At 33.1% G+C, this 144,179-nt stretch overlaps 8 protein-coding genes across 16 annotated transcripts in view; 6 read left to right on the top strand and 2 right to left on the bottom strand.

Moving 5' to 3' along the window:
• The window catches only part of LOC130615972 (degenerin mec-10-like), a 2,296-nt gene extending 1,254 nt beyond the window's left edge, over positions 1–1,042 (top strand). Inside the window, exon 2 of the mRNA XM_057436376.1 lies at positions 1–1,042. This exon is cut by the window's left edge and continues 615 nt beyond it. Within this exon, the coding sequence (XP_057292359.1) occupies positions 1–605 (605 nt within the window). The 3' untranslated portion in view covers positions 606–1,042.
• Positions 1,043–23,955: 22,913 nt separating this feature from the next.
• LOC130636043 (open rectifier potassium channel protein 1-like) lies at positions 23,956–26,530 on the top strand. Its single transcript, XM_057445633.1, has 2 exons — positions 23,956–24,573; positions 24,908–26,530. Exons 1-2 carry the CDS (start codon positions 24,213–24,215, stop codon positions 25,405–25,407), a joined length of 861 nt encoding a protein of 286 aa, XP_057301616.1. The 5' UTR covers positions 23,956–24,212; the 3' UTR covers positions 25,408–26,530.
• Positions 26,531–32,408: 5,878 nt separating this feature from the next.
• On the top strand, positions 32,409–47,630 carry LOC130636018 (AT-rich interactive domain-containing protein 3C-like). 4 transcript variants are annotated; one of them, XM_057445612.1, is made up of 6 exons: positions 32,409–32,457; positions 43,697–44,004; positions 44,827–44,994; positions 45,877–45,965; positions 46,473–47,076; positions 47,159–47,630. In XM_057445612.1, exons 1-6 carry the CDS (start codon positions 32,424–32,426, stop codon positions 47,615–47,617), a joined length of 1,662 nt encoding a protein of 553 aa, XP_057301595.1. In that variant the 5' UTR covers positions 32,409–32,423; the 3' UTR covers positions 47,618–47,630. The 4 variants fall into 4 exon arrangements, with proteins under 4 accessions (XP_057301595.1, XP_057301604.1, XP_057301588.1 ...); XM_057445621.1 differs by lacking the exon at positions 32,409–32,457 and adding an exon at positions 34,254–34,547; XM_057445605.1 differs by lacking the exon at positions 32,409–32,457 and adding an exon at positions 38,283–38,328.
• Positions 47,631–50,978: 3,348 nt separating this feature from the next.
• Positions 50,979–62,795, bottom strand: LOC130636001 (double-stranded RNA-specific adenosine deaminase-like). Its single transcript, XM_057445572.1, has 3 exons — positions 61,341–62,795; positions 59,909–60,777; positions 50,979–55,946 (listed from the first exon to the last, which is right to left on the bottom strand). The coding sequence occupies exons 1-3, from the start codon at positions 61,744–61,746 to the stop codon at positions 54,699–54,701; spliced, it is 2,523 nt and encodes an 840-aa protein (XP_057301555.1). The 5' UTR covers positions 61,747–62,795; the 3' UTR covers positions 50,979–54,698.
• Positions 62,796–64,815: 2,020 nt separating this feature from the next.
• Positions 64,816–73,775, top strand: LOC130636009 (U3 small nucleolar ribonucleoprotein protein MPP10-like). The gene is made up of 7 exons (XM_057445585.1): positions 64,816–65,507; positions 69,106–69,343; positions 69,430–69,571; positions 70,517–70,584; positions 71,391–71,528; positions 71,718–71,831; positions 73,018–73,775. Exons 1-7 carry the CDS (start codon positions 64,831–64,833, stop codon positions 73,492–73,494), a joined length of 1,854 nt encoding a protein of 617 aa, XP_057301568.1. The 5' UTR covers positions 64,816–64,830; the 3' UTR covers positions 73,495–73,775.
• Positions 73,776–86,069: 12,294 nt separating this feature from the next.
• Positions 86,070–92,171, bottom strand: LOC130635992 (neurogenic differentiation factor 6-B-like). Its single transcript, XM_057445561.1, has 2 exons — positions 92,024–92,171; positions 86,070–86,959 (listed from the first exon to the last, which is right to left on the bottom strand). The coding sequence occupies exon 2, from the start codon at positions 86,938–86,940 to the stop codon at positions 86,323–86,325; it is 618 nt and encodes a 205-aa protein (XP_057301544.1). The 5' UTR covers positions 86,941–86,959; positions 92,024–92,171; the 3' UTR covers positions 86,070–86,322.
• Positions 92,172–104,423: 12,252 nt separating this feature from the next.
• On the top strand, positions 104,424–111,846 carry LOC130635979 (cyclin-dependent kinase 7-like). Of its 2 annotated transcripts, none has more exons than XM_057445542.1 (13): positions 104,424–104,583; positions 106,158–106,222; positions 106,435–106,497; positions 107,050–107,083; positions 107,170–107,237; positions 107,875–107,943; positions 108,083–108,193; positions 108,752–108,870; positions 109,095–109,194; positions 109,272–109,358; positions 109,820–109,969; positions 110,774–110,918; positions 111,523–111,846. In XM_057445542.1, the coding sequence occupies exons 2-13, from the start codon at positions 106,160–106,162 to the stop codon at positions 111,549–111,551; spliced, it is 1,038 nt and encodes a 345-aa protein (XP_057301525.1). In that variant the 5' UTR covers positions 104,424–104,583; positions 106,158–106,159; the 3' UTR covers positions 111,552–111,846. The 2 variants fall into 2 exon arrangements, with proteins under 2 accessions (XP_057301525.1, XP_057301531.1); XM_057445548.1 differs by lacking the exon at positions 111,523–111,846 and adding an exon at positions 111,188–111,384.
• A 1,465-nt stretch (positions 111,847–113,311) lies between these two features.
• On the top strand, positions 113,312–139,101 carry LOC130635949 (multiple C2 and transmembrane domain-containing protein 1-like). Of its 5 annotated transcripts, none has more exons than XM_057445521.1 (18): positions 113,312–113,366; positions 120,102–120,442; positions 123,456–123,549; positions 123,694–123,916; positions 124,240–124,351; positions 129,290–129,416; positions 129,709–129,764; positions 130,828–130,961; positions 131,031–131,265; positions 131,749–131,897; positions 132,767–132,869; positions 133,203–133,379; positions 133,922–134,041; positions 134,922–135,041; positions 135,280–135,339; positions 136,430–136,536; positions 137,521–137,728; positions 138,306–139,101. In XM_057445521.1, exons 1-18 carry the CDS (start codon positions 113,345–113,347, stop codon positions 138,345–138,347), a joined length of 2,430 nt encoding a protein of 809 aa, XP_057301504.1. In that variant the 5' UTR covers positions 113,312–113,344; the 3' UTR covers positions 138,348–139,101. The 5 variants fall into 5 exon arrangements, with proteins under 5 accessions (XP_057301504.1, XP_057301487.1, XP_057301495.1 ...); XM_057445504.1 differs by lacking the exon at positions 113,312–113,366 and adding an exon at positions 114,754–114,894; XM_057445512.1 differs by lacking the exon at positions 113,312–113,366 and adding an exon at positions 116,747–117,193.
• Positions 139,102–144,179: the final 5,078 nt, after the last annotated feature.

The following is a 144,179-nucleotide window of genomic DNA, read 5'->3' as shown; positions in this document are numbered from 1 at the left end:
GCATGAAAGAAAGCTGGGTAAAAGAAAAATCATTCAGTTTTGAACTTCCGGAATCATTGTTTTTTCACGATAAATTTTTTTGTCAAGAACTTTGCACCATAGATGATGAAGTTAAACAGTGCGGTTGTTCGAAGACGGCGGAAATTTTATTGGTAAATGCAAGTCTTCTTTGCAAAATAAACAATACATGCATACATAATGTCAACTATGACGCAAAATGCCTTCATCAATGTACTCCGCCCTGTTATGAAACAAATTACAATCTCGACATATCAAGTTACATAGCTAATGATTATCAATCAAGCAATTCGATGGACATTGTAAATTTACAAATTTTCTACCGAGATATGAGGACAGAAATTTGGGAAGAAACTCAAAAATTTGGTCTCTTGCATTATATCTGTGAAATTGGTGGTCTTCTTGGTTTGTTATCTGGTTATTCCGCTATTACCTTGTGTGAAGTTGCAGGTCTACTGTTTACTCTTTGTGGTTATTGTGCGGTTAATTGTAATAGAAAAACTCGTAAAACTAGTAATAATATGCAAACTGAGAAGATACCTGATGAGAGTATGCCTGATGAGAAGATACCTGATGAGTGTGAATAAAAACAATGTGAATAATTGTGACCACAACAGCACAAGTGCGAAAGAAAAGGGCAATCCCTAGAAATATATCATTGTATAATAATGAATGTGTTTCCCAAACTGAGTAAGTCTGTAAATATAGGACACAACGATAGGTAAACGTTAGTGTGTTAAAACGTAAATTAGTAAGGCTTTTTGTACGTTATAATAAACATGTTTGTTTATATTATTTGTGTATTGTTTATTTTTAATCTTACTTTACTCGTGCTGGGGACAAAATGCAAAATTTAGTTGATTTCGTTGGTGTGTAAAAAGATTTTTTTCAAAAATTACTTATTCTTCTATTTTTCTAAGATTTTCCATTTTCTAAAATATCTTATTAGAAAATATTTTCACTGCTAATAAAAAATATAGGTTCATATATCTTAAAAAGAGATGCTTGGACATCTGTTCAGCAAATGAATTTCCCATTAAAATAGTCGCAATTGTAGCATCGGCAACAGCATATTATCATTTTTTTTTTCTCAGTAAAGTCTAGAGCAGGCATAAGGACAAAGTTGATCTTTGCATCGGTGAGTAAATAATCAAACCTTTCATGATGTATTAAGCGAAAAGCAGCAGGCAGTATAAAAATATTTTTTCTGTAGCTATACCGATGTTATAATCCAGGGAAAGAAACAAATAAAGCAAAAATTTTTGGCCAACATTCAAAACGAAAAACATAAAATGAAAAAAAAATATCGCTTGGAATCAAGAGGTACAACAGTATGATAAAAAATTATTTTCAGACATTTTACACAGAGCCGCAGTCACGATTTTGATTTGCAGTTTGTGATTATCAGCACACTCTTAATCTACTGCTTAAGCTATTGGCTGTTTTAAATGAATATGAATAACTGCTTAGAACACAAAACAAAAATAGTAACTCATTAATGTTCTTAGTAAGTTAAAGTTCAATAACTAGTGTGAACCACGTTTCAAGTTTCATATTTCATTGCACTGAAAAATTGATCAATGCTTTTTCACTTTTTTTCTGTTCTACTAAATATTGAAAATTTTGAGTTAAGTTAAAAATTTGTGGGAAGAAAGACTAATTGTGATACGACATGCAGACATACAAAAATCTTTATCCATTCTACTATAAAAGATGTTTGGTAGAAGAAAGATACACCAAGAAAACCATGACACCCACACCTTTCGAACTGTATTACTTTTGTACTGTGAGAAGGAATTGTAGTTGGTGCTTTGCTTTGCATTAATAAAAAGCAAATGACAAACGAAATCATTACGTAGAATATAAATCTATTGAGATTACAATCTATATAGATTTACATAGGCTATAAAGCTATTTAAGAAAACGCTCCACAAAGTCAATTTCAAGAAAAAACACAAGAATTGTTTTACTCAAAGAAATCAATAATATTTTTATCATAAGTGATGCGATGAATGACAATGCAACACAGATAAAAAGGTTATGATAAAAAATTTATGTATTTCCCCAGCCTCTAAAAAAACTTTCCGTTACATATAAAACAATTAAACTTGTTAATAAGGTGATATCCTTATTAAGATATAGTGGTAGATAGACATGCTAAATATTATAACTAACTACTTTGTGTCTGGCATTGTTTTGTGCATGAATTCAAATAATTATTGTCGCAAAATTATTGGAGACATGCCTAAACGCAGTAGTTAACCTCCCAAAATGTTTTTATATTCCCTTGTTTTGTGAAAAATAACGTTCGCAAGGCAATTTTTGCCGTTTTAAGGCAAAAAAATTCTTTCCAAAAAAAATTTATTGCTATTTTTTCTCGGAAAAAAAATGTCTTGAGTTAAATTATCGTGATGCAAATTATTCTGTAGATAGGGTAATGGACAGTGGCTACCAACTATAGGAAGTAAATCTCCGTGGTAGTAACAGCTTGCTACTTCGCGAATATCTTTACTTTTTTGGTTGCAGCACACAAAACATAGTTTTTACAATTTTTTACTTTCTCAATTCATGAAAATAATTTGTCATATTTACCTTACTTTTTTGGAATTCGTTAAGTTTCAAATTGAATGGAGGTAGGAAGTGAAATTAAAAATAAAGAAAATAATGTATCACAGACTGGTCCAAAAAATGCTTTATCAGCATTTGCAACCACCACGACAGCTCACGGATTTTCTCAAAAAACAATTCACAACAGCATTATCACAAGGCTATGGTGGGCCGTTTTAATAATCGCTATGTGGTTTTATATGTAGAAATTCATCGTTTGACGGAAATGTATTTACAGAAAGAAACTTCAAGCAATGTGTTTTTGCAAAAAGAAACGTCACTAAAGTTTCCTGAGGTTCTTATTTGCAATCTGAACCCAATTAAAGACAAAATGATCGAAAAGTTTTTACGACAAGGAATTAAAGCTCATGTAGAACTCTTTAAGAAGTCTGGAGTACCTTCATTACGCGTTAGTACGAAAAATAGGACTTGATTCTTTTCAAAGTAACTACTCTAACAATATGAGAGTCACATGTGACTGGATGGACAAAAATTGTTCCTATCTTGCTGAGAATTACTTTGATATTTATCATGGGAACTGTATCAATCTTAACCTTGACAAATTGAACATTGAAGTGACAAATAAAGGACTGCATCAAAGTGCTAAACTCTCAATAGAAGCTCCTTACAGTTCTAAATTTCACGAGTATAACATCAGTCATTATCGTGGTATTCAAATCCTTATCCAAGAAACTGAGACGTTGTATTATCTTTTTGCAGATGGGTACACCTTATCTGTGAAATTGGTGGTCTTCTTAGATTTTTATCTGGTTATTCCGCTATTACCTTGTGTGAAGTTGCAGGTCTACTGTTTACACTTGGCTATTGGCTATTTTGTGATGAACTGTATTAAAAAAACTCGTAAAATTGATAATGATACACCAACTGAGAAGATATCTGACGAGGAGATATCTGGTGAGAAGATGGCTGATGAAAAGATAGCTGGCGATAGTATGCATAATGGAAATATGATGTACTGTTATGAAATAGCTGAAAAAATAGTTAATAATCGCCTTGATAAGGTCGAAATAGTTAATCATAATAAGGTCAACGATGGTAAACTTAATATTAATGACACAAAAAATATTGCGTGGCGAAACTGAGAGTCCAAGAACTGGACGACTCTGTAAGTAAAGGGCCACAATAATAGGTGAAGGTGTCTTGTAATGTTTGAGATTTTAAATTAATGCTCAAAATGTTTTATTGTTTCATTGCATGTTTAATTATATTTTCCGCTATGTTATTCGTAATATTTTTTTCAGGAACTTTTATAGGACGTCTGGAGAGAAAAAAGGCAAGTTTTAAAGTTTCGTGGGTTGTAAACAAAGCCACTGTTTATTTAATGATTTTCTCAAAGGTTTTGATTCAAACAGTTAACAAGACAAAAATTAAACGTGTCACGAAATCCAACTGGTGGTTAGAATTTAATTACATTTTTGGAACAAATTTTTTTTTGTTCACTTCTTAAAGTATGTCAAAGATTTTTTTTTTCTCAAAAGATTTTATTAGAAAGCAGTGGGGTGTTATGAAACGTGACAGTATCTTGTATACTTTATCAAATGCTACTATAACACTATGGAAGTACTATTATAAAAGCATCACGAAAACAGGAAACTTTTGTACAATGCCATAAGTACTTTTGTTAATATCATTTGATCACTTCCAAAACCAGCTTTATATTTTACAACGAAGCAAAACACACTCTTTTTAAGTGCAAGGGTGAAAACACAGCAGAATTATTTTGTATGTATTCTATATAGTATATTAATTTTCGTTAGGACTATCCCTAGAACTCTAAACTCACAACACAACTTTGTGTCATCAAAGGGAATCATTTTATTAAATTTCGACGTGATCAACCTGATTTTACTTTTAATTACGGATTTTATCCGAAAAATGGAGAAAATAGCATTTCATTGGCTCACCAATAAAAAATTTTTCCTCTTTAAGTCAAACAATTTGTTATATATTTGTGTTTTCTAATGAATATTGAATAAAATGAAAGCAAAAACAGGTGTTTCGTGACGAGAATCTTGCTAAAAAATAAGAAAAATGCTAAAAAAGGTTCAAAATCTGCCATTTTTTAAAAAAATCTTCAAATCACCATATTTTTAAAACTACACTAAATTAAAGCTTCATTTTTGGCCAAATGACTCATACATACATTATGCAGGTCCTGTACTAAAATGGTTATGTAAGTCAACCGGATTTTGAAATTTTTATTTTTTTCAGTCCAAAAGTTGAATTTTGGGGGGTAGTCTAAAAAAGTTGTAACTAAAATCAGAGTAGCACTGTAAATATAATCCTTTTTTGGTTGTATTTTAGTACAGGACCTAGATCATGGAGTATTGAAAAAGTCATGAAAATTTGAAGTAAAAAGCTCAAGGCATTCAAAAGTTAGCTTCGTTCAAATTTAGTAAAGTATGCAAAAATGTACAAATGCGATAATAAGCAAGATAAAAAAAAATTGTCCAAAATACATCAAAAGTTGCCAGATTTATAAGATTCCCCTCCTTCAAGTTCTTTCTCTTTGTCCGCCCAACCTTTTCTAATAGCTCTCAATTTTCTTCTTCTATTTTTAACCTTTAAAGTGTCCTTTCTAGCCATATTCGACAAGCGAGCTTTATCCTTACGAGATGACGACAAAATGGTTTTAGCGCCAATCTCAAGATTCAAAAAATTCAAGACTCTTTTAACACCAGCTGTTCCCTCATTAAAATGCAATACGGCAGAATTGACTTCCATTTCGAAAGAAGATTTATGTAAGAATATATTTTTGGGACACCTTGACCAAATTACATTATTAAGACTCTCATTAGCGTTCTGTGTCTTTCCATGGGTACACCTTTTTAAAATTTTATCATCGCTTAATTCCTCAAAGTCTTTCCTTACAATATCGTATATCCAAATTGGCAAGTTTACTTTTGGTCTGTAGGAATTGTCAACTGATGCTCCTTCTGACTTTTTCCACTTACACCAGCTATTAGGACCAGTTGGGCAAAGTATGTGACGACGAGTTGTGTCAGGGAAATCAGTACAATGGTACAAAACTGCTCGAATGTTTTTTTTCATTTGGTACACTTTTTCTTTATCATTTAACGACTTTAAAGCTGATGTTTGATGTATGGCCATACCAAAATAATTTTGCATGGCATTAACTGCAACTTCAGTTAGTTTGCCATGGCCTGTCAGCTTCATCCCATTATGTTTTTCCTTGCGTCGGTTGCGTAGTCTGGTTCCAATACGTTTTTGTATATGACCAACACACTCTAGTTTCTCGGGTTCTATGCCATATGCTTCATATGGTTTGGTAGCAACAACATTACCATACGACAAAGAGTCACCATCTCCCAAATAATATTTATAAATTAGATCGTTTTTTCAACAAAGCGGTTGAAAATCTTTACTGCCCCAGAACCTTCCATTGCACTTGATGATGTTGTATGGTTTAAGGAGCAAATGTGGTTGGCTTTCCATGCCTGATAACCAGGCTTACTTTCATTCTTATGCCACATTTGGCAGCCTCTGCATAATTGCTGAAAACTTCAAAATCTAAACACTTTCCGTCGATGATTGTAGCAACTACACCGTTAAGCGAGACATGGCCCCGTTTCTGCCAGGCACCATCAGTTGAAACGGTAATAAGTTTCTTGCCTGAAGCATTGTCTTCCTCTTTGGCTTCCTCTTTAACTTTCATGGCTGCTTCTTTTGTTAATTGTTCAGCAGAGAAAGCATAAGCTTCCTAAATAATAGTGTTGGCATTTTGAGACGCATTTATGCTCATACAAGACATATTAGCCATTCTAGAAAAATCGGTCATCGCTCGATGTCCTTTACCGATTTCTCGAAAAGCTATGACCATCTTTAAATTGACATCAAAGAAAATTCTTCCTTGCTTGTTCTTTTTCTTATCTACTACAACTTCTTTAGAAGTAAAAGTACTGCATACAAAGGTACATCTAGTACTAGAGCATTTAAAATATAGTTTATGTGAAAATCCTCGGCGCTTGTTCTCTTCGTCGGTGAATATCAAACCACTATCACATTCTGGACAACTTGATACATTTTCAATCAGTTTCTTTAAGATGGAAAAGTTTATCAAAATGTTGTAGTTATCACTATCAATTGAATCATCAGTTTCTTGAACAAATACTTTGCTACTGCTTACAGTTTGAGGTACAGAATTATTTTCCAGGACATTAACATTGTTGTTGTTAGGTGTACTACTACTGTCAGCCTCTTGCTTCTTATGATACCTGTTGCCACGAAAATCTCTTTTTCTCTTTATATAACCTTTATTTTTATTACTACCCATTATTTATTCTATTCTTGCAAGAAAATATGAACAAAATAAACAGTTTTAAATATAGAATGCAAGGTCTTTAAAATACAAATTTCCTCCTTATCACTTCACTCAAACTCCGTTTGTTTATGCCTGAAAATCATCCAAGATGGCCCCCGAATAAAGTTTAAACTAAGCTGGCCTATTAGTCGAAAGCGTGGTTAACCAAGCTGGTCAAAAATACTAAAATTGGAAGTACTAAAAGCCCTACAAAGGGACCAAATCACCGTTGCTAAGGACCGTTGCCAGGGGGACATTCACTGGTAATGGGCTAATTCCTGAAAAACTATACCAGATATCAAAAATTGGTTTTCAGAATCGTTTTCAGGGATATTTGTTTACTTTAAATCAATTGAAATCTCAAAATCGAATGTTTGACCAAAATCGGGCTTTTTTTATTGGTGAGCCACCAACTTTTTACGCGAAGTATGTAAAAAACCAAAAGATATGTTAAATTACTTTCATTTAAAACTTTACACGGAATATAAAAACTCGTTCTAGTAGAACTAAAAGTAATATATATATAAGAGATATGTAATGGAGTTGAAACAGCGCGACACATTTCCTCCCCAAAGGTTTATTACAATAACTTCTGCCACATAACAAAACAATAAATCTTTCAGTTTAAGGTCAAGTATTTGTGAGCATTAGTAAAGCCTAAGCAGCCATATTTATGATCCTTCACCTAGGAAAAGTGAAATCTACGAGCTATCAAACAAAAAATCTTCTTTTTGGAATAGTAACCAATGTAATCCTCAGTCGACACTCAGTTATAAAGGTTATCGTATTTTTTTACAAAAACAAGCAACCACTTGATGGGATGATGTGATCTTACTAGATCTTATCTCAAACAACTTTTTGACTAACGGATAATTGAGTAAAAAGTTCAACTACAATTTTACTGGATTTACATTCAGTGCAATTTATTTATTTTTCTTCCGCTTCGTGTGACATCTCAATCTCGTCTATCACTGCTTTAGTTCAAACATCACTTCGCTTTGTGATTATTTTAAGAAAGTACTGAGCTTATTCTTTTTTTGTAACTATTCTTTTTAATTTTTAGTTAAAAGTTTTTTCTCCAACTTGTTCTAAAGAATTTTTTTAACACAATTTAAAATTGAATATTAAATTTGATGATTAACAAAAAACAAACAGATCAAAACATCTGATCAAGAGAATGGTTAGAATTTTAGGTTGAAAACAAAAATGGAGTTTGCACAAGTACTGGTATTATTTCTGTTTTCGCTTGGAGTTATCTTTCATTCATTTGGAATCTATCTATTACATCAAACGAAAAAATCTTCACTCAATAAAAATCAATGGTTGTATTTGTTGAATTTAAGCGTCGCTGAACTTGTCTTATGCGCTACAGGCGTTGCTAGAAGATTTTTCAAATTCATGCATTATAAGGAAATAGCAATGGATATCACAGTGTATCAATGGACGGGCTGTTTTCTTGCTTATTGTTTAGCTATGATATCACTGACCGTTGATCGATTCTTTGCTGTGTATTTCAATATCCGTTACCCACTTTACTGTACTGAAAAGAAAACAAATATATTTATTTTTTGCATGTGGGTTTTATCAGTTTTATTTGCAGTTGTAACGACAAAGACATTATCAAATAAACAGATATTACATTTCACCACCGTGTATTTCTTTCCAGTATGTGAAGCAGCATTTCTTTTGACTGCTATTTTCACGTACGTCTATTTCTACAAGAAGATGCGTCAAAACAGGACACGACATTCTGTGGCTGTTTCATCTGTTACCGCTGGCATATCTGAAGGAGGAAATCGAATACAAAAACGAAGAAACAATGGATTATATATTCCAACTTTAATCATCATCTCATATGTTTTCTTTATGATACTGCCAGATCAAGTGTACTTTGTAGCAGCTGTTTTTGATTTGAGAATCTCAAGTGTGATTACAAATATCATGGGCGCTGGATATGCATTGGGAATTATATTAGACGCTATTATTTATGTTTTTTTATGTTCACAAGTCAGAAGCGTCTGCATTAGAAGTGTGAAAAGATGGTTCAACAAATCATAAGTATAAAGTAACATCTGTTACAGGTTTATTAAGGAACTCGATTTTTTTTTAACTATCAATGTTCTGTGATGCTGTTGAAAGTGTTGTCAAACCCTGACAGTGACCAGGACTCTATCTAAAATAAAGACACGTATATCTCAGTAGAACAAGCCTACTATGCATGAGCCCACATAAATACTGTATATAAACTCTGGTTTGCTTGTTTTCGAAAGGTTTGCTAGTTGAGAGAGAACTACATCCTCTTTATTTTGGATATTTTGGATATTCTTTAACGTACTGTACACTTTCTAAAATTCGACTTCTCATTATTCGAACATCTCCTTCATTTGAACAATTTCACCGTAAAAATTTCGAAAGAAACTATAATAAGTCACTTCCTGTTATACGAACCTCTATAATTCGAGCATCTCCATGTTTGGGACGATTTTCCTGTCCATCGGCGTTTATTTATCTATTTATCATCGTTAAAAGGTTAGTTGTGTATACCGAGTAGATTGTTTTTCAACATAGATTAAAGTGATGAATTACATCAGAGATTCTTTAAAACATCTAAATATTAGTATGGATAAAGAGGAATTGTCAGAAAAAAAGCAAAGTGTAATCACAAGTTATTTTAAAGGAATAAATGTTAAAGCTTAAGTACAGCAGAATGTATTATTGTTTGTTTAGAATCACTCCCGTTTAAGTAGAGTCCTAAATAATAGGTTTAAATGGAAAGTTGCTTGCCAGAAATTAAAAAAAAATCAAATTATATCAACCCTCCGTAATTAATCTAAATTTTGCAATAGAACGCATTTACCTCACTAAAGCAAGCCGCAGAATGACGTAAGCAATACAACTTAAAACTGATGAGATTTTGAGACTAGGCTAAACGTGACTCACAAAAAGAGACAGTTAAAGTTGCTAAAATTGAATATTTATATCTATCTGTTTTTACTGAATAACACTTGAAAAGAAATTCTAAACCACATGTATTTGTAAACACCTGTGATCGCGTAATATTTGATAAAAAAAATATAAAATCAATTTAAAATTTTGTTCTTGATGATTCCTCCAGATGAACACCTAGTTCTTTCTTACATGGCAAGATTATTAGCTATTTTTTCAGGGTTTTTCGAACATACTATGACCGGGGGAGGGCGAAATCCGCCCTCCCCCCTAATAACTTTTCATAGGGTGGTCCAAATTGAATCAAACTTATTTTAACATATTTTCCGGTTTTTAAGTGAATCGCATAAAAAAGAGCCAAAATTTGCCCAAAAGTTCGTTTTTTCACGATTTTCGGGTAAAATCCGACAAAATCGGGTTCTTACCTTCCAGAGTCCCGTGATTTTACCCTCTAGAGTCCCGGAACTCAAAGCATAGGACGCGCATGATAATTATCAGTAGTAGTAAGGGTTTTTAATATAGTTCTGTAGTAACTGAGATGTCATTTAAAACGTTACTGATGGACAGAGATGCTTTACCTTTTCAAAAAATGTACGGTCGAGTACATTCCCTATGTCTAGAAGGTGGCTTCCACTTTTTTACTGTAACTTTGAAATACAATTTTTTTAATAAAGAACAAACTATTAGAATATAAGGCATTCCATAAAGTTCTACGCATTGTAATGAAAAAACTTTGATAAGAAATCTTAAATTGTGTTTATGGCACATGACTTGTTATTTTCAAGAAGTTAATAACATGTTTTTAAGACTTAAGCGCAGTTTTGTAACTGAACTAGATAATTAAAAATGACGGAAACTTCACAAAATCAGTTACTATCGTTGGATTAGCAGGTGACGCTAATTTAAACAATACTCTATTTTGAATTATAGAAAGACAAGACAGTCTGTACTTTCAGCTTTGACCACTTGTAGAAATTTCCTATATTCCGTAAGGTCTTTTCTATCTATTGTAAATTCAAATTAGGTTACGTTAAAAACAGAAAAATATATAAAAGTCATGACGTATGTACCATGACAGACACAGGAGTGTATATTCTCCAGTTTGACGCTGCCTAATTTTTCGGTATAAATTTTCGCGCAGAATAAATTTCGCGGATTTCTCGGATTTTGGTCTCATCAATAGAATGCCAATGAAACCATATAAATCTGGACACTAATAGCATAAAACTTAGATTTCTAGTGAACATAATCATGGTGCTATGTTTGGTGGTCTTGCTTACACACAAGTAAACTGTAAAAGGATTGTTGATAGATTGGTAGTTTAAACTACTTTAGGAAATTGAATGAATTAATCCGGGCATGCCATGTTCTAATGTCTCACAATACGTTCTCAGGTTTTTTGAGAATATGAGAAGGACACCTCGCCAATTATCGCTTCGTTTACAACGCTATAACGCAAAATGCTTAAAAGTTTTCCTCTAGCGCGTGCTCACTGTGACAAAAGAGAATCATTACATGTTGCGATTACGCATCGATAAAAGCAATTTTGGGATGCATTAAGCTAACGTTATAGTTAGTGCTAAAAATGTGGTTAAGTGAAGGCAACTTTAACAGACAAGCTCTTGCCAAGATAAAATATTAAGGTTGACTGTTTATCGGAATGCCGTAGTTTTGTGATAACATCTTTCCTCCCCTCACCTCACTCCTCTCTTCATAAATAAAGAAAATTCATTCTTTCACTGTGTCATGAAACGGGAAACCGGAGCGGTCAGGTCATGCTCTCACTTGTTGTGTCATTTTTTAGTTTTATTAATTTGAGAAGAAGTGTTAATGCAACTTTAAATCACAATGAAACTACTTTATATCCAATGTCGGTTGCAGGTGAATATAAAAACTCCTGTGAAACTTTATAGAAATATGCTTTTTTGTTTACTTTTAATTGTGAGTGGAGATGTAGAGCCATGTCATGGCCCTTACTGTTGTCAAGAGTTGGAAGATATATGTAACATATATCTAATATGTAACAAGTTCCGGGTTTCATCGAATATACTATGACCCCCCTCAATAACTTTTCATAGGGTTGTTCAAATTGAATCAAACTTGGCACACTTATAGTACGTCATAAAAGGAACAAAAGGCAGCAATGAATTTTTGCTTGCGTCAGCACATTCTCTGTGACGTCATCAGAAGCTTGAAATTTGTTAAAAATGCCACTATTTGCTTGAAATTTAATTACTTTTGTTCCAGAGCGATTTTTTGTATTCTGTTTGAAGTTTCTGAAAGCTAAATAAAAGTTACATATTTTCCGGTTTCCGGGAAAACGGATTAATCACGTGTCCAAATATGCAAAATGATTCTTCTTAATAAAACAAAGTTGAGTTGCAAGTTTGAAGTTCTAAAGATAATCTTAACAGGAGTTATTGAATTTTCCCCATGATAAGGATTTCATAGAGATTTTTAGGGGTAGTTTCGAGTAATGGCCAATATCAAGGCCTCTGAAAAGTATAGGACCTAACAATTTGGCATGCAGGTGTCTAATAGATAAATATTGAAACTCAGTAAGTTTCATAGCCATATAACATAGCAATAACGGAGTTCTTAAAATAAAACCGTCAGGGGCGGTGGAATCCGCCCCCACCGACCGAATAGGGTTAAAGGAATGAAATTTTGTCACATAAACATTGAAGATATCTGTACCCATACCCATACGAGTGCGCCCTACACAACTTTTCTACTCCATTAAAGGAATCTGTGAAATACTTTCTAAATGTCCTCAAATTGACATTTTGGCACTTTCTGAAACACACATTATTACCATTTTGCTTGAATACAATAATAAAGACTTTATATTTGTTAATAGGAACAGAAACAAAGGTAAAAGCGAGGGAGTTGCAATGTATAGATCAAAATGTTTGTAGACAAATCAAAAAATCTAGTCATATCATGTATCGACCTCCTTATGGCTTAAAATATTTATAAAAAAACTTTTTAGAATTGTTGTAAACTAATTTATCCATTGGGACCGTTGAAATAAAAGAAGTAATCATAATAGGCGATTTAAATGCCAGTTACCTAACGACACATATTTTAACACAATTAGTAAATGCACCCACGAGAACAATGAAAGAAATACATCGTCACTAATAGACATAATAGCAACAAATATTATAAAGAACACAAAAGCTTTTAAAGAAATACCAGTTTCATTAGGCGACCACGGCATGGTAATTTCTGTAAGAGAACTCAATCAATTTTAAATACAAACCAAATTACAAAACTTTCCTGAACTAGCACGTTATAACTATAAAAAACCCAAAATCACCTACGTAAGGGATCAATACAAGGTCCCTTATTATTTATTGTGTACTTTGGTGATATTTCGGATTGCCTGAGTTGTGCAAACATTATCATGATAGATATCAGTATATTTTGATGACTTCAATATACACAATATTGAAACCATACTAAATGCAGAGTTTTCAAGTATTGCTACATATTTACATGTTTCGGAGCTCGTAACTAATTTGGAAAAAAAGGTAAAACCGAATTAATGCTCTTCGTTACAGCTCAAAAACTCTAGAAAAATCCAAAAGAGATTTGGAGTAAAACATAGCAGTCATCCAATTAATGTTGTAAAAGACTACAATTACTTGGGCAACATTATTACTCCCGCTCGGAATTTCAGCCAAACTTTTTAAGCTTTTACAAGAACGCGTCTGAAAAAATAATCTTCTAATAAAAGTATCCCAGTATCCAACAACTGAAGCAGCGGAAAAAGTTTGTACCATGATGATTGAACTACTTCTCCTTTTTTGTTGCCTGTTGAATCTGAAGATGACACGGCGACTCAGTTAAACTCTTTGAAGAATGTAGAAAGACAAGCATTTTCAAACATCTGCGATAACGATAAGAAAGTTCCATCTATTTATAATAAAATGCAGATAAGGAGAAGCTTTATGGTAAAGAAATGTTTGATAAAAAAAGTTTCAACACCACTAAGGAACTAATTTATAATCAATGAAACGAACATTAGTACAAAAAATAAAGGACTGCTCCTAAAACTTCTAATAATAAAATTAGAACTCGAAAAAAAGCTTTTTTTTACTGGACCAAAATTATTTGATAAAATACCGATTAAAATATGAGAGAAAAAGGTTTTAGTTCTTTTAAGGCAAAATTAAAGGCCCTTTGAGATTCTTAACACTTTTAGATTTTTATATTTGAATAAAAGATAATTTAGTTATTGCTATGCAGTATGTCTTTAGATATGCTACTCACTGTTTTTATCTCCCTTAGCGTGCCGTAATCTGAAAACATCATGCTGCATATCCTGTTTTTCAACTAACAATTTTAATTTTAATTTAAACAAACATTTTTAATTCCATTTTTTTCTCCAACTAGGGTAGCAGTTGTTACACCAGGATATGTCTCAATCAACGTGAAATGTCGCAATCAACGGTAAATGTCGCAACGTCGCCGGTAAATGTCGCAAATCAACAGTAAATGTCCCAAACCCAACGGTAAATGTCGCAAATAATTTTGTGTCTCGAACGTTAAAATCAACAGTAAATGTCGCACAGAAATCAAAATTAACAGTAAATATCGCAATTTTTTTTCATGGTTTCAAACTTTTTTTGATTAAATAACATTATTTTTAATATTACTTGACTATAAAGAAAGAACAAACCACCTGCACCTTTCATAATAATGCTCAATGTGATAGTTTTGCATCATAAATTTTGAATAGCGGCGCGTGTCCTATTGTTAAAGGTATTGAAACAATGAACTATCTTTTGAACTTTTAAACTGTTACGAGTTTTGATTGCCTTGAAATTAGATGTGCTGTAGAAGATTACAGAGAGTGTTCATATTACTGTCAGCATAGAAATATTTTTCAATCGTATCAAATTAACTTGGCGTTTTTAACCGGACTGAATTTAGGACTTTGATTTAAAGGACACCAACAATATTAGATACTTGTGAATCGTGCATTCTTGAAACGATGAAGACTGCAGTATGCTTGTAGTTTTTTCTCGCTTATTTTGGAGGCGCGTCTGCTGTTAAGGAGAGGACCATAAAAGCTCTCACCGAAGAAGAGTATGATATTTTAGTACGGATAAGAACTAACTGTTTTGAAACACCAGTAGTTGATCGAACGGCACAGCAGAAGTCCGTGATAAGAAAATTCCTTCCCTCAGTGATATTTATTTTGTAAAACATTTTGAGAGTAATATAGTAATTTCTATCTGTGCGACATATACCGTTGATTATCTATTTTGGTGCGACATTTACTGTTGCAACATTTACCGTTGGGTTTGCGACATTTACTTTTGACTTGCGACATTTACCGTTGGGTTTGTGACATTTACTGTTGACTTGCGACATTTACCGTTGGGTTTGCGACATTTACTGTTGACTTGCGACATTTACCGACAACGTTGCGACATTTACCGTTGATTGCGACATATCACGTTGATTGCGACATATCCTGGTGTAACAGTATGTTTATATATAACTAAAGTTGTAAATAAAGAAAACATTCATAAATAATAAAAGTAATACTAATAATATCCCACATGATTTTAATAACAAAACAAGCTTTTGAAGCAATTCAAACATATCATGTTGATTCTAATTACTCCTTTCAGCTTTTGATTGAAATACTTCGTTTTTAACATGTTACAAAAAATAAAACAACAAATAAATAAAATAATTTCAATCAAAAATTTGAAACAAATTTGCGTAAATAAAAGAATATGAAATCACCTGCACTGAGTGTGGATAGAATTTTAGGTTGAAAAACAAAAATGGAGTTTACACAAGTACTAGTATTATTTCTGTTTTCCCTTGGATTTATCTTTCATTCCTTTGGAATTTATCTATTACATCAAACGAAAAAATTTTCAGTCAACAAAAATCAATGGTTGTATTTGTTGAATTTAAGCGTCACCGAACTTGTCTTATGCGCTACAGGCGCTTCTAGAAGATTTTTTAAATTCATGCATTACAAAGAAGTAGCAATTATTATCACGGCGTATTCATGGACGGGCTGTATGCTAGTATACTTCATAGCTATGATTGCATTAACTGTTGACAGGTTCTTAGCTGTATATTTGAATATCCGTTACCAACTTCACTGTACTGAAAAGAAAACAAATATATTCATAATAAGCACTTGGGTTATCTCAATGTTATTTGCAGTAATAATAAATGAATCGTTTTCGGAAGAGGAAATCCTCAACCTAACAATTATGTACCTTTTTCCAGTATGTGAAGGAACATTTCTTTTGATTGCTATCTTCACATACGCCTATTTCTACAAGAAGATGCGTCAAAACAGGACACGGCATTCTGTGGCTGTTTCATGTGTCACCGCTGGCGTATCAGAAGGAGAAAATCGAAGACAAAAGCAAAGAAACAATGGATTATATGTTCCTACGTTAATCGTAATTACTTTTGTTTTCTTTGTGATACTACCAGATCAAGTGTTTTTTGTAACAACCATCTTGCACATCAAAATTTCACATTTGATTTTAAACATTATGGGAGTGGGATTCGCCCTGGGATACATACTGGACGCAATAATATATGTGTTTCTATGTTCACAAGTAAGAGGGGTTGCTCATCGAATTTTCAAAAGATGCCGTAACAAGTAGTAAAATTTGTAGAACACATGTATATTAAACTTTGTGGCATTTTAGTGAAAGCTATTTTTATTTACTTAGTTAATCGTTGAACCGTAAATTAGTATTTACTTCTCCAAACTGAATTACAAATGGAGTGATTTAACCATTTCCTTTACCGGTAAGCAAGTTGCGAATTCTTTTAATAAAAACGTTACAATATTTGGTAGAGATTATTTCTATACTAAACTATCTAACGGCTAAAGTTTTGTAGCAACTTTGGTTGCCTAATTTAATACATAGCTAAAAACATAATTATGGAAGTGTAAAAAGAAAGAGAAAGTGGATTCGGAGTTTGTTGGAAAAGGTTGCGCCAAAAAAATATTCACCTGCATCTTAAATTATAACTTTTTTTCACCTAAGAGAGTCAAAAAAAAAGAAAAGTAAAAACCTCAAAATGCTTATCCTGTTTTTGAATAAAACCTTCTTTAAAAATCAACCATAAACTTTCGAAACATTCTTTTTATTTTACCCTGCTAATGATTGTTGTTGTTGTTGATTTAATTCAAACGATATTTCGAATATACCCGCCACAAAAGACGAACTCAACAAAGTAGGCGAATAACTTGAAACTAACCGTATTCATCCATGTAAGTGATCCAAAGTTTTGCATAAATATACAACATAGTAACTTGAATTTTTAAAAGTCACAATCTGCAATATGCAATATTTATACCTACCGAAACAAAACGTCTAAAAATTTAAGTAGGTACAACAAAAAGAAATAAAAATACCACTTCTCCAACAAAATCGAATGTCTAACAACTGTTGCGGAAAATGCTAAATCTGCTAAAACTATAAACTTGTTTTGCCCATGCCGAAAGCACACCAGGAAGAAAGCATACCAGACATTTAAAAAACTGCAACATATTTTGTTGTGTTATAAAAAAGGGTATTACAAAATATCCACAATCAACAGTTGGGAACACAGCATACCAAAATCAGCTATCCTGTCTATTGCATACAACAACACTCCCAATTTTACACAAAATGTGAGAAATCAACAGTTAACGACACATAGAATATAAATATAAATCTTAAATCAATTTCTATCAAAAAGGTTTTTCTAGATACAAAAAGGAACAGCTTGCAGGTTGTAAAATCTGATTACACAAAAGTTGATTTTAACGGTAATTTTGCATATTGTCTTTTCTAACAAAATTTGATCACAACATATAAAATTACTTTCTACCTTAGTCTTAAAAATTTCAAATCTCGCAATTTGCAACACTTAATTTGGGAGGTAAATAGTTAAAAATTTTGACGAGTCTGTTCCTTCCACTTTGTTCAGCTTGTAGCGCTGGTCAGAATAACCCATAGGATCACGTAAGATCATGTGCTTTCCACGATTAAAAGAATTTGTGACGATGTCATCAGACTTTCTTATACAATTGTTTTTCAGATTTTTATTACTTTTTCGTATGACGCTAAAAAACATTTCGCGAGACTCTTTTCTTTTTTATGAAAGATATTTCTAACTAATACGAAGTTTTTATACTTGACAACAACAGTTTGTTTTTAGCATTTTGGATTCGAATTATATATGTTTGGACGCGATAGACTTGGTATAAAAGTAGCAACCCCGGCCAGAGAACACAAAAATAAAAGCTTTAAGCTAACCTCGTTATCAGTAAACATTGGCAAAGATGTTTAAGGATTATTTTTAAGAAAATAAGTACAAAAGATATAAAAAGAGACGTTTCGGTTTTCTCTTTTCTGTTGATGAACAACTTGTTTCCGCTAGATACGACACGCGCAAGCTAAACCGGGGGTTAAAGGGTATTTTAAAGGGTGTTATTTTTAACCATTGGGTACCAATGCGATTTTAACATTAATGGGAGAATTAACGCCCGGTTTGTATTCTTTTTAATTTAGTAAATCTTAGCGTAACGTCACCCGTTATAAGAACAAATGCATGAGCCGTAACAAAGTGACTGGTGGTTTTTATTCCGTGGACAACCATGCTCACTCACGCAAGAGAACTAATATAAAAAGCTGGCCGTATTCCTGTACTGAATTCACTGTATCTTTCATTGAATGCATGTAAGGGATATCAAAAAATATATATACAACACAGTATTCAACAATAAGCCAGTAGGCACTTTGAATCAACGTTGAAAGAATATTGCATGCGATGTTGAATGGACGTTCATTTTGCGTTAAAAATGAATTTTTCACGTCTTTTTCCGACGTCTTTTCAACGTCAGACAACTACGTCTTTTCAACGTTAAAAACAACGTCCTGCAAAGTTTAATTAACGTTGTTCTATGTTGTTTAAGAATTTTCTCGCAACCGTTACGCTTATGCAACAGCTTCGGAGACTTAGGTCAAGTCAATCAATAAAGTTCACTTATTCTTTCCCTAACATAATCCCGACGTTTTGCGCATGACTATCCCAGATAAAATAATATCGTTTGCACTAATTACAATTTTTTAGCATAATCATCCGCTCTATATGGTGTGACAAAGGATTCTTTTATACCTCCATGATGGAACTTAACAGAGTTTTATAATAACAAAACATAAGATTAAAACAATGCGTCCAGTATTCCCAACGGGTGCTATGTAAAAATCACTAACATTTAAGCCTAATGAAAAGTTATCAACCTGGTTAGAAGCTGCCGTAAAATCAAAATTTTTAAACATTACAATGAAAGTAGCATTGATGTAATTTAGGACCATACTTCCTTAGAAAAGCATCCACACACTTTTAGTGAAATCACTTTTTTGTTATTATAATTCTCTGTCACACAATCAAAATTATTACAGTTGACGCTCTCTAACTCGACGCTCCTTTTTTCGATACGCTCTCGTTTTAAAACAAATTAAAAGTCATCGTCAAATTCTTAAGAATCTCTCATAAACGAAGCTTTATTATTCGACATTCTCTTATTCAATCAGCTCTCGTTTTCGATATAAATGTGAAGTCCTAAGAAGGAATTTTGCTCTATTATTTGATTTCTATAGTGTAAAACCTTTACATAGTTTTGAATTTCAAACAACTTTCAGGCTTCAAATTTTCGTATGTTCGATTTCTAAAAGTTTTCAAAACAAACGGGTAAAGCAAACAGTTGACAAAAAAATGCGATTGCATCAGTGAAATTAACAAAACAAAAACGTAAAGATGTCAATTTAGAGACCAAATACAAATTTCTACATGCCACTGCAGAACGTTGAAAACAAAATAGTCTCGTTTGTTATTTGCATTCAGCTCTCTAATTCGACATTTACTCCCCAAATATCGAATTAGAGAGATTGCCACTATTTGATAAGCTCTCTAATTCGATGAATATCTCATTCCCCTTGAATATCGACTTATATAGCCTATAATGAGTTTACAAAACAGGTTATATCGTCATTTTTTTTTAAAAAAGTTTACTTTGCCGCATTTTTCTACCAGCTCCTCTATATCTGTCAGGCGCATACTTCATGACCGAAGTCATACACGCACAGAATTATTCTTCTGTTGCGTTTTTGTGTTTCTATGACGAACAAAGAAAATATAAATTCTTATCACGTATTGGTAAAAGTAGTTATACCATACTGAACAATCTTCGGTAACTAGCTACATGCACTTGTTTTTCTCATGTCAATAGCCAAAAACTTCATGCCGCTATCTTTTTTCTTAATGTACAACGCGAAACCATGAACTAGTCAGTGATATTTTTATAAATCTTACAAAGTAAAACCGAACTTTTTTTATAAATTTAACTAGCTTTATAACAAAGTTTTGTTGCTTGCAAATAAAATCGACCACGGCTCAATGCGCCATTTTACTAAGGAAGAAGTTGTAATAATTATGCGAAAATGTAAAAGCCAATAATATTTCAATAACAATGATACCAATTTATTTTTCGATCTTCCAATGGTGTCTCAACTCTGCATATTTTTCTTGGGGAAGCTCTTTATATTGTTTTTTTTTGTTTCTTAAAATCTTTTCCAAAATCATTCAATGCATGTAATATTGGCATTGACCAGAAGTCTTTTACGTGTTCTTTCTGGTGGTTTATAAATCAAATCACCAAGACCATACTGTCGTTTAATTAAATTGCACCACGATCTCTTTGCAAAATTATCACGAGAAAAATTAAGAAAATTATCATTATTTCGCTGTTTTGCTCCATTTACGATAGTTCGCGAATTGAGCAGCCATAAGCAGCCCATTCACGGCCTAGAGACTTGTTTGCTTTTTTTTAGGTTTACGTCAGCCATCTTATTTTTTAATTCAGCCTTAGCCTCAATTTCACGCTGAACAGTTATTACGCAATGGAATTTATAAGTAGAAGTATGGAAAGACACCCCGCAATAACTGCTTCTTTTATAGCGCTAAAACGCTATAAGTTTTCCTGACAGCGTTTGGTCACTTTAACAAAAGAGTACCATTACATATTGCCATTACGTATCGATGAAAGATCAATTTTGGGCTATATTAAGTAAACGATACTTTTAGACAGTGTTAAAAATATGTAAAGGTGAATGCTAACACATTGTCTGTTGTAAAAGTGAAGTTTTTCGTCACGTCAATACAAAAAATGTTGGGAAGAGATTAAGTTTGACTGATTATTGGAACCCCATAGCTTTGTGGTAACATCTCTCCTTTAAACTTCCCCTTTATAAATAAAAACAATTCATTCTTCTACTACTCCACATGATTTTAATAACAAAACAAGCTTTTGGCAATTCAAAAATATCATGTTGATTCTAATTACTCCTTTCAGCCTGTGAATAAAATACTTCTTTTTTAACATGTTACAAAAAATAAAACAACAAATAAATAAAATAATTTCAATTAAAAATTTGAAACAAGTTTGCGTAAATAAAAGAATATGAAATCACCTGCACTGAGTGTGGATAGAATTTTAGGTTAAAAAACAAAAATGGAGTTTACACAAGTACTAGTATTATTTCTGTTTTCGCTTGGAGTGATCTTTCATTCCTTTGGAATCTATTTATTACATCAAACGAAAAAGTCTTCACCCAATAAAACTCAATGGTTGTATTTGTTGAATTTAAGCGTCGCAGAACTTGTCTTATGCGTTACAGGCGCTTCTAGAAGATTTTTCAAATTCATACATCACAAAGAAATAGCTATGAGTATCACATTGTATCAATGGACGGGCTGTTTGCTAGTATACTTTATAGCTATGATTGCATTAACTGTTGATAGGTTCTTAGCTGTATATTTGAATATCCGTTACCAACTTCACTGTACTGAAATGAAAACAAATATATTCATAATAAGCACATGGGTTATCTCAACGTTATTTGCAGTAATAATAAATGAATCGTTTTCGGAAGAGGAAATCCTCAACCTAACAATTATGTACCTTTTTCCAGTATGTGAAGGAACATTTCTTTTGATTGCTATCTTCACGTACGCCTATTTTTACAAGAAGGTGCGTCGAAACAGGATACGACATTCTGTGGCTGTTTCATCTGTCACCGCTGGCGTATCAGAAGGAGAAAATCGAAGACAAAAGCAAAGAAACAATGGATTATATGTTCCCACTTTAATCGTAATTACTTTTGTTTTCTTTGTGATACTGCCAGATCAAGTGTTTTTTGTAACAACCATCTTGCATATCAGAATTTCACATTTGATTTTAAACATTATGGGAGTGGGATACGCTCTAGGATTTATACTCGACGCAATAATATATGTGTTTCTATGTTCACAAGTAAGACGGGTTGCTCATCGAATTTTCAAAAGATGTTGTAACGAATTGTAAAATTTGAAGGACATATGTATATTAAACTTTGTGGCATTTTAGTGAAAGCTAGTTTTATTTATTTAGGTAATCGTTAAATCTTATATTAGTAAAAGTAAACGAACATGTGTTTGTTTGTTTTTTGTTGTCTTCGAGTTTTATAAATTGAACCACAAAGTTGCAAACGTCACAACGTAATGGATAAATATTGTGCCGAGTTTTTTTGGGATTTTTTATTGTGTTTTTCGTTTCATTAAACGTTTTCTATCACGGATCAATTTCACTACCCGAGCAGAAAGCGGTATAAGAAACAAGGCCTGTGCGTCTGATGAAGCCCTTGTTTCTTAGGTCATCCCTTTACCCACACAACATCCTTTCTCTACATACGATACTTCGAATCCTCCACTGGAGATTAGGGACACCCAATCAAAAAACATCAAACCCTTGTCCCGTATTTTTGTACAATTTTATTTTTTATTTTATTATATTTTTTTTCTCACAAAATTAACGGTTAAGAAATTACTAGAGGCAGATAGAGGCACTAAATTTACGGGCGCCAAAAATGAACACGGCATAAAATTTCATGCTTCGTTAATTTCCTGTAATAAGGTAAACACCAAATTTTTATACTCAACAACAACAGTTTGTTTTTTATATTTTGGATTCGAATTATATATATTTGAATGCGGTAGACACTGTAAAAATGTAACAACCTCGTTCCCAGAGCACAAGAATAGAAGATAAAGAAGAAAAAACGAAATTAAGCTAACCTCAATATCAGTAAACATTGGCAAAGGTGTTTCAGGATTATTCTTAAGAAAATGAGTGCAAAATATAAAAAGAGAGATCCTTCTTCGCTTGGTTTTCACTTTTCAGTTTATGAACAACTTTTTTCCGTGAGATACGGCACGCTCAAGCTAAACCGAGGTAAGCTAAAAGGGTATTATTTTTAACCATTACAACGTCATGTGGCTTTAACATGAATGGATAATAACCCCCGTTTTTGCATTCTTTTTAATTTAGTAAATTTTACCGTAACGCCACGCCTTAGAAGGGCAAATGGATGAACCGTAAGAACAAACAATCATGCTCATCACGCAAGAGAAGTAGTATATAAAACTAGCCGTATTGCCGTGAAAGAATCCAATGTATCTCTCTTTAAATCCATGTAAGGGATACCACGAAAGAATTCACTATTAACATCTCCCTTACTTTTCCTGGAGTATCGTTAAAATATCGTTGTTTACATCTAGCACGGATACACTTATTATGGTAAGATTACTACTCATGCATAGGACCCTTCGAAATAAATATTTATTTAGCTGTGTCATAATGACGAAGCAGAAAATAGTGTGTGAGAATGGTAAATTAATTATGCATTAACTAAACCTAAAAAAAACACAGTTTTCCTTGTTGTGGTTTGTGGACAGAGCTTAACATACCCTACTCTTACAGAGAAAAAAATTATGCTAAAAGTAAAACTATTTGGGTGTAAAACAAAAAAAATTCTCAAGAATGTTTAAAAGTACTATAACGATGGTTACAAAATAAACAAAACAGAAATTGTGATAACAAAAAAAAGGGAAAAATTAATTTCAATTTCTTCACTTGCCAAGCGTGCTAGCAAAATATTGTTTTGCTTTAAGAATATTTCATGTACGTCATTCAATGCAAGTGTAAAAAATTAACTTTCAGTAGCTCAATAAAACGCGGCATATTATTTAAATATTCTAGTCTATAAAATTTAAACTCGTTTGTTAAAATTATTCATGAGCGATATTTAAATTATTTTTATGAAGAAAACGTGCCTTTTCCATGACAACTGGCTGAATAATAAGTTTTAAAAAAACTGAAAAACAATATCTAACTACTCGAATTCACAGAAACACCTGCTGCGTAAGTTTCAGAATGACTTCTAATTGCAATATCAGTGAAGTAAAGAAACATTACCGAGGGAAAGTTAAAAAATATCTTAAAAAAACGTTGTTACTCCATGTAGGTGTACAGATTTACACCCTTTTGGGTTCAATATTATTTCTCTATCTTGAGGAGTGTATCGGAAAGAATTATGAGAGAACGCAGAGCAAAGTACAAGATATTTGTATAGAATTTAACAACACGCGGCAGGCGTGGGTTAATTCGTCTTTACTTCAAAAAATAGAAGATATTTGCGACAAAGAAAAGCAACCATTAGGAAAGACTTGTGAATTCTCTCAAAAGTTAATATATAAATGGTGGCAATATACATTCACCGTTTGCTCTACCATAGGTAAGAATTTCCTTCTTCTTCTTTTTCTTCTTTTCTTCTTCTTCTTCTTTTTCTTTTTCTTTTTCTTCTTCTTTTTCTTTTTCTTCTTCTTCTTCTTCTTCTTCTTCTTCTTCTTCTTCTTCTTCTTCGTCTTCTTCTTCTTCTTCTTCTTCTTTTTCTTCTTCTTCTTCTTTTTCTTCTTCTTCATCTTTTTCTTCTTTTTTTTCTTCTTCTTCTTCTTCTTCTTCTTCTTCTTCTTCTTCTTCTTCTTCTCCTTCTCCTTCTTCTTCTTTTTCTTTTTCTTTCTTCTTCTTCTTTTTATGTTACTTATTTTTTATTTCTTATTATCATTCAGGATATGGAAATGTAGCACCATTAACTGATATTGGAAAGTTTTTTACCATCGCCTATGCAATACCAGGCATTGCCATCGCAGTTACAGCTTACGCTTACGTTGGACGGCTAATAAATGTTCTTACGCAATTTTCCATTGTGTATGTCCAACTAAAGATCTGTGGTAAAGCTAGAGTTACACGATTACATTTAAAGGTGCTTCTTTTTCAAGCAATTATAACCGTTGTTGTTATTTCACTTTTCGCTTCGATGGTTTCACTCAAGCAAACGGAAAATCTGCGTTACATTGATGCTGTGTATTTTGCGTTCATTTCTTTTACTACAATTGGATTTGGAGATTTTAATTATGATTTTGGAAAATACATCGACAAACTTCACTTGATAATCCCAATAAATCTCTTATTTATTGTTGGGCTTGGTTTGGTTGCGTCCTTAGTGACCACTGCAACTGCAGTATTTATGAATGACAAAGAAGAAGAAGAAGAACTATTTCGCTCTTAAAGTCATCAGTCTTTCAGTGAATGCTTTGCAAAATCTGTACATAGTAAACGAAAAGTGAGTCACTATAAACACGCTGCGAAGTTACCCACCAACCCATGACTAATTTAACGAAATGTTCGATCGTTATAACAGGTCCATAAATAAAACGAAAGGAACGATGAAGAAACGTTTTTGATGGCTGTCTTTTAGGTGATTTTTTTTGTGCGAAAATTGTAACTTTTCGGATTAATGCTTGGAAATTTTGTTTATTAAAAAAAAAAAAAAATGCCCACCACCAAAGTGCGCAATTGGACAATTTTTATCTAGCTACATATTCTGTCATATTTTAGTATTGTATTTCGTAATGTGGGGAAATTTGAATATTCGCTCGATGTAAAGAGTGAAAAAAGGACATTACAAAATAAAGAGTAAAAGGCTGGCTTTTGATTTGTGTTTTTGTAAGTTCCATTTGCTACATCGATATAAATAGCACCGAATAAGTTCGTAAAAATGTTTTGGGAATATCTTAAATTGACAGTTTGTTGGGATTTTTAAGGCGAATCTCCACCAGACAATTTTTACGACATCAAATATTTTGTAGAAAAGTATATGCGCAAAATTTCATCGCTGCAGCAAAAATATCGACTGACGAAAAGTAAAAATGGTTTCTATTTTTCGTCAAGTTTTAAAACCAATTAAAAAGCAGAAAAACATTAATTAGAAAGAAGAGTGCTTTTAGAAGGAATAGTTTAAAGATGGCATCCGAGCATGGTCGTGTTGCGTTGTCTAAAATAGTTCAACAACTAAATGCAAATCAAACAAATATTCATATCAATTGTAAAAAATATTATTAATAAAAGTCTAAAATCCACGCTTTCACGAAAACAAGTAACGCATTTTAACATTCGTCTAGAATTCACGTTCGCTAATTCAATTAAATTGATAGAATTGAAATCGTCCAGATTTTAATTTAATTGCGGTTTGCTTCTCCATTATACTTTTGTTTCGTCGCGAATTTTTTCGAAAGTCATTGAAAAAATAGTCTTGTGGAGATTTGCCTTTAATTGTAAATATATACATGGTTGTTGATGATTGTCATGACATTGTGTGTTAAAATTTCTTTCTCCTGTCATTCTTTTCAATTGTATATAAACAGGGTTATTGAATGTTACTGAACCAGTTAATGATATTCTAATTTGTTTTCCTTCATTTTTCATTGTTCTGGAACAAAATACGTTTTTGGGGCTTTTTAAAGTTACACGTGTACTTAATATTTCTTTAGCTTATTTTCTATTCTCAAAGTTCTATCTAAGTTCCATTATGGCATTAGCGTGGAAAAGAATTTGCTGTATTTTTGAGAAACATTTAAGTTTGTTCAATCTTAAGGCAAATGCAAGCTTTACCTGAAAAAAAAGCATTAGCTACAATGACCACTTCATTAGAACAATAAGGAACAATTTTTTTCTGATAGCCCACGCTTTTTCTTAGAATAATGACTTAAAAACGTGAAAAATGAATTTGCTTGTCGTACTGACCACAATTATTTATTTTGTTTTGAAACGCAGATGAGCCGTCCTCGACACTTAATGCGCTAAAATTCAGAAAGAATGCCAGATCATATGGCGCTAAATATTAATGTTTTTTTGGAAACAAAAAGAATTGATTTGCAGTCCAGGATGCTTAGAGGGTTCCTTGCAACCTCGTTCAAGGAATTTTTAGATTTTTTGGGCCTACGAAGTCGAGGTTGGGTTTCTTGTTATGGTTAATTCAAAGACATTATTTTGCAACCTACGTCACCAGCTTGAAAAAAAATGTCTGGATAATTTTCTTTGTTGCCACAAATACTTAATTGAATTCATTTTATGTAATATTTATACAGTTTATGGTAACCTCTGTCTCCAACATTTTTCTACGATACGAAAACAAAAATATTTGATGATACAAGCGTCATAAGGAATGAGGACTGGTTATGTTGATTAAAATAACAGAATAAAAAAAAGAACTTTATAAAATTTCACAGTATTCTGAGGAAATTGCCTAAATCAAAAATGTTATGTCCCTTCGCTTAGTACTTTTTTTTTAAAAGGAATTAAAATTGAAATGTTAATACTTAAAGAGAATGGAAAAGTTCGCTCAAAAGATTTTTAACTACGATCAACAAATCCTTAAGAAGATAAGAATGACGTAAAAAGTTAGAACAGGCTGAAGAATGTGTTATGTAGCAGATTCAAATCACCAATAAATAGACCAAAATCTTTCAATTGTTTTTTCGGAATATTATGCTAGACTAGAATGCGAGGAGGAAAGTGTGCCTACAGTTACACATCCTTAGTGTAGCTAGCAGCGAAAAAGGTGACTTTCAATAAACAATAACTTATTGGAATTGTTCATTATATTGAATGTAAAGTTAAAAACAAAATTATCCACACGTTGATACATTGTTGGACAAAATGATTGCCCGTCGGTAGCTAGGACGGTTTCTGGAATTAAAAAACATTGTCATAGTGGTGGAAGCTTATTCGAGGGTTAATTCTTTCAGGTTGCTTGGAAAAACGATTCCCTAAATCACTCTTAACTCATCCGAGTTTTTGAACAAGTATGTCACCAGACCGCTGCACTAACATATCGATTTATAAGAACTACCACAGAAATTTTCTTACGGATATTATCATTCTTAACAAAACTGGGGATATAAGGAACGGAAGTTGTTGTCTTTAGCGTAATTTTACCTGTTTGAAATTTAACTGCTTAGTGCGATGTCGAACTAGCGGGTCAAAAAATAATTCTCTTAAATATACTTGGCTTGAGAGAATCTAGTTTTGATCCTTGACGAGTTTTTGAAGAACGCTGCTACTCAAGTTAATAATTTCTTCATATATTATATATATTAAATGGTTATATTGTATATTGTAAAGATTATTCGCAAAAAAATATTATACACTTTCATACGCATTTTCTTATAAGAATGATAACTTTTCCTTCAGCCTTTTGAATTTGAAAATCGATATTTGTGCCTTATGTAATTGTTAACAGAGATTTGTAATAGTTATTTACAAAATCGACAACACGATTTCTTTATAAGAATACTAAAATTCTCATCAGGCTGGTCATTATTAGGTTGCCGTCTGTTAGCCTTGTGGTAGGCCCTTTGCTTCTAGTGCAGGAGGTGTTGGGTTCAAACCCCGGCCGAGTCAAATTGTGAATTCATGCTTTCTGCTTAGCATTCAGCATAAGAATAGGATTGATATGTAGGCGCTTGTCTAGATGAACAATTGCTGTGCTTGTACGACTTCTGTAGCTTAAATGGGATTTTTAAATGCATTAGGACCCCCTTGGTAGGACCCTCGTTGATAGCAGTACTAAAGTGACTAAAGAGGCTTGGGTAAACAATTTAATTATTAATAATAATTGTTCTAAAGAATATTTTCTCAACCTAAAATATATATTGTAAAATATTGAAATTAATCAACCATGAAGTAAATCAAGACTTTCGGGAATATCTAAAAGTTACCGTGATGTTATGAAACATTCAATGCTCAATGAAAACCAGCTTTGTATATGTGACATGATTTTATTATTCAGCTTATCAGCATATGTGCTTCTTAATCAACTATATAATTCGCGACAGCTGTGTAGTTATTAACTGCGTATGATTTTTCGAGTTCTTGAGATGACGTTTTGTTTCTTATTAATAAAGTGCGTACATGTTGAATGGCAAAATGACAGTTAATGAAAGCTACTGAGTGCATAAATTATGCGCAAGTTACAACACTCCTTCACGGAGTTATTTTATTATTATTATATTTTCTTTTGAGAAAAACTTTATTTTTTTCTTAAATTAAACTTGACTGTCAAAATACTAATAAAAAATGAGCAAAGACCATAAAAATTAACAAACGAAGAATTTACGAATTTTCAGAGCAGCAGAAAATATTAATAGGTTCTACACAGGAGAGTTTAAAAGCTTCATATCATAAACATTCGAACATTGAATTTGTTGCATTTAGTGAACAGATATTGTTGTTCTTCATGCTCAAGTATGCCTCATATGATGTATAATTAAAATCACAACACAGCTAGCCTGCCATATTGAATTTAGATTTTTAGAAAAATTAGCTTTTTTTAAGTCTTAATATTATTGTTGCTTTTTTTTAACAAACTTTGGTGAAAAGGATATGTTTAATTTAGTTACTGCTCAATATTTTTTTTTCATTTCTTTAAAATTTAAGGCTAACAAATATCTTATTCAGTATAGAAGAATTACACTTAAATTGAATATAAATGAAGTATATAAAATATAGAGTTGAAAAAGAAGATAAAAATTCTTCTTAATTATTAATACAAAGTATAACATAAAACAATAATTATTTATTTCGATTCGATTTATTTCGATTTTTCATATATTAACTCTATAAAAATTGAACGATTATTTCATTCTCAATTTGAAAACAAAAAATGTTACAAAATTAATTCAATAATGGCTTATGAATTATTAATGAGATTTGGGATGAGAAAATTGCTTCTGAATGGGACCACCCTAAATTGCAATGCCAGTAGAGCTCTACCTTAATTAGCTGTATCAAACAAGCTTATCTATAGGTGGTGTGTTTATCGGGGTTAGGGTCAAATCAAAAGAGCGATAAATATTTTTCAAACAAGTTTTACTCTTTCTAATTAAAAAATATTGATTAAAATCATACGGCATAGAATTATTGAAGTTATTAACGTTAACGATAATGAGAAGAAAATAATTGTTAAAAATTAAATGTTAGCTAGTTGTATTATGAAAACGTGTTGCTTGTTTGTTACGTTTGGAATGAATATAATTATGTGGAATTATTATATGCTAAAAATAGCTAAGTATAATTTATGTATTGTTATGTTTGTGTGTTCTGTATACTATCTTGGTTTACGCTTAGTTTTCACCCTTTTTACACATCTTTTTACTATTTTCGACAATTCCAAGTAACCAATAACAAAGAAACTATTTTAAAAAGTGAGAGAAAAAGATTATTTCGAATATCGACCATTATCATAATTAGCTAGCAGTAAAAGATTTAATTAGTGTTCTGATTTAACATCCCCTTCGGGCGTTGCCGCTTGAAAGGGGATGTTAAATTAGAAGAGGATGCTTTTTCGAAACAGACAGTTTGAGTGGAGCATTAACGGTGCCTTCCTCATCAATATAAAATTGCTTTCACCTACCATTGTTTCTTATTTATTTTACAGAATTTTTGTGGAGATAGTTCAGGGCGTAATTTCTGAAAAAGAACCTTAGATAAACGCCATACCTTTGTAAATATGTACGTCGACCTCTTATAAACGCCGCACCCTATTAGACACCGTCTTCTAATAAATGTCACTCTCTAATAAGCGCCGCCCTCTAATAGGAGCCGCCCTCTGATAAACACCGCCCTCTAATAAACACCGCCCTCTAATAAACACCGCCCTCTAGTAAAGCTTTTTTAAATATGTTTAATTAAAAAAGTCTTCATTTTTGCAATTTTTCAATTCTTTCTATTGAAAAAAGAAAGACCTACTTTTAAACATAAATTCACAGCATTGCATTTTCAAAAAATTGAAAAGAATAAAAAAAAGTAATTTCAGTAATTTTACATAATTTATTATGATTTATTGACAATAATGTCATTCAACTCAAAAGTTAAATTTTTGACTTGATTATTAAATTTGGTGTTCTGTTTACATAATTTTTACTAGTTCGTTTTAGTACGTTTAGTTTAATTGGATTGGTACTGATACTGGTAGCCGTAACAATAAATAGTTTGAATGTTTGAATGCTAGACATGATAAATAATAAAATGTAATCATAAATATTATGTTTAGATAAAAAATATATATTACTTATAAAAAGTAATTTCAAGAAAAGAAAAAAACAGAGGAAAGAGTGGATATTTTTGTACGATACATTGGTTGAATTAGTTGTTAGACATTGAATTGTCAAATACAAATACTAGCTTTTTGGTAAGTACGACTTTTTGTTGCTATATTCATTATTATTCAGCTTTAGTAGTTAAGTTGGTTGTTTGAGGGTGAAATCTCTTTTAGCTTCTAAAAAGTCAAGATTCTCCTCATTTTGACAAAATTAGCTCATAAAAAAACAGTAGACAGATTTTTTTAAGAAGAACATCTAAATTTCAACTGAGGCTGAATGTGCTTATTTTCTAACGCTTTTTTAGCCTCAAATGTTCTTTTAACAAAATAGACATTTACATACTGTTAACAATGAATGTTTTTACGAATGTATATGATGTTGAAATCATAATCATTGCAAAAACGTACATAGTGGTAAAAAGATAAGTGAAAAATAATTATTTCTTCAACCTCGTCCCCAGGACTTATTAGGCTTTTTATATTTGGGTATACTTGTTCAGGCCGTCCAAATATAAAAAGCCTAACAAGTCCTGAGGACGAGGTTGTTCTTTCTTTGGTATCACCAAACGTACATTATTTTGTCCTTATGAGTTGTAGCTAAGAAAACAGGCTAAACACCTTCCGAACATGTTCTCAGTATATCTCAGTCTCAACGATCAACGTGCTTTAAAAACTAGGTTCCGGGTGTATCGAAAATGTATATAAAAAAAAATATTAAGAAAATGTCCTTTAATTTCTGATGTTTACAACACGAACACAAAAAATGTTTAGTTAAATATCAACCTCATTCCCATGTCTCTTCCGTGTGATTTGTTGAAACAAATTAGAATTGATATTAATGATATTAAAGTACTAACTTTCCTTATTTATTCATTGCTTATCAATTCTTAATAGGAAATCAAATTCGAACTTAGGTCTATCGTTATTAATTAAAAGCAGGGACCTGGTAACTAAGTTGATATTAATCGGTAATTGACAATGTAATATTTCAATTGACACATTGAATTATTAATTATATTCGATACATTTGATACGAATAAAATTTATATAGTATATATATATATATGAAAAGAAAAGTTCATCAAGCTTCCATATAAAATGAAAATATCACTTGTGTTGATATAGTTAAACAAAAATTGAAAAAAATGAAAAAAATTATAACTAAGAAAAGAACGGAAGGTATTTTATTAATATGATATATTTTTTTATATTTATATATATATTTGTTATATTTGTTATATTTGTTATTTTTATCTTTGGCATATTCGTTTTTGTTAGTTATAATTCTTTTTAGCAGTAATTTCAATATAATATTAGTTTTACTTTTTATATACAGCAAAGAAAATTATTAATCAAACATTTGACAATTATTAGCAGTAAATTGAAAAAACTTATACATGCTACGATATAAGCAACAAAAGATTTTAGGCTGAGACTCGATGTTGTTTCTGTATAATACACAGACTCCACTGTTCAGCCTTGACTAACCACTTGGATGACAAGTATCTCTGCTTAGTTGGGCTAGCACTCATGAAAAGTAAACTTTACTTTAAATCAAGTCGTATAAAACTTAATTTTAGAACAAAATGACCTGGATATTGCAGGGCAATTTCTAAACGAATAACGTCACTAACTTGAGTGAATGTTACAAATTTTTATTTGCGATCAATATACACTTTTTCAGTAGACTAGCGAAAATAAATACTTTATACACTCGTAATATTAATAAGGTTATTGCTTACTTATTGCGTAGTTCGATGTATAGGCAAAACAATAATAATGTTCAAAATATCAAAATAGATCATTATTTTCCCCAGGGTTTCTTGTACCCTGAGCCCCTGGTTCACGAAACGAGAACGGCAAAATGTTTTGCCAATAAGGTTATCGCTAAGTTAATTTTTGGTGTGAAGAGACTAATAAATATACAGTCTTGCGATCTCAAAGCTTATGCTTAGATTTTAGATGGCAAAAAAAAATGAAATTGCGGGGAATATAATCAATTGGGACTTGTTTCCCCGGCTATTATATATAATGGTTAATTCATAACAAACGCCCACGCAATATTGACTATCAGAATTCTCAACAGGTGAAAAATTTAATAATGACGGATTTGACAATGACGGATTTGATAGTGACGGATTTGTAGTGCAGGATCAGTAGGTCTTTAGTAAAAAAGCCGCACCACTTAATTCTATTGCGTTCTAAACAGATTTTTTAGTTAGGACACTAAACACTTTATAAAGACTCAAAGAAACTTCGCCCTCGGGCTGCTTTTCTCTTTTTGACCATTTCTCTCGCCGTCCGAGATTGTCAGAAAGATAAAAAGAGACCTGGGGACGAAGTTGCTAAGGAATAAATGTTAACGACCTACGATCAAAACTCTCGTCCCCAGGGCTATTTCCTTCTCAATGGTGGTAAAAGGTGCTGCGGTCGAGCTTGGTGTTGTTATTTACATTATTATAAGTAAATCATGATCGTGCGAAGAAAGTAAGATTGGGAATGATTTTCATAACTCACTAAGTATAACCAACCTCGTCCCAGGCCTTTTTTTTTCGAAATCAAAAAACCAAACAGAGAATAACGAATCCTCTGCAATGTCTCTCCCATATATGTCTCTTTTATAAGAAACATACTTTTTGAGTTAAGCCTGGAAGTTTCTTAACTATAAAAAATTTTTGTTAAAAAAAATTGCAGCCAGACCTTGTTTAATACCCTTAAAATTCCTGTTAGCAAAATCCCTGTTAATCTACGCATATATATTTTTTCAATTTTCTGAAAGTTTGGCGAAATTGCAGTTGATACCTATAGCCTCAACCTCAAGTCAAGAAAGATTATGTTTCTTTTTATTGTTGTACCGACGCAGGTAATACAGTGGAGCAATTCCACGCGCCTAGGTTGCTATTGATTTTACTAACACACCATACACACCGCGTCAGAACAAGATATGGAGCGCCGTTCAAGATATGGAGTGCCGTTTTAACATTTATTTTTCCGTTTAATTAATGTGGGAATGCCAGTATTTTTCACGCAAGCCAATGTGCTACCTGTTGTCTTAACAATTAACACCAGCAAGCACATTACACAAATATTCACCAGGTGTATCCATCATACTATGTACTGTTATTTTGATGTATTTAATTGCACGTGTTAATGGCGACTCTAATTAACAACCCGACATAATGCGGACAATTTTAATTAATACTCAATTCTTGTGAAATTTGTGTTCACTTTTTGTGGATAATTTGTACAAAGGTGGTCTAGAAAAATTTGTAAGTTTGACTTTAATTTTTAATCGTTAATAAATATATACATTTTAGTAATTCGTTAACAAGGAATAAAGCTTTACCTGGCTTTGTAATAAAAAACAGGGAGCTATACAGTCTAGGTTAAAAATTAACACACCTTTTTAATGTTTTCTCCTAAAAAAATTGAACTGCACTTACACCCATCTCCATAAGAATCAAAAATTATATCTTTTATATTTTTTTGCTATGGTTTTATTTATTTATCAATAAAATTTACTTTACAATCAATAAAATTTCAACACGACCCATCTTTGACAGTGTCCAACGGATCTAATTTTAAGAAATGAATAAAAAAATAGATGTATTTGTGCTGATACATGTTTGTTCAGAATTAATATCTCAATGTTGCAACGTTAAATAGCGTCGCTCGTTACAAGTCCTTTTTGATGATTTTACCAAGTGAAAGACTCCGTATGAGGTTACTCCCTTTTTCTGAGGTTAATAAGGCTGGGGGTGACGAATTATGAGAACAAAATAGGAACAATAGTAAAGCTAATTTTTTCTCATTTTCTTTTCTTTATACTTCAAGGAAAAAAAATCCTCAGTATTTCTTTTTTAAAGTGCAGTGAATAGTTTGGCAAACTTTAGGAGATTGGTAATAAAATTTCAATACGTAAAGTTGAAATTACCACAAATGAAATTCCCCAACCGATCGATGTTATATTACGAGAGAAAACCTTCGCAATTAACAAGTAGTTTTAAAAATAAAAATTATAATAATAATAAACAAAACGACATAAAAGGAATGATAAAAATTAGCTTTCTTCAGAAATTTCACGTTTATTAATATATAATTACTATCTTTAAATTGATTTGCGCAATTTCAAGCACCGTGATGCATTTAAAATTTTTTGATATTAAAAACAACAAAAACGGGGGTTAGACAGAATCTTATAAAAAAAATGAATCAACTGTCAGAATTTTTTTGTTTGTAGGTTTATTATCATCCCAATTTTTTTTAAAAAAAAACATTTGACACCAAATAATGTCATGATGATCATGTCATAATAATAGATTGTAGAAATTAAAATCTTTGTTAGTTAAATATATTCCTACAATATTTTATTCTACGTTCCCTCACGAGCTTCTAACGTGATTTTGTTGGGAGAGCGGTAATATACGATAATTTGGTTTTCTGCTACATAAGATCTTAAAATACATACAGCTTTAGTTTTAAAAAACCATTAAAAAATATTTGGACTAAGAATTAGGTTCTTATTTATATTAGAAGCCCTTGGAAATGTTTTAAAATATGTTATGCTTTTTTTACATGTCCACCATAACTTTAACAAGTTTGGAAGAAAATAAACAAACAAAAAGGAATCAAACAAACAAAAACTTTGGCGGGAGAGATTGAAAATCGAATCAAAGGAACTATTCTTTATCAAAACTTTTGCACTTTTTCTAATTCACATCGGAAAATCATAGCAACGTTATAGAATGCAACCTATGTTATGGGAGGCAACCTATTTAAACGTGGACAGCTTTAAATACGCTAACGTCAGCGAGATGCACAGCTAAATTGTCGGCGGAAAATATTTCCATTTTTAACAGATATTTTTAAATCGACTACATTACATAATTATTCGGTTCTACATCAAAGCAATATCCAATCAAATCCACCATCCTTTTAGTAATGACAAAAATGAATGATCAATTTCCGTTTAAAGTTACTCGTGCAAGAAATGTCCTCCCAGTCCTAAACAGCTCTTTCGAATGCAAAAAATTTTTTTGATTGTTTTGTTTTTGGTGGTCTGATTATTAACACTTTTTGCTTTAAAATACAGGCATGCGCAATAACGTTATAATTATTGTTGTTTCACGGGCTATCTTCGTGTGTCGTCATGTGCATCAAACCTATTGTCTCGTGCACGCAACTTTTAGCTAGCTCCCAATCATTAGGTCAAAACTTTTCAAGGAACATTTTTCTACAAATTTTACTGCTTGTCACAATTTTTTTCTTTATTCATTGATTAGTTGATTCTATCATATTTTTTTTCTGATACTTGGATAGTGAGCTAGTTCTAAAGAAAATTTAATTTTCACACCTATTTTAGTCCTCAAAATATTTTTTTTTTTAATACTATGTTTAATAATGTTTAGGTTTAATGAAGTGATTTTGCCCAGAACGCGTTATCGAATAGTTTTTAATAAACAAATAAAAATTCAGAAATTGTCTTAAAATTTCTCAATTAGGCAATTCGTTTAGCATTTGTTTTAGCCACATTTTTATCCCAAAATAAATTGACCAAAGGCAAACAGAAGGTGAAATTACCAAAGCATCACAAAACAAACCATCTTTGCAACTACTGAACAGGTGACATGCAGAAGCCGGCTTTCAGTCATTTAAGGATCTCATGACATCTATCGTACAACAGACTCTCCGATTCTATTTCAAATTGATTCAACAGAGACGCAACGTATATGAATAGCTTTTTGTTTCTTACCTTAACGACTTCCATCTCCCCCACGAACGTATCGTCAAATTAAGTTGATATTCGCTTCATTTTCCTCAATTACTAATTCAAGTTACTTCTAATTAATCACGTTTCTGTTTCAGCTAATGAATCTTCAACGCCAACGTGTCCCATTAAATGTTTTTTTAATTTATTAAGCAACTTGCAATACCAAAAATTTTTTGCAAAATCATCACATTTAAGGCTCTTGATTAATATTAACCACAAATTTAATAACCGTGCATCGAGCGTTTCCAAATTCCAAAAGGATCTTAATTCCAAAGCAACGACGAGGAAACTTAAGCAATTAGTGGAATAAGCCAGTAAGTAGCAAAAAAATTTGAAAAATATTCAAAAAAGCAGAAAGCTTGTATTGAAAACCTACTTTAATAAGGATGAAAACGGAAGAAAAAAATCGTTTTAGCGAGTACTTAATTTCTAGTAATTTCGACAAATGTTCACGAGTGCAGGTAAAAGTTGCGAACATTAATCTTCGCGAAATTTAATCAAGAAGGTAGAAGTTGGACTGGGCCCAAAAAAAAAAACGTTGAAAAAACATTTTAATGCAACAAAAGCAAGAAAACAAGGGAGAAATCTCAAATATGCCAACCACAAAACCATGAAATTTTAATTTTATCGGTGCATTTTAGTATACAAAATCCTGCTCGAATTTAACACTACAAAGAAATACAAGGATTTTATTAGCAGTCTTGCAATGACGGTGCTACTTTAGAAGCACGAACAAAAAAATAATTCAAAGAGTGGCAGCTAAAGTGATATGACTGTCATGCATATGATTACAAATTTCGCCCCCGTATTTTTATTCACAATTAGTAATATGTCGTCCCGCAGGGTGTACTTAGATAGAAAATTAATAATATGAATGTCAAAATTAAAATAAATTCACACATAATGATAACCTTTCTGGGGGTGTAAACATGACAAAATTCACAATAAAAAGGGGGATTTTAGCCTCTTATTACTCATATACACAATCGTTTAAAAATGCATGCACATTTTTCATTTTGATATGAAATCATATAATTTGGATTGAATGCTAATAATTTGTGCAATTAGGTTAAAAGTTAAATTTTTCCTCAATTTACCCCCTGATTAAATTTACAATAAGGCATAATTAACTCTTGATTGGTTTTATATCAGAAAAGAACGCATTTTATCGAAATAAATATAAAAAAGTTACATTCCAATGACAATCTTTTGTTACTAAATACATATACGAAGGAAAAACATGACGATGTATCAAAGAAGGTTGAATTACGATTTATTGGGTAATATATTTATATTGTTTGTTTTTTTGTTTTCATGTTCCTTAATTTTAGTATTTCACCTGATTTTTACTTTTTCATGTTATATGAAGTGACATATTTTTTTTTATTTTTTCGCTGAAACCCTAACCCTAACGCAGACATAAAAATCATATTTAAAAAAAAATTATTATTAATTTGTCATTACTTTGTTTATGTTACATATTAACTGTACTAAAATTTCGTTCACCGTAGCATTGGTGTATACTTGAAAAGGATTATAAATATCATTCTCCTTTTTTTAAAAACAAGCTGATTATTATATAGTTAAAAAAAAATCGCATTGCACCAAGTGATAATAAAAATAATAATAAAATAAAAATATAATAAAAATAGTAATAAGTACGAAAAGTATTATGGGAATTATTAAGAGCAATAAAACATGTTTCATTTTGAGAATTAATATTTTATACTTGTTTGTAATACGTAATTTGATAAGCAAGACTTTGATATTGATGATAATTATTGTTATAATTGCTCGAGTTTTGTGTCATTTTTTTTATAGTCAAGAGAAATGTCTTATTAATTAAGAACGAATTTTTATCAAATTTTGTCCCAGGCTTTTTTATGCTCGTTGATAAAAAAATTATATTACTGCTTCGTTGAAACGCTTCAGTGAATTCTGCGTTGTGAAAAAGGTTTTATATAGAGTATATATTTTACATATTTCAAATATCTTTTCTTCACATCACGGTTGATCGAAAAATTTAATAACGCAGCACGAGTAACTGAAACACCAATTGGTGCCCGGACCCTTTTTACTTTGTGTAATGTGTTTAACTGGTATATTCCTGTGTTCTAGCTTTTCAAGCCTGTTTATGATATATCTATACACAGCTATCCATGCTGAATACATCAAAAACAAAAACTCAGCATTGCGCATGATGTTGTTCAATATAAAGCACGATTCGTCAAATGTTAGGTATACTAATTCGAATGCAACTTCCGCAATTCGAACGCGCACCATACAACTAATGAACGGAATAGATACAATGCGATTCGGTACAGAATCATTTGGCAGCTTCTTGTTTTCTGAAAAAGTCAGAAACACGTAAAGTTAAAAATTTGAAAGGGGGCCCCGTTTTTTATCACTTGTATTCACACCTGTTATAATTTTATAAACAATAGCATTGGTGTGTTAAAATGAGCACGAAGAATATGTTTTTTGACAATTTTGACCTGGTACAATGTGATCTTTTAACAGCAGGTAGTTGAGAGCCACATGCGGTTTATATAAATATTATTAAAATAATGCCGACTACGATTAATAAGTCGAACCTGATATGTTTTTTTTTAATGCGGAATGTGAACAAGATCATGAGGATTACTTCAGTATAATTTATAAGAGCTGTGCGAAAAGTTTTATGGTTTATCATTTGACTTAGACAACGAGAGTAGTTTGTCGTTTGTCTCCACAAGGTTTTAAAAGATGTGTGATGTTTTTAAAAATAGCCCTACTTTTCTACGCAGTCCCATGAGAGGTAGGGAAGTGTAAACAACTTTTTATTTTTCTGCATTAATTTTTTATTTATTTATATTTATTTACATTAAAAACTAAATTTTGTTTTTTAATATTCTTATTTTTAATTATTCTTCATCTTTTTAATTATTTTTATTCATTTATTTTTTTGTCGTTTTATATTATATTGATAGTGATTCTACTTGTTTTTCCTATGACAATCCAACTAATTATGTGTCAAATTGGCATGTATAAAATTAAAAACAGATATTCGATGAAGCAGATTCTGATGCAGTAAGAAATAAAAAATTAAATTTTATCTTCCTTCATAATGGCGTTTTATAAATTTCATATTTATATCGAATAACATAATGTGTTTGCCTTTAACTAGGTATTTCTCTTGTTGATATACAAGGTTTCGAACTTTTTTTTAAAATCACGTTGGGTAATAATTGATCCTGCAGATAAAATCTAATTTTGAAAAAGTTATTGTAATATTAATAAGGTTAAAAAAATTGTTACACAAATGCTGTGTCCGAAAAAAATCTGTGTCCGAAAAAACAAAACTAACCGCAGTTTCTACGTACTCACTTGAGCATATAAAGGAAAATTAAACTAATCGAGGAATTTGCACAACTTCCTGGTTTCACTTCCTTTCATATTTGGTGTTATTGAACCATGAAAATATGTTGCGAAAAACAAAAAATTCGTTGTTTTTGTTTGTTTACTTTTGCGTTCATTGAATATAACTGATAAAAAGAATAAACGAAATAATCAAATGTGCTTTTTTTAAATGCTTCCATTACTTCATGACATAGTGCATAATAATTCATAACTACATACCTACAGTGAATTAATTTTTATGGCAACTAATTTTTACTAAAAAAAAATCTAATGTTAATCTAATCTAATTTTTGCGAAAATAGCAAATCGAATTATTTAAAAATAGTTTTTCGTTTTATATCGATCCTAGGGGAAAATATTTGTGTAACAAAAGGCAAGTTCCTATCCATAATTTTTGCGTGGACTAATTTACGTGAAATTGACAAGAATTATTTGCCTAACCTTTAACATCAATAAACAAGAAATAAAAATAATAAAAATAGAACAAAATAAGCGAAAGTTTATATAGATTGAAAAGATAGGGTAAACAAAGAATACAATTTATAATTCTTGAAGACATTAGACGCCTGTATGTTAAATTGGTTCGCCAACTATTTTGATTAACCAGATTGTGATATCCTTCCTACTTTTTTAATATTATATTTTATTATGATTATGTTAATCTTTTTTATATAGTTATATATTAATATAAAAAATAGATTACATCTTGTGATGCTTTAACTTTTAAACATGCACCATCTGGTGTTGCAACCAAAATATCACGAGATGAGCGCAAGTCTTTACCGCTTACTTCGTTACGGTGCATGTAGCACAAAAGGTAGCTAGCTAGCTGAATTTGCAAATTTTGTTCATATTTTTAGTGCGATTACTTCTTTATGAATTATATATTTTTTTATTTATATTTATATTAAATAACAGTTATTTTTTACTTCGATTTAAAATGTGCACGTGTGCTGGGAAACACCCCTCTCCGTATATATAATGAGATTAAAAAGAAGACTGGCATTGTGTAGCAATATATGGATATAAAAAAGGAGAGAGTGTTAAAAATTATTTCATTTATTTAACCCCTCTGCCATTCATCTCCCTTTCTCTGCTTGAGCTAAAAAAGGGAAGATTGCGATATTCGTCCATGCTCAAAGTACAGCCAAAAATAAATTAAGTAAAGGGGAATTTTTTTTTTTATACTGGTGCTGGTAATAAAAGTCATTTCTTAAAATATCTTGATCTTTGGCAACTGTATTCTGAAAAACAAATGATAACAAAAATAACTTCTTTATAGTTGCGAATGTTTATAAACTTTCATAAGATAAAAAAGACCACTTAGGTCATATTTACGCTAATTTATAGATTTTTAGGAATATAAGGTTGAAAATGCATCTGAATTGTTTTTATCAACTATTATCTTTGCTGTTTAAAAGCAGACTTACAGCGTTTAGAGTAATTGTATTTTTCCTTAATATTTTTGATCGGCAATTTTGTTGTGCATACTTTTAACCTGTGTAATAGCTCATTGTTCTCGATGCAAAAGCAAAGCATTACATCACATTGCTCAATTTTCAGGAAATTTTAATGCAACATTAATTAAATTCCATAAAATCTGAAAAAATTGAATCTGAATTTTTCAATTTCGTTTGAAATTTTATCTTTCATTGTCCAGATGAAGGTGTAAATAAGTTGTTAGCGGTAAAAATTAAGGTTGTCTAAATCCATAATAAATAATGCAGAATTTTCAAGACAAGGGTCCAAAACAATCTATTAACAGGAAGGAAAATCCAAATGTATGTTGGTGGAGCCATAGGGTCGTTGATGACGTAATAAGGTCACGTAAAAGTCTCGTTGCTGCATTTTTTGGAAAGATCAAGTATAAAGTAAAAGTTATAAGAAAATATAAAAAAAAGCAGGAATTTCAACTAAATAATTCCACAAACGTATCTGAAATAGCTTCATCATAGCTAAACTTGTCATAAAGTTATGTTTTACCAGCACATCTGTTTTCTAATTAAAAAAGGGAACGTTAACGTGCGTCTAAATGTCAAATCAAATGTCGTCATCGAAGGGAAGTTATTATTTTACGTCAATGCATTTTGATGAGACCTTGACATAAGAAGGTGGCACAAGAAGCTATTTAAAACTAAACGTCAAATTGAAATAGATCGAAATATTAAAAAGGAAAAAAAGAGAGGAAAAAACAGATATACAGATTAAATATGTGTTCATATGTGTTTTTGTGTATTTTTATACATTTAAGTATGATGCGTGTTCACAAAAATTAAGTTCCTGAGCTTAAACGAAAACTGGGTTATAAAGATTTGAAAAACTCTAAATATTACACCCTTAAAAATTCTCTCCTATCTCTTTGAAGGCCTGTTATTACAGAAACAGGCAGATGTAAACTTCAGGGGGGTTAACATTGCATTTTATAACAACAACACAACACGTCATATAACAAGTTGCAGCATTAGTTTTGTTCGGCGGCGACTGCTATCTCCAAAGGTATATTTCCTTTAATTACTACCAATGAAAAGCTTATCGCATGCACGATTGCGTTTCTATTCTTTAATTAATCAGTCCTTGATTGTTTATTTCCGTTAATATGTCATTAATATCAATTGCGTCGCCATGGTGATTATTGAAGACAGAGCTAAACAATTTGATAGTGCGTGTAGGGAACATGTGTACGTGCGCGAACTTTTTTTGTTCTTTTAAAACTGATTGGCCAGTATCTTTGTTCTTTGAAAATTGATTGGCCAGTTTCTCAACGTAATTAACAGATTCGGTTTTATGTTTACACTCTACTCGTGAAAATTATTTATTGCATGTCTTGATTTTTATTTAATATCTTTTTTATTCTCCCATTATTTTATAATACTATACGATATTTTATCATAGCTTTTTTTTGTTGTGGTGTATATATACATAAATATATCTGTTAATTTCGTTAAACCTTTGAAAACATTAAAAAGATGTGTTAACTTTGCAATATCTCTTACGAATTATGATAACACAATTGTACCTGTGAAAAAATTATTTCAATAATAGCTGAGTCGTTCGTGCATGACGTATGTTTGTTTATTTTATTCAAAAACGTAAACACGTAAACAAATTTTTTTACTTTTATTTTTATTGTACTTTATTTTACTTTATCTTGAAATGTGAATTAATAAGTTAAAGACAACCAAAATTTGCAAGAAAGAATTTTGTATGAAAAAATAAAAGTCGTGTAAACAAGTTTACATATTTTTTTAGAGTCCAGAATGTCAGCAGAAGTCAGCGCTGCTCCACGAGTCATGCCTGTTTTAAAATCGACTAGTGATTTGCCTCGAAAAGAGGAGAAGGTCGACGCGAACTCTCTGCACGCTTACCAGATGTGGTTGAAAGAGAAACAAATGAGAGAGCAGGAGGAAGAAGATAAGAAGATGAAGACAGAGGAGGAAGATGATGATAGCAATGAGGAAAACTTTCGTGTTGATGCTGTCCTAGAACGAGGTCCTTCTCCACCCGAATCAGAGACATCCAACACATATGAATGGTCATATGAGGAGCAATTTAAACAAGTTAGTTTAGATGCATATTTTTTTAAGAATGTGTGTCCATTGATGAGTTACGCTGCAAGAATTTGTTTTTGTCTAAATAACATTGATAGCATCGGCCAAAGAGCTTTTTAGCATATTTTGTTGTTGTTGGTTAATCAAGATGAGATAGGACAAATATATTTGATAGCCATTGTCCAACGTTAATAGCAGCGTAACTGTTTCATAACTTTGCTAGTTACAAAATTGTCGAAACTAATAAATAGTATTAATGTCAATTTTTTTTTGCATCACAAGCGAAAATTTTACCTTGTGTAATCTCTTCCTCGCTCTTGACATTTTGCTGACAAAATGTTCCCGTCAATTACTCATTAACCATTTTAAAAATTTTGGCTTGGTTATTTTTAAATACAAAACGTTGGGCTATCGAGCCCACGCAGGTAGACAGTGTTTGATTTTCAAAACAACAAGAAACTTTACTAGCTTAGAAAGTTTACTAGCTTTACTAGCTTAGATTCTACTGCTAAGCTTGGCTTCTTTTTAAGATGAGAAAATTTATAATTTTTAAAATGCACTTATTCATATCATACTGGCCTGTGTAAGGGACCCTTTTCCATAGCTTTGTTTCCTGAACTTGAATCATTGGTTTCGTTTTGAGTACATAGATCCTTGTCGTAGTGTTTTTGATTAACATGCAGAATAATTGTCGGAAAACTTTGATTGGACTATCCTTAATGTGACAAAAGAAAAACTTTAAATAGAAATAATATATAGAAATGAATTAGGGGTCTTTAAATTTTATTTTTATAAAAAACAAATATATATTCGTTTCTTTAATTTTCATAGTTGTATGAAATTGACGAAGATCCTGACCGAAAGTCCTTCTTGGACGAGTACTTTGACTTCATGAAGGGAAGAGGAACACCTGTGAGCCGGATCCCCATCATGGCCAAACAAATCTTGGATTTGTTCCAATTGTACAACTTAGTAGTCAAGCATGGTGGGTTAGTTCAGGTATGTCTTTAAAAATACGTCTCCATTAGTCAATTATTGGTGCATAGACAAGAAATGACACTTGATTTATTTTGTTTTGCAATTTGCATACAAAAACCTGGAATAATAATTGCCGGTTGTTTTCCTTTCTGGTGTATTCCAGCCCTTACACTACTTCTGGTGTAATCCCAGCTTAGAGAATATAACTCAGTCCAAATCCTATTGCATAAGATAGAATACGCATCGTCTTTTTAGGAAGTTGGAAGATAATAATCATTAATAAATGTTTTTTTTCAAATTTCTTTGATAAAAACTAGAACAATATCAAAAACACTTATCATCATAGCAACAATTATGAGTCATTGACGTCATAGATTTAATTCCAACCAATCAAATAATCACAATCAAGGAAAACATCTTGATTCTAGCGGTGATTGAATGAAAGACACAACCACACATATTAGAGACGTTTCCTTAGGCTTTGGTTTTGATCTCATTAATGCAATTACACATTGTTGATTTAGTTCTTTATATCTGATATTATTCTAAATTGCTGTTCAAGATTTTAATTGTTAATTAAAGCGAAAAGAAATGTTTAATGGGGCTGGATTTGCATAATGGCGACAGCGAAAACAACTCCTTTCAATGTTGCCATAATTAGCGACGGATAATTTTTCCCCGCCGCCATTCCTGACAGTCTTTTATTTTTTGACATTGATTCTTTGAGAAATAACAGATAAAAATTCCTCAATGTGTACATCATTTTTTTTTTAATATTTATTTTACTAATTTTTTGTAATTACGGTTTTTCTTATTTCTTCATATTTTTACTATGTTTGTCATTTACTTTATATCTAGCAAGTTAATATTTAATGTTGAATCGCCGTGCATTTTTTTGTACAGGTTATACGGAACAAACAGTGGAGCAAGATCACAAAGGGTCTAAATTTACCTACATCGATAACAAGTGCTGCATTCACACTTCGCACACAGTAAGCTATTTTTATTTTTGTTGACTATATTGGGTATTTAAATTTCCTTGTTTTTTTCTGTACAATGATGATAAACGACAAACAACAACAAAAACAAGAATAACAACAACAGATTGTTTGTTTTCCAGCAATAGTTTCGACAGTTTTAAGCATTTTAGTGGTAAAAATGGAGGACGATGATCAATTTTGCATGCAAAAAAGATGCAATGCATTTTCTAAAGAACGACTAAAAAAGTTCTTGGGGATCATATACTGCTGCTTAGATCCAACAGAAACTTTAAGAAACAATCTTAACAACTCCACTTCAGTAAAGCAATAATTTTGTGTGTCAGTTAGTGTATTCCAACTCACTTTATTCAGCTGAACCTTTTAAACATATAGACTTTATCTCTATAATTTACCTGGCAATAAAGCATCTCCTTTACAACATTAAACTTGAGAATTAGGAGCTAGTTGATGTGATGTTACTATATCACAACTATATCAGCCCTTTCTTCTTTAAAATAGGTACCTGAAATATCTGTACCCATACGAGTGCACCCTACACAACTTTTCCACTCCAAAAGAATTACAAGCAGCCATAGATAGCAACAGACGGGATCGATTCTCCACACTGTATCATGCAGAGCCCACCATGACATCCACACGAGATGACCGGTTTGGTTCCTTCCCTATAAACGGGTGCGATTATCCAGCAACCCAACCGCATCACCATCTACCCCATCCATCTTTGAGTTCATCGCAAATGGATGTCAGGTATGGGTTGAAACGACCAAGTGATGCTATGATGGCAAAGTCGTATGATAAATATGGTATGGATAGTCCAAAGGTGATCGTCCTTCAGGACGGCACACCATCAATTGCAGAAAGCCGATCTGGTAAAATGTCTCCACCGTCCTTTCATTCACGACCAAGATCGCCATTAAGAGATAGTGATATGAGAACACTAGCAGAAATAGAAGCCCGAAGAAGAAGTCACCATTTCTCTTATGGAGGAAAAGATTGGGATGGAGATGCTAGACATGTGATTGAAGAAGAAGCGAGGAGGCGACTAATGGATGATTCTAGAACCAAACCTGGAATGATTTGCAAAGACAAGAACTGCAATGGGGTAAGTCTCCGTTCCTTTAGCAGCTATTGCTTGTTCAAAAAACTACAAATTTAGAACTTAGTAACCATTTTATTTCCTTTAGATCGACTGCAAATACGGCAGAGCAGAGCCACCACCTCACCGTCACAGGCCTCCACATGACAGTATGATGTCAATGTGCCCGTGTGTGTATTGTAAAGATCCTCGATCCTCCTACTCGCCACCTCGAAGAGAGAACTCGCGACATCATATGGATGGAGCCAGTGCGACAAGTCACGATAGTTTGCGATACAATAACACGCGTACACCACCATCGACAGTGTCACATGGTGAAACAAATGGTACCAGGGCTACGCCGCAACCTCTTAAAACAGAAAACAATGAAAACTCGTCTCCAATGACAACATTACGAATGAAACTACCTGACGTAAGAAAGGGCGGAAACTCGATAAAAATTTCGCTTGAGGTGGAGGGCGTTATTTATGAGGGCGTCATAAGTGCAAAAGAACCAATTACTAATGGTGACGTCGCCCACGCACGAAACAATATTGACGCTGAGTAGCTTTATTGTACAACATTCTTTTTTGTAAATAGCTTTTCGTTTTTTTCTTTCTTTATTTTTGTTGCGCGTTCTGTACTTTATTCTGAAATTTTCTTCAAATCTCGAATTTTGTTTTTCCACTCGACATTTACTATAGTTTCATAAAATAATTTTTCAGAGTTGTTGAGTGTAATGTTTACAAAAATCTTTAAATAAAATTTAAAAAAAACGGCATGTTTCACAAGCTGATGTCGAATTGTTACATTTTTCGCGCCTGATTAATTTATGTTGAGTTATAGCTCTTTTCGCGCCTTATTTTATTTGCGTTTGTGTTTATATATTCTATAGGAGAAAAAGAGTTGCAACAACAATGTAAATAATAATAGAGTTAACACACCCGTGTTTCAAGAAGCCTTTATTATATGGCAAGTTTCACAGGGGGTAAAAAACTAGGATTTACTAGGATTGAAGTATAAAACGATGTGTATATATTGCAAGATTTTTAGGCCATTTTTTATGACAGAGATTTTTTATTTGCATGTGTTTATTAATTTATTTGTAAAAAATTTAACGGAACATGATAAAAACATTAGAAAAAAGGACTGTGGTGTTGCTTTGCAGTGTAGTTACTTTTAACAGAACTAAATCGCTCCAAATAATTTTGGCGAAAGTTTACTGTAAAGTCGGAAAAGCTATTTCTCGCGATTTATTTTTCTTTAATTTTGGAAACAATCAACTGGAAAATAACCTTATCTAGGTACCACATATTCTTAACTGTCACAGTTCGCTTGTCAGTATTCACGACGTTCTTAGAATCTTAAATTTTTTGGGTGACGTCAACATGGCCCCGTAACCTCCCAGGCCGTGAAGTTAATTGATCTTTAATTCAGACACGTCGAAAGTTCAGATAACTCTGCTAACGTAACTTTTGCAGCCTACCGAATTCGGAGTACTGGCGAAGTAAGTAATGGCAAATTTTACCATCCTTAGTGGCTCCATTCTTACGACAGGCTTTTTCCCCCCTCTGACTGTAACTATGTTAGGTTACCGCCACAGATATGTATAGCATTGCTGTACTTGCTTGCCTGCCACACCAGCAAATTAGCGGTCAGTAGATGGAACCAAATGGGCTGACAACACAAAAGTGCACCTGAGTGGGGACTCGTACCTGAAACGTTATGACTACAAGCCGAATGCGCTAGCTACCACTACACCATCTCCGCCTGTGATGGTGTTCGGCATTTTTAAGGAATAAAAAAACATGAACAGTTTCCACTGTTAAGACTAGTAATGATTAGTCTACATTATAATGCCCGTATACGTCTGTCTGTCACGCAAAATGGTAGCTTAGCTGCGCAAGTAACGAGACGCACGCAATGCGGTATAAAAAGGACGGGCGAAACCGTGGATTTTTCCACGGGCTAACGACTAGTTTTATGCATTTTTTTATCTTTTCCCAACGCAAATGTTTTCGCCTGATTTGTTTTAAAGTTTGTTCTCATTAAAACTCATCATTAAAAAAAACAAGAAAAAAAACAATGAGTGCAAGTTTCGTCAAATTCTACCGACAGATTCATGTTTCGACAAATTTACAATTCGAGTAATATTCTTTCAATTTACTATCCGTGTTTTCCAATAATTTTCCCCCAAAAAATAGGAGTAAAAAGGAATGAAGTGCCTATGGCAACGTTTCCATACCGATTTCCATACCGATAAAGCGGGTTATTCCGATTAGGTAATAAATTATAATTATTTGAATGACAAATTAATGATATTCGATAGACGTGGACAAAAAAAACAAAAAAAACTAGCGTCATGACACGAACATATCTCATCATAAACAACACATTTATACTTTTATAATCATTTGCAACTTTTGGACACATCTTTTATCTGACACGTACAGCACAGATAAGCTTCGTCTGCAAAAAATCGATATTAAACCACATCAAAGGATGTATAAATTTCCTGACGAAAACCGCATTATAACGCATCATTAGATCACCGCCGGGTACAGATTAAAATTGACAGAAATCTAAACAGATGTAATCTTGCTTCGTAATTTGCTTTTTCTATCTTCTCTTGTCAACTTATAGTGTCTGTCCTCGTTGTTTTTTTTTGAGACACACTGCCAGATGTCTAATCAGAAAGTTTTGGCGTTACAAGTTTTCGCGCGGAGAGAAAGGTCACATAATATTGTTTTCATCCTTTTTGCTACTTTTGAATGAAAATAAGTTGAGAAAAGTTTTCTTGTACAACATTAATGTAAAGCATGAAACACTATGTCTAAAAGATATTTAGAGATTAAAATACTGACTGGTAAAATCAAATTTAGATTGTAGGAGATCACGCTAAAACAACGTTTAGGAGGTTTCATGGGTGCTAAGTATCCTAGGCTAAGGACTGGTATTGCAAATGGTATTGTAAACACAATATTTGGACTGATATTCAAACCTTTGTGTTTGTTTTGATACGAGTACTGGCGCGAAAGTAGAAAGTTGAAATTTCTAAATAAGGAAAACTAACAAAATGTAGATATATGTTTATTTGTAATAGAAACATTCTTACTTATGACAAAATAACATAAATTTTTTCATTTTTTTACGTTTAAATTTTGTCTCCTAAAAACGATATCTACATTAACGGTCGCCGCTATTATCGAAGAAACCCAACTTGGTTCGTACATATTTTGTTCCTTTGTGACGTCACACGGCGTACATATCTCAATAGGACTTGTGAAGATTGAATAACTACTTGGTCTTTCCTAGAGTGACTAGGATTTATCGCGAAGGTTTGAGCGGCAAAAAATACTTTAACACTTTAATAATTTTAATACTTCTCTCGCGAAAGTTTCTCCAATCAAGAAGCGAAATTCGAGTAGTATCACTGTATAAAAAATGCGAAAGAAGGTAAGCAGAGAAAACTTTGAGACTGTTTTTGTTTTGTTTTGCTATCACAAAAGCACTTACCACCAAATCTGTGACTTTACCACCGATAGTAAAAACGCCTGAAGCAGTTACCAAAAAGAGAAGTATAAAAACAGCAAAAGGGAAAGAAAATCGTGACAACAGGGAAATATTCAACACCAAAAGTTATTGAATTGATGAATGAAAAAAAAACCATAAAATATTGTACTTTAATATGCTTCAACTAATTTTAATTGTCTTAAAATCTGTTTTTTGCGGTTAAAAAAATAAATATTTTGAACTGAAAAAACTTTTGCTTTTTGAAAAAATTCTTTAACTTTGCGGGAAAAACTTTCGCGTTTTTTCAACGAAATAATTTTAAGGAATAAAGTTTCACGAAAAAACCTAAAAATGAACTGCTTACCCACTGTGACAAACAGGAAAATTAAAAAATTTTCAAAAACATCTGCAAAATTTAACTCGTAAAAGTGGTCGCCACGACAACGCTTCGGCACATATTTTTAAATACACAAAATCAATTATTAATACATTTGGGTTAAAGCAATTGGTAAACTAATCCACACGGATTAGGGAAACAGCATCAACACTGATTGATTTCATTGGTTCGAATCACCTGATTCTATCAACGTATTAGCCGAATCAATGGCGGATCATAACATGTTCGTTTTCCGTAGAAAAACTACCAACATCAAATACACAAGAACAATTAAATGCATGAAGTAGACAAATGGTTGTATTCGAGGGGAAATAAAAACACAACAATGGATTTTTTTGACATGAGAGATGATGTCAAAAAATACCCTGGTATTGTTGAGTGATTTTTGGCCAATATATGGCCAGATTATGCGAACGCGTCATAAGGAATACGTTAATTTATGCGATTAAAAAATGGCGGGACTTTAGCGGTTAGAAAATTTATGTTCCAGCAAGAGAAAACGTACTGACAATTGTATTGTCTCACGAGTAAAAAATACAGGAAAAATTATCTTGGTAACTACAATAAACGCCTTTAAATGTTGGAAAAGAAACCGTGCTGTTTAATAATACATTGATATAGCTGACCTAGCTAGTACTGAATAGAACCTTTGCTTGGTGAAGTTAGACAGTTTATTGTTTAGATTTTAAATCCAGTTTATGGAAAAAAGCACTTTTAAATTTTTGTGAGAACTATTTTTATGCAAATTTAGCCAGCTTAAGATATATACCTTGTTAATTTGGATACTTTAACAAGTACGAATCTATGTATATAATTCATGAGATAAAGCTAAAAGTGTCCAACAAAGTGGGCTATAAAAAATACTTCTCTTTCAAAACCGTAGTTTTTGCTGAAAATAAAATAGACTTGAAACTTGGTATGACATGTTTATAGGCTGGTTTGAAGAAAAATATTGAGGTACAAAAATATTCTCACTATTACCATAGTTTTTGAGTTCCTGTTTTAACACGGGAAAACGATAAACGATTTTTGACAGTTATATCAATTTTGTCAGACAAAAATACATGTACAAAAAACATTAAGAAGAGCAATGTTCATAATTAAAAAATGTCAGAGTCTACGTGCTATGTTAGGGTCAAAATAAAAATTTGTGCCATGTTTGATTGGTGAACCCAGTTTCATATCTTCTAATTTCTTGAACGTACTAAATCACAGATGGACAATAAAAAAATCTTCCATAATCGTGTTGTAAAATTGTGTTACCTGCCCCTGCATGTATACGGTTGTGAAATTCAGGGATTTGTTAGAGACACTAGACCCCCTTCACTTCCCTTAGTTTAATAATTACATTCTCTTTTCTTAAATAAATTCATCAATTTTAAGTTAATATTTGATTTTGCAAATAGGGTCTCAATAAAGACACGTATTTTTCGGATTTATTTTCGTAAATCTGAATTGATACAAATATTGCAAGTCTCTGGAAGAAATTTTATTAAGAAATAAAGAAACAAAGTTTCTTATCCTCCCTGCAAATTTTGCTATGACAAAGTTAAGCTAGCTAGCTAAAAGGTAAATGTAAAGAAAATATCAAGCTAAAATATATGAAGCTAGCTGTCATCAATACATCTACATAAGGCTTTTGATCACCAACTACGTGCCAAACATATTAAAAACATTGTTAGCTAGCTAGCTACATGCACTTGTTTTTCTTATGTCAGTACCCGACTTTATTATGCCGCTATCTTCTTTCCTATAGTACAATGCGACCTCATGAAATAATCAGTGATAATTCAATAAATCTAAAAAAGTAAAACCAAACGGTCTTTATAAATTTAACTAGCTTTGTAATAAAGTTTTGTTGTTTACGAAATACAAAACCACTGCTCAATGCGCCATTTTAATCTTGACCTGAAAAAGTGCTGATTAAGAAAAAAGTCGTAATAAATAAGCGAAAATGTAAAAGCCAATCACATTACAAAACCCGGTCAACGATACCAGGGTATTTTTCGACGTCATCTCTCATGTCAACAAGGCAAAACAAAAGTGGAAGAGACTTGGCAATGATATCGACATTCTAATTTCCATGGTGAGAGAAAAAGAACATTAAATACAACCAATTGTAATGTCTTCCCATGAAGATAAAAGAAACTGGCAACAAAAAGAAAAAAAAGAACTTTTGCAAACAAAAAACGAGCTAAAAAAAACAAATTGACAAATTTGCAGATGCAGTAATAAAAACAATGTTGTTGAGCACCTGTCAAAACGGAAAACATGAAGGTTTTCAAAAATTCATCTTAATTTTTGAATACAGATGACAATAAGAGCTGTAATGTAGAAGTTATAGACGGTAAAGCAGTCAATATTGATGATGGTAAAGACCTAAGAGTTCTATGTCTATTGTTGTTCATCAGAAAACAAATTTCCATGTTCTATACCTGATATTGTTTTCTCTTTGCTTCCTCCATTCATCCTTTCATTTGATGCTTGAACACTATCAAAGCCAAATTGTTTTGCAAAATAAAGCAACCTTGTGTCAAGAAAGTTTTGGAAATTACAATATTCATACGCCAGGCAGATACAAGCCATTTAGAACAGGTTTCATTCACATCACCGTAAAAGAAAATTGTCTAAACCTCTGATGTGAGCCAGAAGTTTTAGTGACCTCAACCAATTGCAAAAATCTTGATTTATCCTTAATTTAATAGCAGAGGGTTTGCTTTGCAATGCCATATTTTAATCCAATTCCACCGCACACTGTTTCTTGTCTGACGTCTTTAAGAAAACAATACATTTGTATCAAATAATCACACAAGTAGATAACTTTACCTTGCCTGGTCACTTCTTCGTGAAAGTTGAAGACTTTACCTTGTCTTTGCACCTGCTTTAAGTAAAAAAATTTGCCTTCTTCGCCCAGTAGAAAACTTTACTATGTACTGTACCTTCTTCGCGCAAGCAGAGAACCATACCTTATCTGCTACCTTCTTTGTGCCGGTACAGAACTTCACCTTGTCTTGTAACTTCATCTACCAGTGGAAAACTTTATTTTGTCTTTTTGTATAAATGGAAGATTTCGGCCATCTAAGAAACTTAATCCATGCGCAAATTTATGTGATTAAGGCATATATGGTCCAGTCATACAATTGTAAGTAAACTAAAATTTACATTACGCATAATTTTTTTAATATAACATAAGTATTTACAACCTTTAAAAACAAATAGCTATTTAAAAATTTCGGTTACTTTATTTGATTTATTAGAATATCCGGCTTAAGGAAAGAAGATACATCATTGCCCACAGAATTCACAGAATTTCTCTCTCTCCTTAAAGCAAACTTCGTCAAATTTTTTTTATCTTGTACATTTCCTAACGGAGTCGCGATTGATTAGCTTTACCTTTTTTCTGATACGAAATACGTTTTAAAAACACAAGGTATATTTAAAAGCTGACTTGCGAGATATGGAAAAAATTGAAACGAAAAGATTATTTATTGCACATACGTAGTTGGTTTGGGATCGCGGATATTAATGCTTTCCAGTTCACTTTTTTCTTAAGAAAACCGACTGTTTTCGGAAATAATTTTTTTGCCTAACTTACTGTTCAGGATTATCACACCATTTAATTTTTACGCGGTGAAAAGCGCAAATGCGAAATTTGTGCAAATTTTGTTGATGAATGCGAACACATAAATCGTGTGTTGTTAAAGCAAGGTAGATACAAAAATGCATGCAATTATAAAACCTAGCATGAAAACATTTCTTGCTCAGCAGGTTTACGTACCCATATGCCAAACTTTTGAGCGCGAAATTTCCTAATCATGCATTTCTTAGCAGTTTGATAATCGGAAGCCTGTTCTTTCGCTTCCCTATAAGTGTCTAGCTTCAGTAAAAATGCGCACCGTTCATTTTTAGAAATTACCTCCCGAAATCTTTTGTACAGTTCCAGTTTGCACAACCGAGAAGGCGTTGGAGCATTCTCTGTACGAGTTAAGCACGCTCCGGTGCGGCCATCTGTTACCTCCGGACTAAGGTCCGAACAGCACCAGTTTATGCTGATGTTATTAGTTTTTTCCGTTTCCCGTGATGCTTCATACGTCGTAACCCGTCCAATCCACGGATGGTTTAAAAAATAAGGCATTGGCAAGTCTTCATCAATGCTGCCATTTTTGTCCAAACGACAACAAACGGCCCTACAGAGATGGCCGTGGTCATAAAGATAACCTAGCGTTAATGATTCTAAATATATGGGTTCAATTAAATGGCTGAGTAAGGCACCTTGTAGTCCTAACACGTTCCACCTACAAACTTTATCACTACAAGACATCGTGCGGAGTCTTTGACCACGTAATATACCGTCAAATGTTTGTTCACCGTCGTTGGAATCAATAGGAATAGTCCCTTCGCCGTCTTCAATTTTAGTTCGTAAAATACCATGAGGCTTTGATGTGTATGTAGGTGTATGTTCTTTTGACAGGTTTCCTGACGAGTTAACTTGTCGTGGTGTAAACAGCGCACCGTCTCCACAAGGAGCTGTACTTATGTATAAATGAAAAGTAACACCATCTTTCAGTTTTGCATGGTCATTCATACCACCTGTCTCAAAAATGGATTCTCCACCTTCATATAAAGATTCAAGTTGACAGTATAAATATCTTAGAAACGCTCGACGACAGACCACTTCAGCGTGGGAATCGTTTACCGCTTTTCCTTCCAAGCTTAAACGTTGTCCTGTAATGCAACGATTTCCGGTACCCATCGCAACCACACGCCCGCTGTCTTCATAACCATTCTGCTGAATCATACTAGCTATAACTTTACGTCCGGCAAAGTTCTCTTGAATCATAGTAGATAATAACAGAAACGCGTGGTGACTTAATGTTGCGATGTTATCGAAGTGTGATAAGCCGTTCGAAGGTGGATTAAGAATGTCATCAATCACATTTTCACCCATGCCCGACTTACTTTTGAAAGCACTTTTGCCAAGTATAGCCTAGAAAATAGATAAGATAACAAAATGTCAAAAAGCCTGTACGCATTGCTAGATAAAAACATCTGTGTTGCCGTTTTATATTATTCTATCAAAGGCTTCGCTGTTACTCTTCGAATGTACGTTTTACTATCACAACTCCCCATGCCAAAATTTTAAATGTAATCAAAGAAGTTACCACACACCTCTACAACTCCCTGATTTAGCTATATTCATCTAATGTACAATCAAAACTGCCATGATACAATCGGAAATACGTGGAAATAATAAACCAACTAATTGGAAAGAAGAAGTGATTCACAGCAATACTTCTTTGGAACTCTGTAATAACTCATTTGCTTTAGAATGACTGTTGCTTTTTTACCTTACGGGAAGAAATTTTTCGCAAAATTTTAATAGGCAAGGAGGTCCCAATTTAACCTGGAAAATTCCATTCACAGGTTTAAATAAATTTATGTAATTTTCAGGCGAAATAGGTTGTCTTGCCAAGCTCCAACACACTTCACGCTAAATAATTTTTCAACCTTTTTAAAGTGGGTAAACAGTTTTTTAACAAAATAAAGGTAAAATCATATCTCATTATAAATCGTGTGTAATTTATAATTTTTTTTCCGCAGCTTATAAAGCTATACTGGTGATACCTCAAGATATAATTACTTACTTTTTTGTAAGCATAAGTTTTAGACTTGTACGTATTTTTAGTATATATATTTATCTAAGATTTAAAACCTTGTATCCTGATAATGATAATTATACCTGTGAAAACACTTTTAATATAGTATAAAATTTAATTTAGACATCTAAAAAAAGAAATAGCTGTTTATAGTTACTATTTCAAGACTTTTTAACAAACTTGTTTTGCCAAACTTCTAGAAATTGACAGATCACCCACATGTTCATGGGATTCAGCCCCCGCTCCCCCCCCCCCCCAAACTAGAAATTTAATTACGCACCATACACGATACGAAAGGTTGTCGTTCCTCATCCTGGCGTATAAACTAAATTTATTTGTGGAGGTCTGTTCAGATTGGACAATAAAATACTTGACATGATTAAAGCAAATAAAGTCATCAAAACAACTATTTATGGCGACACCAGGTGGCACAACTGGATTCAGCACAAGCCGAGATGTTTACAATCGTTGGACAATGAATACCGTATCGTTAAGCCTTTTTATGGTTTTCTTGATTTTCGTCGTGAAAACCATCTACACAAATAATAATCTTAGTCGTATTAATGGTGATGAGAAAGATGTATCTGCACTTAAATTTTCATATCCAAGAATTTCTTTTACCCATATACTGATAGCAAATTGTTATGCACCTTAAATGTGATGTTGGCTGCAGGTAATGTAGAACAAGACTTGCTGTAGGCGTTTGACAGATAGATTAACCAAATCAATGTTTGATCCCACAAAATCATAAAACTTGAAACCTTTTCAAACATAGCTAAAACTGTCAAAGTTACGTGTAAATATACACAAATTTAACTTACGGCAACAAGATTCTTATTCCGAAAAGCAGCCATTTTATCACAGCAATTCGATGTAAAAGTACTATTATACTTGCCGATATATGAGAAGACCTGACTGACTAGTAAAGCGTTTTTGATGAACGCATTAGAGAATAATGTAAAAGCATTTCAAATCTATCCCGAAAAATATGCAAGTGTAATTAATTGTATGGCCCCTGTGCAAAGATCTAGTGCTGCTGGCCTGACAAGAATTTGCTGCCAGTTTACCATATCAGATAGTAAGAAAGCAGTACGAATTGATGCAGCACTTGATGTTTATAGAGAAAAGTCCGTTAAAATATGAAGACTGGTTGTAAGGACAGGACAAGGATAATTGACAGAATCGCAGTGAAGTCACTAATAGAAAAACGCTCGTAAATACATTTTGTGATTCCCTTGTAAGTCTGCATGCATGTGTACAGGTTGTGACACGGTAAATGCTTTTGCTGCTCGGTGGCACACTAAATGCACTGAAATCAAGGGCTAGCGAAGGTGAATATTTCGAGCTATTCAAAACACTTGGTGAAGCATTGGATGTCGGAAACAGAGATGATGAGGGCTAAGGAATTTGTATGTCATCTTTATGGGCAAAAGGTGGATTATGTGAATGTTCCTTGTTACAAACTCCATTGTGCAAAGAAAGGATTATGACAAACTACCACTGTGTCAGTCTAGCCTACACAAACATGTGTTGAGAGCAAATCACCTAAGTCGAGCATGGTGAATATTTAGTAAAGAGCATCAACAAATACCATCCCAAATGGTCATGGCTGGTTTATTACCGAAGACGAAAATTTAATTTTATGGATGACGTGTAAACAAGCTGACGAGATATGTTCTTTTTTCTTAATGGTGCAATTTCTGTGTAGTTGAAATTGCGGTCTGTAATCTAATTGTCATTTATGAAGGGTTGGTACAATTTTCTTTAAAAACTTTTTTTAAAAAGCTTAACTTAAATCTGTTATCCTATTATCCTGCAACTGTAGTCGAAAATGTTTTGACAAATCATATGAGTGTATAGAAATGAAAGTGCACAGAAATGTGTCGATTAATAACATGTAAAAATTTCGATAGCGAAAATGAAGACTTTGTTGGCGACAGTGGAACAAATGGTTTTATTTTGTACTTGTTTCTTCTGTTATAAATGATAGCCGTAAAAATTGTCTGATTCAGGTCGTACCAATTTAGGCGTCTAAAAATATTTCAAATCGGATCTGCAAAATAGATTCGATTTAGTCAGTTAGATTTAAACAGAAGAATTGATTTGTTTTATTCAAGCTATATCGCCAGGTGCATGTTGATAAGCATCGAAAATTAGCAAATCATCTCAGGCAACTAACTTATACAAATCTGTCAAATTCAAACTCCGTCAAAATATTGTCATTTCAACAAAATAACATAATCCAATTCTGGTCTACAAAATACTCGATCTCTTCAGTAATTTTTAAATCTACACAGATATTTTGTTCATACTAAATTGCTCTGACTTCCAGGAATTCATCAGACGTCTGTAACTACAGTGTTTAATGCAATTAATACAAGATGTTTTGATAGTTTACTGAAATGCAAAAATACCAAGAAACAACAAAATCTGGTCTGTAAATTACACGCCAACAGCCGTGCCTGCATAATATTTGACGTTTCGTCTCACAGCAGTAAACCAAAATTTCACGAATGGCATGGACTATCATGCACTAACGTAACAAATACAGGCTTCCCGAATTGGCTGCGTCCGTCAGGTTAGACAAAAAGGGAGTTTTATCCTGCTGAATAAGCTTTTCCATGTTTTAATTTTTACCAAGGCTCAATGCTGCTAAAGTTTCTTTTATTTTGCAGGTTCGGTTGTTGATTGTTTGCTTGTTGGTTGTTGATTGTTGCTTGTTGGTTGTTGATTGGCTTGTTTACTATCTAGAAGACTTGACTGTTCAGATAGCCTGGTGCACCAATCGAAAATCAAACTTCCCATTACGTTTGTCTTTATATCAAAACTTGACATAAAGAAGTATCGAAAAATAAATTCCTGCCGCTTCTGCTATTGTGTATTCACTCATGTCAAGAATGCTGTGGGATAAAGTTGCTTTGTTTTCAGATTTCAGCCGCACATGTTGCTTACAAAATGTTGTAATAAACAAAGCGTGTATATGTAACTCGTATAAGGGAAGCATAAGGCGCAATTTTAGCAATTGTTATTTGATAAAGTGCCAAAACAGTAAAAATTCTTCACAGCACTGGTAAACAATTTCAAAAAAGATTAACTTTAACAAAAATTACTTCTGTATCAGGTTATTTGTTAACAGTATGAAAATTTCACAATGGGTATCTCGAATAATATATCACAGTCGCGCTAAATGAGTTTTAAACATTGATAAGACATTCTAAAATATTACCAGTGAACTTCAAAAAAACGTTGAACTTGCTAAACACACACACAAGAAATGAAAGTTCAGACTTACACGTAATGCTGCGTCCGCCGCATCCCTTCTTGCATCTTTCATATTAGAAGCTGCCACAGCATCGTACAACTGATCTCCAATTTTTGCTGCAACAGTAAACTTATTTTTGTGCCCTCTACCTTCGTTAAGAACTTCGAATGCGACTTCTAACCCGTTCTTTTGTGCAAGTTCGTTCAATGAACTAACTGGGTTCTTATTCAAGGCATTAAAAGTTTCGTGGGAAAGTATTTTTGATGACAGGGTCAGCGATTTTGACGGCGGTGGAACTAAAGCAGGGTTTGGTAGACTATGTGTCAGCTCTGGTTTCCAACCAGGCATCATACCTGCTGGCTGAGGGTGCGGATTATATCTTGGGATAAAAGAGGAACATGAAGCTTTCTGATTGACGCCTGTGGAATTGCCAGAAACCAATTTGTGGGGTGGTAATGGTGGCCCCTTATAAGAACTCGGAGGTCGAGGAGAAGTGTTGTCACATCTCGTGTTCTTCTGATCACATGTAGTGGACGATATGGGAGAAGAAACTGGGAAAGTTATACTCTCTGTTGATCCAAATTTCGATCTAAACTGATCCCTACTCCTACCTTCATATTGACCTCCACAAGAGTTTGAATTCTGACTGGTCTGTTGAGGATGCGGATTAACTTTCCACGCTTGAGGACCGTAACCATATGCTTTTACAATCAACCCTCGATCGTTCATGTCGTACAAAAGTGGTTGCAATGGCAACTTAAAATGGTGGCCACAGTTCTGGATAATTTCTTTAGTAGAAACCGGTCGAGGAAGTTGATTCAGGAGCTTTAAGATCTGCTCTTGTTTTTGTAGCATAATTGGATCGGATGTTAAAGATTCATTACGTGTTTGTTCCCATTCTGGAAAAAAATACATTGAGATAATGTTCTTGTAGCTACTACTCTGTAACACATTTTTTTTATAAGAAAAACTTCTTTGACCTGAGCCCCAATTTCCGTAGCAAAATACCCGAATATATATATATATTATATATAGGATATATATATAGGCAGATATCTTAAATATTTCCTTAATTTTTATTCCTTTATTTTGACTTTTTCGAACTGGACTAGTTACATGCTTTTATTGTTATTTTTAAAATAAAACTTTGTTAAAATGTATATCAAATGATTGAAGAAAAAGAAACTTTATTATGTTGTGTTTTAAAATTATGGTGACTTGTAAATGGTCTCCAAAAATTGGATCTGAACTTGCTAAGGCTGGGGATTTTCTTAAAAATTTACTTAAGATTTTCTTATAAAAAAGATGTGTAGAATAACACAAATCTCTTTCTTGCTTTAATGTTATTAAAGACATGGACAAGAAAGTGCTAAAAATTAAATTGAGGAAAAAGCTTCCAACTTGCTAACTTAACGTTAGATTTAAAAAAGTTTTAAAACAAATTGTATGATGAACTACATACCATTGGAATGAAAACTGTGGTAACTTCCTTGCTGTTCTACATCACCCATCCTAAATTTTTTCAAAGCTGGAGCATATTCCCCGTGACTGTCAAAAGTATATCTTTCATTAAATGGAATGTTTTCTGAAGGAAAATATTCATCATCCCTGTAATCTTGTCCTGCATTGCGAGGTATTTGCTGCACCAGTGGTCCAACATTATTCATGTAATTCAACGTACCTCTTTCTGAACCATAATATTTATTTTCACGACTTCGTCTTTCATAGTAAGGCCTGTGCTGCATAGGTGGTTTTACATCCCTATTGAAATCTATTGCTTCTTTTGGATCATTTTTATGTGCCAACAAATCTTGATAATTTTTGGATAAATGAGGTGGTAAAGGAATTGTTGATTTTTTGTCATTCATATCTATTACTGTACTGTTTTCAAGTACCTAAGACTTGAAGAGAAATATGAAACCTAATATTGGTTTTTAAATAAATGAATTAAAAGAGGAATTTTAAACATTCAGTTGGGAGGGGTATAAGAGATTATGTGCACTGTATAACCTAAAAATACAAAACCAAACAAAAAACTAAAAATTATTATTGCAGTGTCCTACTGCAACGATTTTGATGATTTCAAAACATGAAAATGTAAAAAAACGAAATTATAGATGAATGTGTGTATGTGTACACATAAAAACTTATATCAACTGTGCGCTGTAGTGCGACCTCGATCACTCACCCTGTGTATTATGTACTGGATGCACTCCCTGTTTTAACTTATTTTGTTCACCATGTACAGCTGTTTTAACCTTCACATATTTAATGTTGTATAAATAGCGGATGGTCCCTTAAATTGATAAAGATAAAAAAATATTGGGGATGGGGAGAAAGGTTAAAGTTTACTCATACTATGGTCGATATCTGTGATGCTGCATTCTATACAAACAAGAACAAACATTTATAATTGATGAAATTTGAAGCTAAGTAATTGCAGGAATTCATTTTCATAACATGAAAATTGATTTTTGATGGTCTCTTAACACTCTGTGTGAGGCTGAAGGCTTACTTGCAAATTAAATTTTACAGGGGAAAAGTCATAGATATTTTAGGCCAGTAAAAACTAGTAAAATTCTAACCCTCATAGGTGAATTGTGACACAGTTTAATATATTGCATATAAAGTAAAACCTGAGTATCAGTCATCTCTCTGTTATTGATCATCTGCTAAATGACGACCACTTCAAAATGCACCTTCCAATTTTAGTTTAACCTGCCTATAGCGACCAATTCACTAGTGCAACGAAAGGGCACAAAATTTGACTTCCTATTTGCATTAAAACCTGAATAATGATCAAAAATTATATTGATCACTGGTAAAGTATATGTCACTTTTGTTTTTGGTACACAAAGGTTCCCAATCATTTCGCAGGTAACTTTTTAGGATATTTAGGAGGATATTAGCTGTTTTTTAAGGAGATTGTTTCAATAAGCAGAGAAAAGACATACAAAAGCTTTTAGGAGAATTTGATATAACTTAACTGATGCAGAGTTTAATAAATAGTTGTTCTCTAAAAAATTTAGACTTTTAGGAGTATTTGCAAAAAAATCAGGAAATTTTAGGATATATTTTAGGGTTATTTAGAAAGATTTTATTTTTTTAGGATTTTTAGGATGCGTGGGAACCCTGTACACACTTTTGTAATAAAAATATATAAATTATAATCAGGCTGGTCATTATTCTTATATTTCTATCGTTCTAAACAAGAGCTATTGTTTCAACCTGATATCCCAGCCTGATATTTTTATAAAGAAGGTGGTGTTCTGTCCTTTTAAAACTGGACAGAGTTTATATATATTATAAACGTTTTAAACAAGGATGAAGTGTTCTGAAATGGAACAAGGGTTTATAATTAGAATGTCCCGTTTGCAAAAGAGCACAACAATATTTTTGTGGAACAAAGCAAACGAGTTTAAGCAAGCTGAGCGCAGCGAAGCCCATTTTCTGATGTCAATAGTGTGGCGGTATATATATAAAATTTCTACCATTTTCCTTACATATAGGTGAAATTGTGATTTGCATACAAACTCGTAAGTTTTTGGACACTCAACCTTAAGCCGCAATCTGTTCTTGCACACGCGGCTGTATAACAAAGATGCTGTAGAACTGCTGTATGATGTATAACAAAAGCTGATATATCACTATTTTTTACATGTAATGAACCCCCTTTTAGCTTCAATCACACCTAAAGCTAGCTATAGCATAAAATTAGCTATAACAGCTTAACTTAGCTATATACATAGAAAAATTCCTTTGGACAGATTTTCTAGCTAGCTAAGTGAGATAATTGTACTCGTGGGAATGTCCTATTACATAGCTTGTTCTAGTTACAATGGTCCACAAATTTGTTGGCTCTTTTTATATCTCTCTTATTTTATATCAAAAACCAAGAAAAGTTTAGAAAAGTCAGCAAAAGAACATTAGATATCGTGCAGATAGTAAGTTTCTTCCCCACTCATGATCAATATTTATATAGAGGTTGACGTGGTCACATGTTTAATCATTTACACAAATCAGTCCCAAAGGACACTTTTTTAACGTCACGGATGGAAGTGGAGAGCCATGTGACGATCTTTAAAGGTACTGGATAGAAGACCCTTCTATGTTGTAGGTCAGGAAATCGACTTTTTTGTTGTTGTTTTTTTTACTTAAAAAATCCTCTAAAACATTTTGTAAATTTTTCTGATTTGTCAGGTTTAAAATAAAATGTGTCACTCACCCATCTATGGAATATTGTGTCTAGAACAGACTGTCTTTTTGCTAATACGGAAGCCCCATGACATATCCCCTCATCAAATCAACCCTTTTTGGCTTTGGCGGAAAGGTTTGATTTAATATAAAAAAAATTTAAGTAAAAATTTTGATATTCTTATTATTAAATTAGACTTTACTGTAAACATCTGGTTGATTGAATTTATCTGAATTGATTGCTTTTTACAGCAATGCCCTTTGTTGCAGCTTTGAGGATTGATGCTGGGAATAAGCAGACTCAAGGTAAAGTGAGGGCTTTCTCAGTTCATTTTCTTCGAGGCGGGTGCTTTTATAAAAAGCTACTATTAGGACTTTAGCTAAATGGATAAAAATAGCTAGCTAGCTATATGAATCGAAAATATCTATACTAAATAAAATTTTGGCGAGAAAGAATTAACTTAAAAAAATCTCTTTTCAGCACGCTCCTGCGCCTGGCACGCCAATAGACCAGAGTGCGAAAGACGTAGCTATAAGCATTAAAAAATGGTCTTACTTCAGCCATAATTGTAATTCAAAAACATGTTCGAATTTTGATGCTTTTCAAACCCGGTTTTGATACTTTCGGTAATCTGGGGTTGCTGGATTTGTAATCTGCCTACAAATTGTACTATTCCCGATATAAAGAAAAACGATCGGATTATTCTTGATTTCTTGATTACCCTAAATGTTATACGTTATCTTTCTCGAGAAATTACATGCTAATCAAGACAAATTACAATCTGGGGCTCACATGTGCATGGTTAAGCTGGAAGATGGACGAAAACACAGACCTTGACAGATTGACTAAACAATTTGATAGGATTTGTTCAAATCCTGAAACTTTTCTTGATCCACAAACTAACCTTAGCAAGGAATTTATATCATCATCAAAATATTTGTATGATTTTATGAAAGAATTCGAGTTTAATTATACGAAAAGAGGGAATTCTTTGCAAGAACTTCTAGTCACAGGATTTGACAATGAACAGATATGGCAACAAATAGAACTGCAAAATAATCATTTTGCAAGTCTTTCAAGAAATAACGTAAAAGCATTGAAATCTTTGAATGAGAGTGCAACTAAAATTGAAGTAATAGATCAAGCTGATATAAATAATGATTTTGTTGACGATGAAGTTAAGGAGAATGATATTACTGATGAAGATAATGAAGACGAAGATGTCGAGGATGAGGATGAAACCTCATGTGCACCTATTAAAAAATATAAATCTACTGTAGTGGACGATCCGTTTTTCAAACTGCGTGAAATGGAGGATTTTTTAGATCAGCAAGATCGACTGGAGGAAGTTCAAAGGGATGGGGGTGGTCCAGCTAAAAATGATGATGATGATATTGATTTCTTTAAAGCTGAAAATAGTGATGATGACACTCAGTAAGTATATATCTTAGGACCAACGCAAAAAAGGTTTGTCTGTCTCTCTATTTGACAGGGTTGTTTCCAAGAATTTTGCCCAAACTTCCACTTTGATCTATTTCAGAAATTAATATTTTGTTACTCTAGTCCGGCCAGGTAGTAATATTTTGTCCCATACGTAACACATTGGACAATTTTAACCACAAGGTGCTCCTGCCTATGCATTTAAAAACCAAAACAGAGGGCCTACAGAAAATATAAACTTTGTAACTAAATATCACACATCTGAAATACTTTATGACTGAAAGACTTACATATTTGTTAAGTCAAGGTTTTATTATATCTCAGTTAAGAATAACGTAATGTGTTGAACCAAAATTGTCTCATACGTAACATTTTTAATTTATTTTGCTTTTAAGTCCTTTTTTCAAAGCTATATTAAAAGAAAATCTCACTAGTCATGATAAAGGGTAAATGACTTAAAAAAGTGCTAAACAAAGTACTGCATGTTGAAGGCTAAATCAAATTAGTTCAATCTTTGTAGAAATTAAAGAATTGTTAAGGTTCGAATCCTTTGTCCCACAAATAGTATTCTTTATTAGTTTAGATATAAGCAATTATAACAGTCAGACTTCTGTATTTTTTTTAAAAAAGGATGTTAGAGATTTAAAAAAAAAGCGTTACGTAATCCTACACCAGTCTTTAGGGAAGGGTGGGACATTTTGGGGTGTAGCTATAAATATTTTCCCCATAATTGTTTTTTTTTTTTGTCAAAACAGTGATGGATTCAATAGAACAGAGGGGTATCTCAACAAAAACTCGCATTTGATGAGAGTTGAAGATGTTTGCTAAAATATAAAGGCATGGGACACTTTTTTTAAAATTTAAGCAAAATTCTTGGAACGACCCAACAAACCAGAGATGTCAATGATGGTGGGCAGACCCTACAGTCTTGGATTATTGTTCTGTTTAAGGGTAAATTTTAAATAAAAACCCTTCCCACAAACCTAAATTTTTTGTTCTGGAGTAGCCCGGGATACTTAATGACACAGCGCGGTTAGTTTGACTCACCCATCTCACAGTATAATTAATAAACTAAGTCAAATAACTGCTGCTCATGGTGTATGTGCACGATTTAGATGTTTGGAGGCCACAAAAAGTAAAATAATCTTTGCCATGTGACTTGCAAACTTTTTAAAATATCAAAACGTGGGTGCTTTCATTTCTTTTAAAGTCATTTACAAATTACGTAGCTATTTTTCATAGCAAGCTACACTCAAACTTATGAGTAAATATTTTTTATACACAAAAGTCATATACGTTGGTCCACATGTATAGTTAAACATTTTTACTTTAGGTAGATAACTATAAGGTTTTTATTGTGTCTCTTTATTACTTAATAGCACTCCTTATTGATGAGCTATAGGTTTGTTTCCATCCAACCTTATTATAAAAAAGAGGTGGCTAGTACACTGGTAACAGAACTTTAAGCTTAAATTGCTTAAAGTACTGGTAAGTTTTAAAGTGGTCTGTTAAGTGACATGTTAAGAAATTGGTATGATATTTGTGGAATGAACAAAGTGTATTACACCTTTTGGATCACAACAATGCATTTATTTTGCAAAATAATCAACATAAATGGCGTATAAGAGTTACAGATACTTTAAGCTGAAAAGTGCTTGAAATTTTGCTACCGATACCTTAATAAGTGTTTTGAAGCCTATAGTTGGAGGTGTTTTCTAAGAGACGGTGTAAGACACTGTAGACTTAAAGTAACTGGTTACTTATAGTAGGACACGATAGACTTGCAGGGACGGTTTTGCACATCTAAATATCTTATAGCATGTGCTGGTGTGCGATTGCATTTTTCCTACTTCTGTGTCACTATTTTTTTATACTGGAGACAAACGGGGGATGTTTTAAATTGTGAACCCTAAACACAAGAACCAAGCGTCTAAGCTAGCGACTCGCAACCTTTAGATGGCAGTAGCCCTTTTTTAGCTGTCCTAATAGCTGAATTATTTATTCAGTGCTTTATTTATACCATTTTTTTACTATTTCCTAGAAATATAGGCCTTAAAAAAATCATAAACAAGAAAAAAATCAGCTTCTACGAACTCCAACTTTTACAATCTCGTTATTTTTCATCAGCTTCTGTTTTTAAATAAACCTTGGGCTAACCAACCTGTTAAATGGTATGCAGAGTTTTTTTGTTCATTCATATTTTTTAACAATAGCCTTTTGTTTTTTTCAAAAGATTCTTTGTTAGCATCCCCTGCTGCATCGAACGCTGTTAAAAGAAAAGTATTCTGAATAAAATGATGTCTGCACACCATATCATGGCTGAAAATTTTAAAGTAAAACAAAAGTGCTATCAAAAGTTAAAGCTTGTGCAGTGTGGCATAATAAAGATCGTCTTAAATTTCAACCACCATCTTTTTTGTTATAACGTTTCTTTTCAATAATTATCTCATTTCTTTCTGTACAATTTTGCAAGTGTGTAGACTTAAACTATATTTGGCAGAACTTGTATTAATTATTTTTGTTGAAAGATAATAGTATTTTAGCTATAAAATCGTGACAGGTGTGTTATAACAGAAAAGATATGAATATATAGTCTCTGAAAATAATCTTTCTTTACTAATTATGTAAAAAAAATTTAAAAGGGTTATTGCCACTTTAATTTCCTTGTCTCTGATAGCCGAAGTAATGTCCAAATGAAAATAATCTGTTTAAACACAAGTCAACATTTTTACGTTTCAAATATATACATATATAAATAAAGAAGTTTTGTAAACTATATCTGACATGAAGCATTGTTAAATTAAAACCAGCAAGAAAGTTTCCATGAAGTAAAAAAAAATTAAAAACTAGGGCTACATTGTAACAATCTAACTTCTGTTGTTGAAAAATAAACTAAATTTTCTTTATTACGTTTATTTTATTTTAAGTTCCCAAAAGCTGGTCATGTATAACACCTGTTTCAGAATCAACAGGTTCATGACGTGATCAAATTCCTTTATAACGCATTATCTTTTCCTGTTTTTCCTACAATAGTGGATTTTTCCACAGGCTTATCATCTGTGGCAGGGAGGTTTGATATTTTCATTTTCTCTTATATTTTCAAATGCATATGTCTGAGATATATATTGATCAGTAATGTGACCCTTAACATTATATTCATTTTTTTAAGCTCTGCATAACAAAGGCAATACTTTAACAATTTATTTTGGATAAACAAAAACGGTTAAATAATTTTTTTTCCAAAGAATGGGGTATGAAAATTTTTGTATTTAATATTGGTAAAGGTTGTTTTGTAAGATATAAAGTAAGCAGATTTAAAATAAACTCAACGTGTGATGAAGAGAACTGCTGTTTGAGGCCTGTATTCTGACTTCTTATCTCTATTGCAGTATAGTGAGATTGGGAGATCTCGCTAACAGTTTCCCTGACTGTCAGTTACTTAACATTTCCAACTTTCAGCCTGACCAGTTCCCTCAAGGCTGCTTACATTTTTTGGGCAAATTTCAGGCTCATTCCTAAGCAACTTAGTTTCCTTAAAGTTACATGTGTTCTTATATTTACAATTACATATACTTTATGATATCTTTTCCAGAACGAAGTCATATCTTATGTTTAAAGACTTCTTCGACAAGCCTAGACAACCCAAAAACATGCCGCAATCAAAAATAAATGAGCTGGAGCTGGACCAAGGGTTTGCAGATGAAACAAATGTTGCTCAAGATAATTTTGCGACAGAAGTATCAAAAGTTAAAGAAGGAGAAGACTTTGATTTACAATATGCTTCACATGGTGCAGCTTTAAAATCCACATTCGAACGTAGACAAGAAGAGGTACTGTATAAGAAGTGGTCTTTGGTCTAAAATTTTGTCATGTTGTGTTGTTAAAAGTTAATTAAGCTGGTTTTTATTTTATTTAGATTGAGCTAAAAATAAGCAGACTAGAAGAGTCGAATTTGTCTAACAAACCTTGGCAACTAAAAGGAGAAGCAACTTCTAGAGTCCGTCCTGTTAACAGCTTATTAGAAGAACATATCAGTTTCGACCACACTTCAGTTGGAGGTATATTATATGTCTTTTTTATCAACTTTCCTTGACACATACCTAAAGAATAACGTATGAGATGCTGTGTTGATGAAATCTTTTGACCTCGTATCAAGAGCAATGGATATGCACACTCATACATGCAGCCAAGAATACAAAGAATAGACTGTATTTATCAGGATATTATGTGGGGAAAATTGACCAACAATATATTTGTAAACTCTACTCTTGAACAGAGAAGATAATAGTCGAGAAAGAAGAAGTGCATTTTTAATGTTTTAGTCCTAGGAATCTATAAAGTAACATATAGTAAATAACTAATGAGGTTGTCTTGATTTGGCTAGGATTTACTTGAAAAAACTTTTAGATATTTTTTAGCTTAGAAAAAGATTAACACGAAAAAATATGTGACAATTTTTTATGGCTTGTGAGGGAGAAGTTTAACCAAAACCTATTTTTGATATTGCATCATAAAACTTTAACATTTTTAGTTTTGTTTCATAGCAAAAAAATTTAAGAAGCCCACGTTTTCTTTTTAAAAATTTCGATCAAAATCTTTACCCTTTTAAAAATAAAAAAAAGTTGTGTAGAGTGCAGTTTATGACCTATACATGCTCAAAAATAATCCAAGTATGACTTACAGCAATTAAAACTGGGAATGTGCTTTAAAGAAATAATAAACACAACAGCCAAGCCTTATTCAAGGTTATGTCTTTTACATATATACACGACTTTTTTTGTTTTTGAACTTCTTTACATCATTATTGTTGTTTGATTCCAAACCATCAGTATAACACGCGTTTTTCACAAAAAAGACATTCCTTCTAGGTAAAACAAATGTTCGTTTAAGATGAAAACACAACTTCAGGAAATAAGTTATACTTTCTCATGGTTTTATGGACTAGCTGAATTACCACGTGTCGAATTATTGTTAGCTGATTTTTATCCTGCTTTTACTCTTAGCTCCTGTTGTAACAGAAGAGACCACTGAGACATTAGAAGATATAGTTAAACAAAGAATAAAAGATCAGGTTTGCTTTAATACATATTTTTTGTAAGCAACTTAGTTTCTATCCTCAACTAACACAAAAAATAAGCAATTTTTTTTGTTACTTCAGGCTTCACATATCTATGCTGTGGTCACTTCTCATTCACTAAGCAAACCTCCCTCTTTCCAATAGTCTGTTGCAAATCTTCTTTAAATAAACATGTAGCAGTGTTTAAGAAAGGTTGCGTCTTTAAAAGTTGGCTTGATTCACCATAATCATGATAAACATGATGCAAGCGGTCAGAGTTCACAGTAGTGTTGTGGCTAAAAAAAAGTTGCTATGTTATGTACTTGAAGCATTATTCTTTTAAAGGGCTTAAGAAAAGAAATAAACGAGGAAAAAATAATAAGGATTAAAAGAAAATTAATGATTGCAAAATTGCCTTGCATTCACGAACTTTCATTCCCAACTTTTTAAATATGGAAATTCGTAATTTTATTCCACATAAGACCTTTTCTTCCAGTTGTTTGCAATTTTTTATAAATTTAATTTTCTGAATACAAGCAAGACAGTATCTATTTCTTGTTACTGTTTGGCATTTTTGAATTCCGAAAAATCAATTAAATTGGACCTATTCAAATTTTTTTATTCTCTATGTTACCCAATATTCTAAATCCTATTCACATAATGTATTCCCGTAATGTTTTTTTCCTTACGGTAACTTGTGTTGAAATTTTAAGATTTTTGGGTTGAGGCCGACTTTTGCCAACTTAGGTATGATGAATGTAAGATATTAACTGATGAGATACTTTATGCTTACAACTGGTGCATTGTCTAACTTTTTGTAGGCATGGGATGATGTGCAACGGAAACAGAAGCCGACAACGCAACCATTTGAATACAAGAAAGCGCCTGAGCTGAACATGGAGAAAAGCAAGTTAAGTCTTGCGGAAGTGTACGAGAAAGAGTATCTAAAACAAGCAGAGGTTAGTAAGCAATAATAGTTTTGAGACGTAATAAAGTTTTGAGTGTGTTTGCTTAGAATCCATAAAATCTACATGTCAACGACGTGTATACCTGAGAAGTATTGAACTGAGTTGAGTTTCTGCAGATATAAGCCCAATGGCGTTTGGAACTTCTTTCTGTGTGTAGTATGTTCTTCTTACCATATTTAGAACGAAAAAGAAGAGGAAAAAGAAAGTGAAGAGCATGTGTTGATCAAGCAACTCATGGATAAATTATTTGTCCAACTTGATGCGCTATCCAACTTTCAATTTACTCCAAAGCCGGTATGTAATTGCATCTCACTCTATGTCCATTTATTTATTATGATCTCCATAACGAAAGGCCGTCTGTCTTTCTGTCTGCCTGCCTCCCTGCTTGCCTGCCACGCCTGCCTTTCTGTCAACCTGTGCACCTGCCTGCCTGCAAAAAGTCTATGAAATATTTATGCATGAAATACGCATGCCTTTTTATAAGCTATGTTATGCATTTTTTTATAAACAAGTCCCACTTTTTTTGTTCCGTACACAATATATTTTTCTAGGAATATTCAGTGGGTCGAAAAATGTAGGGTTGCTATATTCCATTAAGTAACATGTCCAACGTTCCTGGTTCTATTCTTCACAAAACTTGCAGTATTCTGATAAACTGTTTTAATTTGATTACAAGAAAAAGCTGGATGTCTCAAATGAGATAAATATGTTGCTCATCTCAAATTATTTATTATCTTAAGACAATTGGAATTATAATCGGAGGACCAAATTTTTTTGTCAATTTCAAAAAAAAAATGTTTCTAAAAAATATTGAACAACTCCCTACTTTTTCTTTTTTTTTTCTTTTTCCCGATTTATCTCGGACTTATATTACAGAATTTCATATACAGTTGACTCTCTCTAAATCGAATCTCCGTATTTCAAAGTTCTCTCTAGTTCGAACAATATCAAAGTAACGATGCAATTTCTCTTTAAAAGCAAATAAATGTTGCGAAGTAGTTTGAAGTCCACAGAAATCCACATTTCTCTCTTTAGTTTTTTAAATATTAACATAAATAAACTTTAAAATTTAAAATAATTAGTAAAAATCATTTCCGTACGTGTTAGGTCCATATTTTTGAGTAATAGTGAAAATTTGTATACACAAACTACTGAGTAAATAATGCAGCTATTTGGACAGCTGGAAAAGGGTTACTGCCACCTTAGGGGAATTATTTTTTGCCATCTTAATTTTCGCGTCGAATTCTGTAAATTCAACTGCACTCTGAAGCTTTTTTTACTGTGCAAAAAAATTTTAGAACTAACTGTACAATTTGCATTGGTAGTTTCTGTTACGCCTTTTTTGTCGCCCCTCCATCTGCGGTTACCTCTAAAAAGTCGACCACTAAGCTTGGTCTCTGGTGGGGGTCACATTTACAGTTTCCGCCATGCTTTGCTTGTTGCTTATATGTTAATATCCTTATTATTTTCTTTACCACAGCCAAGGCCCGAATTGAAGATCATATCAAACGCACCGTCACTCCAGATGGAGGAAGTGACACCTATCACAATGACGACGGCGACGCAACTTGCACCAGAAGAATTATACGATAAAAAGAAGGGTGACGTTAAAGGCGACGGTGAGAAAACAGCTGAAGATCGTAAACGTGAAAGGCGTCAGAAAAAGATTAAGAAGAAGTTCGCAAGCAAGGAAAAGGAGAAGAAAGAAAAACTAAAAGCTAAATCTGGTAATATAGCAAAATCTTCGACGAAGACAGCAATCGATATGTTGAAGAAAGGAACGAGAAATACTATCGTTAGCGAGAAGAACGCTGCCGTAAAAAGTGTTAAATCTAGTAACGAATTTTTTACGCGATTGCAAGATGAAGCTAAAAAGAACATTACGAAACAGAAATCTTCGGCAAATAACATTAAGATAAAAAAGAAAAAGAAATCTGCGGAGGCTTTTAAATTATAAATTTTTATCTACCCTTAATTAAAGAGAGAATCACTGAAGCGTTAAATTCACAAGTTTTTTTTGTAGGTTTGTGATATCCCTAGATGTTGTTGTGCACATTGGTGCACATCATCGAGGTGGAAAAAAATAATTTTGCGATTCAAGGTGGGTGTGAATTGTTTTTATTCACGAAACTTCATAGTTCTTTGTGATTTTTCACTTTACTTGATTTTACATAACACGTAGAAATATATACCTTAAGTTTTCCTCGCGAAATATCAATATGTCGATTCTCCGCGAAATGTGGATCAGGTCAATTTTTATTTTCTAATCAGGTCAGATGAAGTGTTAAAACAAAAGTCAATGACTCCAATAGTCGATGACAACAATATCAAAGAAGAAGGGGCGAACAGCCGTGGTCGCTTTCGCTGATAGAAAGCTTGTGATGTCAGAGTTGATTTTGAGGACCATACCAGTGAAAATTGCTATTTAATTTTTCACGTTAATTATTCATATTGGTTAGCTAGCAAGCAAAAGAATGTTTTAAAAACATTTTTCATTTAAAGTTTTCTTGAGGACATAGACATTTGATTGTTTTGTATAAGAATTTTGTCATAAAAACTTTACAGAAGACCACATTTAAATTACTGTGGAAAGTTTCATTTCTTGAACATGATAGTTTAGTAGGCGACGTTTCGGGAGATCCTTCTCCCATCATTGGGCAAAGTAAAATTAAGTTGAGCATGTATTTATATAATTGCAGAGGATCGAAATTCATAAAAATTAACCAATCAGAAACGAGCTGATAATTACAGTTAATTAGGGTAATTAACATTTTCGGACCTAGATGTAGGTAAATACTTCTTCTGTAGGGCTGGTAAACAAATCTCAGGAAGTTGATACGATGCTGTTTGATGTGTTTGTTACGTGCTACACTGTTGATGGTTTCTTTAATCTTCCTGGCCAAAACAAAGCGAAGACAAACCGAAATAATATCTTCAATAACCATATTTAAAGTTGCTCATTCTGCTATGAAATTCCAATTATGTTTGCATCACTGATTGCTGAGTATCATTTGCAGTTACACTAGTAATCCCTTTTTCTCGTCATCGATGAACTAAGTATCTCCAGCGTGTGCGGCGGTTGTGTGTGTTCCCGTACTGGCTGTATTTGGCATGACTGGCTTTAATATAAATCAGACGGCGTTGCTAACAATTCAATTATAAAAAAATATATCGGTAATTATTGTCATTAAAGCTGTTAATCGGATTTTACAGAATAAAATTTCATCAAAAATAAAGGAAATCTTTTCTCCGTGATATTTAACAATACATCAGCAATAAAAATTTCCGACCTGATTCTGCATGCGAGCGCATTAACCCTAGGTTCACTAGGCCCCTGAGCCTTTATAACAGAAATAATTTAATCAAAAGAAGCAAAATACTTTGAAAACGTCATTAAACAACTACAATTTTTGCGACAAAGGGTGTAAAAGCCAAAATGTCGAAAACGCGCATTCTAGTAAACCTAAACCTATTTTTTAAAATTGACTACGTCATGTCTTCGCGGGAGGTAAATATTTCAATTTGATACAGAGCATTCCAAAGACACTTAATGCCAAGACTTGCTTTCATGCTACTTGCCGCGAAATTAAAGACCCTTTATTGGTGCGGAATACCACTTGAAAAAAACAGCAGGTAATGCCCGTTTATGGCATATGGCGTCATCAAAATCTTTCACAAAAGTTGATTTCTGTGTTTTAAAATTCATATAATGATATGGTGGCCAATAAATAATGCCACAATCTTTATAATTTGAGTTCTTGAAAATGACCCTGAAATAAAAAAGGACTGGTCTTAAGTAGCCCGATTATACATGAATTAATGTGTTGTTACAGACATATAAATAAACTTATTATCGGAATACCTTATTCGTACACATAAGCATTGAATTTGACAATAGACCAAACTGCTTTTTTTTAGCGATCATTTAATTTGACGATAGCTAATTTGACTTAAATTTGACGTGTATTTAATTTGACGATGGAAACATGTTTCGGGTGTCACAAAATTTTTAATAGACAGGAGCCGAAATTACTGCCAAATTAACAAGTACTTACTACCGAAGTTCACCACCTGTCCAAAGCGAATTAGAAAACTCTTTTTTTATGACTGACAATGCCAGGGACTGTTTTGAATCAATTGCTTATTTAGAACAAAATCGCTAAATTTAGTGCTAGCCAAAATTTGTACAAATAAGGTATCAAAAAATTCAAAACTTTTAAAGCACGTCTTTCATAATTAGTTGTTTAGAACGGAAAACAATTAAATCAAATTAGTAATTGCAACCATTGGACAAGGAACATTAAAACAGTTATGCAACGAGGCGTAGTTGATTTAATTGCAGCCAGTCATGTCGTGCCAAATGCAGCCAGTATGGTAACACACAAAACCGCCTCACACGCTGAACATAGTAAACTGATGACGAGAAAAATTACTATAAGTGTTTTATTTGCTATTGAAAATTACTAGTTAACTGAAGCTAAAGTTTATTTGTGCATACCTATTGAATATCTATAGGATTCTTAATGTGTAATTTTGTGACGATTGGGAAGTATTGGGACAATTGGGAACTACTAATTACCTGAAGCTAAAGTTATTTGTGCATATCTATTTAATATCTAGGATTCTCAAATGTGCAATTTCGTGACGACATATTACTTGAGAATGTGAACCCAGCAGGAAGTTTCGACTTTGCCTGACACAAACCATTTTGGTACAGAAAGTGCGGTTGCAGCTACGGTTAAAGCTCTAATAAGTGGATATTACAAGAGCTAAAAAAATTTTCCCTGACTCAACCTGGAATAGAACAATTTTCTTGACTTTCTAATCAGATCATATAAAGTGTTACGAAAAATAAATCAATGACTCTGAAGATGGCACTCATACATATCAAAGAAGAAGGACCAGACCGGCTGACCTGGTCGGATAAGTAAAAGTGCTTAACCCTATTCGGTCCGGGGTTTTTCGAACATACTATGACCGGGGGGGGCGGATTCCGCCCCCCCTCAATAACTTTTTATAGGATTGTTCAAATTGAATCAAACTTGGCACACTTATAGTACGTCATAAAAGGAACAAAATGGCGCCAAAAAAAATTGCTTGCGTCAGCACATTTTCAGTGACGTCATCAAAAGCTTAAAAATTTTTAAAAATGCCACTATCTGCTTAAAATATAATTACTTTTGTTTTAGAGCGAATTTTTACATTCTGTTTGAAGTTTCTGAAAGCTAAATAAAAGTTATTTAACATATCTTCTGGTTTTCACATGGATCGGATAAAAAATTGCCAAAAATTGCCCGTAAATCCGTTTTTTTCCGATTTTCTGGTAAAATCCGACAAAATCGGGAAATCGGATTAGTCACGTGTTCAAATTATTCAAAATGATTCTTCTTAATGAAACAAAGTTGTGTTGCAAGTTTCAAGTTCTAAGGATAATCCTAACAGGAGTTATTATATTTTCTCCATTACAAGGATTTCATAGAGATTTTTAGGGGTAGTTTCGAGTAATGGCCAATATCAAAGCCTCTGAAAGGTATGGGACCTAAAAAATTTTCATGCAGGTGTCTAATAGATAAATGTTAAAACTCGGTAAGTATCATAGCCATATAACAAAGCAATCAGGAGTTATTAAAAAAAAACCGGCAGGGGGGGCGGAATCCGCCCCCCCCCGGACCGAATAGGGTTAAACCTGAACCTGTTTGGGTTTTAGAAGTTGACTTATATTATTGGTCTTGGTGTTCTGATTGTAAGAAGGATAAAGTACCATTAAGCGTAGTTACTGTAGCCCAGTTCCAACACTCTTTATCTATCCTAACACATTTCGCCTACTCTTCTTTTTGAATACTTCGTTTTTCTCTATAGATAATAAACCTTGTTATCATTTTTAAAATTTCAACACTATTTATTATATACTTGTATATACAGGAACCTTATTGATACCAGGATTGTTTTTGTGAATCCTGATTAGGACACCTGTAAATAAATATGAAGAATAATATGTTGGTACATCAAGGATTAAATAACAACAACTAAAAAATCAAGAAATAAATCATACTAAATACTTGCACCATATTCGCTATTTCATGAAATCAAAGAAATGCATAAAGAATTTAGACATTAGTGCCCTCTTCCAATGACCCCTACGGCTCACTTCTTTTCTTCATAAAATGCTTCTCTTCTTGGTCAAAACACTTTCCTCCGAAATTTTATCTGAAAAACACTAAATGAACTTAAAAATTCCCAGACCCAATTTTGACTGGAATACTGATTGAGTTAGATTTTGATAACTCACGTTTTAAAAGAAATGACCGACCACTCTTGTCTCCAGGGTTTTATGATTTTGTGAAATATAAGAGATGACGGTGAAAATCCCTGGAGACGAGAGGGAATTAATGACATACTGGTTCTCAATTGCTTGTAGTAGCTAATTAATAACTCTCTAAATATTTTATGGGTCGTGGACCATATACTTAAGATAAAAATACATTGTTTCTTCCGTTTTAAAGCATTCCTTATCTTTTTCAATACACACTCTTTTCTTAGGAATACCAACATTCTAACCAGGCTGGTTATCATTCTTATTTCTCTATTGTTCTAAGCAAAAGACCTATTGTCATTAACCTAAATTCTCAGCCTGATATTCTTCTAAATCAAATTCATCATAAAAAAGAAGTACTACTATAAAGCCGGCCTATTGCTTTAAAATTTGGTCCTTCTTTGACATCTTTCTAGTTACTTGCAGCATGGAGACGAAATTGCTGTGGGCCACGTGATTGGCTTAGGTCAAGGGACATGTAATGTACAATAAGGAACATTTTCAGTGTGGTTATAACTCGCTCTTAACATAAATTAAAGGTAAGTTTTTAAAAATATTAATAATCGCCTTTGGAACAATTTTAGAAGTTTGCTTTTTTGTATTAATACGGTAGGCCAGTTAACTACGTTTTTTTCGAGGTTAATAAAACGAGTTTCTTTCATACGAAAACTTATCCTCCCGCCCCCTCCGTAATAATTCTGATTTCCCGGAGGTGAAAAAAAATAATTCTGGGTTTCCTAGCTATCAATAAATGGCTGGTTGAAGAGGGTCTATATAATATACCCCTTGACTGTTGTTGGCCAGAACTGAGTCATTCCTAACCGCGTATGCTATCTTCAAGCTAAAAGTAACCTTCTCCGAAAATGCAATATCGTTTTATCGACTTTTTTTGTAACGGATGAATTGCTGCGGATTTTACATGAAGTACCGACTAGTATTAAAAGAAAAATGAGAAATCATATGAATAACAAACTGTCCGATATCTATCTCAATTCTTATAAGACATCTTAACAGTTCAATCCTTCAGAGGTTTCAAGTCACATTGAAATTTCCAAGTCAACAAGCCTGTTTTAAATTTTTCATCAATGCTTTCATCAGTTAGCAGTTTTTTTGCATGTTAGTACGGCTAGGCTGAGCTATTACTTAAGCCATCGGTGTCATTAAAGAAAAAAAGGCTTACTTTACAAAATTATGCTGACAAAAAGAAAACAAGACAAATATATACTTTTGTATTTCTTCTCTCAGAAGTTACTGTAACTTTGATATAAAGATGAGCATATTTATATGTAATGAAAAAAATTCTCAATTCGAATTGCTTTTTCAGTTTATAATTACATTATTCTAAACACTGATAAAGTAGATTTTGTCTCTAATTCCATACAATCTATCCACTCACCACAAGCTCTTGTTTTTAGAAACTGATAACGTCTACCTTTCTCCTCGCCCACTTCAGTGTCTCTTCCAAGTTATTTCAGCGATTTGTATCTGACAATAATACTGATAAATCGTTCATGTATTTTATAGCCCTTTTTAGGATTGCTAATTTGGAATTTGAGCGTGGTCTTTTTATCTCTGAATCTTTATACACCGGTATAATAACATCTAACTGTTTAAACATGTCGTTTGTTTTTGATACACGACTTCTTTGTCTCGCGTTTAGACGTAAACGATGACTTTCTAAATACGGATCCTTTGATTGAGTGCCTTTAATATTTCCACTTTTTTTCCGTTCTCCATAAAAGTTTTTGTAATGTTTCGTATTTCTCTCGCTATATTGTTCATTTAAGCTGTTTGAGCTGTCTGAATCGTCAGATTTGCTATCTATCGAGTCATACATCAACTGAGTTTCTGGATCATCTGTGTTATTAGACCAGTAAACATCCTTGACTACACATTCATCAAATGGTACTGTATCGAATGTTAACCAATCCCCACTGAAAATGTCATCTTCTTCTGATTTAACTAATAAAATGTTTGATGGTGATGTTTCTGTCTCTGAAGTATCCTCTTTGTTTATTGTTGTAGTCGAATCTATTGAATCGAATTCAAACAAGTCATTGTATATGCACCCGTCGTCAATCGTACTCATTGCAAGATAGTCTGTTGAGCTAAAAAACAATAACAAAAATAGAATATTAAAAACTGTTAAATCCTAGGTATGTTTAAATATGCCTAAGTAATCCTTGGAAAATGCATCAACATGTCAATGCTTCGCAGTGTTTGACACAGTTTCTCATATATTAAGATTACGGAATAATCTACGTCAGTTGCCATGAGAACACTAAAACTGGAATTGGCCTGATAAACTGACATTTAATATCCGACCTAAAATTGTTCGTGCTTTAAAATTTGCAGTTTTGTGCCAATTAATGTTGGCAAGAGTTTTAGCTCTTTTCTTTTTTGTTTAGCTGCTGAAGTAACTTAGCCATCATAACAAACAAGTTTACATAGCATAAAGTAATGAAATTATTATGCGGAGGAGAGCGAAATAAAACTGTGTAAAAGGAATCTCTTTAATAATAGCCGTATTTTGTCTGTGTGTTCGTGCGTCTATTTGTCTTTTTGTTACGAAAAGACGAAATGCGATATATAAAGACAGGCGACCCCGTGGATTTTTCCATGGGTTAACATCTAGTCTCTATAATATTAGCCGTCGTCTGTCTGTTCGTGCGTCTGTTTGTCTTTTTGTTACGGAAACACGAAATGCGATACAAAGGACGGGCGACCCTGTGGATTTTTCCACGGGCTAACCACTAGTTTACATAGAATACGGTTGTAACTATAGAGAAAAGAATTCAAATAAGTCATTGTATATGCACCCATCGTCAATCGTACTCATTTCAAGATAGGCTGTTGAGCTAAAAAACAATAACAAAAATAGAATAATAAAAACTGTTAAATCCTAGGTATGCTTAAATATGCCTAAGTAATCCTTGGAAAATGCATCAACATGTCAATGCTTCGCAGTGTTTGTGTTCGCAGTGTCTGCAAGATTTAAAGCATGGCGAAATAATTACACGTTTATCAAAATAAAATCCACAGGGTATATTTAAACATTAAATTTGTCACGGAGATAAAAAATTGACGTATCGAAAACTTTTAAACACGTTTCAATTAGCACGGGACGAGAAGATAATGATTCAAACAACAAATGTAATTGCCATGGGATTTAATTTAAATGATTTGTCTATTTAGGTGTGACCACATACTGCATCGCGCCAGCATTAAAATGATTGAACCAGATATGGTGCCACAGACTCACGCCACACACACACACGCCACACACGCACGCTATACATATATCACATACACTTGGAAAGTGGTTTAGTATGACAAAAAAAAAAACATCCACATTTTATTGCCAATCCAGATAAACTTTTTTATGTTTTATATCTCTTTAGCCTAAAATGTTCCTATTTATGTTCGTCCGAAATATTAGCAAATTATTTACAAATGCTAATAGATATTATTTTAGGCCTAGAGCAATGATGATGTAAATTAGCGAAATATTGACAGACTAGTCGTTGGCCGGTGGAGAAATCCACAGGCTTGCCGTCCTTTTCAAATAGCTTCAGTGCGACTCGCTGCTTCTGTTTTGCGTGACAGACAGACGTATACAGGTATGATAGTATAGATAGTAATAAATATATTGTTTAACTATTTTTTTTTTTTTTTTGTAAAACCGTGTTTAAAAAAATTATTAAAATTTTTCGAAAATAATTGTTTCTTAGTATTTTATTTGTTCTATAAAATACGTTCTTAATATATTCTCCATTTTTGGCAAGATTACAACCACAACGAAGTTGTAAACAAAGTTCTTATAAAACAAAAGCTTGTTATAAAAATATAAACCACTTTTTTTACAAGGATTATTAATTAATGTGATTTTGGTCTGATTAATAGCGTATGTCTTTACAAGGTATTTCGTATGATGAATCGCTATGGTCACCGTTTTGTAATCTGGCGCATCTTGTGTCAAGGTCAATGATAACCACTCTTTCTTCTGGCAAATTATTTAAGAAATTAAACGATAAAAAAGTTTTTTAGGCAAACAGAAAAGGGAAGGAAAAGTTATTTGGAATATTTTATCTATGTCACATGTCAAGCTCAAGTGTTTTCCTGGACAACAGCGGAGCGTTAGCTTTCAATGTAAGTCGACATTATGCTTTCTATGAACTTCACAGAAAACATTTCATCTGCGAAAACTTTGTTGGGAAAGCCTTCTGAAATTTTTTAGTGCATTTTTTAAAATTTATTTTGAATACAAAAAATTTTGTCATGAAAGCTTTACAGAAGACCACATTTAAATTACTGTGGAAAGTTTCATTTCTTGAACATGATAGTTTAGTATGCGACGTTTCGGGAGATCCTCCTCCCATCATTGGGCAAAGTAAAATGAAGTTGCGCATGTATTTATATAATTGCAGAGGATCGAAATTCATAAAAATTAACCAATCAGAAACGAGCTGATAATTACAGTTAATTACGGTAATTAACATTTTCGGACCTAGATGTAGGTAACTACTTCTTCTGTAGGGCTGGTAACCAAGTCTCAAGAAGTTGATACGAGATGCTGTTTATGTATTTGTTACGTGCTACACTGTTGATGGTTTCTTTAATCTTCCTGGCCAAAACAAAGCGAAGACAAACCGAAATAATATCTTCAATAACCATATTTAAAGTTGCTCATTCTGCTATGAAATTCCAATTTTGTTTGCATCACTGAATGCTGAGTATCATTTGCAGTTACACTAGTAATCCCTTTTTCTCGTCATCGATGAACTATATCTCCAGCGTGTGCGGCGGTTGTGTGTGTTCCCGTACTGGCTGTATTTGGCATGACTGGCTTTAATATAAATCAGAAGGCGTTGCTAACAATTTAATTATAAAAAAATGTATCGGTAATTATTGTCGTTAACGCTGTTAATCGGATTATACAGAATAAAATTTCATCAAAAATAAAGGAAATCTTTTCTCCGTGATAAACGTGAAAAAGAAGAAGAATCCTGAGTTTTTAATAAACCTATATTTAACAATACATCAGCAATAAAAATTTCCGACCGGATTCTGCATGCGAGCGCATTATCCTAGATTCACTAGGCCCCTGAGCCTTTATAACAGAAATAATTTAATCAAAAGAACCAAAATACTTTGAAAACGTCATTAAACAACTACAATTTTTGTGACAAAGGGTGTAAAAGCCAAAATGTCGAAAACGCGCATTCTAGTAAACCTAAACCTATTTTTTAAAATTGACTACGTCATGTCTTCGCGGGAGGTAAATATTTCAATTTGATAGAGAGCATTCGAAAGACACTTAGTGCCAAGACTTGCTTTCATGCTACTTGCCGCGAAATTAAAGACCCTTTATTGGTGCGGAATACCACTTGAAAAAAACAGCAGGTAATGCCCGTCTATGGCATATGGCGTCATCAAAATCTTTTACAAAAGTTGAATTCTGTGTTTTAAAATTCATATAATGATATGGTGGCCAATAAATAATGCCATAATCTTTATAATTTGAGTTCTTGAAAATGACCCTGAAATAAAAAAGGACTGGTCTTAAGTAGCCCGATTATACACGAATTAATGTGTTGTTACAGACATATAAATAAACTTATTATCGGAATACCTTATTCCTACACATAAGCATTGAATTTGACAATATACCAAATTGATTTTTTTAGCGATCATTTAATTTGACGATAGCTAATTTGACTTAAATTTGACGTGTATTTAATTTGGCGATGGAAACATGTTTCGGGTGTCACAAAATTTTTAATAGACAGGAGCCGAAATTACTGCCAAATTAACAAGTACATACTACCGAAGTCCACCACCTGTCCAAAGCGAATTAGAAAACTCTTTTTTAGGACTGACAATGCCAGGGACTGTTTTGAATCAATTGCTTATTTAGAACAAAATCGCTAAATTTAGTGCTAGCCAAAATTTGTACAAATAAGGTATCAAAAAATTCAAAACTTTTAAAGCACGTCTTTCATAATTAGTTGTTTAGAACGGAAAACAATTAAATCAAATTAGTAATTGCAACCATTGGACAAGGAATATTAAAACAGTTATGCAACGAGGCGTAGTTGATTTAATTGCAGCCAGTCATGTAGTGCCAAATGCAGCCAGTATGGTAACACACAAAACCGCCATCACACGCTGAACATAGTAAATTGATGACGAGAAAAATTACTATAAGCGTTTCATTTGCTATTGAAAATTACTAGTTAACTGAAGCTAAAGTTTATTTATGCATATCTATTGAATATCCATAGGATTCTTAATGTGTAATTTTGTGACGATTGGGAAGTATTTGGGACTATTGGGAATTACTAATTAACTGAAGCTAAAGTTATTTGTGCATATATATTTAATATCTAGGATTCTCAAATGTGCAATTTCGTGACGATATATTACTTGAGAATGTGACCCCAGCAGGAAGTTTCGACTTTGCATGACACAAACCATTTTGGTACAGAAAGTGCGGTTGGATGTTACAAGAGCTAAAAAAATTTTCCCTGACTCAACCTGGAATAGAACAATTTTCTTGACTTTCTAATCAGGTCAGATAAAGTGTTACGAAAAATAAATCAATGACTCTGAAGATGGCACTCATACATATCAAAGAAGAAGGACCAGACCGGCTGACCTGGTCGGATCAGTAAAAGTCCTTAAACCTGAACCTGTTTGCTTTTTAGAAGTTGACTTATATTATTGGTCTTGGTGTTCTGATTGTAAGAAGGATAAAGTACCATTAAGCGTAGTTACTGTAGCCCAGTTCCAACACTCTTTATCTATCCTAGCACATTTCGCCTACTCTTCTTTTTGAATATTTCGTTTTTCTCTATAGATAATAAACCTTGTTATCATTTTTTAAAATTTCAACACTATTTATAATATGCTTGTATATACAGGAATCTTATTGATACCAGGATTGTTTTTGTGAATCCTGATTAGGACACCTGTAAATAAATGTAAAGAATAATAAGTTGGTATATCAAGGATTAAATAACAACAACTAAAAAATCAAGAAATAAATCATACTAAATACTTGCACCATATTCGCTATTTCTTAAAATCAAAAAAATGGTTAAAGAATTTAGACATTAGTGCCCTCTTCCAATGACCCCTACGGCTCACTTCTTTTCTTCATAAAAACGCTTCTCTTCTTGGTCAAAACACTTTCCTCCGAAATTTTTTCTGAAAAACACTAAATGAACTTAAAAATTCCCAGACCCAATTTTGACTGGAATACTGATTGAGTTAAATTTTGATAACTCACGTTTTTAAAGAAATGGCTGACCACCTTTGTCTCCAGGGTTTTATGATTTTGTGAAATATAAGAGATGACGGTGAAAATCCCTGGAGACGAGAGGGAATTAATGACATACTGGTTCTCAATTGTTTGTAGTAGCTAATTAATAACTCTCTAAATATTTTATGGGTCGTGGACCATATACTTAAGATAAAAATACATTGTTTCTTCCGTTTTAAAGCATTCCTTATCTTTTTCAATACACACTCTTTTCTTAGGAATACCAACATTCTAACCAGGCTGGTTATCATTCTTATTTCTCTATTGTTCTAAGCAAAAGACCTATTTTCATTAACCTAAATTCTTAGCCTGATATTCTTCTAAATCAAATTCATCATAAAAAAGAAGTACTACTATAAAGCCGCCCTATTGCTTAAAAATTTGGTCCTTGTTTGACATCTTTCTAGTTACTTGCAGCATGGAGACGAAATTGCTGTGGGGCCACGTGATTGGCTTAGGTCACGTGACATGTAATGTACAATAAGGAACATTTTCAGTGTGGTTGTAACTCGCTCTTAGCATAAATAAAAGGTAAGTTTTTGAGAATATTAATAATCGCCTTTGAAACAATTATAGAAGTTTGCTTTTTTGTATTAATACGGTAGGCCATTTAACTACGTTTTTTTCGAGGTTAATAAAACGAGTTTCTTTCCCTCCCCCCCGCTCCGTAATAATTCTGATTTCCCTAGCTATCAATAAATGGCTGGTTGAAGAGGGTCTATATAATATACCCCTTGACTGTTGTTGGCCAGAACTGAGTCATTCCTAACCGCGTATGCTATCTTCAAGCTAAAAGTAACCTTCTCCGAAAATGCAATATCGTTTTATCGACTTTTTTTGTAACGGATGAATTGTACTTTACAAAATTATGCTGACAAAAAAAAAACAAGACAAATATATACTTTTGTATTTCTTCTCTCAGAAGTTACTGTAACTTTGATATAAAGATGAGCATATTTATATGTAATGAAAAAAATTCTCAATTCGAATTGCTTTTTCAGTTTATAATTACATTATTCTAAACACTGATAAAGTAGATTTTGTCTCTAATTCCATACAATCTATCCACTCACCACAAGCTCTTGTTTTTAGAAACTGATAACGTCTACCTTTCTCCTCGCCCACTTCAGTGTCTCTTCCAAGTTATTTCAGCGATTTGTATCTGACAATAATACTGATAAATCGTTCATGTATTTTATAGCCCTTTTTAGGATTGCTAATTTGGAATTTGAGCGTGGTCTTTTATTCTCTGAATCTTTATACACCGGTATAATAACATCTAACTGTTTAAACATGTCGTTTGTTTTTGATACACGACTTCTTTGTCTCGCGTTTAGACGTAAACGATGACTTTCTAAATACGGATCCTTTGATTGAGTGCCTTTAATATTTCCACTTTTTTTCCGTTCTCCATAAAAGTTTTTGTAATGTTTCGTATTTCTCTCGCTATATTGTTCATTTAAGCTGTTTGAGCTGTCTGAATCGTCAGATTTGCTATCTATCGAGTCATACATCAACTGAGTTTCTGGATCATCTGTGTTATTAGACCAGTAAACATCCTTGACTACACATTCATCAAATGGTACTGTATCGAATGTTAACCAATCCCCACTGAAAATGTCATCTTCTTCTGATTTAACTAATAAAATGTTTGATGGTGATGTTTCTGTCTCTGAAGTATCCTCTTTGTTTATTGTTGTAGTCGAATCTATTGAATCGAATTCAAACAAGTCATTGTATATGCACCCGTCGTCAATCGTACTCATTGCAAGATAGTCTGTTGAGCTAAAAAACAATAACAAAAATAGAATATTAAAAACTGTTAAATCCTAGGTATGTTTAAATATGCCTAAGTAATCCTTGGAAAATGCATCAACATGTCAATGCTTCGCAGTGTTTGACACAGTTTCTCATATATTAAGATTACGGAATAATCTACGTCAGTTGCCATGAGAACACTAAAACTGGAATTGGCCTGATAAACTGACATTTAATATCCGACCTAAAATTGTTCGTGCTTTAAAATTTGCAGTTTTGTGCCAATTAATGTTGGCAAGAGTTTTAGCTCTTTTCTTTTTTGTTTAGCTGCTGAAGTAACTTAGCCATCATAACAAACAAGTTTACATAGCATAAAGTAATGAAATTATTATGCGGAGGAGAGCGAAATAAAACTGTGTAAAAGGAATCTCTTTAATAATAGCCGTATTTTGTCTGTGTGTTCGTGCGTCTATTTGTCTTTTTGTTACGAAAAGACGAAATGCGATATATAAAGACAGGCGACCCCGTGGATTTTTCCATGGGTTAACATCTAGTCTCTATAATATTAGCCGTCGTCTGTCTGTTCGTGCGTCTGTTTGTCTTTTTGTTACGGAAACACGAAATGCGATACAAAGGACGGGCGACCCTGTGGATTTTTCCACGGGCTAACCACTAGTTTACATAGAATACGGTTGTAACTATAGAGAAAAGAATTCAAATAAGTCATTGTATATGCACCCATCGTCAATCGTACTCATTTCAAGATAGGCTGTTGAGCTAAAAAACAATAACAAAAATAGAATAATAAAAACTGTTAAATCCTAGGTATGCTTAAATATGCCTAAGTAATCCTTGGAAAATGCATCAACATGTCAATGCTTCGCAGTGTTTGTGTTCGCAGTGTCTGCAAGATTTAAAGCATGGCGAAATAATTACACGTTTATCAAAATAAAATCCACAGGGTATATTTAAACATTAAATTTGTCACGGAGATAAAAAATTGACGTATCGAAAACTTTTAAACACGTTTCAATTAGCACGGGACGAGAAGATAATGATTCAAACAACAAATGTAATTGCCATGGGATTTAATTTAAATGATTTGTCTATTTAGGTGTGACCACATACTGCATCGCGCCAGCATTAAAATGATTGAACCAGATATGGTGCGACAGACTCACGCCACACACACACGCCACACACGCACGCTATACACATATCACATACACTTGGAGTGGCTTAGTATGACAAAAAAAGAAACATCCACATTTTATTGCCAATCCAGATAAACTTTTTTATGTTTTATATCTCTTTAGCCTAAAATGTTCCTATTTATGTTCGTCCGAAATATTAGCAAATTATTTACAAATGCTAATAGATATTATTTTAGGCCTAGAGCAATGATGATGTAAATTAGCGAAATATTGACAGACTAGTCGTTGGCCGGTGGAGAAATCCACAGGCTTGCCGTCCTTTTCATATAGCTTCAGTGCGACTCGCTACTTGCGTTTTGCGTGACAGACAGACGTATACAGGTATGATAGTATAGATAGTAATGAATATATTGTTTAACTATTTTTTATTTTTTTTTTTGTAAAACCGTGTTTAAAAAAATTATTAAATTTTTCGAAAATAATTGTTTCTTAGTATTTTATTTGTTCTATAAAATACGTTCTTAATATATTCTCCATTTTTGGCAAGATTACAACCACAACGAAGTTGTAAACAAAGTTCTCATAAAACAAAAGCTTGTTATAAAAATATAAACTTTTTTTACAAGGATTATTAATTAATGTGATTTTGGTGTGATTAATAGCGTAAGTCTTTACAAGGTATTTCGTATGATGAATCGCTATGGTCACCGTTTTGTAATCTGGCGCATCTTGTGTCAAGGTCAATGATAACCACTCTTTCTTCTGGCACATTATTTAAGAAATTAAACGATAAAAAAGTTTTTTAGGCAAACAGAAAAGGGAAGGAAAAGTTATTTGGAATATTTTATCTATGTCACATGTCAAGCTCAAGTGTTTTCCTGGACAACAGCGGAGCGTTAGCTTTCAATGTAAGTCGACATTATGCTTTCTATGAACTTCACAGAAAGCCTTCTGAAATTTTTTGGTGCATTTTTTAAAATTTATTTTGAATACAAAAATTTTTTGTCTTTCATCCAAAGGCCCAGAGAACAAGAAATGCCTCCGTGCGAACATTACAGAGGAGTATCATAACATGAGAACAGGAAGAACGTCACAAGCACACGAATATTAAAAATATAAAATTTTCAGCTGTTATGCTTGGTTGTTTATGATAAGTCCTGCAAATCGCTTGGGTAGTATCTCATCTCTTCTGTCCATAATTTTAAAATTGAAATTGACTCGTTTGACAAAGTGATTAGCCGTTTGGTTGACTTATTAAACTTAATATAAGCATCCTCTAGAATGCATCACATTTTTACATACTTTTTCCACATAAACAAAAAAAGAAATGACGATCTAATTTTACTATCCTTTTGATTTTTTTCGTTTGCATGTTTTTATTAGTAATAATTTTGCTTACGTAAATAATGGATTGAGAATGTTCTTCTGTCGTGTGTTCTTTTTTCGTGTTCTATGTGTGTGTAGAATGAAAAAAAAAACAGTATTCCGCCATTCAAAGTCTTTATATATTCCATTAATAAAATCTGTTGCAAGAGCTTAAAAATTTTGCAGTGCCATGCAACGATGTGTCAAAAGACTGTTTAATTAAGGGTTGTAATTGATTTTAACTCTTTAAAAACACGCATTCTGTTTTTGAAAAGTAATTAAATTTTCCAACTTTCATTTGAAATTGTTGCTTAAAGAAATGACTTAGATAGTTCATATTTGGGTCGGTTTATTAGCCAAAATCATTCTTTTTCTAAACCATGTGGTTTGTCCCAAATATTTGACGGTATTTTCTTATAACAGACTATCTTAATTCTTTTCACAACTTTCGCGAGAAAGTTAATCTCGCAAAAGTTTCCGAATTTCGTCATTTGCGAAAGTTTATCCAGTAAGCTATTTTATCATTTTTTTACCAAAAACACACAAAATACTTAGAAATCCTATTTCACGAAAGAAAATTTATAATATTTTCAATTTTGCTAAGAATTTTGAAGCTTTTTCTAACTAAAAAATCCTTGTTCGCGAAAGTTTATCTCGCAAACGTTTATGGGTTTTCTCATTCGCGAAAATTAATCTCGCAAAATTTTCCAAATTTCTTCATTCGCGAAAGTTTATCCAAAAAAATTTCGCGAAATTTTTTTTTCTCGGGAAAGTTTCTCTCGCGAAAGTTTCTCCAATTAAAGTAGTAGATTTCAACACGGCCTAATGGGCTTAAGGGTGAGATTACACTTTTGATTGAATTTTTAAATAAAATTCACCGCAAAGTAATATAATGAGACCAAAATATTTTAGAATATTTTGTTGAATCTGAAGAGCTAATCTAAGACTAATTAGACAAACCAATAATCATACTTTGATATCATTGTACACATTCTGGTCAGTAAAAAAAAAATAAGTTTAAAAGGTTTTTCAATTGTCGTATTCAGTTCACCATTACTTTAGTCACCATTTTCTCAAAATATGCAAAAAAAAAATAAAGTCGTTTTTAAAAAACATTTGCCTGCGGCATGGGGTTATACAAATAATCTGTTCAGTTCAGTGAGCTGAAGCACAGTTGAATTTTTTACTGCATATTTTAATAAATCAATTAAGCTTACCTCCCACGAAAAAACAAGTTGAACTCAAATCATAGATCATTTGAAAGTTATCTGTTATGTCTTGAAATTTTCACTAATTATGCAAAATGGTGACGTTATGAACTGGCTATGCAACATGTAATTGTTGTAATTAAGCATAATTACAGTAACTAAATAATAAAATGTTCAAAATGGCAAACTTAATAGCCAGGAGATTCAGCATAAATACAAGCAAGAAATCGGATTAGTTAAGGTGGGAGAAATTAGGCTGTGTCGCAACGAATTTCTAGAATACTGACCGCGTTTTTTGATTGGTTCCTTGCCCACGTTGTTCTTATCGGAAAATCCTTTGTTTTACGCGCGAATGGTCTCAATGCCAGAGCAAATATAAGTAATTCTTCTATAAGGGGGTAAGATACCACCACGCTGGTTATTGGTTTTTTTACTTCGGAGTTGGCATTTGCCCTAACACATTGGTTTGCGTTTAAGATTTCGTTTGAGAGAAACTGAATTTCGATATCCTCGAAGAAAGCTTAGTTAACTGTGCTACAAACTGATTGGTCAAAAAAGATTTTTAATCCTACATAGCTTCGGAGAAACTGATTAATACAACACTTCAGTCAAAGCTAGTTCATTATATCATGCATAATTAATGTAGTCTCAAATCGAACAAATCAAATTCTTTTAAAAAATAGTAAACTTTTCAAGGTCTTACTTATTTTTTCGCAGAAGGTCCGATTTAAGGACAATTGAAGGCCTGAAAACACCTATACACTTGAGATTTTGTGCACCTACGCACTTTATCAAATTTACTGAATTTCTTGTGTTCCGCTACTGCGGTTACAATTTTGCGTGACAGACAGACGCATACGGGTATTATAATATAGATGTTTCTCGCGCACAAACAGACGGACGGAATACGGCTATTATTATAGAGAAGTCGGTAGCCCGTGGATAAAACCACAGGTTTGCCCGTCCTTTATATATAGCATTTTGTTTTATCGTAACTCGACTTTTTTCTCGCGCACAAACAGACAGACGGTGTACGGCTATTATTAAAGAGATGTCGTTATTTACTTTTTATTTCCAATAATTACAATGTCTGCCATCAAAAAACACTACGTCAAACGACCTTAATAGTCCAACAATGCAATAAAAAGATGAATGTGTTTAACGTCGCGTAATGAGTCTTTGCCAGGTAATTACATGAGTGTAGAAAAATTAGAATTCCTCCAAAGTACGCTATGCAAGACCTACTCAAGTCACATAGCCAAAACAACATCTACATATTACTTGTCCGCTCCAGAGAAAAAAAAGACAATCAGATACAAAGTAATTATGTAACATATCACCAAGGAAAATTTTTATACTCATACCTTGTTATGGTTCCAAGCAGATGCAAGTCAAATCTGTCAATGTTTATACACTTAAGATAGTTCGTGTTAAGTTGGAGAATGTTTATTTAATAGCTACAATTAATGTGTGTTTCGACACAGCGTATTTCTTGCCTCACTTTGCAAGACGTCTTAACATAAGCAGATTCTTTTGTTAAATAAATAACATAGACGAAGCTATTATATATTCCCTATTTGTGCAATAAGAGATTAAATAATTAAAACTTATCAATTTGCGTCAATTAAATGAACAGTTAAATGCAACACGATAAGAAATAAAAGATTGTTTGTCGAACGTATGGTGTTGCCATAAGACTTAATTGGAGATGTTGTTATCAACACAATGGTGATGCTAATAAAGAATTTCTAACTGTCATTACATGCCTCTTTAAATTTTTCGCGTGAGGCGCGGCTAAACAAAATTCCGATTTTGTAATATGACTTCCAGGCTAATGAGTTTATGACGTCAGGAAAAACAGAACTTCAAAGAACCTTACAAATTATTTTAATTTTTGCATCAAAAGATATTTGTAACTGCCAGTTTGCTGTGCGGTAATTACTTAAGGACAATGGTGCCAGTTAACAACATCTATTTTTAAAATATAGCTACTAGCCCTTTTCCAATGCTTTTTTGGCTTACATCAAGTTTTTACGTTAGGGAAGGACCATCGAAGTGGAGTGTGATTTATTAAATCACATTGTCAGAGAGCATTTTTTTCTATTTTGCTCATCAGCAAGCTGATAATGAACATCCAGTAAAAACATTTGTTATGATGTTCGAAAATTTCAGATGATTTTAAGAAAATTTTGACATGACGCGTGACTGTAGTTATGGAGTCTGCTTCGTAATCACAAGGTCCGTGGTTCGGTCCACAGCACAGGAATGTTCAGCAAGTGTCTATACCACAGCTACAGGTCAACCCATGAGGAAAATTGGGTAGATAAAACCTAATGTATCCATTCTGAACACAGGATCAACATTGATAACAGTGTTTCCAACACTGAAGTGACTATACCCTGTGTAAATATTCAGAATAATAATAACGTCATTTTTGTGATAAAAGGATATGCACTCAGAATAACAAAGATGACATCATTGGGGAAACGAAATGACATGCGTTATTATACAAAATTAACGAATGATGAATTTAACTTTCGCAGGAAATTAAAGTTATTAAAATTAGTGAACACAAAAGTTAAGGGGTGACTAAAATAAAACATATCAAAATTTACGCGGGTATAAAATTAATGTGGATAAAAGAAACCATGTTAATTTCATCATTCATTAATTTTGTATGATTAGGTATTTCAAAGTTACCATTCAATCTTTAATCACATAAATAGGCACCATATTTTGATAAAATGTTATAAATATTAAATGAATGAGAATTTGCCATTGGCCTACCATCAAACTTTATTATTAGTACTTAACCAGCCGATTGGTCATGGCTATAGACATCTATCATTCTGGTTGTAGCATGCTATTATTCAGTTCTACATTTAAGAAAATACACGCTTATTAATTATATTTATAAGCGTAATTATAAACCCTTCGACTTGGTGGTAAAATTATAGTGCAGAGGTTGGTTAAATTCATAATTTATTTCCCCCACCTTGAAATTCACCGATCTTTCAGATAAGACTAGACTAGTTAGTACATACATATATATCTTAGCTCTATGTCTTTGCGAATATAATCTAAAGCATGCGAAATAGAATATTTTCATTACATTCAGTTTTTAAAACAGCTGATACAATTGTTAGTGCAAATTAGTCAAAAACAAAATCCAGATTTACAGCCAAAAAGTTCTAGTGGAAAAAAGAAGGTAGGTCAAATGAGAATTCCAGTGAAGATTATGTTAAAACCAGCTCAGCATAATGATCCGTTACATTAACAAGTCGCTTAAAAACTCTGTTGTGACATTTTTTACCGGTAAATATGGAGTCATAATTGAATGATTATGTACGTTCACATTAGACAATGCAGATTTTTAAAGAACAGATTTCGTTGGCTCTAAATATGCCTTTCATGAAGCTTCTGTCTCGACGTTTAATTCCTTTTAATATTTCGCTTCGTGTCTGAAAAAGGGAAGCAAGATTGCGGCTTTACAAATGTTGTATTCGTAAGATTGCGGCTTTACAAATGTTGTAGTCGTAAGATTGCGGCTTTAAAAATGTTGTAGTCGTAAGATTGCGGCTTTAAAAATGTTGTAGTCGTAAGATTGCGGCTTTAAAAATGTTGTAGTCGTAAGATTGCAGCTTTACAAATGTTGTATTCGTAAGATTGCGGCTTTAAAAATGTTGTAGTCGAAGATTGCGGCTTTAAAAATGTTGTATTCGTAAGATTGCGGCTTTAAAAATGTTGTAGTCGTAAGATTGCAGCTTTACAAATGTTGTAGTCGTAACATTGCGGCTTTACAAATGTTGTATTCGTAAGATTGCGGCTTTACAAATGTTGTATTCGTAAGATTGCGGCTTTAAAAATGTTGTAGTCGTAAGATTGCGGCTTTAAAAATGTTGTAGTCGTAAGATTGCAGCTTTACAAATGTTGTATTCGTAAGATTGCGGCTTTAAAAATGTTGTATTCGTAAGATTGCGGCTTTAAAAGTGTTGTAGTCGTAAGATTGCGGCTTTAAAAATGTTGTATTCGTAAGATTGCGGCTTTACAAATGTTGTATTCGTAAGATTGCGGCTTTAAAAATGTTGTATTCGTAAGATTGCGGCTTTAAAAATGGTGTAGTCGTAAGATTGCAGCTTTACAAATGTTGTATTCGTAAGATTGCGGCTTTAAAAATGTTGTATTCGTAAGATTGCGGCTTTAAAAATGGTGTAGTCGTAAGATTGCAGCTTTACAAATGTTGTATTCGTAAGATTGCGGCTTTAAAAATGTTGTAGTCGAAGATTGCGGCTTTAAAAATGTTGTATTCGTAAGATTGCGGCTTTAAAAATGTTGTAGTCGTAAGATTGCAGCTTTACAAATGTTGTAGTCGTAACATTGCGGCTTTACAAATGTTGTATTCGTAAGATTGCGGCTTTACAAATGTTGTATTCGTAAGATTGCGGCTTTAAAAATGTTGTATTCGTAAGATTGCGGCTTTACAAATGTTGTATTCGTAAGATTGCGGCTTTAAAAATGTTGTATTCGGAAGATTGCGGCTTTAAGAATGTTGTATTCGTAAGATTGCAGCGTTACAAATGTTGCAGTCGTAAGATTGCGGTTTTAAAAATGTTGTATTCGTAAGATTGCAGCGTTACAAATGTTGTATTCGTAAGATTGCGGCTTTAAAAATGTTGTATTCGTAAGATTGCGGCTTTACAAATGTTGTATTCGTAAGATTGCGGCTTTAAAAATGTTGTATTCGGAAGATTGCGGCTTTAAGAATGTTGTATTCGTAAGATTGCAGCGTTACAAATGTTGCAGTCGTAAGATTGCGGTTTTAAAAATGTTGTATTCGTAAGATTGCAGCGTTACAAATGTTGTATTCGTAAGATTGCGGCTTTACAAATGTTGCAGTCGTAAGATTGCGGTTTTAAAAATGTTGTATTCGTAAGATTGCAGCGTTACAAATGTTGTATTCGTAAGATTGCGGCTTTACAAATGTTGTATTCGTAAGATTGCGGCTTTAAAAATGTTGTATTCGGAAGATTGCGGCTTTAAGAATGTTGTATTCGTAAGATTGCAGCGTTACAAATGTTGCAGTCGTAAGATTGCGGTTTTACAAATGTTGTATTCGTAAGATTGCGGTTTTAAAAATGTTGTATTCGTAAGATTGCAGCGTTACAAATGTTGTAGTAAAAAGATTGCGGCTTTGCAAATGTTTTAATCCACTTTCTAACTACAAAACATGATTTTTATTACAGAAATATCTTTTGTTGCTACTTGTTTCGTGTTTGTTAAGAAAACAAAGGTGTTAAACAAAATTAAGAGCTTCTTAATTATCGCGCATGTTCAAAACGTTACAGCGCATGCGTAAAAAAATAAGACGCACAATCTCGACATGAAAACTCCATGTAAACACAACAAAATTCATTTGCATCCTATTTTAAATAAATCGCATGTTGGAATAAAACGCATGACTGCCTAATACACGAAACTTATCACAAAACGGAAAAAACTCTGCAATGGAATTTACTGACTCCATTGTGAAATAAAAATTACAGATTTATGGTGACATTAGCTTCATCAAAATAAGCAATCAAAAATTTGTTTATAAACAAACATGGTGTCCGTAGCAATAACTCGTTTATGCAGGCATCCTGTAATCCTTTAGTAATAATACAATTATTATCACAAATAAATATACTGCTGTAAAAACATATATTGTCATATCAATAACCTAAAAACAAACACCTTGAGTTGACTTTTTTGGTAAGGTAGAAAGTCAACAGTAACAAGCCTGGAAGAAAAAGCCATATTGGGACTCAACCAAACTTTACCGTTTTATACTTTCTACGTCAGATAAAATTATCTTCGGAATGTGTAAAGTTGTCTTACACAAACTCCCTTTATCACACTTTACTAAAGTAGAGCTTGAAAATCACGGGTTCATTTCTTTCATTATTTTTTTATTTTTAATCCCTAATGGAATTGGGATATATGGGAAGGTAAATTTTATAACCTCCATGACATAAATAACCTCTCAGTAGTTCAACTAAGAAATTTTTCGTACGATATGATAAAATTTTACATGATGACCTGTTTGTACGAGTTAATTGAAATTTGTATTTGTTGTCTGGATAATTATTTAGCCATGCCAACATTACTAACTAAATATAATTCGCCCTCAATTATGTTATTAGTGGGATTGATGCTTCCTGTTTATGTATAATAAATAGAAATTCTTAATAATGCTTCTGAAATTTTTTCAAATATGGGTGGTGTATTAGTGGGAGGCGTTTAGAAATACTTCACAGGAGCATACTTTGTTTGTTTCAGCTTAATGCTGCACCTATATACCAGCTAGTCTTTGATGATATTTGAAAGAAAAAAAAGAACTTTCCACTCACTGGAGACAGAAGTATTCCCTATACATAGCTGCATGATAAATATTTTATTTTGCAATCTCACATTCCGAATTTTATATATCCAAAGGTATCAGAAGGCACCTAGTATGTTGACTTTCAAAATGCAATACAAAATCTTTTAGTCAATGGAGATAACATTGCACAATATCATCTTTTGTTATTGACATAAATGGTCGAACGTCATCAAGAAGACTCTGTAATTGTTTTGTAATAAATAAAATATTTTTTTAATAAAAACTAAAGAAATAATTACTTTAATCATATAAATTAACAAAAATCCTGCAACGCAATGCAGGCCAATTATAAGGTATTAGTAACATCTAACAACAAAGTTAATTGTATTGACTTGTGATAAAAACATTTATTGTAATACAACGTTTTAAATAAACTTTGTTTTATCTGACTGTTAAGAATTTCTGCAATGCTAATAAGCAATCTCTTTGACCTAACTTTGCGGTTCATACAAAAAACCGCAATAAAAAATAAAAATGGAGCTGTCGCCTTTCTTACTTTAGGAAATAAAAATTCCCAGGATTACTAGTAAAGACTTTTTTGCTAAATTTAACTTCACGAAACTTTTGTAAAAACTAGTTTCTCCGTTCATTTTTCTTTTATAGTTAGTAACAATAGTGGCCAGCCTCTGTAGTATTAGCAAGTATTTTCGTTACCAGACTTTTTGAGCTAAAACCCGAGGTTTATCCCAAAGAGCTCTGGGGACGAGAATGATGAGCAAGTTCAATCTTAAAGGCTACCTTATATTAATAAATCGGCTAAAAATAAATGAAAAATGCGATAAAATAGTAGATTTGTGATTCAATCACAGAATCAAAATTTTAATCTTTGGTCAATTATGACCCAAATTTATCCGTTGCTTTGAGAACCACCATAATTTTTTTTAAAAAAACAATAAATGAAAAACATTTTCCGGCAAATATTTCCAATAGATACAGTAGAGTCTCCATAACTCGAACCTTTATTACTCGAACGTCTCCTTAACTCGAACGAATTCGTTGGCACCGTGAAAATTTCCTAATAAACTCTTATAAAAAAACCTCTACTACTCGAACCTCCATAACTCGAATGTTCCCTTAAGTCGAACAGATTGTTTTGTCCCTTGAAGGTTTTTGACACCATAACTCGAATTTTGTGGCATTTTGAAAAAAATTGATAAGTTTCCCTGATCATTTAACTCTTAATCATTTTCATATTTTAATGTTTACGTGTGTTGTGGGCCTTATATTGTTCGAATGCATGATTCGAATGTTTTGTTTGTGTTTCGAACGACAACGCTTTCTCAACCAATTTTCAAAAACAGAATTTCATAGCAATCTGACAATGGCGTCTGTGGCAGGGTTAAAAAGAAGTAGAGCCGATAACAAGTCCTGTAAAATAAAATACAGTGCCCTCAAAGAGCTTGAAGAAGGAACTGCTCCAAAGGATGTTGCAAAAGCTTACAATATTCTATCAAGCACATTGTTAACGTGGAAAAAGAATAAGGAAAAAATCTTTAAACAGTTTAACAAAGGGTTAATCTCTAAGAGATCAAAACCTGAAAAATTTGAAGATGTAAACAAGGCTGTTCATAAGTGGCTACTTGTGATTAGAAGCGAAAATATTCCGATAAGTGGAGTGATTCTGAAGGAGAAAGCTCTTGAGTTCGCAGAAGAACTGGGTGTTGAGTCGTTTCAAGCTTCACAAGGCTGGCTAGCTAAATGGAAAACCAGGTTGGTTAAACATACTTTTATATTTAAAATTATATAAATCTTATGAATATTACAATAGCTTTGGTAGTTGTCTTTGCAAAATATCAATAGACTTTTTTTCTGAGATGAAGGATAACTTGCATGGAACTTTCATCCCCAAACCATCACCAGCATTTAATGACTTTCCAGTAATTGAATTTTCTGTCTCTAAACGAAAAATTGCTCTGATTGCTGACAATTGCACCGCTCATCCTTATGTCGAAAAGGGTAGAATTAATCTTCCTTCCTCCGAATACAACGTCGCATACTCAACCTATGGACCAAGGAATCATTCGTGCACTGAAAGCGAAGTATCGATCGTTAGCAGTCCGCAGGTTGATAAAAGCATTGGATGAAAAAGTCTCTATCCCGAAGTTCTCGATTCTTGCTGCTATGTTCATGCTTAGAAAAGCGTGGGACGATATTGACAACCAAACATTTACCAACTGTTTTCGGAAATCAGGAATTTTCCAGAAGGATGCTGAAAATGCCATCAACCAAATGCCATCGAAGTGAGCACATCCCATACAAGTCTTAAAACTGCTGACATCATTGCTAATATCACTGGAACTCAAGATGAGGAAAATGAAGAGGATGAAGAAGATGACGATGACAAGGATGAGGATATTCTTTCAAGACCGACGGCCGAACAAGTGCGTTCAGCAATCACCGTCCTTAAGGACCTAAGCGTTTTCTCGAAATTTGGGGAAGAAATGTTGGCTTCCCTAAGGGACTTGAATAAAAACATCAAACGAGATTATGGTGATACTTGTAAACAATCAATTATAACTGATTTTTTTCAAAAAATTTGAGCAAAAAGCAACTACAGTTGACTCTCTCTATCTCGACTACCCTCTATCTCGAACATCTCTCTATCTCGAACCAAAGTCTCGGTCCCTTGGACATTTGTGTAGGCTCTAAGCTATTTTCCTCTCTTTATCTCAAACCTCTCTATCTCGAATACCTCTCTATCTCGAACCAAAATCTCGGTCCCGTCCGACTGTTTCTCTCTCTATCTCGAACTTTTCCGGATTTAAGAACCTATTTACACTAAAAATCGAATTAAAATGTTCCATTTTCGAACGAAAATGTTTGACGTTCGAATTCTAAAGTCACTCACAAAACATTGTTTACAGTGTTTTGAACCAGAAACCTTCTTGAGGTGAAGATGTCGGCTTTAAAAAGAAAACTCAATAACGTTTCTTTAATTCAAAAATGTCAAATAATTCGGGAAATCGAGAAAGGAATGTCAAACAAGGAGGCAGCAGAAAAATACGGGATCCCCAAAAATACAATTTCAACTTGGATGAAAAAAAAAACATAAGATCCTACAAAGCTTGGAAGAACAAAAAACCGCGTCTGGTTCGAAAAAGGTTCGAGGCTGTGATTATGAGCAGATAGACAAGGCTGTTTTCAAATGGTTTACTGTTCAAAGAAGCCAAAACATTCCGATCGATGGCAATTTGATAAAAGAAAAGGCACTCAGTTTTGCTAAAAACTTTGATTGTTCAAGTTTCAAGGCTTCCGGTGGTTAGCTGGACAAATGGAAAAAAAGGTAAATAACATAGTTATAATTTTCATTTCGTGTATAAAAACAACGTGATTACATATCAAACACTGATACTGGCTGATTCTTGGGAGACTGTAACTAAACAAACCATCATCAATTGTTTTAAGAAATCTGGAATCTCTTCTACAGGACAACAGGATGCTATTGCTGATTCGGATGACCCATTTAAAGATCTTCAAGAAAGTTTGGATGATTTAAGAGAGGCTGATCCATCATTGGTACCAAATGATCTCAGTGCTAATGATCTTGTGACCTTGGATGATGAGGTTATCGCAACCGCCCCTCAAATCTCTAATGGAGATATCATTGATGAATTTCGGAAATCTCAGGACGACGAAGCTGAAGACGATGGCAGTGACATGGAGGATGATTCATTTGATATAGTTGTCGAAAAACCATCAAGATCAAAAGTCGAGTGTAGTATTGATCTTTTGAAAGATCTAGCAATGTGTTGCGAAAAAGGCAATGAAATGCAAATGCTTATCTCCAAATTCGAAAAAATGTATAATGAAGACAGAGTGGCATCACTTAAACAAAAAGACATAACCGATTTCTTTAAATGAAGCTGTAAATTTATTTTATGTATTTATTTTAAAAAAAATCTTGTGCATTGAATATTAACATTTTAACATCTCTCATTGACCTCTATCAACTCCCGATACACTGAAGGTTAAAAATACGTTTTTTACGAAAAAATCCAATTTTTGTCAATTTTACTCTATCTCGAACTTTCTCTATCTCGAACAAATTTTCTGGTCCCTTGCGAGTTCGAGATAGAGAGAGTCAACTGTAAAACGATCTGTTTTTGTATTTCACCAACCCAGAACTCCCAACGTAGTAAGACTACGTACTTAATATACTGTTTTTGTTCATCTGGTAGGCAAATAAGGGGAAAATTTTGAAAAAACTTAAAAACCTCTACTACTCGAACGTCTCCTTAACTCGAACGGTTTCCTTTTCTCCCTGGCCGTTCGAGTTATGGAGACTGTATTACACAAAAAAACACTAAACCGGGGTATTGGGTCCTGGGTATCATGTATCACATTGGGTATCGGGTCTCACTTATCTCATATGCCAAAATTATTATTATTCCAAATATTTATGCAGGATAAAGCCATTTCAGTGTTGGCAACATTGTTATTAACGTGGCTCCTGTGTCCTGACATTAGGTATACATTAGGTTTACACCAGCTAACCTACTCAATTTCCCTAACATGGCATGGGTTGACCCGTAGCTGTATATACTTTCTAAACATGCCCGCGCTGTGGACCGAACCACGTAGCGAACGTTATAACCACTTTCGACTGCAGAGAAGAGATAATTTAGGAGTACGTGATACGTTATTTTTATCGATATTCGGTTATACCAGCAGTTTCCTGATAATTTATGCATAATAAGAAGTCCATGATAAAAATTTCCCTAATTTCTGTTTTATTTATTTTTTTAACACATGTTTTTAAACATCTTCTAAGGGCTGTTTATATGAGGCGAGCTGGCCCGGTTAGGCGGGCTGGCTCAGCTAGCCAGGGTGATTTTCATGTCGTGTTCATATGAAGTTTTTTATATCTCGGCCAGCCGGGATGGAAAAGTTGTTTACATTTTTTTAATTTCATCTCGCCTAGGCGGGCTGGCTCGGTTATCATATGAACACATTTATATTTTTTCATGTTCTTAATAGCGGCGAGATCCTGTTCAGCAGAGCCAGACCGGTCAACCGAGCCAGCCCGCCTTCATATAAACAGCTCCCTAATAATGTTTATTTTTCCTATGGAAACACACATTTTTCTAAACGCACATTTGATGTACAAATTCTAAGCATTTTGATTAGTTCAAAACCTTTCGAATAATCGAAAAGGTTAAGACTTTTTAAAAATCCAATTCTGAATATGCCGCAAAAATCCGATTTTTACATGATACACGATCCGATTTGTCGAATTCAACAAATCAAATAGGATCGAATCGTGTATCACCGCCTTAACGGAAGAAACTTTCACGAAACTTTATTTGCGGAACATATTTTTAAAGATTTAGCACAATCGCCGACTTGCATTCAAACCCAAGCCGAGTTATGCGAGACTCAATAAAAGTGTGAATCAATCCTTTCTGCTTAACATTCAGCATGAGAATAGGATTAATATCTTAGGCGGTTGTCTAGTTGAGCGGCTGTTGTACTTGTACGCCTTTGTAGCTCAAATGGGAGCCTTAAATGATAACAGTTCTATTGGGAACGGATGAATCTATTTTGAGTAATTAATAGTAACCACAAAAATAGTAAAAAAAGGTCATCTGCAGCATTTTAACAACTGGCAGCAGATTGATATTTAGAAAACTTAAATAACACAATAACATTCATGTGTTAACGTAACAAGAAAGTTAGCTATCTACCTTACACATAATGCCATTCTAGTAGTCCCAACATCGACGCTGCTGCTTTAAATGCCTTATAATCAGTCCGCTACAAGAGGTAACTTTTCTCCATCTACTCTTGTTGACATCGTTAAGCGGAAACAACCTTGCAATATATAAGTAGAAAGTTTTAATTCTTGTATTTCCGTTAAAAACTTCAAGTCCTTCGAAGACATCCTCTTTCCAACAGGAAATTCTCAATCCAAGAAGGAAATTGATCTAAAACAAGCTTTGTTTGCTGTATATATCACGTTTACATATTCTTTGGCACTGTTTGTCAATCGTCAACTAGTCGCGTGTAACATTTATAACTTCCTCGTCACGTAATGCTACCTGAAGTTTACATTTTATATTCGTGGTTGTTGAATATTCTCTGCTATATTTTCAAATATCCAAATGCTGTCCCTTCTGTGTAGTGCTTAATTTAATATTAGAACATTCAAACATTACATTCATCACTTCTTTGCGCGTTTTGGAAGACTTCGGAATGAAGCCACGCAATTTAATGACGTATTATTCCCAGAAAGTAATGAGCTGTATTATTTAACGCGGATTCAAAATACCGTTATCAAAGTGTTAGTTGGTGATGTAATCGAAACAGCGTTAATCAAATCACTTTGAAAACTTTTGAAACTTAATTTGCGTACATTTAATAGGCGTTTAAGTAACTTCCGCCAGAAAGCAGTTTTCCCGGAAGTGAAAGTTGCAGGATCGTTGACAGCTAGTAATTGTGGCTACACTCCCTTTTTGAAAGATTAAAAGAAGAGAAAAATTAGACAAATTAACGCGTGACATTGTATACGTGTTTTGAGCCAAAAAACAGTGTGCATATGTTAGAAAACCTTAGAAATAAGATTGGCAAGCTCTTAATTCCCTTGCTGTTGTCCTGATGTGCTGGCTGCTAGAGGAATCATCTGTTTTTGGAGCAAACGTGTCAAGAGATCTGCATATATAGAAATATAAAAACGTTTTATTAAATTATTTGTCATTTCTCTGCTAAAGTTATTATAAAATGCATGTAAAATTTTAGAAAAAGGAGTGGGATGATTGCTCAAAATTTTTGATTTGTCAAATTTAGTCCATGCCAAGGTTTCAAAACAAGTGCAAAAATTGCTGGAGATGTGTGGATGTTTTTGGTTAGGGTTAGGGTTAAGGATATCAGTAGGAAAAAAATGTCAGGATTCTTAGGAAAATAACGACTTCATATCGAGTGATTATCGAATGAATTTTATCGAATGAATTTTCCTCGATTCTCTAGATAAAGATTTTTCTTGTCTACTGAGGATGGTTTAATTCGATCGGAATTCTAGGCATAATGTGTAATTGGTGCAACGAAATTAAAAGAATTCTACATGTGCGTCGCTAATATACTGACTGCCTTAGTGAGCGGATTCTATCCAGGCAAAAATTTTCACCTTAAGTCTTCTTGATTCTCCTCTTAATTTTTGCTCTGAGAAACGTGAGGGATTGTTGAAAAATTGACGACGGCTTAATATATTACATACACAGTAAATTTGTTATAAAAAGGAAAAGTTTCTTTTCCGACTTCAAACATTACCAGTACACCGGAAAATGCCTGAATAACACGGGCGGGGAAGGAGAGAAAAATGAGGTGCGAAAAGACTACCTGTTTTTACCAGCATAGCGCCTCTAACGAAAACTAAAATGGCGAACAAGACGAAACAAAGCACACTTTCTAGCGTGCGCTCTTGTGTTTGCTAAACTAAAGTCCTTCATTCTTGCTAGTAATGAGTCAAGTTGAGGTTTTCGGATTTCACTGATGAAAATAAGCGCTCAGGTTAGTATTATAAAAACAAGGAAATTTTTCTATTTATATGTCATTTTTTCCTACCCTTTTCACAAGACGGAACAACACATCAGCAAAATAAAATGGTGATATATATATATAGCTTGAGAAATCACGCTTGAGCTACAATTTTGCACAGCTTTTAGTCAATCATTGTTTAAATTGTTTTGTGATACATTCTTAATAGGCTGAAGAAAGTTGTAGGGTATCACCACCACATCCTAATAATATAGCCATAGATTAGAGTGGTTATAACTCTCGTACTCTGTGTGGGAGACCGGGGTTCGAAAACCGGGGTTCCAAAACTGGCTTAATGGGAGTGATTTCAGCTCTTAGTGTTGCCTTCCATGCACCATACTTGCCACTTGGACGTGATATCCGTTTGGCAAAAATACTTAGAACAAAACACACAGCTTTTGACGAAGTAGAATGTTGTAAACACAAGAAAATGTAACTCTGTTTGCTTTATAATTTCAGATTTTTCCTATTAAATGTTACAGTACTAATTTGCAACATAATTTAAACAGGACAAGATGAACATCTTATAAAGTATCAGGTACAGTACAGTCTGAATGTAATCTACTGCGTACACGCTAATATCCTTACCCTTTTTTAAAAAAAATTATAATTTGTGAAGAAATCTTGTTTCAGATAAAATAGCATTCTGATTTGAATAATTCAGAGCTCTTTATTTAAGGATGCATTTTTTGTTTTTGGTTGGCACCTGTTAAATTTTATGACTTAACGTTAATAACCTAAAGGCAACTTTATTTACAATAAGCTTTAACAACGAATCTCTCAGTTTGAAAAAGGAAAAAGTAATTACTGTTTTGTTTTATCATGAAGCTTTTGTTAAATTTCATGCAACATAGTTCTTGATAAGATCATTAAAGTAATTATGAGAAAGAAAACACAAAAGGCTATTCAACTTGCAGGAAAAGGTGTTGTATAGAGCATGTACACAGAAGCTTACATAATATGTTTAAAAAATTTAGATATTAGCCTTTCTTTTTATCCGAAAAAGAAAAATCTGAAGTAAATAACTACCCACAAAATATGTAAAAAAATTCTGACATTTTGTGCACTCATCCTTTCCCTGATAAAATACTGATAAATTGCAGCCCTGCTCCCATCACACATACTTTATAACCATGGGCCTTGTTTTCATTTCTTGACCTGACTGAAGGAGACAATGTAAACAGAGAAAATCATGGCTGTGCAGGGAAACACAATGTTCCTTGTGAAGGCTTACATCTAGCAAATCTTGTGCAAGAAGGCATCTTTTTTTAAAAAATAAATTCAAATAGCGTTTTGCATGTTAACAAAATTTTGAGAAGCTCCTACTGTGCAGAGGTAAATTAATAAATATTGAATAAGGAAAATTTCCCACATGATACTTCTGTGATCCAGACAATGGTAAACTACTAAGGTACCAGCTTCTTTAACCGTATGAAAATGTTATAGATTGACCTTAAGCTAAAGTCTATTTTTAGGTATATGTAATTAATTTTAAAAGGGATGTTATGACTGTGCATAAAATAAAGAAGTTAGATATTTTTTTCTAGAAATGGAAGTCATGAAAGACCACTCTAAAAGATACAAAAAGATATCGTTTTTGGGAGAGGGTCAGGTAGGAACTATACTTTCAATGAACCTGCGATTTCACATTTATGCTAAAGTTCTAATTACTGTAATTTAATTATTTATATATATATATATATATAATTTACTTACACCCAAACATAAACACAGCCACAACAAAAGCCATTCTGCTAAACTTTTACTCTATGCAAGACCTTTTTGCAGTGAGTGTCCATTGATACTTGTTAAACATATTTTTAGTTTGCTACAGTTTACAAAGCTGAAGATACAGAGGATGACAATAAGATTGTTGCTGTTAAAAAGGTAATGTTTAAAAAAAAGAATATATACAAAATTTTATTATGAAATACCATATTTTTGTAATAGAAGCCTGTGCACTGATGATCTGATCAAGAATCGACAACTTCTATTTTTAAATTGATTTTTGCTTAACTATTAATCAAAATTATTTGTTTAATAGACTAAACTTTTTTTTGGTTTAATAATTTTTAATAATTTTCGGTATAATAAATTATGTTAAGTATCCCATGTAAACTTGAGGTATAATTTATCGAATATCTCAACGTCTGAAAGGGACTTAGAAAGTTAAAAACAAAAAAATGTTTGAAGAGTATTGTCGTTTTCTTGTTTTGAAAATAAAAAATAAAAAATGTGCAATTTTTAAGTTCTGATATGATAGTGTACATTAGATGTAATCACAATGATTAAAAAGTCATCTCTCCCCTACAGTCTTAATTTATGATTTATTTTATATATAATTTATTTATTGATTTAGCATACTTTTGTTTTCACAGGTTCCAAATATAGGCTGATATTAATGATGCACAAAATATTTCAATGTTTTCTTCTTTTTAGATTAAACTAGGACACAGAACGGAAGCAAAAGATGGTAATAAATTCATAGTTAAAGTCAGTATTAAATATAGTTTTTGTATTGAACCACCACATCTTAATTACTGCTCTTATAACTCTTAGGAATTAACAGAACAGCTTTAAGAGAAATAAAACTTTTACAAGAATTACACCATGAGAATATACTTGGGGTATGAAATTAAATTTCAAGGTTGCAGTTACATTAGTAAATAGTTTGTTCATCCTCAAACGTACACCCCACTATAAAATGCTGAATGATAATCCACAAAACTTTATCGTTTCTGATAGTAAAGACCTATAATACCAGTAGTAGAGCACCATATACTATATATATATCAATAAGTTTTATGAGCCTAAAATGACTTACATAAAAAATCGATGGCAATATGAAAAGGGAAGAAAGTAAAACATTTTAAAAGTTTTATCTTTTAACCAAATGTCTCATCATGTTTTTGTTTGTTCCTACCCTTTTACAGAAAGCAATAACTAGGCAACTGCCTAAAATATCAATTCTATTCTAAATGTCAATCAGAAATCGATCCGATTCACACTTTATAGTCTTTGAGATGATTTGGTTAGGATTTAAACCCAAGACCTTCCACACTGGAGGCAAAAGCTCTACCACAAGGCCACCTGTCTGTAACTGTATTGGGTGTAGACAAATAGGTAAATAAAAAGGAAATTTATCATAATTATTGTGGTCCATTTTTTGAATCAATTAATCGTTTTTCCTGATTTTTAATCAGACTATACTCTAATCTGTTTTTTTTTTAAAGTTGGCTTATCAATTTAATTAAATCTTTTCAGCTGTTGGATGTGTTTGGTCATAAATCAAGTATAAGTTTAGTATTCGATTTCATGGTGACAGATCTTGAGGTATGCAAATTTAGCCTTTGTGAGTACAAAAGTTGCATTTTTACAGTTCCTCTCAACATGTTGTTAGCCAATTAACGTAATTTCCTAGTTTTGATAATTTCTTATTATATTTTATATAGATATCTATTATATATTCCAGGTTATTATAAAAGATACGTCACTTGTACTCAGTCCTCCACACATAAAGGCTTTTATTTTAATGACTATTCAAGGTCTTGAATATCTCCACAATAACTGGATACTCCATAGGGTATGATATTATGGTAAACTTTAGTTACTCTGTGAAAAACACCACTGGTTCGCCTGTCCTGAGATTTTTGCCTGTTACACATATTTCCTGCACCCGTCTTTCGTGCATTTTGTCCGCCTGTTAGAAGTATTAAAATTACTCAGACAGGGATTGGACAAAAAATGCTGGACAGCCGTAATGAACAGACTGACAAAATGCAGCATTTATTATAATGCTCTTTGCTTCTTGTTGTGAAAATTTCAATTTTAGTAGAGTGAGTGCGGTAGTTTTAGGTGATTTTACCTCAAATTCTTAGAACTTTTGTTGTTTTTGTGATATCTGCTCACCTTGTCACACGGTTGTGTTGTGGTTTCCAGCAACCTCAAAAGTCCAGGGATTTTGGGTACTATTGCTAAAACCTATACATTAAAATAATAAAAAAACACATTTATTTTTGTAAGAACTTATTTAAATATCTCAAAATAGTCCTTAAAAATCACACATCAGTAGCCTTTTAACTTATTATAGAATATTCCTAAAATTAGACGATAGATTTTGACGTTGTATACATTTACTTAGGATATGAAACCAAACAATCTTCTACTAAATGCAGAAGGTATATTAAAAATTGGTGATTTTGGATTGGCTAAGACATTCGGCTCTCCTAACAGAGTATACACACATCAAGTGGTCACTAGGTATGTCAGGAAAGAATAAATTAGTTCAAGAAGGAGAAAACATAGAAAAGTGTGAAAGGTAGTTGAGATTATGTTGTTAGTCTTCTCCTTCAGTTGGAGGCTTTTTTTTTATCAACAAATTTTAAAACATAGTGAAAATAAACCTCAACAACTGTACAATGTTTGCGAGTGTTTTTTAAGAGAGGTTTTTTGGATGCTTTTTTACTAACTAATTTTCTGTGCAGGTGGTATCGTTCTCCGGAGTTGTTGTTTGGTGCAAAAAACTATGGTACAGGCATTGATATGTGGGCTGTTGGCTGCATTCTTGCAGAACTCTTACTCAGAGTATGTATATATATATTTTGTCCATTGTTGCAAAATTAATTATGCAAATGTTAAGTTTTGTTGTTGATAACTTTTAGGTACCCTTTCTACCAGGTGAAACTGATTTGGGGCAACTTTCGAAGATTTTTGAAACACTTGGAACTCCAACAGATCAAGATTGGCCTGTATGTATCATTTTGTGTGACGTGGTTAAAAAGATCTTGCTGACTTTGTGCGTTGTGATGTAATGTTTTGATATGACTGTCTGGTGATGTGTCTGTTAGTTGTTATATCATTGTCATTCCTGTTATATCTCCTTGCTGCTGTGTCTGCAGCGATTTTACATATATTATATAACTTGAACTTATGTCTATATTATAATACCTGTATACGTCTGTCTTTCTGTCATGCAAAATGGGACCGCAAATAGCAAGGCAGTATAAAAAGGAGGGGCCAACTTGTGAATTTTTCAACGGGTCACTGACTATAAATTTTTAGAATTTTCATTATATATTTTTAATTAACACCAGGTGTGACGAAAATGTTTCATTATGACTGAACTTGGAAATTGCTTTAACTAAAAAGGATGATTTTGCCTAAATATTAGTCAGTATATATAGTTTTCAAGTGTTTGTTATTCTTTTAGGGAATGAAAGACTTATCCGACTTTGTTGAATTTAAGAAATTTCCACGTATTCCGTTTCATGAAATTTTCTCAGCAGCTGGAGATGATTTACTGGATTTGCTCGAAAAACTTTTTCTTTACTGTCCCATTAAAAGAATAAACTCAACCAAGGTACCAATATATATAAACAGTCAGTATTGTGTTCGCAATGCATTCTTGGAACTTTTGGCACCTTAACAAATGTTCGCTGGTAACCATGGTAATATCATGTTTAAGCAGTGAAAAGTATTCAACATGGGCGTTCATTAAATTCAAATAAATGTGATATTGTCTTCTATTAGGCCTAATTTAGGCACATTTTTTAATAATTCCTATTGCCAGTGTGTCCACTCTATCTATGAGAATGTCAAGAAAATAACAAGAAAAATTTGATCTTTTAAAAAATATTGGTAATTATGTAAATCATAGTTTTGTGTTGAAAGAATTAACATTTATTTTTAACCAATCTGGTTTATTAAAATGCTTGTTAATAAAATTTAATTCACGGTGTGAAATAGTATGAAATTCCGGACTAATATTGCTGGAAAAGTGAAGAATTGCCAGGAATTGTAGTCAACAAATGTTAAGCACTGTTATGTTTAGCACTTATAGCGTCAATCAACCTTGATTTCTCTATATAACGAAAGACGAACAATGCAAACTTTCTCTATAAAAGTATTTAATATACGCCCAACAAATCCACGCCTTTTCCAATATGCTTCACACCCACAAATTAAACTAGTGAATTACTTAAAATTTTTGTCCGGGTTGCGTGTTAATTAGGACACGCTAAGTATTTCAGTCTCCTCAATTCAATGTTTTGCGTGCTGGAAAATAATTGACTATGGAAACGGGTATTTAATTTTAATTTTAATCTTGACGGTATATGTAATCGCTTTATTTCTTTTGTTGTAAAGTTTGGAATTTATTTTCCAGGCTTTACAACATCCTTACTTCTCTAATCGTCCGGCGCCAAGTCCCGGTTCGTTGCTGCCTCGTCCCGGCATGAAAAACGATTTCGATGACGTGAAAAGTACAAGTAACATTCTGAAACGAAAGATGGAGGATCCGCTAAGCGCAGGTGTGTACCATGTTTTACCATGTGTGTACCATGTATGGCAATGTATATACTATGTGTACCGTGTAGGTATCATGTATGTGCCTTGATTGAACCATGTTTGTACCATGTGTAACTATGTAGGTACCGTGTGTGTACAATGTTTTATCTTTTTACTTTGAAGCAAAACCCATATCTAAGCGTATGAGTTAATATTATAACTGGAGTTTCAGCAAAGGAAAACCTGCGCAAATTACCGTTACAGAAAAAAACCTGGTCTTATTTTTTTGTAGGTTTTTATAGATGTGTTTAAGCTGTTTCTCAAAAGAAGAAATATCTTAAACAAAATTACAAGGGAGAGACGTTGATTTCGAAAACAGTTTCTCTGTATAGTGATAGCACAACAGGAACTCTAAAAAACCAACAAAATTTGTATTGCTAATAAGATTGGCTTTGTGGAATTGGCTTTAATTGGAGAGCAGTCAGGGGCATTTTTTTTTATAAAGTTTGCATATTAGCACAGACCTTTTTATATTGTCCTTTTTTATAAGTTGTGGCAGCTAATTTCTTGATAGATGTGAACCGAATGCTTCTTTTATATCAATACAAAAATGGATTTTATCTTTAGATATTACTGCAAAAAAACTGATTTTTTAACTGGAAAAATTTCTATTGGTTTTGGAGAATCAGAAACAGAGGAAATAGCCATACTGTCGCAAATTTTCTTGAACTGTCTGGTTATCACATGTTGCTATAAAGACGCACACGGCGTACTAATAGTATCCAAGAAATGCGAAATCATGAAATAGCCTCGTTTTTGTGATTGAAATGTTAACAATGATGTAAAGAACGCATTTTTTTATTAAAATAAACGGAGGACGATATAATAAAAAAAGAAAGTTCGATTTTTTGTAAATTATTATATTTTTGTAAATATATATTTACATGTCAATTTTTAATTTGTCCTTTTTTAAATCTTTTTTTTTTTACTACGAAATATTCCACAAAGAACGAGCTTTTGTGAGAGGGGATATTACAATTGCTAAGTACAAACAAGCTGTTAAAGTGCTGTTTTGTCGAAATAATGCAAGATCTAAATGCCTCCATTAAGCATAAGGGCTTTTTTAAGGTACTAGCAACGGGCCTCCTTTAATTTATAACCTACTGGGCACAGGTGCTTATCTAGTTTTCAAGCTACCAGGCAGGGGCCCTTTATTAATTTTTAAACTAATGGGCAACGGACGCCTCTTTGATTTTTAGGCGTCTACGAAACGGTATAATTAATTGGCAACAGGCGCTTGGTCGAGACATTACGGTAAGTTTTAAGCAAAAGCGATGCAAATTTTTCTCTAAAGCGGACACTATTGGTGCAAAAAAAGTGTCCATCTGATAGAGGTGTCCGCTTATAGTGATTGTATCCAAAAATCACTTTCAGAGCAAAATTTTGCCGAAAACATGACTTTTTTGTTTATATACGCGTTTTTTTTGTTGTTCTATTTTTTCAAGTCAAGTAAATATGACATAATTTGATGAATGTAAATTTGTATTATTCATACGCTCTGCTACTGTTTTACAAACAATAACAAATATCCACTAACAAATACATTGTATTTCTCAAAAAAATCTCGGATTATAGTTTGCTATATTTTTGATATTTGCAGGTCCTTCACTTTTTCCGTAACTGATGACAGCATGTCTTGACTTTCCTCGTCAATAACAGGGCTGCGACAAATTCTATTTTAATGTGTCCGCTTTACACAGAGCTTTTCAAGAGAAAATGTCATTTGGTGCGAAAAAAGCGTCCGTTATATAAAGTATAACTGTACGTCTTATAGAGAATTTCTTGTCCGTTCCAAGGAAAAGTGTTCGTTATATAAAGGTGTCCGCTTTAGACCATGTCCGCTTTAGAAAGATTCCACTGTACGTTACGATCGATGAAATCAATATCACTAAAAATCAATATTTCTATCGTCATATATTGTTTTTGAGGCAGGGCGAGTTAACACAACACTCGCGAAAGTCAATTTATCCAAAAAAACTTTATTTTCACCGAACACCTCGAAGCAAGACATCAGCTTAGCTCTCCTCCTTTTTAGTTTTTATTTTGTTTCTAATTTTTCCTTTCTTTGCAAATATTTATGTTCTTAATATTTTTAATCCTAACATCGATGTTATGACATTAATAATTTTGTTTATTTACCTAAAGCCAACCTCATCCCCAGAGCTTGTTTACGTTTCCTTATTATATTTATATATTTTTTCCGTTCTGAATTAGAAAAAGGTAAGAAAGAAGTCCTGTTAACGAGGTTTCCATAGACCCTGTGTTTCCGCTTTAGCTGTCAAATCGTATTTATTCACAGACTTATTTTTAGCATTTTTGGCTATTCTTAAAATATTCTTATATTCTTATTAGTAAAAAAACAAAAACAATCTTACCACATGAACTGGTAATGTCTGAGTTAGAATTATCCGGTAAGTCAATCTCGTTTTCAGTTCTTTTTCGAGTTTGTGTTGTTTGAAGGACTTGTATTTCGTTTCTTACCGATTAAGATTAACTGCATTGTTTTTGGCACCAATAGCGAAATTTATTCACCTCGAGCAATATTGCTTGAGATAAGTCGGAAATTAAGAAAAGTTCGAATAAGTGCGAGTTTTCCGGAAAGCACATCAACATTGTCTCAGGGCTGAGTATTTTAATAGTATCTGCACAGTTAAAAACACATGCGCTGTCTCGGATATCGAAAAAGCGAATAATTACCCTGAAAACAAGGTTGAAAAAAACAGCATACCCTGGGGACGAGAATAGAAGTCCATGTTACTGCACGCCTTAGGCTCCGCATGGTGCTACCTTGTCTCTGGGAACGACCCCAGAAATGTTAACCGTCAAGTAATAGATACATCAGCTCCTGGGAACAACACGCAACAACAAACCCTGGGGATAGGGAATGTGGAAATATATTGGTTATTGCTAGAGTTGAGGGGGTGGAGAACTGAAATGATAAAAAATTTAAAATCACAAAAAACAACAATTCTTATAATTATGCAGGCGTTCTTTTACATTTCCTAAACCAACCTACAAACATTATTACTTACTTTACTAGTGATAGTCAACCTCGGTCTCAGGCTTCCTTTTGTTTTTGTTTGTTTTGCTTGCTTAGAAATTAATCGTGTAAAAGTGTACCCTAGCGTCAAAAGCGAGCGGTTTCGATGCTAAGATATGGTATATTTCAAATAATCGACTTATGATAATACAAGTAGCATAAATTTATAGAAAATAATATAAAAATGTTAAAATATACTTAAAAAAATTTTTAAAAAGACTTGAAAACTTCAAGAAGACAAAGTTAAAAACAATAACAAACAAACAAAGGGAAACAGAAGCAAATCATAAACAAATTAAAAACAAAAGTCGAATAAGCCAAGACGATGAGTATAGGGGAGAGACTGCCACTATACCCATACACTTGTGTCAAAATTATCTCAAATCTCGAAACATAGTTTCTTCAAAAGAATTCAACATGATATCTACACTAACGTCTGTTTTGTTTGGTTTTTTCCATGGCGCTCTCGAACCTCTTGCGCATAAAATTGTTGACTTCAAAATTTCGAAGGACAGTTTTTTTCCGACCCATGTAATCACTGTTGGGTAGTCTTTGTTTTGTGGAGAGTTTTTTTTAAGTTTTTGACGAAAAACGTAACATTCTTTTCCCATACCTCCATTTGTACCCATCACAAGCGGTGTGAAAGCGCTTTCTTGATGATGAAAGGTTTTCGTTGTGGATTTTGATGCTTAAAGGAAGACGGGTAGGCGTAATTCGTGACTAACAACATGTCAAAGGGAAAAAAACCCTGGGGATAAGTTTGAACAAACAAATCACTTTAATGAGTGCGAATTTTGTTTTGTAACATTCAAAATCTCCTCCGCAGGTAAAATATATTTCATAAACAAACATGGCGGACGATTCAGGTGAAGATGAACCTAAAAAAACAAAACCAGGAGGTAAAAAAGTTTTTGTTCTTGAACTATCTACATAGCTACCCAGATGATCAGTTAAAGTAGCTTCTGGCTATTATTAGCCTTTCCTGAAAATTGTTAAAAAAATGCAAAGTCCAAGTTGTTAAGTCTAAAAATTAAACATAGCTAGATAGCTATACCTAGCTAGATACGCGTGTCTATAATAGCTAGAGTTGCCATAAAGCCAGACACTCAGTCCCCATACTAACTTTCAAGACTTTTCACAGCGTAGTAGACAAGATCAACAAAGCAGACCTCCTGTGGCCATGCAAGTTTTTCCAATCTTTTCCATAATTAAAAGTAAATCCTATCTCCAGGAAAAAGGAATGAAATAACTGAACAATTCATCCACATGGCAGCAGTTTAGTGGCTACTCACAAATTGAATTTCGACAGGAGACAAAAATAGTGAACACGTCGTTACGTGTTCACTATTTTTATGCACAATTTCAACCTAATTTTTTACATACCTCAGCATATACTTTTTCATTTTGGTTTTTTAAAAAACACCAAATCACTAATCACTAAAGTTCCAATGAAAGCTTTCATCTGGTTTTCCTGACATATATATACAGCCAGTTGTAGCACCCTGGTATGTAAAAAATTATTCTGCATACTATTAAATTAAAATGAAAGTATATAGTGTTTCACAGTTTATTTTTCATTGTTCTACAACTCAGAGATAGATAGATGTGCATATTTAAATGGCTGACCTTACAAATAACAAGGGATATAATATACCCTGAATTATTTTCAGGATTTATATCTGCCAAATATTTATGCCATGATTTAGATGGAGAGTCCCAGAGTATTTAGTGGCTATTTTTTTAGCAACACAGACCCAGTTAGGGTACGTGTTCTACAAGACAACTCCCTGCAACATCCAATAGCTCACACAGTACCACCTCACCAATTTCCCTCACATGGCTTGGGTTAACTTGAGGCTATGGTACTATTCACTCGTCCATGTTGCATTGTCACTAAGGAACATCGAAATCTTGGTTTCATGCACAAAGTTAGAGAGTTATAATTTATAATCAGATTCCATGTGAATTATTGTCTGAACCATAGAAATATTCATGTTTCTTAAAAGAATTGGCAATGACACTGTTTGTACATATATAATTTAAATGTTTTTACAATGACAAAACTCAGGTGTCTTTTGCATTTTATTTTATATTTCTGAAGTCATCTAAAAAATTTTTTCTGTGAGCTAGGTTTACTTTTATCCAACCTAATTTTAAAAATGGCGAATACACTGCAAATGCAATGGGTCATCCAATAGTGGCTGAAAACTGACACCTAAAGAAGCTGTTTAAAATTGTGTGGGTCATTTCTAAGAATTTTGCCCAATTTAAAAAAAAAGTGTCTCATGCTTCTATATTTTAGCAAGCAGCTTTAATTCTCATTAAATGTGTTTTTTTTTGTTGAGATACTAGACTGTTCTATTGAGTCCATCACAATTTTGACAAAAAAAAAAAATACTGGTGGAAATATTTATAGCTAAATATCCCCCAAAATGTGCCATATACGTAACTTGTCCCAATGCAAATCACATTCAAATGTTTCTTATTTTTTCTTTTTAGGTATTTTAAAAAATGAAAAGTTATATAGTGTTTCTTGTTAAGAATATTTTTTATTTTTTTAAGAAACATCATTAACTATCATCATCATCATCATCATCATCATCATTCTCAGCTTAACGTCCGTTTTCCATGCTAGCATGGGTTGGACGGGGTATATTAATGACAGCTATAATAATAATAATAATAATAATAATAATAATAATAATAATAATAGTCAGTAATAGTCAGCTATAATAATCAGTAATAGTCAGCTATAATAACTTCTAGACTGTGTGGTCAGACTTTTGTGTCCCATATGTAAAATTTTCTTAAAATGCCTATAAAAAATTTCACTAGATGAATTTCAAATCAAATTAGCTATTTAAGTCTTCCTCTACATCCCTGCTAATTTGCCAATAACAAGATTTTTCCTTTACTTACACTGTAAGAAATATTAGAGTAATGAGCTATGGAATTGACGTTAATTGGAATTAAACCACCATAATATATGTAAACACCTATATTTGTATTATTTTTCAATAGTGAAAGCCAGAAAGAGTAGAATTCTATGTGTTATTTATCGGTCAAATGGAAACAATGAAAACCTATTGCTGTCAAAAATCTTTTTGCCTGTACTTTGTCACCCTTCCCTAAAGACTGATGTCCCATGCATAACAAAATGTCCCATGCGTAACGCATTTTTTAAAAAGAAGACAAAAAGTGAGTTCTTTTTCATGCTTTTTCACAGTGATAACCTGCCTGTTATAAATGCTTGTGTCTAAACTAATATAAAATGCTATTTGTCTGACAAAGAATTTGAATCTTAACAATTCTTCCATAAAGTAATTTTTTTTGGTGTTGGTTGGTTTCATTTCTGTTGTTAGAACCACTGTTCAATTTTCCTCAGCCTTTAGAAGTCACTTTAAAACTATATAAATGATTTAAAATTATACACTTTTCTTGCTAAATAAGAAAAGTTTTAAAAACACATGTTAAAATTTTATTTTTAATTTATAAAGTAGCACGAAGCTTTTCGTAACTGAGTTACATTTTCAAGTGATAAAAATATCCTAAGGTAAAAACCTTTATACAAAATATCTACAATAAAATAATTAATTGATTTAATTAAAATGTTCTACCCAAGGGAATACAAGTAAAAATCATGGACAAGCGAAACAAAAGAATAAAAATGTGCAAAAATAAAATAAAAGAAACAAAAACTAATTGCCCACGGGAATAGAGAATAAAAACAGGCGATTGTGTAGATAAAAAGCTATGTAACTCCATTCCTAAATAACAAAAGTGATTTGGTCTCTTTTTGATCATTCAAGAGGGCCTTATGGGAACAAATGAAAAATTCCTCCAAAATCTTTCTTTTTCTAGTGTCTCTTGGCGCCTTAGACAGGATGGACCAATTAAAGGCGTGATCGGGATTTCTGACTAAGTGCTTAGAAGATTCGGATTTCTCATTGTTGGAGTTATGTTCTTTCCATCTCACAATAGCATTTCTCATTGTTTCTCCTATGTAGATAGTGTTACACGTCGCGCATTCTCCCTTGTAAATGACTTTGCTATGGTGGTTAACTTTATCCTTTAATGGGAAAAGAGACCTGACTTTAGTAGTTTTCCACGTATAAACAACTCTGACTTCCCCATTCGTAAAAGATTCTATGTTTTTGGCAACTTTTCTAATTGACGCCTCATTCTTGGGACAGAATGGTATTTGGATAAAAACTTTCTTTTTATCTTCTTTGAACAACCAGTCTGGGATTATCATTTCGTCAGACAGATTAGGCTTGAAAGCGTTTATTTGAGCTTCAATAAAACGAACCGGATAATCTACAGCTTTGAACTTTTTGCGGATTCTTTGAAGCTCAAGATTGAAAGAACTTCCGATTCTTTCGGCTCTGTGGAGTTCACCTTTGATTATACCACGTTTGTATTGTGTGGGAACTTTAGATGACCAATGGAAGGGTAACTTTGACTCTTTGTTATACACACTATATGTATAAGTGCCGTTCTCATTTCTTGAAATCTGGGTATCGAGGAACTTAGACGGATTCTCTTCTATGGTCAGCTTGATATTGGGATGGTAAGTGTTAAGAGCTTCAAAGAGTTCGTCTGGTACTCCTTTCTTACGGCGGTGATAGGTGTCATCAACATATTGTTTATAATATTTAGGATTTCTCGGAACTACTATTTCTCTTTCAATTTTGTTCATGAAACAACCTGTGAATACAACCGATAATTGGCCACCCATGGTGACACCATCGATTTGTTTGTACAAATTGCCGTTTGCTGTAAATATGCACGCTGTAGTGAGTTTAAACAACAGTTTCTTGAAAATTGATCAAGACGCAATAAGTTGTAGTTGTTTGTCGTCGTATATCTTCCGGCAAATGTAATTAATGGTTTTTCCCACAGGTACACTTGTTAATAATGACTCAACCTCATAACTCACGTCTTCCTCTTCTGGTTGTAAAGGAGGAAGGCTATCTAACGATTGAGAAACTTTTGTGTGTCTTTGATGACAAACTCGTTATCTGCAAGTGGCGATAGATGTGATGCAATAACTTTACTTGCTGCGTTGTAACAAGATCCTGTTTGGTCGATAATGGGACGCAATTTTAAATCAGTCAAGTTAATGTCATTGAAATTATTGAATTTATGTGTCTTTGCAGTGGCGAAGAAGCGGGCCGGTTGATTACTGGAAGGTCTCATGGTTTTGTAGTCAGGGTAATCTTTGAAGTTGCGATACAAAAAACTTTGAAAACTTTCAAGGTCTTTGATGATAGTATCTTCTGATTGTACATATTTTTCTTGTTGTATGCCTTCATCGATCATAGTTTGAACCTTCTGTTGGTATGCTGTCTTGTCCATAATAATGACACTTGTATCTTTGTCTCCAGATAGTATGGCAATGTTTGAAGTGCTCCGTAAATTCTTACAAGAATTGAATGTGTCATCTTTTGCAAATTGGACATTTCTGGCAAATTCATTAGTATATATATATATTATTCATTTGTATAAAGGTTTTTAGCTTAGGATATTTTTATCACTTGAAAATGTAACTCAGTTAAGAAAAGCTTTGTGCTACTTTATAAATTAAAAATAAAATTTTAACATGTGTTTTTAAAACTTTTCTTATTTATTTGTTGGCTGATTTATCATAACTTTTCTTGCTGTTTATTTCGATTGCTTTTTTTAAAATTAGAATTTTGATTGCAAGTTATTTAGTGTCAAAAGACTTATTATCGTACTCTAATATGCAAATTGGTAGAAATGAATGAATAAGCAGCATTAATGCAGAGTAAAACAAAACAACAAATCTGCAATTTGGTTCCAATTAAAAGCTGAATCTGTGCTACAAAATTTCTATATTAAAAAAATGCTGATGTAACTTTTATATCCATACAATGGGGCTTTCACAAACTTTCATAACCACAAAATTACCACTAACCACTATAATTTGTTGTATATAGTTCCTTGATTCTTCAAAAATAATGATTACATTTTGTTCCTTGTTCTTAAAGCAGTTATATACTCTAACCAAGAAGTATATTGTAGACCTAATTGTCCGCACCAATTCCAAAGTGCTTCAATAACTTCGTTGATTTGTTATTTTCAGAATCTACCATGTTGGCTGATGTTGTTAAGAAAAAGAAATTATTTCATGGGCTTGGAAAGGTGTTACGAAAAAGACCAAAATCAAAGTCAAAATCACTAACCGATTTAACTAGAAATGGATTATTAAATAAAAAACGTGGGAGTATAGAAAGTCATGACTCTTCTCTTGCGGATAGTGCAGATGGCGGTATCCCTTCATTAAATAGTGCTTCTAATAATAATCGTGACAGTCTTTACGATGAGAATGTTGATGCTGCTGAAAGTGTTGGAAGTCGAAGTAGTTTGGAAATCGATGATGAAGAATCAAAAAATCCTTTCAATAGAATGCCAGCAGGAACAACTGTAAGTATTGTTTGTTTTAATTTCAGAATCAAATTCTGTATTACATCACTAAGAATTTTAATCCTAAGCAAATTGTAACTAACCATATCAGCTGGAGGTCTCACTGAGAAATATTTTGCAAACCTGGCTAATTAATTATTTTGCTTGAACTTTTTTATTGAAAAATAATAGAAGGGGGGAGGGATGTGTACATCTTAAAGCAATTAGTTTTTTAATTTCACATGTAAAATTTTGCTCACCTAAGTTTGGAATGTTAGTTATATTTTAACAAGGTTTGGTAATAACATACTATCTGTTTAAAAATATCAAAACAAAAATATTCACCTCACCAGGTGACATCTTTGTTTTTTCAACAACTGCACAAATCTTTTATTACAAAACCTTTACAGGTAGAAAAAGTAAAGAATACTTGTGTGGCTATAATTGTAGTCATTGTTGCTCTTACCTTTTTATCAAAATTTGATCTTCACAGAACAACATGCTAGTACATTATTAAAATATCGACTGCTTGTTCTTTTTATAAAAATATGCCTATTGTTTATGAAACAAAAGTGTTTAATTTTTCAGACTTTTTTATTTCATAAACAGCTGTTTCTCTGTGCATAAGTTGTAAATATTATTATAATTTTCACCTTTATTTTGGAGTAAAAAATAGTGGATAAAAATTAATCATTTATAAGCGAATGCTTTATCATGTTATCTCACTTTTGAAGAGAATTTTTTTCTTTTTTATTGAGGAAGAAAAAGGTTTTATTTATGTTTGTTCGGGACTTTTCTAACCAATGAATCTAAAATGAGATACTAAACAGAATAAAAAATCAGAAGGGTATTTAATATTCTTTTTAAATTTACAAGGAAACATCTAGCTATGAACTTTTATTAAACTTATCTTTTCCTCCTGTACAATACAATGGATAAATCTGCAAAAATTTCTAGAAAGTCATTCCGAAAGGAATTATTCAGTAGAAGTAGCATAAAGAAATTTCGTAAACAATTTTCTTTGGATCCATCAAAACTTTCTCAAAGTAACATTCAAAGATGTTCCAATATAAAAGAGGAGGGTCAAGATATTAGTGTCATCTCTGGAGAAAAATATGATGAAGCCTCTTCTGAAAATGAAGAGCTAGATCGTAGTCAGACAACAAGTTCAGCATCAATGGCTGATAACTATTTAGATGCAACTCAAGAAGAGAATTTTAACCCCTTACACAGAGGGAGTGTCAGTTTGCTGGACATGAGCGTGATAGGTGGTACTTACACTGATTTAAACAAAGAACAAAAGTTTTATTTTCAAACAAATAGTATTGATGAATGTCCATCAGATGATGAAGAGGTACATAGTACATGTAAAGCATTATTTTGTATTATGCCAAAACTTTTATCTGAAACATGCCTTAACTTTTCTGGATTCTTCTGTGGGAAAAGACATTGATCATTTTAAAATTTACTTGTTCCTACAATTTGGAATTCAAAATATTGTCATCTATAGGTTGTGTATTGTATCAGGCCCTACTACAATTTTCATGGGAATTTTCTCTAACCATTTTTAAAGCATACACATAAACTTTGAATATAATTTTTCTCACTAATGAGAACCTATTGGAATACGGAAATAGTATAGCAGCGTTTCTTCCATATACCAAGAAACCAGGAAAATATGGAAATTTGGTTCTGCTATTACCTATTGCCTTGAAAAGCTCATCATGAAAATAAACATGTTGGAAATATCAAGATTTAAGGGTTTTTGCTGATGCTAAAAACCTGCTCAACCTGATTGTGTTATTCCGTTTTTTTAGAAATTTGTGCAATTTTGGTTGTGTTCCCTCTAATTACCAATGAGGGAGTTAAAACGTGTTATTTCTGATAATTAAAGTTATGAATGCCATACAATGGCTTCACTAATTTACAAAAAAAAATGACTTTAATCTATTTAAATTTGACTGCACTGAATTGGATGTCACAATTGCTAAAAATATTTCAGGCAGATACACAAAGTTAGCGTATTAGCTTATTTCTTACAAATTTTACTCAGTGATAATAAGAATAGCTATAAAAAATGAAAAACCTATGTGTATGTTGTTTCAAAGTTAAATTTTTATTTTCTCTTGAGAGGGTATTTGCCCTATTACAAGTGAATTGTAAAAAAAAAACTTACATTGTGTTACAAATGTTCTTTATAACAAGGAGGCGTAAAAGCAAGTAAACAAAATTGCTATTTATGCAGGCGTTGTATATATTTTTGTAGTTCTGTCAACTTTACCTTCAACTGTTCTATTGATAGAACGTAAGGTGTATGCAGATAGAATAAATAATTAAAATAGTAATACTACTGGTGGATATAAAATATTGCAATACTTTTAAATATTTTAAAAAAAGATAAGGAAATGTCTTCTTTAAAACTAAGTTTTTAAAGAATGCACGTAACATTTTTCTGTATATATTTTGCAAAAGAGGATGTACCTTTGAGAAATGCTGATTGGCATACATATGTTTTCTTTTTATTAATTTTTTATAATGCTACATATTTTTACTCACAAAAATTTCTTTGAGGTTTTATATTGGCCAATAAATATGGTATAAAATGTCTCAGGTGTATATAATGTTACACTTTAATCTTTTTCAGCTGTATATTGTTGTTTACGTTTATTTTGTGATACATGGTTGTAATGAGTAGTCTTGTTTAAATTTCCGTCAACATAAAATTCAACCCACTACTTTAGTCAATTTAGGCTTAATATTTCTTTAAAATCTCTTTTAAGGAACTCATGGCTGATCTTCTTAATCAATCAAGCCCCAAAACATCCATAACAGTATCTAAATATGCATGCATCGAAACTATAGGTGTTGTTTCCACATGTTGTGTTATAACATTCTGTAGGTGCTATAGGATAAACAGACTTTATGATAACCTGTCATGAATTGTGTGACAGTTTTTATATAATCCCTTTACATCACTGTTATTTGCTACTTGATTCCTTTTAAGGATACTAATTTGACCTTTATTTTTTGTTAGGCTGCTGCAATTTGGAAAAGTGGTGTTTGCTCTTTTTTCTCTGTTGAAGGAGAAATCGTTGCTGGTCATGGACTAATTGCTAGGGATAAATCAGGCATGTAAATTTTACTCTCCTTTGCTATGGGTTGCACCTATTGGGTCATTCAGTTCGAAGATGTGGGTGTCACATCATATACTTACATACCTTATAAAGTCACAATAAGTTTTTCAATTTTGTTAATTTTGAATTTTTTTTTAGGAACAAGTGATCCTTACGTTAAAGTCAAACTTCGCCAAAAGTGTGTATATAAGTCAAAGATTGTGTACAGAAATTTGAATCCAACATGGAACGAGGCTTTTCAGTTAGCTGTTGATGATGTTAACACTGAACTGGTTTTTAAAGTGTATGATTTTGATCGTTTGTCTCATGATGATGATATGGGCGAAGCTAGCGTTAATTTAGGATCTTTAGAAATCAATAAGTATGTTTGTTTTTATTTATAATCACTACAATAGTACAAATTATTACAGTGCTAAATATTCATATTCCAACATTTAGCAGGTTTCTGCATCTTTTGAAGGTATTGTCACCTGAAACTTAAGTAACTTATTTTGTTCATTGTTGTTTATGCTGCATCACATCATCTGTTTTTTTCCCAGGTCTAATAAACTAGCATCCACATAAAAAAATGTTTGCTGTAACAGTGTTCTTGTCATCTTAGTAAATATACATAAGTTTGTCACGATGATCTCTATTCTAAACTAATGCATTTTTTATTAAATTTACTTACTTTAAATTTTTTAGGGATAATGAAATGAAGTTACCTTTAATTAATAAACAGGGCCTGCAGGAGGATTTAGGAAAAATTGTAGTCAAGCTTTCAATTATACCAAAAACTCCAAGTGAAAAAATTGAGGTAAGAGTTACCATATTGAACATTCTTTCATGCTTCTTTTTAACATTTACAAGTGTTTACTAAATGATTTCAGGTAAGCGATATGCATGCCATAATAAATGTATATGGATACATCCAAGTTGACCCTTACATAAAATTATTTTGCATTTGAAAGACAATCTCTGAAAGATGCACCTATTTTTTGTTTGACAATTGTAGTGTTTTATAACAGTCATCATATTTTAGTTCCATTAATGTTGCCATTTTGTCATAAAATGCCAGTAAATTGAATCCTAATGTTTCAGCCCTCAACGAGATATTTTCTTCTATAACTGAAGTGGGTGGCTTGATAAAGTGGGTGTCACATATAGAATGGGAAAAATTAATTTTGACTTTCAGCAAAATTTTACCCTGTTTGAGAGTAAAACTGGGTTGAGCATAGTTTATGATGGCAATTTTATAAATTAGTAAAATTAGTTTGCTTTTTTATTTCTGTTTTACCTTCAATGATTCAAGTTGGTTCCTACTTTTATCTGTGGTTTATGATTTTTATTGTTTGATTAACATTTTCTGTTTGATTGACACATACTGTGTGACCATAAACAAACTACACTTAAACTTATTAAGCAAAGTTAAAGTTACCATTAAAACCACGAATCAAGAATGTTTGTGAACATGTCGGTATTCACCCTGGCAGTTGCTGAGTGTGGTTGTAAAGTAGAAAGGCTGTTACAGAGATATTTTGTGAGTAAAGGTGCAAATCAAATAAACACAAAGTGAATTAACTTTACTGAGTTGGTTTTTTTGAACTGATTTAACTTTATTGAGATCTTAGCTTTGTTGTCGAAATTTATTTTGTTGTTTAGACAAGTCATGTTTTGAGCCTTTTAAATCAAGGGTGAATAAATGTATTGCTTTGAGAAAGACTGAAAATATTACATCAGCTTTCTTTCATATAAAAAAGTTACTGAGAGATGGGGTATTGTTTTGCAGTGGTGCAGGAAAATATAAATAAATGAAAAATAAAAAATCTTCTTTTAGCACTGGTATGAAACGTTTAAATTCATTTAATTTAGTTTGTTTATTTTTCTTTACCTCGCTTAATAAGAAACTTTATTCAGTTGACTCTAATGAAAAGTTTATTTGTCTTCAGATGCTTCAGATACTTTGTTAGTTAGCAGGTGTTGAATCTGTGAAAATATAAATTATTGTATAATTGTGAAAAAAAAAAGAATTCTAATTTGAAAATAAAATCTGTATTATTGCTAAGGTGGTAGTGTATGGTGTTTTTAAATTTTTGTATACGTTAGTAAAAGAATTAAGTTCTGACAATTTTATGCTTAAGTTTTTAAATATTTTTTTAATTTTTTTTTCTTGTTTATATTTGTTTTGCATATTTTATTTGTTTTTTGTTGTCTGCATTGCTTCTCTGAGCTGCTTGTATATTTTTGTTGATTATATTTTGTTTCAAATTGCTTCCAAATTAAAGGCTAACAATATGTAATATAGTTTGTTTTTTTCTTTGTATTTTTTTAATGTGATTACAACACTACGGATTAAGTTTTTGTCTTAAAATATCTGATGTTTTTATTTGAGAAAAAGGAACTTCTTTATTTTCATTTAAGGCAGTTCAAATATTGTCTTAAAAGATTGCAATTTTTCCTTGTCAAATAATCCCCGTCTCTACCCATACTTGAAAAAAAGACCCATTCTCTAAATTTGCGGTGTAGAATTCAAACTTTTGATAAGCACATGTAGCTACTGACGCACTACAAAAAAACAATGTTAGTAGTTGTATTAAGCAGTGAACATTTTGCAATAGTTTCACAATAATGAAAAAATGAAAATGATTATTGCAAAAAGATGTACAGCCATGGATGAATAAAAGCAAAAGCAATCATATTAAAAAATGCTTGTTGGTGTGGCAAGGACAATTCAATGTAACTTCGAAGACTTAAACACATCAATTTATAAATTAATTTTTTTAATTTCTTTAACGCTTTAAAAGATGCCAGCTAAAATTGTAATCTCTGCATCCTGTTTTTTTGTTCTTGTATAAACAACTACAGCATAAGGATCAATTTTAATCTCCTTTTAAGTTGAATATAAATCCATAAAAAGCACTAGAACTTACAAAATCAAATTTAAACGGCCATCTTGGCTTAACTAAAAAAAGCTGATGATATAAATATTAAACCAACTTGTTGGAATGAAAACATATGGTTCCAAGTTGTATTTTCACAATATGTTTTTTTAAATACTTTAGATACAATATATAGGTGATAAAAAGGTCTAATGCTATAATAAAATATTAACTGTTTCTTTGTATTGGACTTTTACATGGCCAGAAAAGATGTTGGCTTTCATAAATGTTTGAAAATATTATTCGAATTTTGTTATTTCATAAATAAAGAATTATAATTATTATTTTTTGCAACAAACATTTTTCACATTATTGAAGAAGGCATTATTTTCTTTAGTTGAAACTTATCTTAAAGAAAATGCATTTTTTATTAGGCGAGTTTTGTTGAATCTGTTTAACCTTTTTTTTATCTTCTCTTTGATCTCCTGTTTTTTACCAGTCGCAATGAATGTTACTAGAAATTTAAACTAAAATTCTTGCCTTTGTCGCAAAGAGAACAATGACAACTTTAAAGACTCATAAACCCGATTCTCTATCCATTGGCTCAAACAATAAGTCACCAGGGTTTGGTATGGATGAAAGTGTATCGTATTTAGTTTTTTCGTCAACACCAACTGGCAGACATTTTTTTGACGAACATAGTGCATCATTGCCCGACATTTTAATTAACAGCAATCAGGATGAAAATGCTTTAGTGGTAAAAGCGGATGGTACTGTTTCTGATGATACAGTTGATGAAAGACAGCTCAGGGATAATCTTGATGTGAATGAAAAGGAAAAGGAAGAAGAGGAAGAGGAATACAAGGTGAAAGAAGGAACTGCGGAAAATGAAATTAACACTTCAGAATATGATGTTGAAAGCAATAACACAAGAATGGAAGAAAAACATACAAGACTAAAGAAACCAAAACTTTCCAAGTTTTTTAAAAAACGCTTTTCATGGAACAACAAAGATAAAAATGATAATAAATTATCTGTTATTAGAAGTAAAAGCGAAGTTGATCTCTCTAAGTATGACAAGGAAAGTAATTTAAGTCCAAGACTAGGAAAAAATAAGTATAAAATGTTTGGAAGCACATCAGACTTGCATGATGTGATTGATAAAATGTGTGATAATGAACAAAATAGCAACTCACCAAATTCACCTGCTAAAGAAATGAAATTCTTTAAAGGAAGTTTGGAGAGGTCAAACAAGTTTTATTCTGATGAGAAGCGAGGCTCCATGGCTGAAGTAAGTATTACCTGGGATAATGTTATGCTCGGACCTTTATTATTTTTTTTGTCTGCTTCTACTAAGAAGTGACATAGTTTCAAAAAATTGTTGGAACCTAAGGCTGGCTTTTACAAGCTTTGACTAGGGATGAAAAGGTAGAAATAAAAATAGAGAATAATGGAATTTAAGAATTAATGTTGGTATTTTTGTCATTTTGTAAAGAATGTGCAGTCTTTGACTAGTGTTTAACCTGTAACAAGGGATTTGTTACTGAGTTTAGGATTTTGTAAGGCATTCCCATTTTGACTTATAAAATACTGGAACGTACTACTTCACAGGATCAAAAAGATTTTCCACGTTTTTAATCACAGCAATTTATTTTTAATTTTATGACAATTTGTTAAAAATTAGAAGTTTTGTTAATCCCAACGTCAATCATATTCTCTTGTGTTAATTTTTGTTGGTTTTTTAACTGTTTGGATCATAGTGTTATTATTTTTGTCACTGCATGAACCATTCAGATAACCGTTTGATGTTAAAGTTTGACAAGTGGCTGCAGTTTTTCTGTATGTGGGTCTGGAAGCTTCAACTGGATAACCTGCAACATGTACTCCTGTTTTGAAGTACTGGAAATTAGCCTTAAATTAACAAGTTGAAAGATATTTGCTACTATATATTGCACTTTATTGAGTAAATGATGGTGGCTCTAAATAAAATGATGTCACTATCATTCTATTATCATTCGCAGTGATGTTTGTCTTGAATAATGTAATTGCACTTGGATTGCATATTTCAATATCTGTGTATAATACTGCGAGTAAAGCTAGAACATAGGAGATTAATATCTCAGTATTCTTAAATTATGCTTGTGTTTTTCAAACTATTTTAGATTGGTAAACATCGTTAATTTAGATTATTAGGAAAAATTTGTTAGGTATTCCATATCACAAGTGAAACTTGTCTGTTTTTTTTTTCCAAATTTAACGTAGCTTGTTTTTGTTTTAAATTTTTAAGTAATAAAGTATATAATTTAAAAAATAAAAATTCATTGGGTCTGCTAACTTATAGTTTAGACTAGAAATATTTTGCATTTCTTTTACAGGTTTGATATGGGAAGTAAGTTTCTTGGTACTGGGTGAACACAAATGCTTTAATAAAAGCATTTATATTAAATTTATAATTTCAATGTTAGTTATACAATGCCACTCACATTGAATTTAGGTTGATCAAAGTCAGAAATCAACAGCTCATTTTGTACCTCTATTTTCAAAAATGAAAAAGAAACGAGGCAGAAAAGAAGTCAATTCAAGTGTTTTTAAAAAAGTGCTTGAACATTGTCTTTTTTAATTACAACCTTAAAACTTTTCACAGAAACAACTTTCAAATTTAGCATGGATGTTCTTCAGCTTTTATAAGTTTTTTCTCACAATTCACGCCTAATCACTATTGTATATCTTTAGCAGAATCGTTGCCACTATATGGTTACTGTAAATGGCTTCGGTAATTTGAAAATTGGCAAATAAAAGAAAGATCATATATCCAAGCATATATAATAGCAAAACTAGCATATGTCTTTTTGTCAACATATTGTATTCTCTCATAGCTCGCACAGCTGCTCAGCTCTGCAAAAAAAGTCTCAAGACTTGGTGGTTCCAAAGGTCAGATATGGGACTCACTGCTGTCTGTTATTTTGGTTAAGGGAAAAGATTTAAAAGCAATGGATTCCACTGGTAGGGAAAGTTATTGGGTTAGATGTTACATTTTTTTGAATAACTTACCATTTTTGAACCTTGTCGTGTCAATGATAGTAATATACATCTGATCAGCCACACTGAAACACAAGCAAAACCATTATCAGGTGAATGAATCAGCTCCTTCCGGGAGTTGAACCAGGTACTCCTGCTTTGTTTGCACAATGCTCTACCACTAAGCCAGCCTTACTTTTGCAGCTGGTTTCTAAGCCTTGAACCCATACTCGCGTAGCTTACATTATTTATTTATTTATTTATTTTTTTTAATTAGGTTTTAGCGATCCTTACGTTCGATTCAAGCTTGGTAACGACAAATATAAATCAAAGGTAAGGAATGGACGGCGAATTTGGTGGTGGAATGTATCTGAGCATGCGCAGTTTTATTTGTTTTCATTGTGCTTCCAAAAAATTTCCTTTGCCGAAAATTTAAACAGTTCCCACTTTATAGCTAAGAAATATTTTGCTGTAGCTAAAAAGTGGGAACTGTTTTAAATTTTCAGAACGAAATACTCAGTGTTTAAAACTCATTAGTTAAAAGAATTCAAAATAACTGTCTGGTTTTTAATACCCAAAAGAGTTGTTACATTCAGTATTTCAAATTCGTCGCATTTTTTTCGTTTTAACGTAAAAATCAAAACGATATTTTGCAGCTAATTCACCACTAAATACGCCATTAACATTTTGCTACATGAAAATCTTCCTTCACAATACCAGTAGTTAAATGCAAAAAAATTCAAACTTTAGAGGATGCTACATAGATAGATGGTAAATAGATATAGATGCTAGATTTTTGATTAGGAACGTCTCTAATTATGGTATTTTGCAATAGATTTATTAACTTATTTTGGATTACCATTTGGATGACCATTTCAGAATATATACAAGCATATATACAAAAAAGTTGTTGCAAAATTATAATCAAGAAAAAAATAATTAATAACTGATAAATATAAACAAAGGCTAAAAATTTGCCTCAGAGACTTAATAGCGTAGGGACAAAAAAATATGGCCTATGGAAAGGAAAGAAAGGAATAAGGACGCACCTCAAAAGTCTAAACACCACTCAGAGAACAGAAAAGGAGGCATAGGTTGATTATGCGCACACATAAGTACTAAGGACTTTTATAATAAGCCTTTACCTAAGATCTATTATATTAAAATTTGTTTTTGTCAAATATTTACAGGTAGTTTATTCTAGACTTGTGCAACAGTATAGTAGAATTATGCTCTAGCCAATTAAAGATGTACCTTTGAAAGATAGATAGATATTTTGAAAGATAAAATATATACTACACTTTTAATTAACATACACTCCCTTCTTCAAGTGAGGAATGAAATGTGTCCAGGATTGAACTTTTAGATGATATAACACATTGCTTGTTTCCTTTAGGTTTGCAAACAAACTTTATCTCCAGCATGGCATGAACAGTTTGATATGAAAATGTTTACTGGTAATGGTCCAATGCCTACCCTGGAAGTGACAGTGTGGGATAAAGATTCTGGTAAAGACGAATTCATGGGGAGGTAGGTAAACATGGACCTAAAGAAAAAAAGTTATTTTAATAGTTGTTGTTCGCACATGTTTTCGTTTAGAACCAGTGTTGATCTATCAGACTTAGAAGCGGAGAAATCGCATTATTTGGAATTAGGTCTGGAAGACCAGCCTGCCACAATTTGTTTATATGTCTCTATCACTGCACAAAGCTTACCTGGTTGTTCGTCGGATTTGCAAACTTACGAAGAAGATCCGGATAAAGCACAGGATATAAAATCAGACTACTCACTTTTAAATACTGCGAAATCTTTTAAACAAATTGGCTGGCTACAGGTTGGTTTCATTCAACTATTAATTTTTAGTTTTTAGGGAAATGCGATAGACAGTTTCAATGCTTACGTTTTTGCAGGATTTTTGCTCATGCGCGAAATGTAATCGGAAAAATCCATGGGCTAAAAAATGCAGACCGTGGCAAAGAAAGTCAAATTATGGTTAAAAGCTCCTCTACTGTGGCTACATGCATCTTTTTACTGATATATGTTCTAAATTTCAAGATCAAAGGATGCCTTTACCTGAAAATGAAATTTGAAATCGACTGGTCCACGGCTGACCACTATTTTGCCTGTTGATTTGCGTAAGAGATCTGGGGATTATAAAAAACAAGTCGCGATTAAAGTCGTTTATAGATTTGCATATAGTTTACAGAAGAACTACTCATTTTTGGATAGTCCGATTTTTCCGGGAATTTTAGTTGCTTATAATGATCAGACATTTAATATCAAACTTAGAGAATTCATAGTTCTTTTCCTTTATTAGTTAAAGCTTCATCGTGCGGTCGGTTTAGCTGTAGCTGATTTGGGTGGAGCCAGCGATCCATTTGCTGTTATAGAGCTTGGAAATCAAAGATTGGTCACACCAACTATATATAAAACATTGAATCCACAGTGGGATAAAATATATGAATTGTAAGTCTACTGTTGAACTTTTGTATGTGAAGCCACATTGTGTCATAAAAAGCAAATATTTTTATATAGGATTTTATGTTTACTACTATATCGTTACATGTGAAATAATCTTAGGAAATTGAATAAAGGCGGCCATATCTTCTAATGTATTATTTCAAGTAATTGAACCAAGATCTACAGTTTGTCAAATGTTGAGCTCTAGAAAACGTAAAGATAGAATAAACAGGACTAGTAAAACAATTTTCATATCAAAACAAAACATCAATGTAAATCTGCCGTGTAATTCTAAAAGCAATGACAAAACCTCTTTCCAGATAGTGTATTCCATCTTTTTCGATATCAAGAACGTGCTCGTAATTTGTCAAAACTAGCGCAAAATGATACCTTGTTAATTGAATCAGAGGTAAAACAACGTTTCTGCTTTTCTGTTGTGAACAACTAGAGTTTTTCTTGTGTGTTCGATATGGACTGAAAAGAATATATATATAATTATTATAAAAAACCCCGTCCAAGCAAATTGTAAACAGACAGCAAGAATGCACGAAATAGCGATGCGATAAATATGCACGACAGGCGATCTAAAGTCGATTATTCCACGGGCGAAGGACTAGTTGTTTTTATTTGCACTAAAAAAGGCGCTGCGCCTATACATAGAAGTGTAGTGTTGTTTAAAGGAACCGTGTAGCAAAATTCCAAGATGCTGTTAAAGTGATCGTTTGTTATCAATGTAGTTCAAAATGAACTCTGAATAGCGTAAATGCCAGGCTTGGTTTCCTCTAAAATGTGCAATTAATTTACATTTGTGATACAACAATCTTTATGTATAAGTGTGTGTTATTGTTATACTTTTTTGTATTTTTTCTTTGCAGAATAGTATACGACATTCACGACGTCATCGAAATCACTGTATTTGATGAAGACAAAAGAGGAGCACCAGAATTTCTTGGGCGTGTTCGAATTCCACTTTTATCAGTAAGTGACTTTGCCTATGCACCCGTTACTGTTATTTGCCAGTGGTGTAAAATTATTAATTTAAAACCATCACATCTTTATTTTTTTGTTTGAGTAAGTAAAAAGTTGTTTTTAAAAAAAACTAAACAGTACATTAGTGAAAAAGTTGAATAGTTCATTAACAAACCTTATATCTTGATAGTACATCATTGCTACTTTCGCTCGTGGTTCACTTAGCTAGTTGCAATTTATATGACTTAATAATTATTTCAACTAAATTTGGAATAGTCATAATCTCTCATAGCTTATAAAATGTTGTGCGTATTTATCAACTGCTTCCTATGGTTTTGTTAGATCACCTCCTGGGAGAAGAGGTTGTATCAACTCAAAGATAAACGTCTACAATGTCAAGCTAAAGGTCATCTGATCATGTCATTGGCTGTGGTATATAACCCTATCAGAGCGAGTATACGTACTTTTAACCCAAAGGAGGAGAGAATTCTAGACGAAACGCCGCGTTTTAGAAGACAGGTGTATATTTTTTAGGCTCTCTGATGTAGAGCGTTTTAATTTCTATTTTAAGCGCAGAAATATTCACGGAATTTACTTTAGCGATGTACTGGTGAGATAACTGCGCAATATATAATCAAATTTGATTTTTCGGAAATTGGGAAATACAATGGTTTTATAAGTAAAAAAAGAGTAACTGAAAAAAAAATTCTAAAACTTGACATGCGCCTTCCAACACGGATAACGTTTCTCGAATGCACGATTTTACTATAACAAGGTTCAGTAAGAAAAAATATTGGACGAAGTATTGAAGAAGTTGTCGCGATTGAGCCGGATTTAGCGTATTACGTGGATTCTTACGAAAATATGTTACCACGAGAACCTCTTTAATAAGTTACCTGAAATTTGCGTCTTATAAAGGTAGCCTTAACTTACAAATGAAAGTGCAAGTTTAACAGTAAAATAATACTTAACCATGTAAAGTAAATCGTATATATATGCTTCAGTGTTTCATGTTCTGAACTTAAAGCTGTTATCTTTAACCCTTATTTTGTCTCGATTAGTTACTGCAACAAAATGTGGACCGACTCACCAACCTGATACGTAGTATCATAGCAACAGGAGAATTCATTCAAAGCTTATTTACGTGGAAGTACAAACTACGAAGTGCGTTCGCTTTTTCGGTAAGTCTACCTGGATATAATAACCGATTACTAACCGACTGGTGGTAGAGTATTCGCTTCCAGTGCGGGAGGTCTTGGATTTAAATCCCAGCCGACTATAAAAGTGTAAATCTATCTTTCACTGGACCCTCAGACTATCCTGCGTAAATAATTTCAATAATAATAATAATTGTGTCTACACATACCCTTTATGACGTTTGGATGGCACAAAGCTGAATTATTTGAAAGTCATGTTAATCTCTTAAAGACGATTACGGCCTTCAGTGAATGACGTCAATTATATGCTTTTACGTCTTTTTAATTCACGGAGCGGGTTCCTTTGTCCGCATTAATGCTTTAGTCATAAAATTACTGCACGATTTGCTATCTATTACTTATAATGCTGCGACTGTGACTGTATCACAGCTAGATTACCCAACCACTATTTCACGAGGTAAACATTTGATCATTAGTAATTTGAGATTCTATGCTATTTGAGATTCTACTAGTCGTTAGCCCGTGCAAAATTCACGGGTTCGCCCGTCCTTTTTATATCGCATTGCGTGCTTCTCGCTATTGTGCAGCTAAGCTACCATTTTGCGTGACAGACAGGCAGACTTATACGGGTATTATAATATAGACTAGTCGTTAGCCCGTGGAAAAATCCACGGGTTCGCCCGTCTATTTACCAGTCGCAACAAAGTGGACAAAAATATACCGCATTTGTTATTGGTGCGCATTTTAAAATTTCGTGTTTCCGTTAAGGGACATGGCTTTCGCAGACACACAGACAGACAGACGACGGCTATTATTAAAGAGATGCTATGTAGAAATTTTCTTGGTTTTTGGTTTTGTTTAAAAAGATGTTTTCCTTCCACTTTATACATGTCGTATATTTTAGATTTATATATTGCTGGTGATGAATTTTGATTGGTTCATGCTACCGCTCATATTATTCTTAGTCTTATTAAAGAATTATATCGTGTTTATGTTATCACCGAATCGACAAAATCAAGATGATGTAAGTACTAATTATAACATCTGTGGAGGAGAATCGCTCTCTGTTGTTGTTGTTGTTATTGTTGTTGTTGTTTGCATCAATTGTTTTGCTAACTAAAAAAACATCAAATGGGTGCAATGTGTTGCAGTGTCTGCTGTATTCGCTTAGTATGTTCTAAGACAATAAAAGTTGTTTTTATTAACCCCCAGTTTGATTTCTTTTTCACGGTTGCGTCTTAAAATTTACTTGTTTTATGCAGGAGGCGCAAACTGTCGAGGATGACGATGACGATGATGATGATGACGATAAACCAAAGAAGGTATGTTGCTCTATGCTTGAACAAAAGGTTTAAGAGGGAAAGGAAGTTGAAAAATCTCTTGAACAAGGCGAGTCTTTACTTAAAGGTAATATGCGAATATTTAAAGCTAAGCTAATTAAGTTTTTTTTAAAGAATGTTCACAAAGGTTTTTACTAGACAATGCGCGTTACCTACGGCAACAACAGCCACTTCAAAATTAACAGAAAAAGCCAGTAGAAAAAACAAAATGGTAGACACCAATGGACTAACCACGCTGGCTTTATTAACAATGAAAAATAAGATGTACTTGTCCGTAAAAACATTTGCCCACTTATAAGTCAGCTATATTTTTATTTTAAATACTGCGATTTTGAATTCTTTAAATGTAACTATCAGATTGCCTAATTGAGAATTTCCGTCTTTATCACTCATCTCATACCGTAATCAAGTGCACCCGTAGTAAAGAGTACCAAATCCCTCTCAAAGTTTTATTCCTATTTATAAGCGCACCCTTAGAAAGCGCGTTTAGAGGAAGAAGCCATTTTTAAAGCATATAAAACAATTTTACTTTATACTCTATAAGAACTTTTTAGGGTAATACACATCATTGAAATTAATTATTTAGTTGTTCTTTTGTTTTTTCTTACACTTTTTTCTGCTTGGTTATAAGTGCACCTGTGGATTAGCGCGTCCTCAGAAGCGCCAAATGTGTTAATATCACCGCTGATAAGCGCTTGATTACGGCATTTTGCGTTATGTTTAATATATAGTAATTCATCTGCCCACGCGAGTTTGTATAGAGATAGATAAATACTTATGATAGATAGATAAATACTTACGATGGATAGATAAAGACTTATGATGGATAGATAAATACTTATGATGGATAGATAAAGACTTATGATGGATAGATAAATACTTACGATGGATAGATAAAGACTTATGACTAGTCATTAGCCCGTGGAAAAATCCACGGGTTCGCCCGTCGCAGCTAAGCTACCATTTTGCGTGACAGACGGACGGACGTATACGGGCATTATAGTATAGATGGATAGATAAATACTTACGGCAGATAGATAAATACTTACGATGGATAGATGTATTTTTATAGGGTAGAGCAAAGACATTTCGTGAAAAACTTGAAGCGATCAACAACATTTGCATGTTGGTGCAAAACCACATGGATAATGTCGCATCGTTTGGTGAGAGAATCAAGAAGTATGTATCCTATTTTCTTTGTTTTGTTAACAACATTACTCTGTTTGGTGTAGAAAAGCGTTTATCATCCTTGTGATATTCTAGGGTGCCCTTTTATGTTTTCATTTTACGTTTTGCATTTTTTTTTTTGCCAATTTTATTTCGTTTCTTTGGTCACCTTATTCCTGGACATTTCCGGCGCACAAAATTAACGCGATTTTTTTCATAATTTGCGTTAATTAACTACCCCTTATTAAAGTGTAACGTAATCTCCAGGACGTTCAGAAGCTTACAAGTTAATTTAAAACCTGTAATTAAAGTTCAAAAATATATTTTTCTAGTAATAGCAATATTAAGGTCACACCCACTTATGCTTCACTTTTGATACAAGTCACCCACTTCACGTGATTAAAGCAGGTTGCAGGGCATCTAATATTACAGACGTTTAAAAAGAAAAAAGGATATCAATAAACGAATTCTCATAATAAAATAAACATTTTCTTGATTCGCGTTATTTTAATGCTTTTTGTAATTCAGTAGGCATCCGTGTTAATTTCTATTTTTTAAGTTACTATTTTTTGTTTTTAATCTCGAGATTTTTAACTCCACTCCTTGGGTTTGACTTGAACAGGGAGAAAAGGATCCTGATAAACTTTTTTTGTTGCTGGTGAATCTGAACAATTTTTATAATTAGTTGCAAGAAAAATTTTTGTAAAAGCAAAAATTATTCAAAACTTATACTTTCTTTTTTGTTTATACACATTGTCATGTTTGTCAAATTTCTATCTGACTACGATTGCAGAGAAAAATTTTCAATTTTCATCTGTCTGCATTTATTTTACGTTGTTGAATGTTGTTATGGCTTCATTACCGGTCAGACCTGTAACGGATTACACCTTTTTACAGTGAACTTAACCTATTCATAGTATTTAAGCGTATACCCTTACTAAAGTATCCTTATTTAACCAATCACTGTTCTAACCGCGCTCATTTTTTTAACTTTAGTACGTTCAATTGGACAATACCATTCTTATCATATTTATTAATGGTGATCTTGTTATTGGGAACAATTGTACTGTATATGGTTCCGCTTCGTTACTTACTGTTAGCATGGGGTATCAATAAATTCACGAAAAGAATACGCAAACCAAACGCCATTCCAAATAACGAGTTGTTGGATTTCTTATCGCGAATTCCATCTGATCCTGAAGTGGTAAGTGTACATATAAAACAATTGTTTAAACTATACATGATACGAAGCCCCGATATAACGAACTATCGATTTTACGAACTTACGGTTTTTCGAATTGTCGATTTTACGATCTGTCGATATTAGGAACTCTCAGTTTTTTAAACTTGATTTTACAAACTGTTGATTTTACAAACTGTCGGTTTTCCGAACGGTCGATTTTTCGAACTATCGATTTTACAAACTGTCGGTATTACGAACTGTCGATTTTTTAAACTATCGATTTTTGGAGATACCGATTTTACGAGCTACGAATGTAACTTTTCTATTTGAAATTTTCGCGAACGCAAAGTGTTGTACGCATAAAAAAGAATTTGTTCCTCCCAAAAAAGTGTAACCGCGGGAGCTCCTGGTTTATTAAAACTAGGAGCGAAAAAAAAGGTTGGGATTAGACTTTAATAATTACTTAATGCAATGTTTTCTGTATTTCTCGTCATAAAGATTGTCTTCGGGAGTATTTTACAGAGAAAAATGTGTAAAATGTCTAAATATTATTGATGCAGTTAAATGGCTACCCCTTAACAAGAATATTTTTATTTAGAAACGAAGGCGGCCATTTAAAGCTGACTCCGTACTGAGGTAGCACGTGACTTGCTGATATCGTGTGTGATTGGTGAGTTGAAAGCATAAAAAAATCAGTTACCCAAACTGAACTGAACATTACATCATTTGGCAATATGATGTTTTCCTATCAGACAAAAGCTTTTTTTCATATTTTAACCGGTTTTGTATAGGGATGAAGTTTGAGCGGTTTATTATTGTCTTGCGTTGTCCCTTAGAAATTGTTTTGTATTCTGCTCGATAAGCTTATTATTTGTCGGTAATGGCAAAAGAAGTAACCTTGGTTAATCAAGGCTGGTCCTTGCAGTTACCTCCCCTAATGGGAATGGGATATTTAAATTGACTCAATGTGTGAAGTTTCTATCACTATATTCATAATTTACTTGGATTATTTTAAAATACAAACATCCAGTTACTTTACTTGGATTATTCTAAAATACCATCATCCAGTTTTGTGTATTAATTGTAATATTGTCTGGGAAAAATCTATTTGCTATGGTGAGAATCTTTCAAGTACTCGTATGGATGGTGGTGGAAGGTGATACAAAGATTGGGTAAATTTCAAATGCCTAAAAGTTTGTGTGTTCGTTTTTTGTGTTTCTAGATTGTGTTAAAAGTTTCGCATGCACACTCGTTATGTGTTCTCCATCAAACATTGAAACTCAATTAGAATTATTTAAAACAATATATTGTATGTTTCTATGTATATACGTTTAGTTACATTTTTGTAATTTATAATTTCTCCATTTTTCTTCAGCATATAAAATACACACAGTTACATGTTTTGTGATCGCGAAATTTTGTTCCTTTAAGAAAATTTCGCAGTTTTCCCTAGAGACTGCGAAATTATTCAAAATTTTAATTTGGCGATTGTTTTTTCTAAAAAAAGCAAATTATTATATTTATTCTTGTTTCTGTTTTTTTTATTTGCAACTAAATATCAGATAAAATAGTAAACCTTGAAAAATAATTTCGCTTTGATAATTATCGCAAATTTATCGCTAAAAATTTGCAAATAATTCAACTGACGAAAGTTTTTTTAAAAGGGTTGTGAGGAACATTAGTGGGTAACGTTTTTATAGGTTATTGCGAAAAATGTCATTATAAGAATAGATAAACGCATTCAATTGCTCCATCGAGTTACTACGCTTACTGCTGTACGTTTTTCGCAGTTAGAATGAAATGAAATTATTTTGTAATACGCGTACACACACAAATACAAAACATAAAAGCTTGTTGTGTTTGAATTTTCAAAAACTGTAACTTGTAACTATTACACTATTTTTCATAATAATATAAACAAGAATTATCAATTTTAGTTCAGTTTTCATTGCCACCCAGTAAAGGTCAACACGATATTCGAACCTGGGTGTATATAGAAGGAACGTATATCCGTTATTCTTTCGTGCAAAGAAGTAAACGATATTTTACGGATATGTACGTTCTGGGACAACGTAAATTGTCGCATCAGAGTCCCTCCGCAGCTACCCTAATAATATCTGTTGACATCATAAATTGTCGCTCCCGACCCGCTCCGCAGCACTTTTTCAATCTATTGACAACCTTCCCGCTTGCAATCCTCTACCCCCTCCCTCTGGAAAAAAGGGGAATTCCCTCAAATCCGACGACAACATTAAAACAATAGGTAGAGAGAGGAAACGTCTCAGAATTGTCTAAAAGAATAAAAAATCTAAGTGTAAAAAAAAATATAAAGAGAAAACTATGCAGCGCTGTATCAGCTACTGGTGACGCTTTTGCGGACGACGCCATACGCTTAATGACGAAGTTAAGGATTAGGCGGAGAAGGACTACCTCGACAGTATCCAATGGCTATACAAGTAGCCTGAGGAAGACGTTGACCCATATGTAAAGAACAAAAGCACGCACTGCGCAAGGCATTCCGAGCTTTTGCATCCCGGGCATAGAAAAACCTGACATTGATAGATATATGGCGATGGTGACACGCAACGTCAAGACAATGATCGAAAAACAGGTAAAGGGCATGGGCTCCCCCAAAGTGTAGCAGTCCATGTGAATTCTGTGGAAGAAGAAGAAAGCGTTGGCTTTTGACCCTGACGCAGAAAATCTAGAAGGAACAGAGCAGGTAAGGTACCCGGCTCTGACGATCCATACATCTGGATAGGCAAGGTGTTCAGCAGCAATCTAACCTTGATTTTCCAGGATAGTAATATAGGTAATGTACTGGACACCATGGTTCCACAGATCCAGGAGAATGTAAAGCATACAACTCTACCACAAAGCGAGTTTGCCATAGATTTGATTCTGCACATAGAGACATAATTCCATAGGCTGTGGTCTCAAGAAGTTTTTCATCATAAAGCTACCTGCCTAGATCTCGAGAAAAAGGGCTATCCGCAAGAACGACGTTGAAGAGTGATTACGGCACGAAGACGCACTACCCCAACATCAAAAATGTCCCAAGGTTGCTAGAATGCGAGACATCTAAGAATCACAAGACAATACATTACTGTCTCACTGGCTAGCACGCCCCTTAACAAATGCTAGTCGAGAAACAAGCACTATGAGTACTATATAGATCACGAGGCAGTTAGGGTCGCAATGCCAAAGAAAAGTGAAAAATGGTTGGAAGCAGTGTAGGGTACCGTTGCGATATACGCAGATTTCGAAAGCCTATTTATCCAGATAAAAGATGGCAGAGGGGGTAAAACGCAAAAGTTGAATTAGAAAATACCGACTGGTTGATGCACCTATAGCAAATCTGCTTACGGGGATGCACTGAATCTGCTGAAGCTTTACCGTGGAAAAGACTGTGTCAAGCGATTCAGTTGTACGATGTGTTTTCTCAGCAGCCGATGGCAAGGCTTACAGAGGTGTTAGAGAGAGACAGAGAGAGAGTACAACGAGGCCAAAAAATGCCACATCTGCACGAAGCCTTTCGACGACCCTGCGAAAAATCGAAACGCCGTGACCACTTTCACTTCACAGCTCTATACGTAGGCGCGGAACACAACGACTGCAATCTGAAATAACGGATCCACAAGCGCATCCTTATCATCCTCGAGAACCTCAGCGGGTACGATGCGCAACTGTTTATCAGATAAGTCGCCGAGAAACATAACACGCAAGATATAGGCTGTATTGCGGAGAACTTTGGAAAGTACATCAGCTTCGACGTAAAAGTCGATGTTCCGCTAGGAGGCATCACGAACTCGGACGGAAGGCAGATGTTCAGGAAGATGGAGCTTAGGCTGATTGATAGCTGTAGATTTCTGTCATCGAGTTTAGACAAGCTGTCAAATAACCTGAGAAATAAACAGTGCAAAAATCTCCGATGGTCTGTCAAGCAAGAAGATCTAATCTAGCTGATGAGACAAGGGGCGTATATTCATACGAGTATATTAATGCATGAGAACGCCTTGAAGAGACGGAGTTTCCCCCGAAATAGGCGTTCCACAGTAAAGCCAACATAATAGGCATCTCTAAAATGCCTTAAATGTATGGAATGACTGCATCACACCAGAGTGCGACTAGACTAGACTCGGCGACCATCACCACCTACTTTGCCAAAGACGAGCTACTTCTTGACACCTATAAGCCAACGGAAAAAACTCACAACGATACATAATACGCTAAGAGTGCGGTACTCTGATATGATCGTGATAGAACCAGTATCCAAATGCCGTACATGTCTGGTGTCACTTTAAGGAAGATTTCCTGGGAATTTTACACTGCCTCACCTATATCGTACTATCCTCGTTAGAAGCAAGTTTATGCGCATCTTGAGGTTTGAAAAGTCTCTCCGCGAGGACCTTGTTAAACGACTCTTCAAAGGCTAAAGGTATGATGGTACTTTTAATTTACCACATCCGACTTAAACTTGGCTTCATTACCACATTGAAGGTCTTGGGATAGCGTAGATATCCTATTTTGTAGATATCCTTTATCATCTCCACAACATCTACACTTTTTTTGTCCTTAAAAGCCTTGCAACCTTGTATATTGACGCCACATCGCACCCCTTCAGGATATATTTATTACCATACAACTGTGTCGTGTGGCATATAGAGGTTATCAAATTGGTGGAGATCATTCTGCTTTTTTATGTTAAAGTGAGGGTAATCGATATTTCTCGGGCCGCGAATATGTCATAGCTAGAGTAACCGAAGCGAGAACCAGTGTGTGAGTTCCTTTCGTAATAACTTGGAATTTTGTTCTGCAGTAAGCAACTTGATGGCCTTTTGTCCAGCCTGGAGATGCTCTGGATGGTAGTAGATCTTGCTACTGCACTTGTTAATCAGATACTGTGTGCTTTGCCTTTATTACATGACAGAATGATGTGCTTTTGGAACCGCCTATACTGCATCACATGGCTGTCAAGCGTATTTGACGAACTGGAAGAGCGCCAAGAATCCAGCAATTAGCGTGGGTTAATCGTTCTTTTGCTCCTCAGAAAAACTGTAGAAGTCCGAAGGCACCCTTATCAAACGTAGCAATGAAGTACTTTATCATACTCTTCCCCAACTGGGCGAGGTATACGCCCGCCTGCGTCGATGTTCACGTTCTTCAGAGAACCAGTCAATTCTTGCTAGTCTGTCCTTGGTCCAATGTGCTTAAGCGGCCGTAGGTTTTTGACGGTTCTATCATGCCTTACGAAAGGCGTATTTTCATGTTGACAGGCGTGCATTCGCTGCACTGACTTTCGCAGTGCGCATTTTACAATATGCAGACTGTCACTATCTTGTCAAACGACTGTGACGCTTTCAGCAGCCCCATAAATGTCGCAACTCGACGCCCGTTCCCCCCCCCCATGCTAAATTGGATAACATTCCCAGACTATTCCATCGCAAACTTCCCCCTCACTAGCTCTGAGAGCTTTTTGTGGTAAACACTTCCACTCGGTCACGCAGTTGGTGGGAATGTAATCCATTTTTCATGATATATACTTGCGCAAGAGCCGCTTAACAATCGTCGTGCTGTGTTTTTACGCCTTCTTATCCCACCCTGTAGTATCAATCTTGTTCGCAAAAACCACACAACTATTTGGCGACGCTGGAAGCTATTAGCTCAAGATTCTAATGCAGACGATCTACGGAAGACCTGAACACTTTGTCTAGCGTGCTAACCATCAAACACATGCAATCTGCGCCGCCAAGAGCCGGAATAACGTTCTTCGCGTACATGTCGTGCCCGGTAGTTTCTCGCAAAAAGAGAGACCTTCAAACCACCTGTATGAGCACTTTTGCATAATCCACAGTCTTTTTCCATCTGCATATCCATCGAAGAAACAACTCAAGCACCAGGAAGCCTTCTTGCTTCCTTTTTTTACAGCTCTTCCTAGCTGAGGAAACGGTTTGATATTCAACATCTTTGCAGTCCAGAGTATCCTTTCGGCGCACACAAATTCACTGTGCCAATTATGGCAAATGTGGTACTGCTTGTTATATTGTTTGCTGTATTACGGCTATCAATTTTGGGAAGTATTAGGACTGACCAAAACCACGCATGTAAACCTCCACCTCTTGACAGCCATCTCACCAGTTTCTCTACCTGCGGCAAAAAACCCCGTCACCTTTATAATATTGCCCATGTCTAATTTTGCAGTAAATCTTGTTATCCAAAAAATCTCCTACTTTTCTAGGACATATCCGAAAGTAAGCCCCAGTTGGACCACTGCACTTAGAAGCCAGCGGGTTTGTGACAGGCTTTGAATCTGCGTATGTTTCTACGTCAGAAACATTGGTACGAGTTGTTGCTGTCGACTTCATCTGCAGGATTTAACACATCTGTCGCTAAGTAGGTGTTATTATAACCACCGATCGTTTCTTGGTGTAGCTCTTCTAAACTTTTTAGTCATGCTCGTAGTCTGCGTCGG

Source organism: Hydractinia symbiolongicarpus, chromosome 1 (genome assembly GCF_029227915.1).
Source record: "Hydractinia symbiolongicarpus strain clone_291-10 chromosome 1, HSymV2.1, whole genome shotgun sequence".
NCBI lineage: Eukaryota > Metazoa > Cnidaria > Hydrozoa > Anthoathecata > Hydractiniidae > Hydractinia > Hydractinia symbiolongicarpus.
Note: the sequence above shows the minus strand (reverse complement) of the source record. Positions and strands in the feature narration are given on the sequence as shown.

Bases quoted from the DNA above. Each gene is read 5' to 3' on its own strand.
- LOC130636001 (XM_057445572.1), bottom strand. From the start codon at position 61,746: ATGAATGACAAAAAATCAACAATTCCTTTACCACCTCATTTATCCAAA. The intron at 60,778-61,340 runs GTATGTAGTTCA...ATTTTTTTCCAG, and splicing joins CCACAGTTTTCATTCCAATG to AATGGGAACAAACACGTAAT. The intron at 55,947-59,908 runs GTAAGTCTGAAC...TCTATTTTCTAG, and splicing joins CGGCGGACGCAGCATTACGT to GCTATACTTGGCAAAAGTGC.
- LOC130635949 (XM_057445497.1), top strand. From the start codon at position 121,353: ATGGATAAATCTGCAAAAATTTCTAGAAAGTCATTCCGAAAGGAATTA. The intron at 121,776-123,455 runs GTACATAGTACA...ATTTTTTGTTAG, and splicing joins GTCCATCAGATGATGAAGAG to GCTGCTGCAATTTGGAAAAG. The intron at 124,352-129,289 runs GTAAGAGTTACC...ATTCTCTCATAG, and splicing joins CTCCAAGTGAAAAAATTGAG to CTCGCACAGCTGCTCAGCTC.
- LOC130635979 (XM_057445542.1), top strand. From the start codon at position 106,160: ATGGAAGTCATGAAAGACCACTCTAAAAGATACAAAAAGATATCGTTT. The intron at 106,223-106,434 runs GTAGGAACTATA...ACATATTTTTAG, and splicing joins CGTTTTTGGGAGAGGGTCAG to TTTGCTACAGTTTACAAAGC. The intron at 110,919-111,522 runs GTGTGTACCATG...TTTTATCTTTAG, and splicing joins GGAGGATCCGCTAAGCGCAG to ATATTACTGCAAAAAAACTG.
- LOC130635992 (XM_057445561.1), bottom strand. From the start codon at position 86,940: ATGAGTACGATTGACGACGGGTGCATATACAATGACTTGTTTGAATTC.
- LOC130636043 (XM_057445633.1), top strand. From the start codon at position 24,213: ATGACTTCTAATTGCAATATCAGTGAAGTAAAGAAACATTACCGAGGG. The intron at 24,574-24,907 runs GTAAGAATTTCC...ATTATCATTCAG, and splicing joins CACCGTTTGCTCTACCATAG to GATATGGAAATGTAGCACCA.
- LOC130636009 (XM_057445585.1), top strand. From the start codon at position 64,831: ATGCTAATCAAGACAAATTACAATCTGGGGCTCACATGTGCATGGTTA. The intron at 65,508-69,105 runs GTAAGTATATAT...TATCTTTTCCAG, and splicing joins AATAGTGATGATGACACTCA to AACGAAGTCATATCTTATGT. The intron at 69,572-70,516 runs GTATATTATATG...TTTTACTCTTAG, and splicing joins CGACCACACTTCAGTTGGAG to CTCCTGTTGTAACAGAAGAG.
- LOC130636018 (XM_057445597.1), top strand. From the start codon at position 39,794: ATGTGTGATGTTTTTAAAAATAGCCCTACTTTTCTACGCAGTCCCATG. The intron at 39,846-43,696 runs GTAGGGAAGTGT...ATATTTTTTTAG, and splicing joins TCTACGCAGTCCCATGAGAG to AGTCCAGAATGTCAGCAGAA. The intron at 45,966-46,472 runs GTAAGCTATTTT...TCTTTAAAATAG, and splicing joins GCATTCACACTTCGCACACA to GTACCTGAAATATCTGTACC.